Source organism: Lontra canadensis, unplaced genomic scaffold, assembly GCF_010015895.1.
Source record: "Lontra canadensis isolate GAN:19392208 unplaced genomic scaffold, GSC_riverotter_1.0 scaffold171, whole genome shotgun sequence".
Classification (NCBI taxonomy): Eukaryota; Metazoa; Chordata; class Mammalia; order Carnivora; family Mustelidae; genus Lontra; species Lontra canadensis.
The window spans coordinates 1,896,958-2,033,729 of record NW_022631165.1 but is presented as its reverse complement, the minus strand read 5'-3'; the positions used below and the strand labels follow the sequence as shown (position 1 = coordinate 2,033,729).

General features: G+C 57.6%; 7 protein-coding genes and 1 long non-coding RNA gene across 13 annotated transcripts in view; all 8 read right to left on the bottom strand.

Moving 5' to 3' along the window:
• Positions 1 to 44,486, bottom strand: part of PDPK1 (3-phosphoinositide dependent protein kinase 1) — a 69,510-nt gene extending 25,024 nt beyond the window's left edge. The window contains exons 1-6 of one of the 2 annotated variants that reach the window (XM_032845883.1): positions 44,334 to 44,486; positions 13,175 to 13,441; positions 9,524 to 9,566; positions 9,127 to 9,264; positions 4,834 to 4,978; positions 3,822 to 3,919 (exon numbers count right to left, since the gene is read on the bottom strand). In XM_032845883.1, the coding sequence (XP_032701774.1) occupies positions 3,822 to 3,919; positions 4,834 to 4,978; positions 9,127 to 9,264; positions 9,524 to 9,566; positions 13,175 to 13,441; positions 44,334 to 44,357 (715 nt within the window). In that variant the 5' untranslated portion in view covers positions 44,358 to 44,486. The remainder of the gene's footprint in view (positions 1 to 3,821; positions 3,920 to 4,833; positions 4,979 to 9,126; positions 9,265 to 9,523; positions 9,567 to 13,174; positions 13,442 to 44,333) is intronic. The other variant, XM_032845882.1, reaches the window with a different exon arrangement.
• Positions 44,487 to 55,167: 10,681 nt separating this feature from the next.
• Positions 55,168 to 64,691, bottom strand: AMDHD2 (amidohydrolase domain containing 2). Its single transcript, XM_032846024.1, has 11 exons — positions 64,514 to 64,691; positions 64,097 to 64,233; positions 63,875 to 64,014; positions 58,134 to 58,188; positions 57,745 to 57,957; positions 57,573 to 57,661; positions 57,348 to 57,492; positions 57,167 to 57,274; positions 56,945 to 57,013; positions 55,861 to 55,962; positions 55,168 to 55,411 (listed from the first exon to the last, which is right to left on the bottom strand). The coding sequence occupies exons 1-11, from the start codon at positions 64,594 to 64,596 to the stop codon at positions 55,323 to 55,325; spliced, it is 1,230 nt and encodes a 409-aa protein (XP_032701915.1). The 5' UTR covers positions 64,597 to 64,691; the 3' UTR covers positions 55,168 to 55,322.
• A 147-nt stretch (positions 64,692 to 64,838) lies between these two features.
• On the bottom strand, positions 64,839 to 70,246 carry ATP6V0C (ATPase H+ transporting V0 subunit c). The gene is made up of 3 exons (XM_032846006.1): positions 70,007 to 70,246; positions 65,736 to 65,919; positions 64,839 to 65,593 (listed from the first exon to the last, which is right to left on the bottom strand). Exons 1-3 carry the CDS (start codon positions 70,083 to 70,085, stop codon positions 65,389 to 65,391), a joined length of 468 nt encoding a protein of 155 aa, XP_032701897.1. The 5' UTR covers positions 70,086 to 70,246; the 3' UTR covers positions 64,839 to 65,388.
• Positions 70,247 to 79,715: 9,469 nt separating this feature from the next.
• Positions 79,716 to 85,953, bottom strand: TBC1D24 (TBC1 domain family member 24). 3 transcript variants are annotated; one of them, XM_032846002.1, is made up of 8 exons: positions 84,943 to 85,953; positions 84,283 to 84,300; positions 83,666 to 83,824; positions 82,523 to 82,586; positions 81,516 to 81,611; positions 81,066 to 81,288; positions 80,533 to 80,703; positions 79,716 to 79,839 (listed from the first exon to the last, which is right to left on the bottom strand). In XM_032846002.1, exons 1-7 carry the CDS (start codon positions 85,905 to 85,907, stop codon positions 80,549 to 80,551), a joined length of 1,680 nt encoding a protein of 559 aa, XP_032701893.1. In that variant the 5' UTR covers positions 85,908 to 85,953; the 3' UTR covers positions 79,716 to 79,839; positions 80,533 to 80,548. The 3 variants fall into 3 exon arrangements, with proteins under 3 accessions (XP_032701893.1, XP_032701892.1, XP_032701894.1); XM_032846001.1 differs by lacking the exon at positions 79,716 to 79,839 and having other exon boundaries at positions 80,311 to 80,703; XM_032846003.1 differs by lacking the exons at positions 79,716 to 79,839; positions 84,283 to 84,300 and having other exon boundaries at positions 80,311 to 80,703.
• Positions 85,954 to 85,962: 9 nt separating this feature from the next.
• Positions 85,963 to 102,378, bottom strand: LOC116860121. Of its 2 annotated transcripts, none has more exons than XR_004381273.1 (3): positions 102,361 to 102,378; positions 87,230 to 87,348; positions 85,963 to 86,019 (listed from the first exon to the last, which is right to left on the bottom strand). It is a non-coding gene; the product is annotated as an uncharacterized LOC116860121 (long non-coding RNA). The 2 variants fall into 2 exon arrangements; XR_004381274.1 differs by lacking the exon at positions 102,361 to 102,378 and adding an exon at positions 101,801 to 102,246.
• Positions 102,379 to 102,647: 269 nt separating this feature from the next.
• On the bottom strand, positions 102,648 to 106,010 carry NTN3 (netrin 3). Its single transcript, XM_032846023.1, has 6 exons — positions 105,083 to 106,010; positions 104,823 to 105,011; positions 104,583 to 104,732; positions 104,390 to 104,440; positions 104,181 to 104,255; positions 102,648 to 103,951 (listed from the first exon to the last, which is right to left on the bottom strand). Exons 1-6 carry the CDS (start codon positions 106,008 to 106,010, stop codon positions 103,611 to 103,613), a joined length of 1,734 nt encoding a protein of 577 aa, XP_032701914.1. The 3' UTR covers positions 102,648 to 103,610.
• A 5,983-nt stretch (positions 106,011 to 111,993) lies between these two features.
• On the bottom strand, positions 111,994 to 116,076 carry TEDC2 (tubulin epsilon and delta complex 2). The gene is made up of 10 exons (XM_032846077.1): positions 115,982 to 116,076; positions 115,793 to 115,891; positions 115,496 to 115,566; positions 114,996 to 115,398; positions 114,523 to 114,576; positions 113,829 to 113,922; positions 113,545 to 113,656; positions 113,355 to 113,456; positions 112,802 to 112,992; positions 111,994 to 112,552 (listed from the first exon to the last, which is right to left on the bottom strand). Exons 1-10 carry the CDS (start codon positions 116,005 to 116,007, stop codon positions 112,406 to 112,408), a joined length of 1,299 nt encoding a protein of 432 aa, XP_032701968.1. The 5' UTR covers positions 116,008 to 116,076; the 3' UTR covers positions 111,994 to 112,405.
• Positions 116,077 to 118,349: 2,273 nt separating this feature from the next.
• Positions 118,350 to 135,475, bottom strand: CCNF (cyclin F). 2 transcript variants are annotated; one of them, XM_032846047.1, is made up of 17 exons: positions 135,431 to 135,475; positions 134,605 to 134,759; positions 133,527 to 133,633; positions 132,460 to 132,527; positions 131,029 to 131,282; positions 130,633 to 130,686; positions 129,690 to 129,794; positions 129,289 to 129,366; positions 127,600 to 127,751; positions 125,178 to 125,342; positions 123,303 to 123,426; positions 122,864 to 123,044; positions 122,439 to 122,526; positions 120,700 to 120,799; positions 120,488 to 120,615; positions 119,707 to 119,876; positions 118,350 to 119,078 (listed from the first exon to the last, which is right to left on the bottom strand). In XM_032846047.1, the coding sequence occupies exons 1-17, from the start codon at positions 135,444 to 135,446 to the stop codon at positions 118,657 to 118,659; spliced, it is 2,367 nt and encodes a 788-aa protein (XP_032701938.1). In that variant the 5' UTR covers positions 135,447 to 135,475; the 3' UTR covers positions 118,350 to 118,656. The 2 variants fall into 2 exon arrangements, with proteins under 2 accessions (XP_032701938.1, XP_032701939.1); XM_032846048.1 differs by lacking the exon at positions 129,289 to 129,366.
• Between the last annotated feature and the right edge of the window lie 1,297 nt (positions 135,476 to 136,772).

Sequence of the window (136,772 nt, the reverse complement as noted above, 5' to 3'; positions counted from 1 at the left end):
GAGATGCAATCAGGAAACTCTGTTAAGACAAACAACCTGGTTTCTTCAACAGACTACAAGGGAAAAAATGAAGAATGAAAAAGAAATTTAAGAAACAAATTAGCTAGGCCCACTGTGGAGCTTTATTTAAATCCTGATTCAAGCAGACAACCACCAAAAAATCCTGATGTAGAATTATGACACCTGGAAATTTAACACAGTATTCTGGGATATAAAACAAATACTGTAGTTTCTCATTATGAAAATGGTTTGCTGTTGCAGTTATATATATATATATATATATATATATATATATTCTCTGACTGCTGCTTTGCCTACTTGTTGACAGAGAGAGACACAGTGAGAGAGGGAACACAAGCGGGGGAGAGGGAGAAGCAGGCTTCCCGCCTAGCAAGAAGCCCGATGCGGGACTCGATCCCAGAACCCCAGGATCATGTTTAAGTGGGTTAAATGATCATGATCAGTGGGTTAAGGGAGAGGTTTAACCCACTGAGCAGCCCAGCCACCCCTACAGTTATACTTTTTAAAAGAAACTTTATAGGGGCACCTGGGCAGCTCAGTGGGTTAAACCTCTGCCTTCAGCTCAGGTCATGGTCTCAGGGTCCTGGGATCGAGCCCTGCATCGGGCTCTCTGCTCATCAGGGAGCCTGCTTCCCCTTCTCTCTCTGACTGCTGCTTTGCCTACTTGTGATCTCTGCCAAATAAATAAATAAAATCTTAAAAAAAAAAAAAAAAGAAACTTTATACTTTAGTGATAAATACTAAAATATTTACTGGGAAAACTAATTGATGGTGGAAATCAGGTCAAAAGCATGGTCTGAATTTTACAAAAAGCAATTACTCTCATGTATCACAGCTATGACTAAATAAACACCAACCAATACTGAGAAGACCAGAGTAAATCATTTCTCGATATAGAGCTGTACCTGGGGGTCTAAGTATAAGAACTTGACTCTGTGCTCCAACATGTGAACTTGGCTTTGGGGGGGGTGGAGATATCCTGCTCATGCCACACTGGGGGCAAGGCAGAGGCACTTGGCCAGGGTCCAAAGTCCACAGCACAAGACAGGGGTGGTCAATACTGGTCTGAGGGTCTGGAAGATGGCCATCCATGGAAGGTATAGCTGGAGTGAGTGACAGAAATGACTTCGGCTCCACAGTCTCCCCGCCCCGCCCCTCACGGCCCCTCTCCAGTCACCTGCCAGCCCTCCCCCCTTGTTTAGCGAATGGAACCTCCACATCTGGCTGGATACCAGAAAGGTCCCCATGGCTCAAGACACATTTTTCTAGACACAAACCCTAAGTCTGAACCTCTGTGGCATCCTAAGCTCCCCAAACCTCTTACAAAGAGGGCAAAGACCAGGGCCACAGCCACAGACAAGGAGCTTACTGGCTTACTCTGCGTGATTAAGCTGTCCCCACTCGGGGACAGGTCTGGGACCCTTGTTAGGGTAGGTTAGAAGTCAAAGTCCTCTGTGCCAGGAAGTCCTCCTCAGTCTCACATACCCTCTTCCACAGCTGGCTGCTGTTTCCTATCTCTGCCTCTCACAACCACAGGGCCACGCGACTCCAGAGGAAGCAGTGAGATACACAGGCACAACCTGTGTCTGTCTGGGAAGACAGACAACCTGCCTCTTGCAGGAGGATGCAACAAGCTCAGATGCACAGCACAGCTAAGGAGCCTGGGCCATGTTCCCGCCGACACCTGCTTTCTGCAAGCTTAAGATGTCTTCAGGAATCCATCTCTGCACGAAAGGTAAAAGCTAATGCAAGAATAAATTCTAAGGGGCGCCTGGGTGGCTCAGTGGGTTAAGCCGCTGCCTTCAGCTCAGGTCTTGATCTCGGAGTCCTGGGATCGAGCCCCGCATCGGGCTCTCTGCTCAGCGGGGAGCCTGCTTCCTCCTCTCTCTCTGCCTGCCTCTCTGCCTGCTTGTGATCTCTGTCAAATAAATAAATAAATAAAATCTTAAAAAAAAAAAAAAAGAATAAATTCTAAGATTCTGAACTACTTCAAACAGAAAGTGACAGCAAGTCATTATAATGAATCCCTCACGTAATTATACATGTTTTTCCCTCTTTCTCTAAGAAGGAAAAAAAAAGCCAACTCCTCTGTATATATGGGCTCTCCCTGGTTTACAGTGTAAGCACTTTCTCAGACTTCTCCTTCTAGAAAGAAAGAAATGCAGGTGTATTTCACTATTTCACCAAGGCATTTACATTCTTCTATTTTCTAAACGACTACAAGGCAACAGGACTAGCCTGTGCCAAGTATCAGATTCTAAAGAGCATGTGAGGGGCGGGGGGAGCGGCCAGAGCAGACTGTGAGGGGGCTGGCTTCTGAGGCTGACTGGGGGTGCCCACAGGAAGTCACACACAACATGACAAGAACAGGACCACGGCATTGCCCATTCAGTTCTCCTGGGTCACGGGCAACACTTACGGCTACGGGTTACACCATATCCTCAGAAACTCGGCTGCCGGCCATTTCGACGTGACTGCAGTAGGAACGAGTCCAACCGATCAAGGTTTCGGGGCATCTCACGAGTGCCCACAGGACACTTGTGTGGAAAGGGAGCCGCAAAAGGCGGGCGAGTGGCACCAGGACTGAAATTTGTTGAGAAATAAGCGTGTCTTCCTTGACTGCAAGTTTTGTTTTGGCCCCCAAGGGGTGGTGCCCTAGGAGTCCCAGAGAAGTGCCCAAATCCCAGACGTCGTCTTGGCGACTCAGTGGGTGTCTGCACAACAGGAAGGCACCAACGGAGTCCTCACACCAGTACCACGAGTGAAAACACGGGGCTGCGAGAGCACCCGGAAAGCAAAGATAAGGCGCGCTGCTGAGAACGCAGAGGCCCAGCCAGGTGCGGCCGGAAGAGGGGACCCCGAGCACCAGCCTGCCAGCCGCCCTGGGAGCGCACGCTCCCTAAGGAGGCCTCCGTTCAACCTGAGGCAGAGCAGGCCTGCCAGGCTGAGCTAGAGGGCTCTCCCGCTGGTGCGTGGGGCTCACGGCTCCCCTCTTCCGCAGGAAGGCAGCTCGAGCGAGCTGGGTGCTTCCACCAGAAAGCCCAGTCCTTCTCATGGGTCCCCACAGGCCCTGGCAGAGGCGAGCACGTTGCCCAACCCCTCGGGACAGGCTCAGAGTAGCTCTGTCAGGGACAATTGTCCTGACTCAAGGTTCATTTTCAAGGTCCCTTATTAATTTCAAGGTCCCAGCTGGCTAGCCAGGACACCCCAAGTCACTCTTGTGGCCCACTTTACTGTTAGTCACTCCTCAGGCGATGGAGCGGTCATGATGCATAAACCAACACCAGGAATTACCCTAAGGGAACAGTGATAAGGAGGGTTTGTAATTATAAACGTGCGCCTGAGGAGGTTAGACATCAGCCCCCACGTGTTCTGTGACTTCACAGAACCTCGCTCTGACCAGCGCGCCGGATCAACTACACCGCGGAGATGGGGAGACAGAGGGGGCTGACGGCGGGCACCGGGATACAGGGCAGAGCTCTCCCCGTTACAACCGACAGTCCCGACGCAGAGGGCTGGGAGCGGACTCCACTGACCCCACACACCCGCACAGAACACCAGGAACGCATGTGGCACCTGGCATCCCTCCGCCCGGCAGACCAGGCGCCCACTGCCCAGGCCTTCAGGCAGAGCCTCCCCGAAGCCAGGGCCTGCCCCGTGAAGGCTTAAGTGTGTACAACAGCAGGGGTGTGGCGAACACGTCACTGGCAGTGAATACGATGCCATTCGACGCATTTCTGAGAAGCTGTTTTCCATCTGGAACACTGAGCTGGACGTCTGGGAAGAGGGCGCTCACGCACCTTGTTTACTCTCTGGGGACAGCACTTTCGCTGTTCCAAAATCCGTGATCTGGATGTGCATGTCCTCATTCAACAAAATGTTTTCTGGCTTCAGGTCCCTGTGAAGGCAGATTTGGTGCATCTGAGATGACATATCTCAACAGCGATGTTATCACAAACACTAAATTTGCTGAAAACAAATGAACTGATTAAATACTTCTAATCTTCACGGACTAACAACCAAGAATGAGAGTCTACAAAGTTCACGCTGAGCAAATACCAGCTGCGTCTAATCGGTACGCTCCCACCACGTCACTTCAGAAACGCATCTGTCATTTTCAATACGCTTTTTGGTAAAACTGTATGCCAGCATTTTTAACCCGTAAAAGGCAGATCTTGGGAACCTACTGTGGTCAGGTCATCATTTTACAATATATATAAATCCGCCACCACGTTGTACACCTTTGACTTACACAGGAATAAGTGTTCACTGTTTCTTGATAAAACCAGAAAACAGGATTAAAATATTAAATTTTGTGGGGCGCCTGGGTGGCTCAGTGGGTTAAAGCCTCCGTCTTCAGCTCAGGTCGTGATCCCAGGGTTCTGGGATGGAGCCCCGCATCGGGCTCCCTGTTCAGCGGGGAGCCTGCTTCCCCCACTCCTCTGCCTACTTGTTTATCTGTCAAATAAATAAATACTTTAAAAAGTCTTAAAATGTTAAATTTTGTTATGTGTATTTTGCCACAAAAACCATCTGTAACAGGAACAAGAGAGCTCGTACGAACACTTTCGATTTGACAAAATCGGAGAGTCACAGAGATAGAGATCAGAAATGAGCACGCATGCGAGCTCCAAGGTGGGACGGACAGCACCAGTTGGCACGGCCGAGGGCGCCACCGGCCACCAGCGTCACCCGGCACTGGGAGGCCCCGTGAGTCTCAGCACCGGGTGACGTCAGCTTCTCCTCAGTTCTTACCAGGAGGCCTCCCATCCCTCCAGGCAACCCCGCAGAGCTGAGCCAGAGGCCTGGTACCTGTGAATGATGCCCTTGCCATGCAAGTACTCCAGAGCTGACACCATCTCGGCCGTGTAAAACCGGGTGCATGTCTCATCGAATGAGCCAATTTTTCGAATGTATTTAAGTAGTTCTCCATTTTTGGCATAACTAAGACCAAAGTCTAAATGTTGCATCGTTAAGGAAGAGTACAAAAGTCATTTTTTAAAACTAATCTTACAGCCCCATAGGAATATTTTTAATTAATGAAAACTGAAGGTACCCATGTCCTGAGACAGCAGTCCCGCTTCAAGCCAGACCCTGTCGCGATCACACCCACAGCTGCTGGGGCTGATAGGACGCCCTGGCCCCAGCCCCAGGACCAGGCCCCAGCATGGTTTCTCCCAAGAACACTATGACACACACTCCACGGCCCAATTGCTCCTTCTGGACCCCACCCTCTCCAGAAGGTGACGGGCTCGGGGAAGCGAAGGCACTGGGGCAGAGTGGCTAGAGCCTGTGGCACACGTGCCTCTCGGCAGGCTTCAGCAAGGAAAAGGGGGGCCCCACCCTAATTCAACCTCCAAACCTGCACCATGGCGGGCTCAGAGCATTTACTGAGCACCAACCTCATTCACAGTGTGCTAAGAGTTCATTCACGTAAAGGTTTCTCAAATGCAAGCTCCTGTCCAAGTACAAAGTAACAAGTCTCGTAAGAGAACTGCCATTTTATTATCTTCTCGATTTCATCGACAGGAGAAACAGAGACGTTTTTCCCTTTCACACTGTGGTGTGATCTGCTTCCATTCTCCCTTCCCAGAAGGATTACCGGCGGGACAGTAACAGCCCATACGCCAGCTTCCGCTCAGCAGCTCCGAACATGTGCCCCTATACATGGAACCGTGCAGGCTGACTTCACAGCTCCCTAGCAGCCAGGGCCACAGCGACAGGAGTCCTCACTGCCCTAGCTAGTGGCTCTGAGGGCAGGAAGGGGTGGCCCACGCTCAAGGTTTCCACCAGGGCACTGTGGGCTCCCACCGAGGACAGTCTGATGCTGTAGGGCCATGAGGACAAGCCCAGAATGGAAGGGACCAGCGAGCAAAGCTGCCCAAACCTGTCCCTGATTCAGCCCCAAACATGGCCACCCACGCCCTTCCAACCAGGACAACAGGAACCTGAAGCAAGGAATGCAAAGGGTCCCGGCCAGACCCCTTCACAGCTCACCCTGCTGGCTCCTCTCCAGGGAAGGCTGGTGTCCACGGCCCCCTCGGCAGCGGCCCCACCTGGACTGGCCACGAGCCTGAGCACTCGGGAGTGCCGAGGAGCCTGCAGCGGACCCGAGAGGCTCGCCTCGGTGCAGGGACAGCGCCTGAGCTTCACGCGGTTTCGCCCCTTATCTGACCGCTTCTGGAGCTCCTGTTTCCCGGGTGAAGGACACTTCTAGTTCTTCACTCAGCTTGAGGCTAAAGCAACCAAAGGTTCCGAACATAACAACTGTTGAGGGTCCTGGCTCCAAGCCCACGTTGTCTCCAAGCACGCACCTTCCTCATCCCCACAAGTATTCGCTCGCACCTCCTGGGTCCGCCTCATAGCCCAGAAAATTTCTCCCTCCCTTGGCACAGCCAGTGGCCCAGGACAGCAAGGAGGAAGCTGTTCTGTCCCAGGAAGTGGGTGAATTCCCAGAAGGATGAGCACAGACCAGGGCTGTGACAGAGCCCGGTAAGCTCAACGCCTGTGCTTGGCAAAGGGACCTGGCCCAGAGAAGTTAAGCAACTGACTCAGGGTCACGAAGCCAAGGGGGGACAGAACGGGAGCCCAGCCTCCTAAGGTTTAGAGCACTCCTCCTGTCCCCGAGCCGCAAGAAGGGACACGCAATGATAAGCAGTCAGTCCAGGCGGCCTCACAGGTGAGAGAGACACTGAGCAGCCTCGAAGACGACTCTTCAGTGTCCTCCGGGGGCCACAAGCAGCGACGGCAGAGTAGTGGGGACAGGGCTGATGCTGGAGCCAGGCAGAAGCACACGTTCTCTAACCCTGAACAAACCAGGCAGGACCCTCTGCCCTACATGCCCGTGGCTATGACACCCCTTGACTGCTGCCCCACGAGGGTAGAACCACTGGGCAAAACCCACCACGGGTGCTGCCAGGACCTCCTCAGCTCTCTCTCCTGAAACTCTCTCCCCACCCCAAAACAACCTATACCGGGGCCATTCCACAGGGCAGACCCAGGGCCCAGGTGCTTGGCCACTCCACAGCCCCCGGCCTGGCCGCCAAGCACCCCACACTGGAAACCAACCAGCCCTGCGCCCCGAAGTCTGTCCTCTCCGCTCATGGGCAACACCCTGCCTTCTACATGCTAGTCTCTGTGTCGGGATGACTCGGGCTCAGGCCTCAGAACTATTCCCTGTTGAGGGCCCGCCCTCCGGTGGCCGGCCAGCCTGCTGATGCCCTCAGTTCGCACGCTGCCCTGACTCCTCACCCAGCAGCAGTCAGCACCCACAGATGCATCAAACGCCAACCCCCCACACACCTCCAGCCTGGTCTCACCCTCGGTCTCTTCTGGCTCGCTCCCAGCACCACCGGGAACCCCGGCCCGAGGCCCCACACCCAGGAGCCAGGCTGACTGCACTGCCCCTAGCCCAGCTTCCTCACCGGAGCCTTCAGGGTGGCACCAGCCACGATCACAGCAAATGGCTGCTCTGCTCCAGCGCTCGGGGCTCCCAGCGCACTTAGAAGAAAATCCGTAACTCTTGTCAGGCCTCTACGGGAGGAAAAGCTGGCCCCTGACCAGCTCTGTCACTCCACCAGCAAGCCAGCTTCTAGCCCTCGCTCTACCCAGGTCTCTGGCCGAAGTCCACGTCCCTGCAGACCAGCAAGCTACGCGAGCAGCACTCTCCGTCACCCTCTTACCTGCCCTCACTGCCCTCGCTCCCCAAGTCTACTGAGCGGGCACTGGCGATCTGGGTGTGTCTAACTGCTCCTGGGTATGCAGACTCCATGAAGGCCCAGCCTTCACCTTTTCACCAGCATACCCCCATGGCCCGGCACTCAGCAAGTGAAAGGACAAATTGAGCCGACAGCTGAAGGAGCCAGAAAATGGTGCTGGGGCCGGGGCGGGAGGGGGAACGGGATGGAGCAAAGTTCTAAACGAGAAGAATATGTGTAGAAAGAGGCAGGGGAAAGCCTAGGGGAGAGGGGGTGGATGGGCAAGCCAAGCCCTTACGGGGACCAGCTCTGTAGGAGTAGGGCACAAGCTGAGGACACGTGAGGGCAGGAGGGAAAGAATTAAGGGGTTGAGGCCTGAACAAGCCCTGAGGCAATTCCACGTGACAGCTGACCTCTCAGTGCAGCAGAAACCAGAAGAGCATCTATTGGAACTGGGGACAGAGTCATGGGGGCACAGAGGGGCTGGGCAAGTCCTGGTTAGGAAAAATGACAGGAAAGGTCTGTGAAACGAGGAGAAACTGGCTAGCTAGGCCATGCGATGGGCAGGCCCTGGAATGAGCAAGATAACACAGTGTGGTCTACCCTGGAGACCAGGGTACCCTGTCTGCCCTGCTCCCTAAGCCAAGGTAAAAGAGGGGGAAAAAACACTGCTCCAGGGGTTAGTGGAGAAATCAGGGAGCAGAAGAAGCAATCAGTGGTGTGTGACAGCCTTGCTGGAGAGCCAGAGGCACTGGGTGACCAGAGCCATGCACAGGCAGAGAGCAAACTGGGGTGGGAGCCACGGGGAGGACAGAGGGCAGGAAAGAGGGAGGGAGGCTGGATGGCCTGGGGAGGACAGCGTTCTGGGTACTGTGGGAAAGACTCTGGACTCCTGTGGGTGGCTCCCTGGACTTCTCACTTGGGGGCTACGCCTGATAAAGCAGTCCCTTCCAAACAGACCCCATACCCATGGGCCAAAGAGAGCAGAGAGGCGCCCTGGGCACCCAAGATCCTTTTTCCTCCCACACTGCCCTGCTTTGAGCGGAGGACCTGACATCTGACGGATATCCCAAGAACACCAGTTAGAGGAAGAGGGAATGCCTCTGAATAAATGTCTAGCAGCCACAGGGTTAAAAATCCTAACAATCCTTTAGATTGTTTATGAACAAAAAAACCTCAAAAAGGTTTGTGATGACTTCTTTTGAAGGAACATTCTACTTCAGTGAACACCAGCAATCCCAGGGGGCTCCCAAAGCAAAGTGACGTGAATTCATCCGCATTGAGAATATGCCACCCTGTCCTTTCCAGGAAAGAAACGACTTGTGAACATACACAGCGGGGCCATGACTCCAAAACCGTACGGGGTCACTGGTGTGACTTCAGAAGCCTCTGACTGTTCAAAGGATACATAGCTTTTCGTCATCCTGAAATGTGAAGTAAAGTTTAACAAAGAACGGGTGATCCAGGCGTGACATCACGTCTCTCTCTCTGGTTACATACGGGACCTTGTTCTCTTTGATAATGTGACGTTTCTCTAGAATTTTAACTTAAAGTAAGAGAGAAGCAAGTTACTACGATTGATAATGGTTTAAGAAAATATACTAAAAACAAAACTCATCAAAGTAACTGATACAAATCAAAGTTTTTCACAAAACCTACCCATCGGGTTTATGGTCTCTAAGACCACCAGCATCCCACCCCTGAAATCAGCACAGAGCCTCTAGGTGCTGGGAGGCCGGGCCGCCGCGCGCTGGCACACGCCCTCGCCTGCACCCCAGACGCGCAGCCCCAGGGTCTGTACTTACTAGCATATTCCCTTGAGGTTGCCAGTTCTCGGGCCAGGACAACCTGGTGTGGGAAGAAAAGAGGAAAAGAGAAGAGAAAAAACACTCAGTATAACCCGGGCGTCAACTCTCACGAGTTACCTTGAGGCTGACCACACAGGATAACCTGCCCCCACCATTAAATTACATTTAAATATCTGAAATTACGTTAAAACATATTGGTCCTGTGCTAAAAATCTGGCTGGATATTAACGATGAAGTTGCTGTGTTCTAATGAACAGCAAACGCACAGATCAATCAAGGGTCCTCAGAAGGCTTTCCGTCAGCTGCTGAGTTCCCAGGGTGCAGTGACCTATGCATTCAGGAATATCCTGGACTAACGTCACCCCCACAAACAGGAGACAGAAACAGCAAATAATAGCCCAGATGGGTCCTGGGAACACCTTCAAAAAATAACTTTTAGAATATGCTCTCAGTTATGTTCACTGTGATAAGCTGCCCTGAATTTGGGCTTTTACAAAGAACTGTGACCACACATTTCAGTGGGTGCTGCACTCGGGGACGGTAAACACTGTCCCTGCTGTCAAAGGCCCAGGAAACCAAGGCCCATGAGGCCCACGGAGGTGCACGCTGCACAGCGCGCCTCCCACCCAGGGTGCAATCCCACTCCTGGCAGGCTTTCTCGGCCGCACACCTAAGGCCTGTAGTCACACTCCACTTTGGGGACAGAGAGCCAACAGGGCTCAGCACAACGTGGAAGAGATTTCTATGCAAGCAACCTCTGGGCACAAGTGGGCACCAATTTCCACAGGCCTGATGAGGCCCATTGGCCGGGAAGCTGGGGCACCCGACCCACCACAGCCAGCTGAGGCGGATGGCGCCGGTCCCCGCCACCAGACACCTGTAGGAAGGATGGTCCGAAGATCAGAGTGCAGATGGAAACCTGTCCGGATCCTGGGGGAATCCCTGGGCCTCCCCTCAGGGAACACCTTCAGAGGCCAGACTCATCACATTACAGAATTCTCCAACAGACTCACCAGAAGCAATCTGGGGAAAACACTGTGTGAAACGACCTGCAGTGATTAAGAAGAATGGGTTTGGATTGTATGTGCTCAAATGGAAAGATCTCAGAGATCTTGCCGAAGGAATGCACCTGTGTGGGCTGCTCTCAAGCACTGGGGCATGCGTTTATGAAATGTTAAGTTTCTTCACAGGAGCATGTGCTAGCTACAAGGAAGGCGGAAAGAGGAAGAAAGACATTATCAGAAAGCAGTAGTAATTAACGGGATCTTTTCTGAAGAAAGCACTTAGGAGGGCGCCTGGGTGGCTCAGTGGGTTAAGCCTCTGCCTTCGGCTCGGGTCATGATCTCAGGGTCCTGGGATCGAGGCCCGCATCGGGCTCTCTGCTCAGCGGGGAGCCTGCTTTCTCCTCTCTCTCTCTATGCCTGCCTCTCTGCATACTTGTGATCTCTCTCTGTTTCATATAAATAAAATCTTAAAAAAAAAAAAAAAAAGAAGGCACTTAGGAAATCTCCTGCTGTGTGAATTCAATATTTCACGTGCAGGTTTCCCTATGGGCACAGGGCAGGGAGCATCCCTCTTCCAGGGAACAAGGCATGACACATCCCTCTGTCACCGTGGGGCCAACAGCAGAGCTCATCTGGACGTCAGCATCATCCCCAGGGGGCCAGGCAGCAGCAGGCTGGGCCTCCACACTCTCCAGGGCCAGGCTTGGCCAAGTGCAGATCCTGATCGGGCTGGGAACAGCCGCTTGTCCTCCCCCCTTCCTCTAGAAATCTAATTTTAAGTGGTCTCTATTTCCGGAGCGATGAGGAAGACCTGAGGGCAGCACATATCATCTGAGGCCCAGAGCAGCGGGACTACACGCAGCGCCAGGGAGGAGCCTGCAGCTCCCAGGGCTCCTCCCGGGCAACCGGCTTCGAAAGGCGCAGGGAGACAAGCATCACAGCTGGGCCCTTCCGACATCAGGACTGCATCATCCAGAATGGACGGGGCCTACTTTTACCTGCTGTGCAGACCCACAGACAAGGGGGAGTTTCATAAATAAGTCCTCATTCATGAGTCGAGATAAATGTCCATGAAGCAGAACTGAGAGAGGGAGAACGCTGCTTCTTTCGCCGGACTCTTCAGTATCTGTGCACAACAGCCAAGGTTCTTTTCAAAACAGTTTCTTCTTTCTGAGAAGATCTGTGAGTTACCAGAACTACTGGGGACTATCCTCATAGTGAAGACTGTTATCACGTGGGCACAACTGTTTCGTAATTTAAACAGAAACGGCCAATAAAAAAAAATCTAAATTTAAAATGTAAGGGGAGGCGCCTGGGTGGCTCAGTCAGTTAGGCGTCTGCCTTCTGCTTGGGTCATGATCCTAGGGTCCTGGGATCAAGCCCTGCGTTGGGCTCCCTGCTCCGTTGCCTTCCCCATTTGAGTGCACATGCTCAGGCTCGCTCACTCTCAAATAAACAAACAGAATTGGGGCGCCTGGGTGGCTCAGTGGGTTAAGCCTCTGCCTTCGGCTCAGGTCATGATCTCAGGGTCCTGGGATCGAGCCCCACATCGGGCTCTCTGCTCAGCAGGGGGCCTGCTTCCTCCCCCACCCCTCTGCCTGCTTCTCTGCCTGCTTGTGATCTCTCTCTGTGAAATAAATAAATAAATAATTTAAATAAATAAACAAACAGAACCTTAAATATGTACATATATATGTACGTACTATATGTATATATAAATACATACAAATATATATATTTGCTCCCCGTGTGTATATATACACACACATGGGGAACAAAAAGTTAACATTGATTAAAACCAAGTTGGGAACGTGGGTGAGCTATAAAACTTCACATTCTTCGTTATATTTTGTGACATTTCATGAATGTAAAAAGAGAAAAGCGAAACAGGTTTCGCATGAGGTTTCTCCCCGGAGGCCGGCCAAGAAGGCCCCGGCCATCTGCAGGGCGTGCTGATGCCCAGGCCGCCCCCGAGCCTGCGCAAGCCCCCGGCCCCATCACAGCCACGTGGGGCTCCCACCTCCGCAAATGGGCTGCTCTGAACCTTCACTTCTTTGCTCGAAAAGGAAAAAAACACCACAAGACAGGCACAACTGGCTCAGGTAGCAAACAGAGGTGCTGACTGAAGCGGAGACCGAGAACCTGGAGGCTAGCCGGTCTGGGGCTGTGCCTCCAGCAGGGTCAAGGCTGTGCCGTTTTATGCATTGTTTTAAATAACAGAGAAAGAGTAAAGGTCATTAAGCGTTTCCTGAAAGGTCTGAAGAGACACTGATACTGACACTTTCAAACGAAGGGAGGGCTGACAGGACACAGGACGCAGGCGACATCTGTCGATGACGAGTTAGGGTAAAAACAACTGCATCAAACCCCACACCAGACCAGCAACGGAAAGACCAACAGACGCCTTTTACAGCTTTTGTCTTCAAAAATCATGGCTTAGGGATCTCACCCACGTGATTCACCGGGTGGTGGGCGGCCCCAAATCACCCTCACAACCGGAGTAGAACCCCAGAGAGGCTGGAGACCCTCGCCTGGGGAAGACCACCACCCAGGTCACGGGGTCCCCTAGCTCCAAGCCCTGAGGAAAGGCAGCCTTCCCAAGGAAAATATACTCATTGAGGAAACAGCAGCAGCAGGTACTCACTGTGGAAAAAGAGCCTTCACCAAGAATTTTCCCAAATTTGAAGTCTTCAGGCCGTTTCTTCCGAGGCTGTGGCGGCGGCTGGGCGGTGTGCTGCAGGGAGCTTGCGCTCGGGCGGGACGCAGCTGCGGTGCTGTCCATGGTAGGGCCCTGTCTGCTGCCGCCGCTCGGGATGCCAGGGGCCGTGCCGGATTCAGTCTGGGTCCTCACCATTGATGGGGACGGGCAAGCACATAACACCACGCTGGACTGAATGGGAACGGTGTCGTACTGGCGGACACAGGAAAAAGGGGTAAGATTCACAGTGGCTCACTTTTCCTACACATATGAACCGAAGTGGTAACACCGTTGAAATACGAACACCAAGTGCAGGGCAAGGCATCTGACGTTCTGCCACAGGGTTCAGGCCACTGCTCTCCTGCAATCCCTTCCCTGCTCAAATCCCAGCCCCCACACCCCGTCCCGTGTGCCCAGCAACCCCACTATCCAGATCCTATCCGCCCTCACTCTCCTCCATCAGCACCGAGTGACTCTCCAACCAGCCCCTGCCAGGGCCAGTTGCGCCTTCCCATCACGGCCCAACCTCAGTGCCCCCAGCAGCCAGCCCCAGCCCCCAGAGGAAGCCAGCCCGAACTCTGACCACGGCATCCCCACCCGGAGCTCCTCGCCGACTCACCCACCCACACCTCATACAGGCTGGACACACAGAAGGAACTCAATTAGGGCCTGAACACACAGACTGGCTTAAAACTGCACAACGAAACAGAATTTCAACCGAGCAGCGCTACAGCACAGAAGCAGAACTTCGTGGGAAGAGGACTCCAGGACCGTCAGCTGTACATGAAAGCTACAGCTGAGGGTGCCTGGGTGGCTCTGCCAGTTCAGTGCCCGACTCTTGGGCTCAGCTCAGGTCAGGATCTCGAGGTCGTGAGTTCAAGCCTCATGTTGAGTCTTTACTGGGTGTGGGACCTACTTCAAAAAAAAGTTAGATTTGGTTATATAAGCTTCTCAAAAAAAGACAGCAGTGGAGTAACTGGTTAACACCTGGGAAACCGCCTGTTCTAGAACCCAGAGGCTCACTCCAACCAAAGGTACCTTCAGGCCAGGTAGAGTTTCGGGTTTTTAAATTATTTAAACAAATTCAAAATTTAGCAAATTTTATTTTTTTAAAAGATTTTATTTATTTATTTTACAGAGAGAAAGTACAAGTATGCAGAGAGGAAGGCAGAGAGAGAGGGAGAGGCAGGCTCCCCGCCGAGCAGAGAGCCCGATACAGGGCTCGATCCCAGGACCCTGAGATCATGACCTGAGCCAAAGGCAGATGCTTTAACCCACTGAGCCACCAAGGCGCCCCCAAAATTTAACAAATTTTAAAACTTCTTCCATGGAATCTCTACTAACTCCCCGGTTGGCTTCTTTGCAGAAATTGTAAGCCGGTCCTAAAATTCACATGGGACACAGAACAAACAATCTCAGAAATGAACAAAGCTGAACCAGCTTACCCACACGACCTTAGAAACAAAGCTACAGTAACCAGAACAGGGTGGTCACGCAGGGAGGAGCGTAGGAGAGTTTAGGAGAGGAGGCCTAGATGTCTACAATCTACTCATATTTGAGAAGGGCACCATGACCCTTAGTGAGTAGGGACATTCTTTTCAACAAACGCATAGCCACACACAAAAAGAATGAAGTCGAATGCCTTTCCTGTATCATATACAAAACCTAGCTCAAATTTACCAAAGATCTACACGTAAAAACGAAAACTATAAAACTCTTAGAAGAAAATATATGAGTAAATCCTCCTGACCTTGGCAATACCTTCTTAGATATGAGACCAAAAGCACAAACAACAAAAAGAAAAAATAAAATAAAACCAAACCACAGATCAAAGGGACTTCACCAAAATTACAAACTTCTGTGCTTCAAAATCACCATTAAGAAAGTGAAAAGATGGGGGGCGCCTGGGTGGCTCAGTGGGTTAAGCCTCTGCCTTCCGCTCAGGTCATGATCTCAGGGTCCTGGGATCGAGCCCCGCATTAGGCTCTCTGCTCGGCGGTGAGCCTGCTTCCTCCTCTCTCTCTGCCTGCCTCTCTGCCTCCTTGTGATCTCTGTCAAATAAATAAATAAATAAATATCTTAAAAAGAAAAAAAGAGAGAGAGAGAGAAAGTGAAAAGATGGGACACCTGGATGGCTCACTGGGTTAAGCCACTGCCTTTGGCTTAGGTCATGATCTCAGGGTCCTGAGATCCAGCCCCAGATCAGGCTCCCTGCTTAGAGGAGAGCCTGCTTCTTCCTCTCCCTCAGTTTGCTGCTCTGCCTACTTGTGCTCTCTTTCTCTGTCAAATAAATAAATAAAATATTTTAAAAAATAATAAAGTGAAAAGACAATCTATGGAAGAGAAGAAAGTACGTGCAAATCACGCATCTGCTAAGGGACTTGTATGCAGACGACATAGAGCTCTTACAACCCAATTAAAACACACACACACACACACACACACACTCACTCACTCACACACACTTAAAAACCAGGCAAGGGATCTGAATAAACATTTCTCTGAAAAGATAGACAAATGGCCAATAAGCACACGAAGAGATGCCCAACAGCACCGTCACTATGGAAACGCACATCAGAGCCGTGAGGAGATTCCTCCTGACACCCACGAGGGTGCCAGCATCACACAACAGACAGTGACAAGTGCTGGTGAGGCTGTGGGGAAGTCGGGACCTCCAGGCACTGCTGCTAGGCGTGTGACCCGGCGCCGTGGTTTCGGCAGACAGTCTGGCAGTTCCTCAGGAGCCAACAGGCACCACGAAAGCGAGGAATTCCCAGCCTAGGTGTGTACCCGGAGACAGGCAAACCTATGTCCACAGGAAACCTGTACGAGAATGCTGACAGCAGCAGGACACCTAAACGGCCAAAAGGTGAACACAGCCCAGAGGTCCACCAACGGATAAGTGGATGAACAAACGCAGTCCAGCCGTGAAAACTGAGTACTGTTCAGCTATGAAGAGGAAACACTGGTACATGCTACGACATAAATGAACGTGGGAGACACCACGCTCCGTCAGAAGGGCCAGACACAACAGGCCACGCACTGTGGGATCCCATGCCCATGAGCTGTCCAGAAGAGGCGGACCCACAGACAGAAAACAGATGGGTGGTCTGGTCATCAGGGGCTGCGGGCAGGACGCAGGGCGGGGGGCGGCCTGCTAATGGGTCTTGAGTTTCTTTGTAAGGTCTTGAAAATGCTCTGGAACTAGATCGTGATGATGGCTCTATGACCCTGTGCACACACTAAAACCCACTGAATTATTTAAATAGGTGAACTGTACAGTCCACAAACTACATCTCAATAAGCTGCTAAAACAGCTGTATCACATATGACTGCATTCAGTTACATACAAGAGCTCATTCAAATTTATAAACCATCAAGACTTTAGATGAAGAAATGGACAACAAAAAGGCACCAAAAACCTCAAGGCACCAAGAGATGAAAACATGCAAGGTATCCAAAGACACCTTAAAGAGACCAGAGATGGCACTGGATGTTTGCGATTACGGGAGAGGATGGAGGACAGACAGATACATAATAACGACAATTAAATATGTTCACCACACAGAGGAACACCAAAAGCTGGCAAAGCCATGATAAAAAAAAGCACCACTCTACCTGCGGCTGGCACCACGAACCCATGATGCTGGTACCAGGTCTTCTGGAAAGCAACGTGGTAATGTGTGAAGAATGCAATGACAGAACAGTTGCCAGTGAGACACAAAGAAATACTACACGGACGGGAGAAGAAAAGAGTAGAAGTTTAGGTGGGCATTAAGAAAGGGTTAGACACAGGGGCACTGAGGTGGCTCAATGGGTTAAGCCTCTACCTTCGGCTGAGGTCATGATCTCAGGGTCCTGGGATGGAGCCCCGCATTAGGCTCTCTGCTCAGCAGGGAGCCTGCTTCTCCCACCCCTCTCTCCCTGCATCTCTGCCTACTTGTGATCTCTCTCTGTGTCAAATAAAATCTTAAAAAATAATAAAAAAAATAAAAAGAAAGGATTAGACGGGGCACCTAGATGGCTCAGTCACTTAAGCGGCTGCCTTCAGTTCAGGTCGTGATCTCGGGGTCCTGGGATCAAGCCCTGGATCGGGCTCTCTGCTCAGCACAGAGCCTGCTTCTCCCTCTCCCTCTGCCCATCCACCGTGCTTGTACTTGGTCTCTCTCTCAAATAAATAAATAAATAAATAAAATCTTGGAGGAAAACAAAAAAAGGATGAGATAGTCTTAAAGTTAAATCAGAAATACATACAAGCTCACCCACAAGCATGAAGACTGCCCTTCCCAGCTCTGACTCTGGAGTGTTCCAGCAGTGACATCACGAGCCTACCCACAGCGAGACTGTTGGAGAACACCACAAAATGAACCCAGAGCATCCAGATTGCTTCTAACAGTGCTCCCCACTAAAAGAGCTCAGGAAAACACACACACACAAACAACACAGGGCAGCGGTTAACTCCGTCTTAAAACAGAGAAAAGAGAATGTGGTACCAGAATCCCTTGCTATGTCTGAAAGGGAGAAGGCCTTCGTAGGAGGAAAGAGTGGGGAAATGGCCTACAGGGGCTGTCCCTAGCCAAGCTGTGATCGTGCAAATCCTGAAAAGAGATCAACAAGTACAGCTAATGAGAGTAAGCCCAAACGGGTCCCGAGTCTGTAAGGGTGCACACAGGTGATAAGAAGTCTATCACTACTGTAACTATAAAAGCAGGCTAATTACAACGGAACATTTCATTTTATAAATCTGAGTAACTAAGGGACTGGTCATACAGAGCTCTGTTTCTTATATTGTTTGTTCATGAAGGATAGACATTTCCTCTCCATTTAAACAGGGAAAGGAGACACACAGGAAACTGAAGAAACCAGAGTCCTGCAGAAAGCATGCCACCAACAGGAAGGACAGGTGGGCCTGGTAGCCAGGAGTGTGCCCTGGGTGACAGCTCAGCCACCACGAGAGGAGAGCCAAAGGACAAACTCATCCTGAGATGAGTTTTGACATCAAGTCAAAAACCAATCTGAAGAGAACATCCTGCGCCCCGACATGATGAGGGCAGAGGCAGAGGCGGCAGCAGCGGGTGGCAAGAAGAGGCAGGAGACCGGTGAGCACCCACAGTGCTGCCTGAGCCCCTCTCCCTGCAGTAGGCCGGCCCGGGAAGCCTGACTCAGGCAGGGTCAGCCCTGAAGACACACTGTGCTCAGCCAAGGAATCCCCACCAACGCCGGGGGTGCACCACGTATAGGTCTGCGGAGAGCATCCGAGCTGCAGGCAAGGAGCAGGCCTACCTCGGACATACTGGGGGTTCGATTTCAGACCACGGCAAGAGAGTGACTGTCACAAGAAAGTGAGTCAAACGAACTTCCTGGTTTCCCAGTACATATAAAATTATGTGTACGCTCTACCAGGGTCTATTAAGCATCCAGTAGTATTATGTGAAAAAAAACAATGTCCATGCCTTAAATAAAAAATACTTTATTGCTAAAAAATGCTAACCATCAGGAAACCTAGCTAGCTCGACTGGTGGACCATGAGTTCAAGCCCCACACTGGGTGCATAGAGCTTACTTAAAAAAAAGAGAGCGAGCGAGAGCGAGAGCGAGAGCGATCATCCGAGCTTTCAGGAAGTTGTAATCACTGATCATGTATCATCACAACAAAAATGGTAATAATGAGAAAGTTTGAAATGCTGTGAGAATTACCAAAATGTGACGGAGAGACACAAAGTGAGCAAATGCCATTGGAAAAAAGGCACTGACAGACTTGCTCAGGGTTGTCACAAACTTTCAATTCGTTACAAACACAGCACAGCGCCCGTGAGAGGGAATAACGAGGAGCTGCGCCCATGACCAGGGCGAAGACAGGACGCAACACCCAGTCCCAGTGAACACGTGGAGAATGACTGACCGGGGAAAAACACCTAAGAGAATCTGAGCTTTTACACGGAGCACACAGCACAAACGCGACCAGCGGGACAGGTCCTCCAGCGGGACTGCAAGCCCAAGTGCACCCTTTATTTACGGAAAGAGGCCGGGTTCTGGAACGCTCTACGGCTCACACATTTCACAACAGTCCACCGCACACACCGAGGGTACCAAGGGTTGGACCGAGCTGAGGTTCAGTCCGTGCCCTAACGGTTTGTTCCTTTATAAGAGAGCGTGCAACGCAGCAGAAGCATAATCAGGTTCAGTAACTTCCCACCAGAGATGAGCAGCAACGTCTCTGTTCTCAGGGACAGTTCAGTGGGGAAGAGTCAGTGTGCAGGCAAAGGCCCAGCAGGAACCATGACAGGCCTGGACCGTCCTCGCAAGTCAGGCGAGCTACACGGCCAGGGAGGGCTATGCACACAGAGCCATGGGCGCTCATGGGACTCCTGGACACAACTAAGGGTACCTGTTTGCTGGGCCTCCAGGGTCATCCCGGCTGTAGACCCTGAGGCCCAGGGCTGAGGGGGACACACACAAGGGAAGGGAAGTGGGAAGGAGCCAGCACTTCCAACAGCAGTCCTGGGCATGACAGTGGTGCTGTGAACTAATCTGGCCACAGGCCACCATGGGGTAGAGGAGGGGAGAGTGAGGCCTGTCTCTGTTGTCCCTACCCCCACCCCTGCACCTGTCCCAGCAGTGTGTAAATCAGATCAACACGGCCTCACCTAAGTCCACGTGTATGCCCAGCCTCCTGTCAAGCATGCCTCAAGGAGACAGCAGAGACGCATGAGACCGTGACACACACCGCTTTTAATTCAAAACCAACAAGAGAAATGCTGACCAAAAAAACCCTCAAACATGAAGTTAATAAAGACCAACATTATGACCGGCTGATTCCTGAAAATGTTAATTATGCGTGGACAAGATTCCGGACTCAATGACAGTTCCAGCAAAGGCACTGACATATCTTCATGTGGATGGGTTGGCACAGGTGGGGGACAGCCCATGGCTTCTTCGAGGTGGGCAAAACCTCAGGCCTGGGATGTGTGGCAGGCGACATCCAAGAGCAGTGAAGAGTTTGCCAAAGGTCAGCCAAGGCCTGAGGCGGCCGCACGCTGCAGGAAGCAGCTGTCCAGGGCCACAGACAGCAAGGGGGCACTGAGGACCGGTGGGACAACCCCCACCCGGTAAACTGGCTATGGTGAGGACAAAGGAGCCTGACATCAAACACTCCGCAAGGGACGCTAAGGAGGAGGCCAGCTTCAGGAGCACTTTCCGAGAAAAGCTGCCTTCAGCACCGACATCCTGACTGCAAACTGCCCAATGCCAACAGCAGACCCCCAGAATGACGACCAGGCACGGCTGGTGAGACTCTGGTTTACAAGCACGTGCTCCCGAGGGCTTTCTCGCATCAAAGTGGTGGCTATGGCTGTTAAAAGGTCTCCAGGAGAGATCTCCAAGTAGAGCACTGCCCCCTGAGAGGCCCCCCCCCCGCCAGGCAGGGCAGCCCATGGTACACACCCCTGCCTGTTCCCAGGCTCTGGGGCACACTGGAAACTAATGGGCTGGGTTTTTGTCTTTTCTAAGATTATTTTTTAATTTATTTTTGTGGGACGCCCAGGTGGCTCAGTCAGTTGGGCATCGGCCTTTGGCTCGGGATGTGGGCCCTGAGTCCTGGGATCAAGTCCCACATCAGGCTCTCTGCTTAGTGGGGAGCCCACTTCTCCCTCTCACTCTGCCTAGTTGTGCTCTGTCAAATAAATAAATAAATTTTTAGAAGGATTTTATTTATTTATTTGACACAGAGAGAGAGATTACAAGTAGGCAGAGAGAGAGAGGGAGAAGCAGGTTCCCCACTGAGCAAAGAGCCTAATGCGGGGCTCAATCCCAGGACCCTGAGATCATGACCTGAGCCGAAGGAAGAGGCTTTAACCCGCTGAGCCACTCAGGCGCCCCAATAAATAAATTTTTTAAAAAAGATTTTATTTATTTATTTGACAGACAGAGATCACAGGTAGGCAGAGAAGCTGGCAGAGAGAGAGGAGGAAGCAGGCTCCCTGCTAAGCAGAGAGCCCGATGTGGGACTCGATCCCAGGACCCTGGGATCATGACCTGAGCCGAAGGAAGAGGCTTTAACCCGCTGAGCCACCCAGGCGCCCCTAAATAAATATTTTTTAAAAATAAATAAAATTTATTTTTGTAAGAGAGGGCAAGCACAGGCTCGAGTGAATGTGCACAAGCAGGGGGAGAAGCTGACTTCCTGCGGTGCAGGGATCCCTAAGTGGGACTTGATCCCAGGGTCCCAGGATCATGACCTGAGCGGAAGGCAGATGCTTAACTGATTGAGCCGCCGGGCGCCCTAATGGGCTGTCATGGTGGATGCAGACCTGACCCAGCGGACCCCGTGTCACCGCTGCTGTGCCGCTGCTGTGGAAGAAGTGGAGCATCATGCTGGAGAACGCCCGCTCCCATCCTCTCCGCCACTGGTCCCCACGTGAGTGCAGTACGCACCACAGACCCCACCCAGGCCACCGGAGCAGGTGGGAGGGGAGAACTGCGGTTTGAAGGTCAGGCGGTGAGCCTGTTCGCTGGAAGTGGCAGAGGGAGACGGGCCTTGCCCGGCAAACAGCTGCCCGTGGCGGTGTGCAGCAGCCACTCTCCTTGCACACCCGCAGTGCATCCACACACGGGATGAGGAGCCCCCAAACCTGAGGCTGCAGCAGCCCAGGGCCAAGCACATCTGATCGGCCCACACGTGCTACCAAAGCCCCTTCCCCAAATGAGTGCCTGCTCCCTGGCCAGGAGCACTGAGCGTGAGAACAGCTCCATCTCTTGGCTGCCCCAAAGTGGGGCTCATCCTGGGAGTCACCAGGGCCACAATGAAGCACAGCCCGCTACGGAGGAGCCGACCACCGTGAGCCCCCGGTCTTAGGAAATCTGCGGCCACTGACCCATCTTCTATTCCAGTGGTTCTCGAGTGGGGTGGTTCTGCCCCCAGGGGACCCTCACAGTGTCCAGAGACTTTCCGGGGGAGAGAGAAAGTGGTGCTGCGTCTGGCAGGTAGGCGCAGAGATGCTGTAAACACCCCACAATGAACAGGACGGCCCCGCAACAGAGAACGATCAGGTCTCAGCGGCCACAGTTCCTGGGGGAGTCCCTGCTCTTTTCTGGTAGACTCCATGCTCCCTTCCCCAGGAAAAACCTCACCAAGTGTTCAGTGACCACCCCCCCCCCCGAAAGCGTGCAGCCCTCAGGGGAGGCCCCCGTGGGCCCTTGGAGCAGAAGGGAGAAGTACAACCACCAGGAGCTGGAAACCGTGGAGAGCGACAGGTGTACCCAGCCTGAAAAAGGCAAAAACCCTAATGCCACGTTTGGGGAACAAGAAACTCCCATGACCTAAACCGCGTACACGGCAGTGCTGATGAGGCTTCGTAGTAAGCCTCGCAGCCAGGGGTGTGGCTTCACACTCAGCAACACCAGACTGGGGCAGAAGAAAGCACACCGCCAGCGTGCTCCCAGCCCTCCGGGCCCAGTGGCAGTGCAGGGACTCGGGGCAAGTGGCTGGCTCCAGGAACTGGAAGAGAGGAACCGGGGGGGAGCGGAACACCCTTCATGGGCGGGTGGGGAGCAACATTCCACTCTCAGCAGCCAGACCCACATTCAACCTGCAAGAGGGTAAGAACAGCGATCCAGCAAAGACGCCCGAAGCTGAGATATCTCCACACAACCCCCGGCTCTCGGGAAAGCAGTCAGCCACTCCCACAGCAGCTGCAAGGCCTGGGCTGGGGAACCGCAGGGGCACGAGCCCTGGCTTTCTCATTCAGTTTCTCCAGGACTCTGGGCTCCACTGGCCAACACACAGGTTTTGGCTGGAACTCTGTTGACAGCGCTGTTTCCAAATGCCAGCCTTTGACATTTCACTTGCTGTAACATTATACTCAATCATTTCTGTGATTTAAGATCTTTTTTAAACTAATGAAATAAACTCTCAACTTGAAGCTAGAAAAGTAAAAAACAGCTTGGAGCCCACTATGATGGCCGGAGAGAACACCAATTACTCCCCGGTAAAGCAGGCACATGCAGAATAACACAGCCAGCCAGAACTGGCACACGAGGAGAAAAGCGGCTGAGCACGCCTGACCTGCAGCCTCTCAGCCTGTCCCAGAATACAGCTCCCGCGGGGGAAGCACCTCTCTTGGAAGGAGCCCCTCCGCCCAGACAGCAGGCAAAGGGAGGGGCATAAGCAGAGGACAATCCCGGACGCCTGGGTGGCTCAGTTGATAAAGCACCAGCCTTCCGCTCAGGCCCTGATCCCAGGGTCCTGGGACCGAGCCCCACACTGGGCTCCCTGCTTCAGAGAGTCTGCTTCTCCATCTCCCTCTGCCCTTCCCCACCCCCTGCTCGAGCTCACTCTCTCTCTCTCACAAATGAATAAACCAACACTTTAAAAAAAAGACTTAAGACAATCCCACACACATTATTCTTAGCACTGTACCCTGCAGGTGGTCTAGGACTGACATCTTGGGCAGAAAAACACTGTGTTCTGTATATGTCACGGAGATTGTCACGAGATAAAAGCTGAGCGCCGGTCTTCCCCGCCTGTAAACACAAATGCACCTGGTACTCTTACCTTTCCCGGCAAGTCCTCCGTGCCCCAAAGCGCAATTCCAGTAGGAGGCTGGAAGGCGTAAGGAAGCCTTTCTTTTAAGAGACACAAAGTACCTGGGGCGCCTGGGTGGCTTAACCACTGGGGTTAAGCCTTTGCCTTCAGTTCAGGTCATGATCCCAGAATCCTGGGATCAAGTCCTGCATCAGGCTCCCTGCTCAGCGGGGAGTCTGCTTCTCCCTCTCCCTCTTCCCTTGCTCTAATAAATAAATAAATAAATAAAATCTTAAAAGAAAGAGAGAGGGCGCCTGGGTGGCTCAGTGGGTTAAAGTCTCTGTCTTCAGCTCAGGTCATGATCCCAGGGTCCTAGGATGGAGCCCCGCATCGGGCTCTCTGCTCCGCAGGGAGCCTACTTCCCCTTCTCTCTCTGCCTACTTGTGATCTCTGTCTGTGTCAACTAAATAAATAGAATCTTTAGATTTTTAAGTTAATAAGTTTATAAGTAAATAAGTTTTATAAGTTACTATCAAGCAGTCAGTCACCTTACTGCAGTGCTGGCAGCTGGCTAAAACCGTTAGCTGGAGCCGAGCCGAGCCGTGCCCACCGTGCCTGCTTTGGTTTGGTGGCTACTGAAGTAGACGGCTTGGCCACAGAAAGAGAGAAACAGGGCACTTGCTCCAAAGATGGAGACACAGGAGGGTGGTGAGTGGCCCTGAGGCCAGGCTGAGCAGGGGAGGGGAGAGGACAGAAAGTGCCTCCACACAAACCAGCAGGCAGCACACAGTCACCCCCTCCAAACTCTCATTCCCAGGCCCCACTGCCTACCCCTGACCCCCCGGCTCAGCAGATTCTGTTGTTTGCCGCGAATCAGAGCACATCCAACAACCCTGTCCGCAGTCCTGGGAGGGTAAGGGGAGCTCCAAGACCTTGAACCCACCCAGTGCAGACAACTCGGGCTGTTGGGGAGACTCCGGTAAGGCCCGGAAGTACACCTTCCTCTCCAAAGCCACGGGTTCTCTGTTACTTCATAGGAGCACACACACTCATTTTGCCCATCCCTTTTTTTTTCTTAAGATTTTATTTATTGACAGAGCGAGTGTGTGTACATGGTGCGGTGCATGGGGGGGAGGGGGGGAGGGAGAGGGACAGGCAGACTCCATGCTGCGCAGGGATCCTGACACGAGGCTCCATCTCACAACCCCAAGACCGTGCTCTGAGCGGAAACCAAGAGCCAGACGCCCAACTGAATGTGCCACCCGGGCGCCCTGTGCATCAGAGTTTCTTAAAGGAGGTAAATTAATTACATCATGAATCCGATTACTCAGAAAACATTACCACTGTCTTACAAGGGTCCAGGGACATGGCAGGCAGATGTGGTCCCTGACCCTAGGAAGCTACATCCTAACAGGGTTGTGGGCCTGATGTCACTGACAAAACTGGCTGCCCAAAGCTGGGAGGGTGGCCACGACAGAGATGCGCCAGTGCTGGAAGCCAAAGCAGACCTCTGGTTGCCATGGGGCTGAAGCGTGAGCTGGCAGGAGGCGCGGTGGCAGGTGTCTCTCAGGTGCTGGTAGTGGTCTCGAGTGGAAGGCCGGGCTACTGGTGGCTTAGACGCAGCTGCGTGGCAGGGAAGAGAGCATTCATGTACTGAAAGTAAAATGCAGTGACAGCTAATCATGCATCATACTTTTTCAAAGACTTATTTATTTTAGAGAAAGAGAGAGAAAAAGTGTGTGTGTGCTTAGATGGGGGGGGGGGGGTTGGAGAGAAGAGCAGAGTCTGATCCAGGCCAATTCCTTAACCCTGAGATCATGACCTGAGCCGAAACCAAGATCCAGCTGCCTCACAGCCTTCCCCCAACCCCGGGTGCCCTGCATGCATCATACGTTTTAAAGTTTCACTTTCCTCTAATGTTTCAGATTCAAAATACAGCAGCTGTCACGAGTCAGAAAGAAAAGCGAGTCATTCTGAAATCAACATCCACGTGAGGTGTAGAAAGAACTCTGGATTTCTGAGATGGCAATAACAGATGCTGTGAGACAGAAACACAGACATGGACACACCTGCTCTGCCATTACGTGATTTACGTGAAATGCCAGAGCCCCACCACAGCTTCCGCGATCTGAGGCAAACTCAGTCCCCTCAAGACCACCCTGCTTTACCCACCTGACATCAACAAATGTTCACTGAGGGCCTACTATGCGCCATGCACTGCTCTAAGTACTGGAGATACAACAAAGAAACAAGCCAAGCCCACTCCCTACACTCTGGGGCACCTGGGGGGCTCCGTGTCTGCCTTCTGCTCCAGTCACGATCTCAGGGTCCTGGGATTGAGCCCCAGGTCAGGCTCCCTGCTCGGTGGGGAGTCTGCTTCTCCCTCTCCCTCTGCCCCTCCCACCTGCTCATGCTCTGTCAAATAAATAAATAAAATCTTTTTTTTTTTTTTTTTTAAAGAGCGGCTACATTCCAGTATGGCACACGGATACTCCAAAAAACAAACAACAGGTAGTGTTACAGTGTTGGACAGTGATAACTACCATGAGAAAAGAACACCCAGAAATGAAGACAGTAGTATTTGAGGTAAGCAGTTGTGGGATGTGCAAATTTAAACATAGAAGCCCTTACTGGGTAAGTGACATTGGAGCAAAAACCCAAGGAGATGGGGGAAAGCCCTAAAGAAATCTGGGGAGAGCCATCTCAGCAGAGGACTGGCCAGTGCAAAGGCCCTGAGGCAAGAGCACCTCTAGACTCAGCAGCCCAGTTGACCCACAGTACAGGCCACCTCCAGACAGAACCCCTGGATGCCAGGCAGAGACCTCAGTGTCCCTGAAACGCTCCTTCTGGGGTCACTTCTGCTAAGTTCTGGGTACGTCAAAGTGCAGGGGTGGGAGCCTGAGAAATGAGGCTGCCCAGAAGGGCCTAAGCATCTCCTGACCCAGACTGTGACGCCTAGCACCAGCCGTACTGTCCTGAATCAGTTCAGGGTTCTGAGATGATGGCCACCAGACCACTGCTGCTCTGGTGTCCCCTCTGCTCCAGCAATTACGGGCATAACCACACAGGAACCTGTCATGGGCCGCCTTCCTCCTTCATGGAATTCTGCAGTTTCCTTCCTGCCTCAGCCACCGCATGCCAGCCAAGCACCTCCATGTAAAACCAGCTCTTGGGGGCGCCTGGGTGGCTCAGTGGGTTAAAGCCTCTGCCTTCGGCTCAGGTCATGGTCTCAGTGTCCTGGGATCCAGCCTCACATCGGGCTCTCTGCTCAGCAGGAGGCCTGCTTCCTCCTCTCTCTCTGCCTGCCTCGCTGCCCACTTGTGATCTCTGTCAAATAAATAGATAAAATCTTTAAAAAAACAGCTCTTGGGGCCCCTCCCTGATGAAGATGTTTTTAGGGTCAGATGGACGCTCGTACTTTCTCTTCCCAGAGAACTCTAACTCACTGGCATGGGTACGTTCTAGTGATTAATTTTCCTTCTGTAGTTAAGAAAGATAGCCACAGTGTGACTCTTTGAGGCATTTAAGCATCAACTGTGAAACAAAAAGCCTAAGAGAAAAGGCCCTCTTCCGGGTGAAAAGTCCAATGTTTGCTATTATAGTTGTTACTCTTAACAGCTAATTTCTTTTCAACATCTCGAGGTGGTGTTCAAGCAGCATCAATAGCACTGAGGCAGTCTGCCACAATCTGGGGGACACGGGCTGACTGGCAGCCCCACACGGTGGGTTCTGGTCCTGAGACGCCCCCTCCAGCTTGCCAGCACTCCGCCCTACAGAGGCACAGCCCAGGGATCCCAGGTGACCCAGGACCTGCTGGTGAGTCATTCCCTCCCGGCACAACCCAGTCAGCTTGCCACCCACCTGATGGCCCAAACCTGCGGTAAGTAAATACTTCTGGTTACTCCACAGCTTCTGAAATTTAAATTTAGTCTAGAGAAATTTCAAGTAACAAAACCCTAGTCATGCCTATCCCAACCCCATCCTCCCTAATCAAATGAAGCGGACCACAAGAGAAGTTCTGCAGAACGCAGCCCACAGGGAATTATGATCGCTCGCCTTTCCCATACATACGCGCACACCCCAAACCCACGCCCCTTACGCCCCAGGAAAGGCGGGGTGCGGCCACCTGCTCCACCAGCTTCACACTGCGGGCCAGCCTACATCAGTGCTGCTCCTGCCCTGCCAGCACCACCCCCACCGGCATGCCCAGCCCCTACCATTCCTCCCCCACTTCCCAGGACCAGCACCCCCACCCCGGAGCCCCCCCCCCAGAAGGAGATCCCCTTCTGCGTTTCTCCCTCCGACCCCCTGCCTGGCTGGTCAGGACAAGCTTCAGCAACGGCCTCACCACCGAGAAACGTGGCAGCTACCTCTGTGGCTGAGTGAGCTCGAGAACGAGGAAGGACAGCTGTTCTCAACTGAACCTGCCTCCAAGCATGTCACTGACCTCTGGCACCATGAAGCCTCTGGAAAAGGGGTCACCATGTCCCCCCCAAGTCCTCTCAACATGACTCTCATTCTGTACAGATGAGTGTGTAGACAATGAGTAAGTAGGAGTGCCACCTGCTGTGCTCACCTTACCTTTTCCGAGTGGGGACCACAAGCTGCCCTTCATAAGAGCGACTCTGACAGGAAGCAAACATGAGTCTTAGCTGATTCCCAGGGGCCCCCGGGCGGCTCTGATGGTTGGGCGGCAGCCTCTTGATTTGAACCCCCATGCGGGACTCCATGTTGAGTGTGAAGTCAGCTTGAGGTTTCTTTCTCCCTCCGCCCCCCAACCATGCGCATGCACAAGCACATGCTCTTAAATAAATCTTTTTTTTAAAAGGTACAACATCTATGTATTTTTTAAAAGATTTATTTATTTATTTATTTGACAGACAGAGATCAAGAGTAAGCAGAGAGGCAGGCAGAGTGAGGAAGGGAAGCAGTCTCCCCACCGAGCAGAGAGCCCGATGCGGGCCTCGATCCCAGGACCCCAGGATCATGACCTGAGCCGAAGGCAGAGACTTTAACCCACTGAGCCACCCAGGTGTCCGGTTATTTTTGTTTTTTAAAGGTTTTATTTTTAATTAATCTTTACACCCAACAAGAGACCCAAACCTACAACCCTGAGACCAAGAGCTACACGTCCCACCAGGTGAACCAGCCAGGCAGCCCTGGAAGCTTTTTTTGAAAATACAGAGCCCCAAGTTTGTAAAGCACATCTCACAGTCAGTAATCAGTGGTGCCTGATGGTCCTCACTGGGCGGGGCGGGGTGGGTGGGGGCCGTGCAGGTCACAGGAGGCTACTGCCAGTGTCTGGAGAGAAGCCACAGCAACTCCCAGGACTCCCGTTCTGCACAAGGGACAGGGGATGGGACTCAAGCTGTGGAGGTGCTCTTGAGCCTTAAGTGGTTTGAAGGTGGTATTTGGATGGGAAACCCATGGTTTTTCCTCTTTTGTTTGAAAGATGGTAACTTAAAACACTTCACAAGGAAAAGTGATTTATCCACTCATCCGCTACCACACAGTTCACTGAACACCTCCAACTAGGAGCCCAATCCTACCTGAGCCCCCGGGACAAGGGAAAAAAGGCAAGAGCTCCTGGGTGGACACCAGACAGCAGAGGAAGGAGATTTCCAGGAAGAGGACTGACTGGCAATTCTCAGATCTCTCCAGCTGCTTCCTTATCTGTGTCTTATCTTTATCTCTTCAGGAAGGATAAAAGGCAGGCAGGGGTGGGGGCCTCTTTGGCTCAGTGGGTTAAAGCCTCTGCCTTTGGCTCAGGTCATGATCTCAGGGTCCTGGGATGCAGCCTCCCGACCAGCTTCTGCTCAGCGAAGAGCCTGCTTCCCCTTCTCTGCCTGCTGCTCTGCCTACTTGTGCTCTCGGGCTCGCTCTCTGTCACATAAATAAATAAAATCTTTTTTTAAAAAAAGGAAGGATAAAATGCAAATTAAGCAAGGATTTCAAACAAAGAAGGGGCTTGGGGAGTCTGAGGGCAGACTCAAGGCCGGGGTGAAGAGAAAGTCTTTCACCTTGAGGGGAAGGCGGTGTCCCTGCCGGAGCCAGGACTCAGCACTCTGGGCCTACACCCTCCGTATCTGAGCAATTCAAGTAGCTTCTTTAAATACGTCTCGGCTCCTGAGGGTTTTTACACTTCTACAAACACGCTGAGGAAGAACCGAATTCCATGACAACACAAAACTAAATATCCAAACCCTTAATCGTCAGTTACTAAGCTGTCTAAAGCTTCCGCACCCGAACTAAGAGTCGGGGCCTCAGACAGACAGACAAGTTACACGTGCGAGTGGAAGCCCCAGCATGAACTGAACGTGCACCGCACAGGTTCGGATCTCAGCTCTGCTCCTCGCGGGCCGTGTGACCTTGAACGAGTCCGCCAGGCCCCTCTCAGTGGCTCACACTGTCCACATCATAGCCAGGGATGAGGAGAACCACAGCTCCCAGCTTGCTGCACGGAATTTTTTTTCTTTTTTTAAGATTTATTTGAGAGAGAGAGCAGGAGCAGGAGGGGCAGAGGGAAAGGAAGAGAATCTTAGGAGTGCAGAGCCACACGGGGCTCGATCCCACCACCCCAAGATCATGACATGGGCAGAAACCAAGAGTGGGCGAAGCTCGGCTGCGCGTTCAGGCGCCCCCTGCCGCGAGGGGTTAATCCGCAGAGCGCACCAGCCGGCCTGCTCAGAGGACGCGCACCAGAGGCACTTCCACGACTAAACAACACAGAAGACACAAAAAGGTTTCCCGTCCAAAGGTCATTAGATCATAAAATAAGCCTTCCGAGGCAAAAAATAAAGCCCATCCCCTTCCCAAATACGGTTGCCGAGTCTGAACAAACAGCATCAACTACACGCTGCATTAGGAGGCCCGATGCTAACTCCGAGGCAGATAAAACGTATCGATACGGAAGGCTGAGCCCCCCAGCCATCGGGAGAGAAACCACCATCGAAATCAGGCCCTTCTATGCTCAAGATGCAGCCTCACAGCTTCAGGCTCCAGCCAGCAACCTCTCCCCGGGACAGGATCTCAAATTCAAAACGCCAGGTGGTCTTCGAACGCTGCCTGGGCCGAGCGCGCCCTGGGGCTCTGAAACCCCCCACATGGGCACAGTCGACATGCCACAGCGTGGGAACACTCCCCTCGAGGGGGACAAGCTGCCCCCAATCCGGCCAGCTCTTCCCCAAAGGAGCACTGCTTTCATTCAACGGGGCTCCCTGGCAGAGAACACTTCCGTAAGAACCCCTACACCTCGAGAGCCTCCACAAAGCTAGGCCCAGCAACCACTGCTGCCTCCCCCCAACTCCCGACTCCCAGCACGAGGACTTCGGTGGAGTACCAAAATCCAAGACCCAAGTTCTAGATGTGTGACTTAGCTGAAACCAGAGGTAACCAGTGGTCAGCCACACTCTTTGAACCGTAATTTACTCTTCTATAAAATGAGGCTGATAACATCGACCCAGACCTTGAGGCTGCGGAGTGCCTTTAAAAGACAAGGGCAGGAAGCACCCTGGGAGGTGTGGGGGGTGTGGGGGCTCCCGGGACAGACTGTGGGACAGACCGCGTGTGGCTCCAGCCTCAGGTGGCAGCAGGGCACTCTCAGCCCGGTGCCTGTCTGCCTGAGCTCCTAATACACACTGGGCCACACGCTCTGTGGGCCGCACAGGTCTTCAACCGCAGCAGTCAGGGAGCCACCAGTGACAAGCCGCCACCAGGGCTCCGAGGCAGCACCACACAAAGCAAAATGCAGCTGCCCCTAACCAGCGCGCACCCATGCGGGGCAGCCGAACTCCAGGGGTCAGCTGGCTGGATTCAGAGGAAGACCAGAGGAAGACTGCTCCCCCTGTTCCCCGGAAGGGGTTGCAGAAAGGGCAAGAAGGAGGGGAGAAGCATTCAGTGGGTGATCCCGGAGGATGCCACTTCACCTGTGTTCCCACTCTGTCCCCCAGCAAGAAGCAGGTGAGGCAGGCAGCAGAACACAAGGTCGGGGCGGCCTGAGGTCTAGTCCACAGGCCTGACAGACGGCAGCCCTCAGCAGACACTGTCTGCGAACGTTACTGACCTGCATCCTCAACGTTACTGTGGCTGTACGTCACCACACACGCACACACACGCACCCGCACACACACTATGAGACACTGAAGTACAGTCTTTGTGTGGACACAGAAGCTCTGCTTCCCGAATTTTGGAAATCCCTAAAAGTAACCTTCACACACTATTAAGTTAATTAACATGAACATCAGGGTGCCAGTTACCCCTGAACCACAGGGGATAAGATTACAATCAAGAGGGTCACTCCGAGGCCTCCTAAGAACTTAGCAAAACCCTATGTTTAATGCAGGGTGGTGGGCACATGTGAATCTGTTTATGTGTTCATTCTTTAAATTCTCCATGAAATTATATACACCCCTTACAGATACAACTTTACCACTGCTGAAAATAAAATTAATGAAATGCCATTTTGTTCTCTACTTCTAAAAATAATGAACATTTATTACACGCTTCCTCTCAGCATTTTACACATACTATCATGGTCAGTCCTCAAAACAACTCTCAACATCCACCCCCCACCTTTTTTTTTTTTTTCAAGATGCAGACACTGACGCACAAGGCAGGTCCCTGCCCATAGTCCCCCACCCAGCAGTGAAGCCACATTCAAACTCCACCCCAGTTGGCAGAGGGTGTCTCAGATGCTCCTGTTCCGTATCAGGGAGATAAGGAAGTAGTGGGGGCACTACCCGGCAGGCCTCTGTGGGGTGCATTTAGTAATCACTACCGTATCACACCCTCTGGTCTGACAAATTCATCTGCATAGAATCTAGTTCAAAGAGTCAGAATTCAGACTAAAATTTACATCACAAAAACATTCATTAAGGGGCGCCTGGCTGGCTCAGTCAGTGGAGCATATAACTCTTGATCTCGGGGTTGTGAGTTCGAGCCCCACGGTGGATGTAGAGATCACTTACAAACCAACCAACCAACCAACCAACAGAAAACCAAAAACCATTCATTAAGAAATTACTAACAACTGGAAACAGCCTACGTAAAGGTCCACCAACAGGACAAGGCCTCGTGGTTCACCCAGAGAGGACTATGATGCCGCCTCAGAAGCAAGGGTTACAGAAAAGCTCAAGCAAAAATGTTAAGTGAAAACAGCAGGAGACAAAATCCAAAATCATGTCAGGGCCAACAGGAGTCCCGATTTAGTTTAAAAAAAAAAAAAAAAGAAAAAAGAAAGGAAAACAATGAGGATTGCTTGGGCCGCTGGGTGGAAAGCAGATCTTCCAGGGGGCTCTCGGTAACTGTTAGCCTTGTTAGCTGCCAAGGACAAAGTGCAACCTTGGCAAGGTCAACAGGGCCTGCGTAGGAGCTCCCAGAGAGCAGGGGCTGGGAGAAGCCGCCTGAGAGGCCCACCCACCGCAGGGCCACTAAGTCCTCCATGGACACTGGTGATATCACACAGGGCCAACAGACCTTTTGAACTTCCAGGTTCACCAGCTCACTCACTCAACAAGGACTCCGACATGTGATGAGAGTACTTCCTAACTAGATGAGTAAGCTAGTTATCTTTCAGACACAGATCCTCTGAGTGGGCCACCTACCAGTGGGGGCCCAGCGTGGAATTCCCATTTCTGCTTTTCAAGCCTGTCATCCCGGAGCTATACCAGAAAAACTGCAACATTTCAAAGACAATTAATCCATATATTTCAGATTTCATTTCACAGCCAAATAACCTTGGACAAAATCTAGAATGAATATGCATTAAGAGCTTTACTAAGTAAGATCTATTATTAGTTAGAAAACAAAAACAACACACTCTTCTGTTTTGCTAAAATTAGTAATTTAACATATTAAAGTTGACAACTAAGAAAGACTGGGTTTCTAATCTAAAACCACATTAATTATACACCACTTAAATACGAACCTCTCACTGGGAATTAAATTCATTCAGCAAACGTTTTTCCCCGCAATTTAGCCTGGAAATCTCAGTGATACCTAACTCGAATCAAAAGGTTACCTCGTGAAGCACAGAGGCCACAGATGCTGAGCGGTTTCCTGTCAGACCCAGGGGAGCCAAAGCCTGGAGGCCTCCTCTTTCCCATTCTCCAGTTTCCGACCCCAGCTCCTTAGGGGAAACCTCCCACAGCCTCCACAAGTCAAAACTTAAAATCTAAAGCACATGGGCACTTCCAATGAAATGAGGACCTTTCTCTGGGGTTCCAGCCCTACTATCCCCTCCTCTCCCCTCCACAACTCCATCCCTCTCCTCCGGTGCTCTCTGCTGGGCTGGGGCCCCTCAGTGCTTCCCACACACGTGACTGCTGCAGCTGCCCCCATTACGTCCCCCTCCCAGACACTGACTCACTAACTGTGCCCTCTCCTCCTCCTGTGTCCTTCAACCTCATTGTGGACAGCGCTGCACCGCATCCTTGCCACCTCACGGCTCCCATACCCACAAGGGAACAACATCTCCCCGGGCAAGGCGCAAGGTTCTTGAGAGCGGTAAAGGGACCTATGGGAACTTCCCATGGTTCCTTAAAATGTCCTGGTCTTGTTTATCTTCCATCAGAGTTCCCCACACATAAACACAATCACAGTGATATCGGTAACTGTTCTCTGTAACTCTAACAGATTAGCCTGTAAGGAAAAGGCCAGATTAATGTGGTCAGAGGTTTGATTTTTAATCCTCTCAAAGTTCTTGCTACTTGAAATAGGAAAAAACAAAAACATCAGCCCCCAGAATGTAACTGGCCACAGGAATAAATGTCACGTGGCAGGAACACCTCTTCAGCAGCAGACACGTGCGTGGTTTGCAATAGCGAAGAGAATCAGCGATTTCTTACCGTGGATGCCACCTCTCCTGACACATGAAAAGGCACCATTGGCAGCTGCTCTCCCTTCCTGGGCTCCCTAGCTACAAATCCCTAATAAAGAGTTTCTTACTGGGAACAGTAATAGCCAACTGAGACACACAGAAAGACTGTCCCAGTGTTAGCGGCTAACTCCCACAGCAGAACTTCACGACACCATCAGCGTGCAGAGAAAGACCCATTTTGTCTAGCATGACTTTCATCCACACCTCCTCCCAAAAACCAGTTAAAAGACAGAAAAGGAGAATGAACACAGGAAGGGCGGACAGGCAGACCTGTCTGTTTTTGGCCTTCTCTTAGCCTTCAGGCAGGTCAGAGCCCAGAGGCCCACCTGTCCCCTGCCAGGAGCCGCCACGATCACTTTATCCAGACTGCTCTCCCCTTACACCTGTGACCCGTTCTTTCTTCCTATCAATTCCTACCTTCGTGACAGTCCCATAGGTGCTGTCATTATATGGAAAGGAGGTGGGAGAGGCAAATGTGTACACGGGAGGGAAAAGAAACCAAATTCACAATTTTCCGGAGATGCTTATCTTCTGAGTTCCAGCCTAGACAAAACTCCAAACTCTGCTCAGAGTTCAATCTCAAAGCCCCAAGTAACAGCCCACAGGTTCATCTGTGACTCAAGAAGAAGGCCTTCAAACAATGAACAACTGTAGCTTCACAAGAAAGGAAAGAAGCTAAAAGAGAACGAATCAAAGCCAGCCGCATACTTTCACAAAGGCCAGGTGACATAACTCCAGCCTCCTGCCTGCAAAAAAAGGAGGAAGGGACTGGGCACAGAGGACCTGAGCAGACTGTGGCAAATGTCCACCGGATCAGCAGCAGCAAATACTCCAGAGGGACACGGGCCTGGCCCTGAGTAGAAACCAGTTCTAGAAGGAGTTCGGGTTCACTCTGCACCTGCGCACATCTCGGTCCTGTGGTATCCCAAGAGTGTCTTTCTGCTGGCAGAAAGCAGTCAGAAAGAGTGTCCGTGCTGGCAGAAAGCCAGGCAGGCACCTGGATCTCATGCCAGTTCTGACTCAGTCCCTAAGTTAGAAGCCCCCCAAGTCCCAAATATCTTTATCTGGAACTCAGGAGGACCCAACAAGGTGAGCATGAAGATCCCTTCCAAAACGGAAATATCGAGGTCGTCCTAGAACAAAACAACCAGTTTCAGAGAGCAGAGCAAGGCCATGGACCTAATTTCAATCAATAAGAACTAATCCTGTTTCACCTCACCAGCGCTAAATCACATGGACCCCTGACAGGATGCCCTCAAGTCACCCCACCTCTGTGGGATGCTTCCTGAGCCCCAAACCCCAGTGTCATCACCAAAAAACATCCAAAAAACCCAAAATAAGGGACAGTCTACAAAACACCTGACCAGTACTTTTCATGAAAAGCAAGGAAAGACTGAGAGTGTGTCCTCCACCAAAGGAGACCAAGGAGACGTGAGGAAAACTGAGTGAGGCTGCCAGACAGGGCCCCGGGGGAAGCTGAGGGAGCCCAAACCAGCGCTGCATTCAGTTTAGAGCCTGGTGCCCAGGCCCACTCCTTAATTCTGACAGATGTGGTATGGCTGCGTGGATGTTAGTATCAGGGGAAGTGGGATGAAGGGTCTCTCTCAAATAAATAAATAAAGAAAGAAAGAAAGAAAGAAAGAAAGTCTTAAAAAAAAAGAAAGAAAGAAAGAAAAAGATTTTATTTATCTGTCAGAGAGTGCGCAAGGAAAGCAGCAGGCAGGAGAAGCAGGCTCCCTGCCAGGCAGGGAGCCCGATGCTCAACTCGATCCCAGGCCCCTGGGATCATAACCTGAGCCAAAGGCAGACGCTTAACTGACGAGCCCAGGCGTCCCACCCCAAGTTTATTTTAAAAATAAGTTTGTCTGGGGGCGCCTGGGTGGCTCAGTGGGTTAAAGCCTCTGCCTTCGGCTCAGGTCATGGTCCCGGGGTCCTGGGATTGAGCCCCGCATCGGGCTTTCTGCTCAGCGGGAAGCCTGCTTCCTCCTCTCTCTCTGCCTGCCTCTCTGCCTACTTGTGATCTCTGCCTGTCAAATAAATAAATAAAATCTTAAAAAAAAAAAATAAGTTTGTCTGGGGCGCCTGGGTGGCTCAGTGGGTTAAGCCTCTGCCTTCAGCTCAGGTCACGATCTCAGGGTCCTGGGATCCAGCCCGGCATCAGGCTCTCTGCTCAGCGGGGAGCCTGCTTCCCTCTCTCTCTGCCTGCCTCTCTGCCTACTTGTGATCTCTCTCTCTGTCAAATAAATAAATAAAATATTAAAAAAAAAAAAAAAAGCTTGTCTGGAGGCTACTTTCATAGCTTCAAGAAAACTTAAAGGATCTGAAAACATCCCGTCATTTAAAAACTTGATCAGAGTCACTGCCTCAACACTAATTTAAAAAATGTAGGTAGGGTTACTGAAGGAAAGTAATACACTTGAAAGATTAAAAAAACAAAACAAAACAAAATAAAAACTAACAGGGAAAGTTTAGAGAATACATTTCCTAATACCACCACCTTCTTCAGCCTGCACTGCCCAAAAGTCTAGTGCAGGTTTCCCAGCACTAGAAATGGTGCTCCCTCCTCAAACTTCCCCCACACTTGGCTGCGCCCCTGCTCCCCTGCCCTCTGGGCTGCCCTGCCAGGAAAGCCCTCCCTGCTCAGTGCACCTGGGCCCAGGTTCTTCTGTGCTCCTCTCTGGAGCAGCCCCATAAAGGATGGCAGGGCAATGCTCTCCCCTTGGGGCACTGTCTCCCTTCAGCCCCTGGGGCAGGGCTGTGGCTAGTGGGGCTCACAGGGGTGGGAGCACATGCAGGCTGTCCCCCACCCACTAAGCTGCCACCATTTTCACGCAAGGATTCCTTCAGGCCCCGAGCATGCAGCCCTGGTTCCGTCCATGTCTCTTCTCCATCATTAACCCATCCTCACCCCCCTTCACCCCAGAGACATACAACACAGGGCCAGCAGCTTCTGCGCGGGAGAGTTTTCCAAGATTTAAAAAAAAAAAGTCATTTAGGTTATGAGTTTTTTCTTTTTTTAGGAATGAGAATAAAATGCATTCGCAAATAAAATCTATATTTAGATACACATTTCTAAGCTGTATATCTGATAATAACCAGCTATGTACATACAATCAGTAGAAGACTATAATTTTGACCAATGAAAAAACCCCATGAAAGCAAGATGCCAAACTGCAGGAAGAAAAAAATGAGTTAACGAAGGAAAAAGAGGGCAGTAAATGCTGAACTTCAGAGGTCACGCACTGAGGGTACAGATGATTCTCCCAGCCTCCTGGCGGGCCTAAGTCACGGGCCCCTCTCGGAGAGGAAAGAATGCAGAACAGCTCGTTGCTTACCCTCAAGGAAGGAAGCCAGTCAGTAATGACAAGAGCCCGGAAACGAGCAGTTATCAAGCTGCTTAGCTTTCTAACTAAGTTAGCCGGCGACCTCACCTGCTCCCAGGGTCTGGCTGCCGTGACTCTCCAATCAGACCCTCCTAAGAACACAGCTGAGCAGAGTCAGAGTCCGGGCACTTTTCCCGAAGAATGGGCTGGTCCCATCATCTCCCAAAGGAGGCCTCCGCGCAGCACTGCTTAGTGGCCAGCGCTGGCACACGCCCAGTCTAGCATCCCGTCGCTCCCGCCCTCCTCCTAGGATGGTGGCTCTCTCACTCACTGAGCACGGTGACTGAGAGCTGCAGAGGTCCCCTGAAGGAACCTCTAAGACAAGGCGGGCTGCTTGGACAGCCCCAGGGCCAGCCACACAGTCATCCACGGAGGGTGGCGCGGACGGACATGGCTGCACCCAACACAGAGCACACGCCCCTTTCAGGACTGGACACTTAGAAATCCGCGCAAAGTCGAGGCCTGGGGAGAGCCCTCACGGGCCCTGCCCGCACAGCAGAGAGCTCTGCCATTTCCCCTGAGGGCCCTACATCGTACGGGGATCGCAGCTTGGCTTCTGGTCAGAGGACCGGCAGGCTGATTCGCAGGGATCTTTTAAGGAAACGGTCCTCCTGAGAGGTAAGCAGCCGCCTCTTGTGCGGAGTCCATGGCACCGACGCCGGCTCTTCCACAGGTCAGGCACTCAGATCTGGCGACGCGAGGACAGCGGTCGCAGCAGGGCTCGCCCCCACGGCGGCAGCGCCCACGGGAAAAGCCCCCGCGTGAGCGTGCCCGCACGGAGTCGGCGCCCCCGGCTTCCCCCGACAACAGGGGGCGAGCGCTGCCAGAAGAGCCGCGGTACGAAGACGGGCCGACCTCTGAAACACAGCCTTCCGGGCCCAAGCCGGTGATGCGGCAAAACACGTACAGGAAAACCAGACCCCCTTCCTCAGCTGCATTTCCTTAGAGGATGCAGGAGTGGGACGCGGATCCATGTTTTAACCCTCCGACTGCTTCCCAGTTTGGAACGCTTTCCTACCGGGCATTAAACAGGCAAGAGAGTTCAGGACCAAGCCCTGCCCCGCTCAAGGACACACAGCTCTAAACGGAAGGGCACCGGAATGCACAGACTCAGACACGTTTTTGTTAACCAGTAACAAAAGTGGGAAGACAGGTAAGTGACAGATACACCACAGGAAGCCCGATAGGAGAACCATGAGGAGAGAGCGTGAGAGTCAGAGAAGCCGTCTGGGGGGGGTTTCCACTGAGGGCAATTTCTTCAGGCAAAGAGGAAGAGCCCGAAGAGGAGAACCCGGCAGCCCAGACCGTCCGGCCACTACCCTGCACAGGCTGGGAGAGAGGGCGCTCTGCAGGGGCGTCGGCGGAGGGACCCTCGTTGAGGAGGAGCAAAGTGACAGGCCGAGAGGCAGGGGAAGCCTCAGGAACGATGCTACTGGGCACCCCTCCGCAAGTACTCACTTCTCGATGCCCGGGAAGAGGGGGCCGGGGAGGAAGCAGGTCATGCTTCGAACCCCACCAGGGCAGAGACTGCGCGACGAGAGCACAGGGTAGCCGCCCTCCAGCCGGAATCACTTCCTTCACCGCGCAGCAGCGCCCACAGCCCGGCCACAACGAGTCCACGCACCGGCTTCACACTGAGCTCAAGAGCAAGGGTCCGCGCACCATCGGGGGCAGCGGGAGGCCCTGTGCTCCCCGTCTCTCAGAAACAGGCAGGGTGAGCAGAAAAGTTAACTCGAGGCCCCGCACCTCACAGGTCACCACTGCAGGGCAAAGGACGTCACAAGAATTTCTGTAAGAGTCAAGCTTCCCTGCAAATCTTATCGGCCTCCCCTGACAGCACCGGTATGTAGCTGTCGCTCTGAGATACGACTCCCACTGCAGCACAATTAATTCCAAAAGAGAAAAACAGGTTGAAGAATGAGACTTTAACAATGAATTCATTGTAACAGCTAAGCTCTCCGCCGGAGGAGTTCCCACTGAAATACCGCCGAGAAGCACACACGCAGCCGTCTGCGCGCAGCCTCGCGTCAGCCCTCTCCGACGTGGGCAGACCTGCCACCGGCTCCACAAACGTGCAGAAGACACAGACCTCCACGACGAACCTCCTGGCATCCAGACATACCACCCCACGACACCTTTACAGGCTCCACTTCCCCGAAGGCCGCAAGCTGATTCAAAGCACAGTGGCTGGTCCGCAGGGCACCGGATCCTGTCTGTGGGGCAGGGGAGGTCACTAGGCCACGAGGAACCGTGTGCCCACCTTCCTCAGGCCCCCAGACAACATTCCAAAGGAAAACCATGCTTGTCTGTTCTCCCGTGGGCTGTGCACCAAAGCAGGGGCTGGGACAGGGCACATCCCATCGCTTCCACGCACAGCCCTCCTCCTGTGGGCCTGCAAGCCCTCCAGCCATGGAAGCAGAAACCTCCATCAGTTGCTCTGAGCAAGGATATGAAAGCCACAAACATAGATCCTTTAGAACAAACGACCTCTCTTAAGACATTCAAGATGACTTGGAATTTCTTGGGGAGTAAAAATCCCAGTTAAAAATCAGGAAAATGTCCTACACTAAGAGGATGGAAACAGATTTTGTGCAGCTACAGAAACGCAACCAGCCAAGCACTGAAAACAGACCAAGGACCACCATGAACCCAAAAAGGCCTTTCACCTCTAAGGCACTATCATCAGACCGTACTCCCCATCAATCTTGAAAAAATGCACTCTGCCTCTTGTTCGGTAGAGACTGGACACACCACTGGCTCTAGGTATTCAAACGATTTTTTTAAAGGGTCTGGTAACAAACGTGAGCCAGTTAACAAGACGGCACTGTGCAACAGGCCTGAACGACACACGTCCGAAACTTGGTTTCCACACCAACACTTCCTCCCCGGTGACCTGCCCTTTGAACCTGCCTTCAAAACAGCTGCACTGCCCCACCGCGGCCGGCTGCCACCCACGGGGCCGGCGCGGAGCTCACACACATGGCCCGCGCCTCGCACCTGCTGAGGGCGCCACGTCTGCACCAAGGGCTCCTCAGCAGCGTGTGGAGCTCCAGCAAAGTCCATTTCCCGAGAAGCTATCCTCAGGAACGGACAAAGTCTAGTGCCAGGGAAGGGTCTCCACACTCCAGCAACTCGGGGGGGCTGAGCTGCTCCCCCATTTGTGCGGCTACTCCCCATTCACCGCACCTCTGCCTGCACGCGCCCGAACCGCACGTCAGGCGGCCCAGAGTGAAGAGGATGACACGGCCAGGACCTACCTTTTCCTCGTTCCACGCTCTGCTAAAGGAGCCAGAGGCCAGGACCTGCTCTGAGGAGCTGCCCAGGACCGCTCTGCGGGCCCCACGGCTCCGCAAGCCGCTGCTGCTGCGGCGATCCTTCCCACGGAGACGCTCAGAGAACAGCACCACCCTCCACCCCCGTCTCCGAGCACACGGACCTTGCCCTGCCGGCTGCCAAGGGCAGCAGGAGCGTCACAGGGACAGAAAAGCATCACACCACGCAAGACTCAGGAGGAGCGGCCCAAGAAAGGAGTGCGGAAATGAGAACCCACTTCTTCCCATGTCCGCGTTTCCCCAGCCACCTTCCCGCACGGAGGCGGCCGCCCCTGCAGAAGCCAGAGCCGCCCCACCTAGCGGGCGCGGAGCCGCTCTGCCTCATCCGCCGTTTTACCTTCCACCGAATCTCTGCCCAGTTCTTGTTCCCCGAAGGCAGGATTCCAAGCCTGCCCCGTCACTGTATCGGCCTCAAACCCAGAGGGAGCCCAGCCTCTTTCCAGACAGCTGCTTTCTGACGGCGTGAGGCCCAAAGAGGCTCCAGGGGTCACAGAGTTCAGCCATCCGCGCAGAGAACTAAACACGCGCGCCGTCCGCCGTCCTCCGTCCTCCGTGTGAAGACGGCCCTCCTGCCTCCAGGGCGGCACAGTCCGCACATTCAGGCGCAGCTCCCAGGGAACACGTTCTGGGCGGTGGCACCAAGCACTTCCTCAAGCCAAGTGCTGTACTGCGCTGCCCAGGAGACCCTCCCTCGGGACGCTCCTCCCATGGGGGGTTCGAGTGCTGCCCAGGCCAGCCGCCACTCAGTGGCGGGTTCACACTAAGCACATACGATGCCTCCCCACATCCCAGCGTGCACACCTGTAAAATGGGAAGGACACCGACCTCACACAGCACCGCTAACAAAATCAAGCAACACGGGGTGAGCTATCTGGAAGTGTCTGCTTCTACAGTAAGTGCTCAAGAAATGGTTCCTCCAGTCTCCGGCCCACCTGAACATCTGAGTAGACTAGACGGTTTTCACACTTCATTTGTAGTGCTCCCCCTGTTGCCTGTACACGCTCAGAGAGATGGGAATTTTCAGTAATTGGGATGGGGGCTTCTCCACACAATGCCACCTTAAAATTCTAGATGCAGGGAGGTCTGGGTGGCTCAGTCGACTGGGCCTCTGCCTTCAGCTCGGATCATGATCTCAGGGTCCTGGGATCGAGTCCCACATCAGGCTCCCTATTCAGCGGGGAGCCTGCTTCTCCCTCCGCCTGCTTCTCCCTCTGCTTGTGCGCCTGCCTGCACACGCACGCTCTAACAAGTAAATAAATACATATATGCAGGTACACACACACACATACACACACATAAAATCTAGATGCAAACCCACTTGAACCATGCAAATCTGTCTGCAGGTAAAAACCCAATACTGGGGGCACCTCTGCCATTCCTGAGGGCAAATATGGCAAATTCTTCAGCAGGGAGGGAGGGGATCTAGTTGAAGACACAAAAGCCTGTCCCTCTCACTTTCAGACAGGGAGATCCATCCTTCATACTACAATTCACTTTCCCTCACTGGATTCCAGCATTTTTGCACCAAAAGGCTGACTTATGCAAAGAAACTCCAGATGTCCCAGGCCCATCGTGTGGAAAAAGCAAGACCATGAGGAAATGGATTCTTTGCCTCTTGCTATGACCATCTCCACCAAAGTACACACCTTACACTCCAACAGCATCGGTGTCTGAAAGTTCATTTTACACACTTCCATGGCTGTCGTCACCCCCGGCCTCCACTGAGGCTCGCCAAGAAGCCCAATTCGTGTTTTTGCCTGTTATCCCAGACACCCCAGGGTACAGCCACATGTCGCAACAGTCCAAGACGGCCCCTTCGCCTTTCACCATTTTCTCAACCGAACAGGTCCTCCTCTTACACTCAGAGGCGTCGCCCATCTCTACAGTGTTCTTAGCATGAAGTCTGAGGCTGAACTGCAGAAGGTTCAAGAACGGCTAAATTAATTACAAAATGCGGGGTAACTCAGTGTTTTTTCTCAGGAGAGGAATTACACCACCAGATTCTCACAGGGGTTCGGACTCCCCAAAAAGGATTAAGAACCGCGACCACAAAGCTGTATGCTGGAAAACAAGGCGTCAGGTAAGCTTCCTTCACTCAATTAAGCAATTCTGATTTGCCTTTTGAACCAAATTTTGCAAGCGGTGCCGACGTTCTTCCATCACCCACTTCCACAGTCGCGCCCGAGGTATAAATTCTGAAACCACCTTCGCGACTCCCAAACTCAAACACAGGGAAAACATCAGAACACCGAGGATACTTTTAGCAACAGAGAAAAAAACATGGAAACACTAACGATACTTTTAAGCAAAACATTTCACCCAACAAGTGCTTTTCCTTTTTCTTTCTCCCCTGCAATCCCTCCTCGCTGTCACGACCACTCGCCCCTCGGCAGCAGGTTCAAGTCCGACCTCCCCGGGGCTTCCCATACTTGATGCCACTGCTGGAGAAGAGCCCCAAGGCAGGAAAAGCAGCCAGTGCCGCTCCGCCGGGCCGGGAAAGGAGGCTACCAGATCCCACCCTAACCGTGAATTTGCGGGAAGCCTGGAGCATCAGGTGCTCTGAGCAAGAACTCGTCCCTCCCGCTTCGCTGCGGTAGAGGCAGCGGGACCCCGTTCCAGGTGAAGGCCCAGGAAGGTTCCTCCGCAGACGGAACGAAAGCGAACCCCGGAGGCTCAGCTCCAGGCCGCGGCGCGCCGAAAACAAACTTTCCGAGCACTTCCACCGCGACAGGCCAGTGACACCTCCCCGGCCTCCCCCGCCCTCCGCGCGTCTGTCAGCGCCCCCGCCGGGCAGGCGCCGGCCGCGCCGGGGCCCGGGCTCCCCGTGGCGGCCGAGAAGCGCCCTCACGAAGCCCGCGGTCCCCGGCCCGGCCGCAGGTGAGGCGCCGCCCGGCCCTGGGGACGCGGGGCCGCCCCGCCTCGCCGGGCCCCGGCGGCCGCTGCGCTTGGCTTGGTGACGGGCCGGCGCGTCCGGGCGGCCGGCGCGCACTCACCAGCTGGCTGGTGGTCCTGGCCATGGGCCCCGCGACGGCGCGGGCGCCTCCCCCGCAGCGCTGCGCGGCTCGGCGCCTCCTCAGCGTCCTCCTCCCCGCGGCGGAGCCCCAGCAATGGCCGCCCTCATCCTGCGCCCGCCCCGCCGCCCGCCGCCCCCGGCGCCGCCCCGCCCCCGCGCGACGTCGGGCGGGACTTCCGCCAGCCTGCCGCCGCTGCCCGCGCCCATTGGCCGCGCCCGCCATCGCTCCGCCGCGACTCGGCCGGCCTCGCCGGCGCCCCCGAGCCGCATTTCCGGGTTGGGGACCAGCGGGCGGGAGCGGCCCGGCCCCGCCTCGAAGGGGGGGCGGCCCGCACGAACCAATCCCGGGGCCGCGGGGCGGGGCCGGGCGGGAGCCGGGAGGGTGCGGGGGGAGCTGTCATCCCCGGAGCCCACAGGGGAAACTGAGGCTCGCTGGGGCCCGCGCTGGCCAAGGTCACGCCCCAGGCAGCGGCAGGGTCCCGCGCGTGGCTGGGCCGGGAGCCGGGCTCTGCGCAAACACCGACAGGTGCAAATCGGCTGCCTACGACACGGACAGGCGCTCCCGGACGGAAACCGGGGCTGTCAAATCCCATTTGTAAGGCAGAAATCACGGCTGACAGTCGCACGGACACCTTCGGAGCTCTCTTCTTTGGTTATGGCCTCGTGGATTTTTCTGGTCGTCGTCACCGTTGATGATGATGTCGAATTCTTTTTGTAGTTGTTAATGACGATGGTGGTGGTGCTGGTGTTCCTAGTTGTGGTGAAATATACGTAACATTTACTTCCGTAACCATTCTAACATCTGCCATGTGTACAGCTGAGTGGCATGAAATGCATTCGCACTGCTGTGCTAGGACCACTCTGCTTTAAACAAAATCCCCATCATCTCTGCTAACTCAAGCTTGCATGCTTTTAAATAACCTTCTTTCCTACTTCCAAAAGAAATACGTTTATTTTTTTTTAAATGACAATTCACACAGTACAGAGATTAGATAAACGAATCCATAAGCCCAGTAACTGGAATTAATTCTTGAACAGCCGTGATCTCCGCTAACATTGACCAAGCAATTACTTTTTTTTTTTTTTTTTTAGCACTTACTCTTACTAAAGAATTTTCCTGCCTATGGGGCGCCTAGGCGGCTCAAGTCCATTAAGTGTCTGCCTTCAGCTCCAGTCATGATCCCGAGGTTCCCACTCCCTGCCCAGTGGGGAGTGTGCTTCTGCTTCTCCCTCCTCTGCTCCCCCTGCTTGTGCTGTCTCTCTAATAAATAATAAAATCTTAAAGCAAAACAAAAGAGAGAGAGAGAGAAGCATCCGTACTAGTGTGGCCCGTTTTCAGGTGAGGAAGCTGAGGCAGAGTGGGGTTCTGTAACTTGCCCTGGGTCTCACAGTGCCAGAACCAGGATCTTGATACCCATATGCCAGAGGCTATGCTTTGAGCATTAGGCTCTACAGCCTCTGCCTGTCCAAGCTTCCAGTCTTCTGTACACAGATGCACCTTGAACAACAGTAAAAAAGGTCAATATAACTCCTACTCCCCAAAAGGGCTTCTGCGGTTTTGACGCTTTTTTTCACTTAGCCACGAATGGTCCTGCACCCCGTACGGCTCTCCTGACATCTGGCCACTATCTTCCCCAGTGGCGAGGGTTGCAGAGGACTCCGCTGGAAGCACCCTCTAACTTCTAGATCCATGCACTTGATCGAGCTCCCTCCAGACACTGAACTGGTCCCGGACTTCCTCCTCGTAAACAAGGCCCCGCACTCAAATTCAGGCACACCTTTATTTATTTCCTTGGGATAAATTCTCAGCAGATGGAACTGCTGGGTCAAAGTACAAGGATCCCTCTCGGCACTTCTGCTACAGGCTGTGAAATGCCAATTGCTTACCTCACTCCGGACACTAATCCTCAGTGAATGTAAAGACAAGGTCAAGATAGAGACCAGCTCCTACCACCATGCCAAGCCACATGGAACACTCGGGAACCCTGGGAACATTACCCTACATCATAATCCTTAGCACAGATTAAAAGTAGCACATCTGATTTTGCCCACAACAGCCCTGTGAGCGGCAGGCAACTGTGACCATTTCCCTCTTTCACACGAGGGAACCAAGGCTTTCCTGCCCTGCTTCCTCTCAGTCATAGAGTTAACAGGTCACAGAGCACAGAACTCAAAACCAAGCCCCAACCAGCAGCCCAGGCCTGCTTTGGGCTACTGCACTCAAGTGCCTCCCAACAAACCCTTCTTTTGTGTTTACTGTAGTCCTCACAAAGCAATAACAACTTGTCCTCAGGGAACGCTAACCATTTTTAAAGATTTATCTTAATTCTCATCACAACCCTACCAGATACTTAGTATTTATTACCATCTTACATGGGAAATTTGCCACACCTTACACCAAATGCACTTGTAAATACACAGCTTTAGATTCTAAAAATAATGTATCTATATTTATGTATACACACACACACACACACACACACACACACGAAGAGCAACCTTTCTCAGAAAGTTACTAATGGATGTACGCCACGAAATGACAGCATAAACCAACAAAGACGACGACATGAGATCCGGGAAACAAGAAGGAACAAAACACACAGGAAGGTGATGAAGGGGAAGTCCTAGGATGTGTCCACTCAGCAAGGATGGGTTCGGTCTCCCCTCTGTGTCAAGCACTGTGCTAGACCTTCACAATTCCCTGGCATGCGAAACACAGAAATCTCTGCTTTGTGAAACTCCGAAGCCACAGGCCGGAGGCAGGGTTGGGGAGACAAATAAGCAAATGTTGGGGGAGGTCAGAAGTCAGTGAGTGCTGTGGGGAAGAAAGAAATCAGCGTGGACTCAGGAGTGCCTGGGGGAAAGGTGCAATTCTAAACGGATAATGAGGAGAAATACTGGGATAAAAACAGGGAGCACACAGACCCAAGGGACCCAGGCTTTGGAGGGCTCCAGGAAGATGCTGAAAATGATAGATCCTCTCATGGCTTTCGCCACATAAAAAACTAAATTAAGAAGCCAACAGAGAGGGGCGCCTGGGTGGCTCAGTGGGTTGAAGCCTCTGCCTTCGGCTCAGGTCATGATCTCAGGGTCCTGGGATTGAGCCCTGCAGCCGGGCTCTCTGCTCAGCGGGGGGTCTGCTTCCTCCTCTCTCTCTGCCTGCCTCTCTGCCTACTTGTGATCTCTGTCTGTCAAGTAAATAAATAAAATCTTAAAAAAAAAAAAAAAAAGCCAACAGAGAAACAGGAAAACTCCAGAGGAAGAGTCCTATCAGGGAGGAAGCAAAGTCACCATTCGTTCTCAGCTGTGAGGGATACTCACAGTCATAAAACAGGAGCACAGATTAATCATCGTCTGCCTCAGAAGGACCCAGAGAGGAGAAGGGGCATGAGACAGCTGAATCCTCACCTCTACTAATAGACAGGCAAGAGAAAACGGCTGGAAGTGATGGTCCACACATAAAGGGGCAAAATATTCCCTAGCCAGATAGAGGTACACAGCAGGAAGAAAACTTAAATCAGGAATAAGTGCGATGTGAGTAAGGGGAGGTGAGGGGCTGCTATTCTGCATTACAAGCCTTTTTATTTTTATTTTACCTTTTAAAACATTTTTATTCTTATTTATTCAAGAGAGAGAAAGAGAGATGGAGGGAGGGCACACAAGCAGGGGGAGCAGCAGAGGCAGAGGGAGAAGCTGATTCCCCACTGAGCAGGAAGCCTGATGTGGGGCTCAAATCCCAGGACCCCGAGATCATGACCTGAGCTGAAGGCAGACACTTAACCGACAGAGCCACCAGGGCGCCCCTGCAAGCCTTTTTATTTTTATTTTTATTTAAAGATTTTATTTATTTATTTGACAGACAGAGATCGATCCCAGGACCCTGGGATCATGACCTGAGCTGAAGGCAGAGGCTTTAACCCACTGAGCCACCCAGGCATCCCTATTTTTTAGTTTTTTAAAAGATTTTATTTATTTATTTGACAGACAGAGATTACAAGTAGGCAGAGAGGCAGGCAGAGAAAGAGGAGGAAGCAGGTTCCCTGCTGAGCAGAGAGCCCGATGTGGGGCTTGATCCCAGGACTCTGAGATCATGACCTGAGCTGAAGGTAGAGGCTTTAACCCACTGAGCCACCCCGGCGCCCCAGCCCTACAAGCCTTTTTAGATCTGGCTTCTTAAACATTGACGCAAATAAAAATAAAGTGGGTGTATCTTCTTCCAGGAGATTTTAAGAAGCTCACTCATGAAGGTAAAACTGAGCAAGAATGTTGGTGACGGCGACGGTTAAACACGAAGCAAATAACAAAAAAGAAAAAGAAAAAAAAAGAACCACACTATCAACAAAAGAAATGGTAAAATAAATCATGATACGTTCATCCTGGAGAATTCAATGCAGCTACTGGAAAGAAGGGGGTAAAGGCCTAATGGAGAGAGAGTGAAGGTAAAGAAGCAAGTCACAGAATATGGGCTGCCTGGGTGGCTCAGTGAGTTAAGCCTCTGCCTTGGGCTCAGATCATGATCTCAGGGTCCTGGGATCTGGCTCTCTGCTCAGCAGGAAGCCTGCTTCCTGCCGCCCGCCCCCGCCTGCTGGTCTGCCTACTTGGGATCTGTCAAATAAATAAATAAAATCTTAAAGAAAAAAAAAATAATAATACGAACCGAGGCCTTTAGCTTTTCTTTTTCTTTCTTTTCCTTTTTTTTTTTTTTTTTTTTTTTTTAAGGGTCAGTTACACCAAAGCATGACCATGTAGTTCTCTTTGGGAATTCAAAGAGCAATGGGGGCGGGGAGCATGAGGGACAAGTTTGTGGCGAATGCTAGAGCCCCTGGAGCAGCAGGTGGGGCAAGCATCCTCTGTGGCCTCGGGAAGGTGTGAGGCAAGAGGGGCATGGGGCCCTCCGGAGAGGACCTGAGCAGCTAGCCAGGGGCAGGGGAGGGAGCCCAAGTCCAAAGAGGAACAAAGACAATACTCATTTTTCATGGGGCCTCGATGGCAGATGGTGTGCCAGTCGCAGGCCAGGCCAGGCCACCCCTCTCACCTAGCGAGAAGCAGGGCACCCCTGCCATGGCTCAGGTCTGGCTGCAGATCCCAGGACAGCAGGCAGGAGGGGACATAGACTCACCTGGCCCCACACAGTTAGATCCCAGGCACTCTGGCTGGCAGGAGAGGAATGGCCAGCCCCTGACTCTTAGCTCTCCCTTCCCTCCCCAGGGCATCTGTCCCCATGGAAGGGTGACCCCAGGCCAAGAATGCGATGCTCGGTTGGGCATTGTGAGGTCATGTTACACCCCAGGAGGTACGGGGGATGCCCAGAACCACCCCGGGAGGGGCCAGGAGGCTGCCATTCATACACAGCCTGTGGGGGCAGGAGAGCATGGCGGGAGGGGAGCGCTGGGTTCTATCCCCATGGCCTGGCGCCTCACTTACTTCTATAACCCGTGGCAGGAGGGAGAAAAGCCTGGTTCAGAAGTGATAGAAGCCGCCCAGCATCACACAGCTAGTGTGTTAGCAAGCTAGTCCTGTGCAACAATTATCCCCCAACTCAGAGACGTTAAGCAACAGACATTTACGATCTCCTGGTTTCTGTGGGTCAGGAGCAGGAGCAGCTCAGCCGGGAGCTTCCGGCCTAGGATCTCTCAGGAATCGAAGGTAGCGAAGGCTGAGTCATCTAAGGGCTTGACTACAGAGGGGGGGGGGGGGCACCTGGGGGTCTCAGTCCACGAAGCATCCAACTCTTAGCTCAGGTGGTGATCTCAGTGTCCTGGGATTGAGCCCTGCACCGGGCGCTCAGCATGGAACCTGTTTGGGCTTCTCCCTCTCCCTCTGCCCCTCCCCTCGAGCCCATGCTTGGTGCCCTGCCTGCTCTCTCGCTCCCAAATCAATCAATCAGATCTTAAAAAATTAATAAAAGACTTGGCTAGGTTAGGAAGAATTCCTTCCAAGGTGGCCCATTCACTTAGACGTTGATGGAGGTCCCAGCTTCTTACCAAGGGGGTCTCTCCACAGCTTTCTGAGTACCCCCATGCCACAGCATCCAGCTTTCCCTGGAGTGAACGATTCCAGAGTAAAACAGCACACCCGACAAAGGACCTGCAATGACTTTTATTGTAAGTTTTCAGTTTTAGTTTTTCTTTTTCTTACTATTTTTTTAAAAGAGGCTTTACGCCCCACATGGCACTTGAACTCATGACCCTGAGAACAAGAGGCACATACTCTACAAACTGAGCCAGCCAGGGGCCCCCTGCAATGACTTTTATACCCTAGTTTCTGAACGGCCCCAGCACTGCTTCTAGCCCATTCTCCCGATCGCACAAGAGCACCCGGCACCACGGGGCGGGGAGGAACGGCCCGGGTGTGGACACCCAGAGGTGGGATCACTGGGGGCTGTCTTCCAGACAGCTGTCTTCAGAAACTGGCGTCAAATCTCAGGCGAGTAAACCTCCTTCCCTAAATCTTAACCTCCCCAGCCCAACTCCAAAAACTGATCAAAATCCCAAAGACTGAAAACATCCAGTGTGGACAAGCATGTAGAGAAACGAGCCCCTTCATACACTGATGATAGGAATGTAATATCTCCTTTCCACCCAGGCAGTAGGGAGCCGTGGCCCAGGCCCCTCTGTCTGGAAGAGGTGGTAGGGAGACCACCAGCCCCGCCAGAAATGACCGCACCCTGTTCACCCAACCTGGGAATATGCTATATCCCATAGAAAGGGAGGATGACGGCTGCCCGTAAGCTGACCTGAACAGAGGCCGATTATCCAGGATCATCCAGCTCGGCCCACTGTAAGCACAAGGGTCCTTAAAAGATAGAAGAGAAAGAAAGAGTCAGAGCCTGAACGAGGCAACACAAACTGCACGACTGGCCAGCATGAGCTTCGAAAACAGGAGACCTTGAGACAACCAGTGTGGGCAGCATCTGGGAGCTGGGAACGGAAGATTCTCCACCGCCCCCCGCCCCAAGAACCTCCAGGGGAACAAGGTTCTGCCACCCCTTTGATTTCAGGACCCTAAAACCTATTTCTAACTCCCACCTCCAAAGCTATAAATGTGTTCTTTTGAACCCCTAATTTGTGGTAATTTGTTACAGGAACACCAGAAAACGAATGCAGGAGGCCCTCTTGTGATCCCTGGAAACCCAGAACCCGAAGAGCCTAAAGGAGTGCCCACAGCGGGTCCCCTCCTGCCTTCTAGACCCGCTGGAGCATCTGGCGCCCTAGGGCTCCCTGCCCGTCACTCCATGGTCCCTCCTCCTGGGGGCAGCGTGGGTGGTTGGTGGGGGGAGGGGTGGGTAGGAACCCAACTGGTCCACTATGGGATCTGGTTAACGTTATGAAACATCCATCCTACGGAACACTGGGGACCTTGTTCAAGTAGAGACATTTCCCCGTGTCCCCGCCCAGGCAGCTTTCCGTTTCAGGCTGCTTAACTAAAAAGTAGTTACCAGCAGAGCAGTATCGCAAAGTACAATTCCAGGTGATGAAACAAATCAAGACATAAACGTAGGACAAGGTGTGTCGGATCACGGTGAAGGACCACAGCAAGCTCCTCACGGTGGGGGAGTGGGAGGCAGGCAAGACCCGGAGATGGCCATCGCCCTGGGCACGAGGCTGCCGCCCACCCTGGCGCTGCCTGGAGGCGAAGGGAGGAAGCCGCCCTCTGCCTACCTTCCCGGTGCCACACCCCCTGCTGCACCTCCCGCACCCCGACACGGGATACGCTCCGAGCTGGGGCGAGGCCAGGAGAGGCAGTGTAAGGGGGCTGGCAGGCAGCCCCACACCCAACTCCCCAACGCCAACGAGGGCGGGGCGGGGAAAGGAGGCTTGGGGCGCAAGGGATGCAGAGGCCCGCGATGGGAAGAAGGGAGGGGAGCGGAGGGCCGGGAAGAGCGCACAGAGGCAGCCGGGCGGACCGGGGTGCAGTGGCGTCTGCAGCAAGCGGGGACGCCAGGCCCCCGGCTCCCCCTGCGCCCGCCCGGCCCCGCGGCCCAGGTTCCCGGCTCCCAGCCCGTCCCCCAATCCCGAACTGGGTCAGGGGCGGACGCGCGCTCCAGCTGCTCCGCCGAGGCGCGTCCGCGCTCACGGCCGTCCTGATTGGCCCCGGCAGGGGCCCGCCCCCAGCAGCAAACCGCATCCCCGCGCCGCAGCTCTTACCCGACCTGTGGGTCCGCTTGGACCCGGCGCCTGGGCCGCAGGCCCGCCCCGCAATGGGGAGACTCGGGCCGGATTTACCGCGCCCAGCGCACCGCGGTAGATACTGTCTCCCCCTCCACCCGCCTCCCCAAGCCGGCTTCTCCGGTCTGGACCACCAAGATCCTCTGCACGAATCAGCGCCCGAACGCTGCGCCCAGAGCCCACGGGCCGCGTCAACCCGATAAGGAGCCCGAGGCTTCGAAAGGGACGCCTCAGCGCCTGGCCTCGAACCCTGGCACTTGGCGCATTCGGGGCGGGAGGGAGGGGGGAGGGGTGGCCTGCAGGGGACGCCTCCGCGGCTACCAGGCACGGCCACCAGGGGACCCTCGCCCCACTCCGGGGAGCCGCGACGCGCCGGCCCCTGCACAGGGTCCCCCGGCTCACGGACAGCACAGAGCAGGCCCCGAAGGTGCGGGCTGCACGCCAGGTCACCTCCCCGAGGATCCCACCTCAGTGGAGGTCACCCCCGCCCACCAGTAACTCAGGCACAGCCCTGGCAGCCCAGTGTCCACCCACTCCAGAGCACGCCTGGCCCTCCGCTTCACCTGTCTCCAGACCCCGCTCCCAGCCTGCCCCGCTGCAGCCCTACCCCCGAGTCTCCTTGCCCGGGTTCTAACTTAGAACGGCAGCACACCTTCTGTTTGAAACCCCGCAGCCTCAGACTCAGAAGTGGAATGGGGGCTGGCAGGCTGGGGGAGCTGGGACAGGGGTGGAACTTAGTGGGAACAGAGCTGCTCCTAGGAGCAGCGAGGTCAGGTAAGTGGTGGAGAAGGCTGCACCCCTTCCCCAGGAGGGTGACCGGAGGTCCCCACCACAACACCAAGCCTGTGCCATTGGAACTGAGTGCGGTAGTTTCTCCCTGCCTGGAGCGCTCTTCCCAACCAGCATGGTGCCTCACCCCTGCGACCCCGCATTCAACCAGTCCTTCCCACCTCTTCCACCCAGGGAGGCAGCCCGTAAGGGAGGGCCCCAGGGTAGAGCGGCCAGGACAAACCCGAGCTCTGGAGCTCACTAGCTCTGCAATCGGGTGCCCCCTTGCCCATCTGAGAATGGGGATGACACACCGGAAACTCCTTTAGATTTCTGGCACAAAAGAATGGGGTCAAGCTGCTAGTGCATGTAGAGTCAGGCCTAGCCCCAAACAAGGCAAGTGCCGCCGCTCAGCTTTGGATGTGTTTTTGGAGACCTTCATCTGCTCCCTCCAACCAGGGCAGCCCCAGTAGTCCGGTGCGGCGCTGCCCCTGGGTCCTGGGAGCAGGCAGTTGCCTTACAGGAGCTGTCCGTCACCTGCTAGGGCTAGGATGTCCCTGCACCCCACAGGCATCTCCTGACCCTTGCCTCATGGCGATGGTTCTTCCCAAGCTGCTCAGCCTCAAACACAACTGGGATCTGTGGCCATTTTTGGTCACTTTGGACCCGGACACACTTCCTGTAGAGGGCTCTGGGGCAGAGGAAGGGAATGGTGGCCAAGCCACATATCACAGTGTCCTGGGACAGTCGCCTTCAACTTCCTATTCCAAGGACTGCAGCCATGAGAAAGAGGGAAGGGGCTGCCCACCCCAGCAGACAATGGGGGAGAAAGTCAACCCTGATCTGGGGCTACACCAACCCCTGCCCTCTGAGTGCCATGTCACGGCTGTCCTCAGGACCTGCATGGCTCCCCAAAGCTATCCTACCCAGGGAATGCGACAGCCCACGCTCCCAACGTGGGGCCACCACTGCCAGGATCGAAGGGACATGGAAAGTTGTGGGATGACACTAACGGGCAAACAGGTGCAGGGCTCGGGACACTGGTGACGCCCAACCTGCCCACCAGCACGAGGCAGGGTCCCCCCAAGCTGTGCAACCACCACGGTGCAAACAGGTCTTTCATGTCAACCCAGAAGCTGAGTCAGAATGGGCTGTTCAGAAAAAATGCCAAAAGAAGTGAAGCCCTGATTACTGCAAGGGCTCAAAGAGGTGGGGCTGCGGGCTGGGCAAGGAGCAGCAGCCAGCTCGGGCTCAAGGGCCCTGGGCCACTGCTTCCTGCACTTACCGCCAGGCAAAGTGGGGTCCTGAAGCTGGCATGGATTCCTCCTGAAGGCTGGGAGGAGCCCCTGGCACTGTGCCCACACCCGGCACTATGGGCCCGGGCCCCGACTTTGCCGCCCAACTCATGGGTGCAGAGTGAGTCCTTGGGACTTTGTCACGCAGCAGCCTTCTGAGCCCTCCACGCCGCCCACTCAAAGCCCCCCTAAACCCAGCCCCTCCCAGCCCAGACTACTAACTCAGCTCCACAACCAGTTCTCTCCTTGTTTGGAATCCTAGGAATTAGCCCTTCCCTCGGTCCCCTGACACGTGAACTTCTGAAGCTATGTGCGCTCGCTGTCCCCAGGCCCCTTCCTGTCCTGCTTTTCAACTACAGCCAAGGGCTTCCCCTCTCACCCTCCACTCACGTCCAGGCAGCACCTCTGCCTGTGGGTGTGCAGGCCCCGGACACATCTGCGCCAGAGAGGGGCCCCCACAGAGCTGGGATGAGCCAGAATCCAGCCACTCCCACTCCCAACCCTGAGCCACAAACACCCCCACCCAGAGAGCCACCAAGGCAACGGCGCCCTGCTTTGAAGCAACACTCGGAGACCAGACAAGTCCCTGCCGGGCGCGTGTTTATCCAGCTGCCTCCTGAGCGGAGGCCTCCACCTGGGGCAGGGCGCCCACTCGCTCCCTGGAGACCAGCTCCTCCACGGCTCGGCCCTGACAGCGGCCGGCTAAGGCTGGGCGTCCTTTCCGGCGGTGGTCCTCGGTCACTCCCTGGCCTCCTCCGCCTGCCACACCAACTCGCCCGAGATGTAGGTGGCCCGCACGTGGAGAGAGTCATCGAGCACCACGAAGTCTGGGTCAGAGGCGTGTGGTGAGGAGGCGGCAGGGGTGGGGAGGGGAACGCGCAGGCACCCCCATCCCCACCCAGCTCCCAGGAGTTTCATTACCCCTGAGAGAAGCTCCGTTCCCATTTCCACAGCCACCCAGGAGCTGGTGGGGAAACCGAAGCTGGCAACACAATTTGGGTAGGGCACCCCAACCCCTCGCAGGCTGCCCAAGGTCCGGGAGCCAGCATTCCTGGCGGTGGGGTACATGGGACAAAGGCCCAGGCAGCCCCCACCAGGCCTCGTCTCATTCGCCAGGAAGCCTGGCCTAATGGGAAAAGGGGCCCAGGCTGGAGGTGGTGGTGGGCAAGGCCACCTGGACACAGGGAAGCCTCCACCTGCCCTGTACTCCACCATCCCGAGTACTGCGGAAGCTCCCAAGTCCTCAGAGGCCCAGGCGCCCACACCAGGCCCTGACCTGCATCAGCCCCGAAGTCCAGGGTCCCCTTGCGCTTCTCCAGCCCCAGCAGCTGAGCGGGGTGCAGGGACGCAGCCTCCAGGGCCAACTCCACATTGCAGCCTGCTCAGGGGACACAACTGGGTGACCACGCCTGCCCCAGCTCTGCCGGCAGCCCCTGCCCCAGCCCACAGCCCCAAAGCTGCAAGGCCTAGGAACTGGGTTCTGCCAGGGTTCTGCAGCAGGGTGACGAGGCTCCACCGCACCCCGGTCTAAGGGCGCTGCTGGGAACTCTTCTCCTGCTCACTTGCTCACCCATCCCGGGCCATCCGGCCTCCCCTCCCCCTGAACAGATGCTCTGGATCCAAAGGCCCGCAGGCCCCTCCCTCCTTTGGGGTCCCAGAAGGGCACCCCCATAAAGAAGGAGCAGCCTGTGCATCGATGAAGTCACGTGGTCTTGCCTTTCTATCCCTGCTACCCCTCAAGAGGCCATGTGACTAAACCCCACTCTTCCTGCCACCCCCATCACCCCCCCAGCTGCCGGCCTGTCTCCCTGCTCGAAACAGCATGTCAAGCTCTGACACCCCAGATGCCACCCCAGCCCCAGGGCACTACCAAGCATCCCTCAGGGCCTGGCCAACCACAGCCTCTACCAGACACCCCTGCCCACCTTCCCCGCAACAGGCCCACCCCCTTAAGAAGCCCAGAGCACAGCTCTGACCCCCTCACACTTCATCTCCCTAGCTGTGGACCCATGAAGTCCCACGAACCCAGAGGGTCCAAGACCAAGGCCCAAACTGTGGGTAAACTGAGCTCCATTCTCCCGTCGGGTGCCACAGCTTCAGTGCCGTCACCCTGGGTCCCAGCCATCTGCCTGCCACCATCTTATCCCGCCCAGGAGCTCCCTGCAGGGGGACCTCGGCCACGTTCCCAGTGCTCGTCCCCTAGGAAACTCTGCCAGATGACGGCTGTGGGTGTGAGGCTCCGGTGGTCTCTGTGCTTCCCTCCCACCTCCCCCAAATGTAGCTTCCACCCTCCACGCACGCACACGTCCACCCACACACATACATACACACACCCCCTACCCCACACCAGCCTCACTGACCTGTGGCCTGTAGGAAATGCCGGACACACACGTCCATCGGAGCTATACTGCCACTCAGTGTCTTGGTGCCTTGAACACAGAAAGTGCAGGCTCTGTGGGACCAGAGACCACCAGGCCACAGTGGGGGGTGGGCAGCGTGCTGGCAGGGCACGCCCATATCCCACGAGAGGCTGAGGGCCTGTTCTTATGAGGGCAGCCGGCAGGGACAAGCAAGTCGCTCACCTGCCACGTAGGCTGTCAGTCCATCTACTTCCACCTCCTGCTGCCCCAGCGTGTGCCGGCCATCACCCAAGCCCAGGGCAGGAACGGCGTCGGTGACCAGCACCAGCCCTGTGGGAGGAAGGGGCTTCAGACCTGCCCCACAGCACACTCCCCGCCGCCCCCAGCCCGCCCTGCCACGCACCCTGGGGATGGGCCCGGTGGGCGATGCGCAGGGCCGCGGGGTTGGTATGCGTGCCATCCGCGATCATCCCATAGAAGATGTGGCGGCCTGGTGGCAGCCGGTCACTGGTCAGGAGCCCCACGATTCCTGGGTCACGGTGGTGGAACTGGGCAGGGATTGGAGGCATGAGCTGAGCGAGGGCAGGAGCCCCTGTCCCCGCCCCCCCCAACCTGGGGGACGACTCACAGGCAGCATGGCATTGAAGAGGTGGGTGATGAAGGTGGCCCCACACTGCACAGCTTCCTCCGCGGCCTGCAGGTCGGCCACCGAGTGTCCTGCATGGGGGACCAGGACTCAAACAACATACCCAGCCTAGGACCCCCCATGTGCACACACACCTGGAGGCGGCCCGCCTCACCTAGGGACACACAGATGCCCCGGGCCACCAGGGCCCGTATCACCTCTCGGCTACGGCCCAGCTCGGGGGCCAGCGTCACGATGCGGACGTTGTCCAGGGCCCCATAGGTGGTCAGCACGTCGTGGAATGCATTGGCCTCGAAGGAGCGCAGGTGGGCTTCGGGGTGTGCACCTCGCTTCTCCCGGCTGATGAACGGGCCCTCCAGGTGCACCCCTGGGAGGAGGGGGGGCGGATGGCTCCAGCATGCCTCCTGCCACACAGCCCCCACCCCAGCCCCTGTCACCTGCCCAACCTCCCTCCCCAGTTGGGCCTCTGGAGGGGGAGGGGCTGCCAACAGGTCCCTGAGGAGCCTCCCCGGGTGGGGGCAGGGAGAGGGGTCAGCCACTCACCGAGGACCCCTGCCCCATGGGGACCACCACTCTTCACGGGGATCTGAGGAAGGACCTGGGGGGAACCAGCTGTTAAAGCCCTGCCCCCTATGGCCCAGCGCCCAGAGGTCACATCCCAGCCAAGGTCAGAGATCAGCCCCCAGTGGCCTTCCCTCAGGTATTAGAAGATAGTCAAAGGTCCCCAACCGTGGTCAGGGAAAGCACAGCACTCAGAACCGTCTAGACGGGGAGGAGTCATGGAGGACACAAGAGCAGCTGCCTGCAATGACCGGGAGAGGAGGAAGGAGCTCCTGCGCAGAGGGCAAGCACATGGACAGAGGGCCACCCCACGGTCCTGGCCCCTCCAGGCGGCCCCCGACCAGGCAGCAGCTGGGACACAGTGGGTGGCATGCTCAAAGGGTCCGGACCCGGACAGGGTGACAGGCCTGGCCTCCTGAGCTGCAGAACCAGAAGCATGGCTGGAAGCAGGAAGAGGGCGTGTGCTCCACGCAGAAGCAGGGGCCGGGGAGCTCTGTGCGGATGGGGCTGGAGGCTGGGACAAGCCGCGTCCCAGCTGAATGCCGTCAGGAAGGTCCCTCGTGTGTAACAGGTGCTCACATGACCCATCTCAGGACCAGACAGGCAGCCGGGCCTCGCAACCCACACCTCTCTCACGAAGGAACGTGGAGAAGGAAGCGGACAGAGAGCCCTGCAGGACAGCAGAGTCCCCAGGCTGAGCTGCCGGATAAACACGCCCACCTCCGGAGTTCCCCTATCCCGGGCAGGATAAAGGGATTGACTCGGAGGAGGCTGAAACCTCCTCGCGTGACCTGCAAGATAGGAGATGAGCAGAGCCGTCCAGGGAGGCCGAGGAACGGATGCCAGGCAGAGGCGGGCAGGTGCACGCAGGGGACACGCCCTGCACACAGAAGCCGCGCTGCGGCCCCACTGCCTTAGTCTTGGCCACGCCTGGCACCTTGAGAAGTGGGGGGACCACAATAGACACGCCATCAAAGAGCAGCTATGTCCCGAAGGTGCCCGGCAAGCAGCTGGAACAAACCGGAAGGTGTCCAGATGGGAGGTGGATCGAGGTGCGCACACCCTGCAGTTAAGTGCAAGTTCATGTTCTTAACATGGTCAGCATGGAGCCAGCGAGGCCTGTCCTCGCTGACCAGGGACCTCGACGAAGGGGGCCTCCGTGGAGCCTCTGCAGGCCTGAGACTCCCAGCAGCCCGCTGGAGCCTGACCTCAAACAGCCGGTAACTGAACCCAAGAGAAGGACGGCAGGAGAACAAGGGAACAAACAGCCCGAAAGCAGAGTCAGAGGAAGAACGAGAGAACCCATCCAGGAGGCCCAGCAGGGGAATAATGGCGCCCAGGAGGAGACGACAGAGAAACGGGGCAGAAAGTCACACAGAAGTTATTCAAGACAAGCAAACAAAACCGAAAACCAGATTGAGACAGCCAGGCTGTGCTGCAGGCCAGCACCACGGATGACCTCCCTCCGGGCCCCGCCCGTGTCCCCCTCAGGCTTCAGAACCCAGGGCCAAAGGGAAGGTTCCACAAGCCTCCAGATGAAGAACTCGGTCACACACCAAGTATCAGAGGTCGGGCGGCTTCTGACTTCTCAAGAGCCACCTTGGCAGTTAGAAAACAATATAGCAATGCTTTTAAAATTCTAAGGCAAAGTCACTTCTAACACAGAATCGTTCCCCAATCAAGACAGTAAAAACAGGGGGACCTGGGGGGCCCCGTCGGTTGAGCGTCTGATTCTTGATTTCGGCTCAAGTCCTGGTGTTGAGGGCGTGAGATCGAGCCCCGTGTCGGGCTCCACGCTCACCAGAGAGTCTGCCTGGAATTGTTTCCCTCTCCCTCCGTCGTGGGCTCTCTCTCTAAAATAAATCAAACTCGGGACACCCTGGGTGGCTCAGTGGGTTAAAACCTCTGCCTTCAGCTCAGGTCATGATCCCAGGATCCTGGGATCGAGCCCCACATCGGGCTCTCTGCTCAGCAGGGAGCCTGCTTCCTCCCCCCTCTCTCTGCCTGCCTCTGCCTACTTGTAATCTCTCTCTCTGTCATTTAAATAAATAAAATCTTTAAAAAATAAAATAAAATAAAATAAATCAAACTTAAAAAGAAAGAGTAAAAACATTCTCAGGCCTTCAAGATCTCGAAAACTTGACCTCCCATGACCCCTTCCTTCAGAGGAAGCAGGGAGATGTGCTCCAGAGCGAAGGCAAAAACCAGCAAAGAAGAAGACCCAGGATGGGGGATGGACGCCCAGCGGAAAGACGCTAGGAGAGCCCCTCCGGTGACAGTATGGGAGCTGCCGGCACAGCTCGGCCCAGGGAGGCCAGCAGCCAGTGCTGGGAAACAGGTCCCAGAGGCTGCCGCAGGAAGGCAACGCTGATGGGACACGTGGCGTGTCCAGATGTCCCAAAAGAAGAGTGAGCTCCTGGCAGGAAGCCCGGAGTTGAGTCACGAGTTAAGGGAACAAAGAGCAGAACTTCCAAGGAAAGGAGAGCAGCCAGGTAAGAAAATGGGACGCACGGAGTAGGCCCCACCTAGTCCTGCATACGGACCTCCCCAAGGCAGCGGGCGGCTGTGTGGGGAGGATGGGGGCTTCTGCTCCTCAGCTGGGCAGCAGACACATGGCCCTAAACAGAGAAGTGAAGCAGGAGTCCCAGCACAGACTTAGAGACAGGAGAGCAAATTCCAAGCATCTGGAGCTGAAAGGGACGGTCTCTAGATGGGAGTCCATGGGGGCAAAGGGCTGCTAGCTCTCCTAACCAGCCACGGATAGGTCTAAGTTCACTGAAGATTAGAAAAAAGAAGGTAGGGGCGCCTGGGTGGTTCAGTGGGTTAAAGCCTCTGCCTTCGGCTCAGGTCATGATCTCAGGGTCTTGGGATCGAGCCCCACATCCAGCTCTCTGCTCAGCAGGGAGCCTGCATCCCCCCTCTCTCTCTACCTGCCTCTCTGCCTACTTGTGAACTCTGTCAAATAAATAAATAAAATAAAATAAAATAAAATAAAATAAAATAAAATAAAATAAAATAAAGAAGGTAACGGTTGAGTTTTTCCAGAACAGATCTCTTTCCCCCTGGAACAGGTGGGCATGCACGTCAGAGGCTGGGCAGTTCTGGGACACGTCCTCTAGACCCCCTGCTTTCAACCTGCCTGTCTCTATATGGGACAGCACGAAGCCTGTCATCCACATTCCACCAGGAGACCGTTGTGATGAGTGTCAGGTTCTGTCCTCTTCTCCTAAGTCCTCCAAGGGAGCTCAGCACCAGACACAAGGTTCTTGTGAGAGGAGGGGTGAAGGGAGTACTTCAACCCAAGGGGAGGATGGGATTGTGGGTGAAGCCTGTCTTTGTAGGGGGGACACTGTGTGGGACATTCTAGGGGGTTTTGCAGAGAGTCTCCCCCGGGAATGACACACAGGAAAGAGGGGACCTGCGCAATGCTGTGCCCGTTGCTGGCTGCTCTCCCCACCTGGATTCACGGGCGCCACCCCCACCCCCCTAACCCCCAAGTCTCAGATTCAGAACTTGAAGTCCTAACAAGACACTCAGGATTTACTTCACCTTTCAAAACAAAACAAAGTCTCACAAGGAAAACTAGGGTACGTTAAGTGGGGAGAACAGCATAAACGACAGGGTAGAGGTAGAGAAAATAAAGCATGTTCCAGACAGGAAAGCAGAGGGAAAGGTCAAAGGATAGAGGGCGTGTGAGGCCAAAGGCAAAGGTCTGCCTGCCAACAAGAAGGTACTAGATCTCGGTGAAGCGTATGATGGACTTGAAGCCGAGAAGGACACAAACAGATCTTCCTCCTGGAAGAGTATCAAAGCATAAAGCTAGAGGAGACCCCAGAAAAGGACCACATGGTCTCAAGGGCCCAGAACATGATGACAAAAGATCTGGGTAACTTCTGACAAAGGAGCAATCCAGTTCTGCCCAGTGTGAGCTAGTGGGGGGTGGGAGGTTATCCCAGGGAACAGTCCTGTAGTTTCTAAGACGATATTGGAATCAAATTTTTACATTCATGCCCATCAAAACTCTAGTTTCTGCTAAGGCCTTCAACCTGCAATCGTTTATGGTAGGTAACACGTTCTAGCAAGACAACATAAGCTAGAAGTCCCCATGTCCAGAAGCCCCTTGTCCTGTAGAAGACCACCTCATCATCTGTGTGGCAAGGGTTAGATGTGCTGTGGAAAGCGTGGCTGGTGTGTGACCAGAAAGTAGAGCCAAAGAAGAAGCAACACACAGAACACGACAAAGCCCTTCCAGGTAGAGGGCTTGGAGACAGGAGAAAGAACTGCCTAGAATGTCTGGAATGTGCCTAGGGAAAAGACAGAGGCCCGGGCAGGTAGGGAGGGAATGCTCAGAAGGCTGGTGTTCACACTGAGCACAAAAGGGGAGGGGACGGGGGAGTGAGCTGAGTCCTGCACCTCCTGAAGGCCTTTGTGGCAGGACCTGGAGCAGGGACAGCAGCTGGGAGAGTAGGGAACTGTCACTGAGCCTCACTGGTGAGGCCCAGGAAGGGGGAGGACAAAGAACACAGAGGCAATAAGGTGGGCACCTTCCTCAGCTCCAAGCCGAGGAAAGCGCAGACTGATGACCAGGAGAGAAAATGAGGAACCACACGGAGCTTAGCCTGTAACCTCTGACTCTGGGATGGGAGGCCTAGGGAAACTTCCAGAAAGATATCCACAGCTGCCAGTGTACCAACGGCTTACTACAGACCACACCCAGTGTTGAGTGCCCTAACCCCAACACACAGACACGGCCGTCATTCTCAACTTAGACTCGAAGAAACAGAATCAGAAAAAAGTAAAGGCTGTCTCGTGTCCCCAGCTGACAGATGAATTTAAGAGGCCCAAAGCCCACACCCGACCTCCCCCAACACCCAGCTAGGACTCTGGGCCCACACACCCAGGAGGGACCCCACGATGGGCAATGTGACCCATCATCACAGCAAGGAGCCCGTTCTGGAGAAAACCACCACACCGGAATGAACAGGAGGGATCACAGCAGAACTGCCCCCTCCCTAAACTCAACTCCAGTAACGGAACAGCCACGCTTTTCAAAACTCGTTAAGCTTCAAGCAGTCCAGAGACACAAGGAACACACTCTGTTCTCCAAGAGCTCGGGAAGAAGGAACATTCGTGCCCGCAGAGAGAACACCGACAATAAAATAAGGTAAAGAATAAAACCAGAGAACCCGCGCGGAAATAAACACCATTTCATGGGAACGGGCAAAGAGAAAGGAGTGAGGGGTGTCGGGGTAGATGAGAGCAGCAGAGAGGACGGACTAGGGTAGCTGGGCAGACAGTGAAGCTTCTTTCTGGAAAGCACATCCAGTTGGAGTCACAGAGCAGACAGGTTGCGGGGGGAGGGGATAAACCTGACCAGCAGCTACAGGTGCTGCAATCAGAAGTCCCCGCAATGAACCCATTGGAGCCCAGAGGCAGCCAGAGGGCAGAGTGGAAAGGACATGTGGCTGGGGAGGACACCGGGGCAGCACAAGTGAAGGCCTAGGGGACAGCTGCAGAGACAGGGACACTCTGCCGGTGGGGGAACGACCGAATGAGAAAGCCTAGGGGCAGGACCCTAGCCCCCCTCCCCCACCCCGTGGAAGGAGGCCAGCAGGTGAGGCCAAATGCTAGGCTAAGAGGGGTCTGTGGGATCACGCATTTGAAACACATGGCGGGGCTGCTTCCGGAGGCCCCGTTCCTCCAGACTGGGAGCCGGACCTCACCTTGTGATAAACCTCAGGTGGTGAGGTGACCAAGGTGGGGCAGAAGGAGGTGACTCCGTGCGACAAGATCCTCCGGGCCACCAGGGCGACCCCCGAGCCCACGTCCTCCGAGGCCTGAGAGAAGTCAACGCCAAATCCACCTAGGGCCACACAGAGGAAGGTCGCACAGCGCCCAGACCACTTCTTCTGGGTCGCCACCCACCCCCGAGCCCCAGGCCGCACCGTTGATCTGCACGTCGATGAAGCCGGGCGCCAGGATGCAGCCCCCGCAGTCCCGCTGCTCATCCGCCACTCGCCGCTCTTCAAAGAACAGTTTCTCGGGGTCCAGAATGCGGCCTTCGCGCACCCACAAATCCTCCCTGTGGCCAGAGCCAGGCGAGGCGAGGACTAAGATCGCCTACCCGGCACGCACCCTGCGGCCCACGCGAACACCGAACGGCCCTGAGCCCCGCACCCTAGCAGCGCCCGGCCGCGCGCCCAAGAGCTCCCGGTCCCGCACCCCACCTCTAAGCAGCTCCCGGTCCCGCACCCCACCTCTGAGCGGCTCCCGGTCCCGCACCCCACCTCTGAGCGGCTCCCGATCCCGAGCCCCACCGGCCCTGGGCCTCACCCAAGCAGCTCCCGGGCCCTGGGCCCCACCTGAGCAGCGACCGGCCTCGCAGGATGCGGCAGTTGGTGAACTGGAGCACCGGGGCCCGCGCCTCGTCCTGCCCGCCGCGCATCGTGAGCCACCCGAGCCCAACCGAGCGGGCGGCGCCCGGAGCCCCGCAGCGGAACCCGCTCCCCGCGCACCCGGCCGACTGCAGGCCGCGGAGCCCGGCCTCCACCCACGTGACCCTCAGCTGACTGAGACTGGTCACGTGACCAACACGCCCACGTGACCGGCGCCCCTCGTCTCCGGTCCCGCCTCCATCCCGCCCTCCCCCCACCAGCCCGGGGCCCACACAAGCGGTCCACACAGGCGTCCAGTCACAACCGAGAACTTTATTGGACATGGCTCGGCTCCGGGCCTGGCAGGCCCAGCGCTCTGGCCCCGCGGCCCCGGCAGCCGGGGCTGGGGAAGGCTGGTTCCATCCAACGAGTCTCAGAGCAAACGGTAACCCCACAACGCAACACTACCTAAGGTTACTATATAGCTGGGAGACGGAGGGCTGCTCCACAGACGTATGAACAGGTCAAATCTTTATAAATAATGAACATCCAGTGAAGAGAAAATGACAACTCTAATTCATCCTTATACACAGAGCACTCTAGGGTAGATGAGTGGGGGCGGCAGAGGCCTGCGTCCTCACTGGTCGGGGGCCTGGATGGGTAATGAGTGGGCCCAGACGTCCACGGCACGGGGCAGGCGGGGCAAGGCCGGGGGGACAGACGATGGGCACTAGGACACTGCGCATTTACAAGACCAACTACTGGGGGGGCAGCTGCCCCGTGCGTGCGTGTCAGGCTGTTCATCTTGGAATGCGGGGATGGTCTTTACATCCTATTCTGTGGCTGGTGTGCTCGGAGAGGGGCTACTTTGTGGAGAGGATCAGGGCAACGATGAGACCGTAGAGGCCGAGCACCTCGGCGAAGATGAGGATCAGGATCATACCCACAAAGAGCCGGGGCTGCTGGGCCGTGCCGCGCACGCCGGCGTCCCCCACGATGCCGATGGCAAAGCCGGCTGCCAGCCCGCTCAGCCCCACGCTCAGGCCAGCACCCAGCTGGAGGAAACTCCTGGGGGAGAGGACACGGGAGAAATGTTAGCAGCCTGCGGGGGAAACCACCGCCCCACGCCCCCTTCCTTGGCCCTCCTGACCCCATGCGATGGCCTGACCCCAGGCAGGGCAGCACAGGCGGGGAGGGAGCCAGCACTCACTTGTAGAGGCTGATGCCATCATTCAGGGAATTAGCGATGAGGACTGCCACCACCAGCCCGTAGATGGCGATGATACCGGCCATGACCACTGGGATGATGGACTTCATGATCAGTTCTGGCCGCATGACGGACATGGCTGCGATGCCGGTGCCACTCTTGGCTGTGCCATAGGCGGCACCCAGGGCTGTGCGGAGAGCGGGGAAGCCAGGTCAGCTCAGAGTACTTGGGGTCAGGTCCCTGGGAGTAGCTCTGGCATGGCTGAGGGACACCCTAAGTTAGCACAACGGGGACATGAATTTGGCACCCAGCCAGGTGTGGGAGGTGGCCCTCAGGGGCAAGAGCCCCCACCGGGCACACAAGGAATCCAGATAGCTCCTTCCTTCACCAGAGGCCCCTGTGGCTGTCCCCTATCTGCGCAGCTGCTCTGCTGTGAAACGTAGGCCCCACCTGCCAGGGAGCCTCCATGCAGCTGCCCACAGCCTCCAAGGTGGAGCTGCGACAGGTCCAGCAGCCCCGTCACACGGAGAAATGGGCAACTGTGCCACTTAAGACTTGCTGAAGATTCCGGACACCTTTTTACTGCCTGGAGTCATGGACATTCAGGTCCGAAATGGCCTGACAAAGCACGAGGTGGTTACATCTCAGCAGCCCAGCAGGCCAGACTCAGCCTGCCTGCCTTGGGGCTCCAGCCAGGGACAACACGCTGGAAGACCCTCTCACTACACACAGGGCCTGACCACAGGGTCAGGGAAAGCTGGCCTGGCAAGTCCTGGCTCAGGCCACAGCGTCCCGCACTCCCCACCGCTCCCAGCTCTCCAGGAGGGCTAGCATCTGTTGTCAACAGGCCGAGTGCCTTCTCAGCCACACAGCAGGCCCGAACCCTGGAGTTTGGGAAGAATCTCTTTAAAGAACCAGAGTAAAAAGGGCGAGCCAAGGAGAGGACAGGGCACAGGGAGCCACCACCCAGGCAGACCATGAGCCCTTGGCAGACCTCCCAGAAGCAGCCCTGCATGCAGAGGCCTTGCGCGCCTCCAGTAATGGGAGTGGGGGGAAACTCTGGGGTGGCCTGTCTCCTCTGATGCTGTTCCTCCTGCCTCTTGCTTGGTAGGGGGTGCTACCGTCTTCAAAGTTCCCTTCTCCTGGCCTCAAAGTCTAGAGTAACTTTTGCACAGAACAGAGCTACAGGGGGGCCCGCAGGGTCTCCCAGGGTCTCACCGCACTGCCTGAGCAGAGCTTAACATGGCTCAGAGGTGGAAAAGACCAGGACAATCCCAACCATTTTTCTGCATGTTTTATTCATCTGTTTGGGCCACAAAAAAAGGTCTACTCTCTATGCTCATCACTGAGCAGTGAGGAGGTCCAAGGAGCTCTAGCTTCCCAGGGCTCCAAGCCAGGTGAGGACACACATGGCACCTCCACGCATGTTCTAGGAGAGTGGGGAGGCCGGTGGGGGGGGAGGTGTCTGGGGAAGGGCTCCATAGAGAAAATGACGTTGGGTAGAGGTAGGAGTGAGCAAAAAGGACTGCAGACGACATGAACGGAGACATCCACCAACATGGCACCAGGCTGGGAGCTACCAGAAAGAGGAAAGAGGCAGGGGTGGGAGCAGAGGGACCTATACTGCCTCTGCCACTCGGTCCCAAAGGCACCCAACACCACCAGGCCTGGGCATTCGGCACTATCAACCCCCGGCTCAGGGCTGGTCTTCATGAAGCTTTTCCGGAACTCTCCTGGTCGCAGTGCATTTTGGGGGCTCCTACTGCAGGCCCAGCACCCCATCAGGCTGCATCACATGCGTGCACATGGCCAGCGCCATGGCCCGTTCCTCAAGTGGAGAGCACAGGAGATGTGTGGCACTGAGTGGGAAGCCGATTACTGGGAAGTCAGCATCCCAGGAGCAGGACTCTGCCAGACGTGGAAAGTGAGCGGGGCTCTTCTCCAGGAGGTGGCAGAAGAGCGTGTGGCTGGAGGTGGGGAGGCAACAAGATGAACAAAGGGAAGAAAACAGGGCTGACCACGAGGGAAAAAGCAGCCTGGCCTGGGCAGCAGCAGGTGTCCACAAAGGCCAGGCCCTGAGTGCAAGCTCTGGAGACAAGCCCTACAAGGTCCCAGACCGAGCAGAGGACAGAAAAGCGTGCGATCAGGAGGCCGTTCCAGGAACAAAGCACCAGAGGCAGGGTGCCTGCCGGGAGGGAGGAAGTCAGAGAGATTACGGAAAAGGAGCAACCAACGGCCTGTGGAAGACCCGATGAAGAAAGAATCGACAGGACTTTTGTCACAAGAAAAAAAGGGGAAGCAGGGAGGGAGACTGGGCACACCGGAGCAGGCAGCACCCATCCTCAGGGGCCCGGGGCAACCAAAAAAACCTTAGACCACGGATACCTGGTTCTCAGTAACTTCCAGAGACCTGCTTTTGGGTCAGGCTCCATCTGAGAGTATCAGGTTCTAGGAGAGGAAGAGATGTACCTGGTGACTGGAGGCAGGCCAGGAGCTGGGTACAGATAAAGGGCTGGGGGCAAACTCAGAGCTTCAGGAACAGGCAACGACAGCCCGAACTCAAGGAATTCTGGGGCGGGAACATCCTGTCCTTCACTGATGTTCCTCCGTGCCGGGCACACAGAAGGAGCCCAATTAAGATCTGCTGGATGAATGAATGACAGCCACAAGTAACCCACAGGTGGCCAGGCAAAGCAGAACCTCGGAAGGCATTCTGGAGGCAAAGAGCAGAAAAGGCTGGGGGAGGGGGTCACAGCAGCCCGCTCAGAAGTGCTGGAAAGTAGGCAGCCCCTGCAGATGTGGAAAGAGCAGGCGGTGCCTGAGAGGGAAGGGGAAGTCCAGACCACTTCTCCCACCACAAATGACCCCTTACTTGCACGTGATGGGAAGGGCAGGGCAGGGCATACTCAGCAACTCATGACTGGCCGACAGGCCCAGGCAGAGGGAGGCCGAGGAGGGAGCAGAGTCCCCAGGCCCCTACCCCCCAAGTGTTTACAGTCAGCAGAGACTGTTTGGAGTTCAAACCCTCCCCCTTCTTGCACAGGGAGCCTCCCCAGTCCACCAGGTAAGGTGGGGCAAGGCGGAGTCATCAAAACCAAAAACCAGACCTGCCCAAGAAGGCCCAGAGGAGACCAGGTCAGACCAGTCCACAGGGTTGCAGCGGAAGGACTAACCTTCCTGGGTCCCACATTCCTGGGCCTGGCCCACGTGCCTTTCTCCCAGATAGGCCAGTTTTCACTGAATTCAACAGTCCATGGCCGTCAAGACCCAAGTTCAAAAGAAGGGGTGCTACCAAGAACCTGGAAAGCCCTTCTCTTTACCTAGAGGAGCCCTCCCCAATTTGGGGCCTCGGAAAGGGAAGTCACGCATCCTTTCATTCATTCACTGGGGCCTAATCTACAACACTCTTCCTTCCGAAGACAAAGGCCCAATCGCCTCAACGCTGCCGCTTCAGCCACCCTCGCTCAATCGCCCAGAGGGACACTCTTGGAAAGTGGGCGCACACACACCGGGTGTTGCTGGCCTGCCTCCCAGACACCCACCCTTGGCCGGAGCCTGTTCAGACCCCCACCCCATTCCACACAATCCCACCTCTGGGTTCGGGCCAGCTCTCAGGACCAACCCCTCAGCCCAGTTTTCCCGAGCAGTCCACACGCCCCGCAGGACTACTGGGAAACAGTGACAGGCCCTAACTAGAAGCGTCTGCCTCTGGGTGCAGACCCACTTGACGCCCGCCGGGGGGTGGGAGGGTGCGGGTCGCCAAAAGGGCCATAAGGGCCAGGGCTGTGTACCTTGGAGGGGGGAGCCAGGACCTCGTCCATCCCCTGCCCCCACCTCCGCCGAACAAGGCCGGCCCCGCGTCGAGGGAGCTCTCCTAGGTGTGATGTCACACCTGCCCGCAGGATTGGGGGGGGTGTGGAGCAGGCGCGGGACCGCGCGCCCCCACCCCAGCCTCCCTCCCGCCTCTCCTAGGGCTAAGATGGCAGCGGCGCCGCCGCCCCACCCCCGCACCTACACCGACAGGGGCAGGGCTGCCGGCTACCGATCCCCGGGAGATCCCTGGGACCCGCACCCCAGCCCAGCCCGCAGGCCCTGCGCTCTGCAGTCCCCGGGGCCCCGACCCCCGCCCGCTGTCACGTGAGTCCCGGGACCCCCCAACAGATCGGAATTACGTCAGCGTGACGTCACACCCCGAACCCTGGGGAGATGCGAGCACGAGCCCCGAGCGCCCCGGACCCCCCAGCCTCCCGGGTCCCTCCTGCCGCGGCGCTCACCGCTGAAGACCATGGCGGCCGAGGCGCCCATGACCGCGAAAAAGGAGGCGTACTCGGGGCCGCTCTTGGCCTCGGACATGTCTGCGGGTGGGGAGAGGGCGAGCTCAGCAGGCCGAGGCGGGGGCGAGGACGGGCCGGGCACGGCGAGCGAGCACGAGTGGAGCAGTCAGGCGGCTGCGAAGGCGACCCGGCCCGTCAGCCGCTGCGCTCTAAATACCAGCACCGCAGAACAAAATGGCGGCCGCGGCCTCGTCACATGACCCGGGCCCCGCCCCTGCGGGCCATACCACTTCGCGCCTGCGGGGGGCGCCACGGCTTGAGGACGCCCTAGTGGTCCTCTGGCCGCTCCTGCACTGTACCGCCGCCCGAACGACCCAGACCAGGGATTCCGCTCCATCTCGGCCTCCGCGGATGCGGGGCCGGGCGCTGGTAGCCTCTCACACCCCGTGGCGTTGGGCCCGTCCGACTCGCGAGCGGGGGCGGGGCGGTGGGCCTCTGTATTAGCATACGAGGCGGGGCCTGGGTGCCCCGCCTCCTCTGCGGCTGCGCGGCGCAGGCTGGTGTTGGCTGCCGAGTGCGGCTTTCCTTACCTTATGTTCGCCGCGTGGAGTTGGCTGCGGGCTTCTCACGGCCTTCCCTCAGGGACCCGGGACCGAGGTGTCCCTTGGACGTCTTCATATATTCTGGAGCGCTCCGAGGGTTCGAGCAGACGGAGCCGAAATCCCAAGTCCAGGACGCCGGCCAGTTCTGCTCCAGCCCCTAGGAAAGCCCTCACCCACCTGTGAGGTCCAGGCCTCTACTTGCTGCCCTCCTGGGCCCCCGGGGTCGCACCACCCCTACTCTGTCCTCAGTCCCCTCCAGACACAGACCCCCTAGCTCTAGCTGTCTTCTGGCTTCTGAGAAAAGGAGCCCCCTACCCTGCATCTGTCCCTTCCCTTGCATCGGGGAGCCACACTTCAGCTGGGGAGCTGTTTCTGCCCCTCAAGGTGTAAAGCGTGACTGGTTTGAAGCCCTGTCCATGCGGCGACCTGTGGATGCTTCCCCAGATTTCTGCATGTTCTGGGACCCATTTCCTCCAGCCTTTGCTCATACAAAGCCGGCACCTGCAAGGCGGATTTCAAGAACGGCCAGTGGTTCCCTCCCAGCCCAGCACGCAGCTTGGCCTGGGGCTGAAACCATCCTGCTGATCCCCTGAGGGGTTACCGGCACCCAGACTGGCTGCCTTATCTCTATCCACCAGCTCTGGTTCCCTTTGCCCTTTTGTCCCCTGCCTTTGAGGACTGGTCCTTGGCTCCCTTGAGCTCCTAGCCCTCTCCCTAAATGTCCTGCGTGGCAGCCTTCTCCACGTGGGCAGTAGGGAAACGACCCCTGGCCTAGCCCTCCTGCTGGTCTCAGCCCAACCTTGCACAGGAACCTCCTTCTGTCCTCCTCCCCTTGGCCAGGCCAGGTCTTGCATCTTCGGAACTGGCAGCCCACGGGTGTCTGGTCTGTCCTGTTTTAAAAGGGAGGAGGCTGCCATACCACTAGAGGCCTCCTCACCTTCCTCCACCGCCCTCTTCCTTGTCCCAGACTCTGACTTCTGAGAAGAGAAACCTTCACTCAGAGTCTCCACCTCACCTGCCCTCCCTCCCAGGCCCTGCCTTTGCCAAGGTCACCTGTGATTGCCATTTCTCTAAGCTGAGGGACGTTTACCAGGCTGAGTGGGCCTCTTTGCTGCATGGCCCACTGCCCACTCCACCACACCCTCCCCTTTCTCTCCAGCTTACCTCCTACAGCCCTGACACCTCATTCCTTCTTCCTGGGGGCACAAGGAGGAGCAAGGACAGGTGCAGGCCAGGCGGCTTCAGCCTCCCTGCCCGACCTGATGTTCCCAGGGTTTCCCCTGTCCCGCCCCACCCCCGGGGCAATCATGTCCTCCAGCTCAGCCATTCTGTCCCTCACCTGCTCCTCTCCAACCCTGATGGCCCCCTGAGCTAGCAAACATCAGAGCTGGCCTCGGGCCTGGCCCCTCACCACTGCAGGCATGGAGGACCCAGGGTCAAGGGAGCCGAGGCCAGGGAGCCAGTGCTGGCTGGGGGACTGTGGGCAGAGGAAGAATTCAGACCAAAGTAAGGGACGGCAGGGTACCCCCACCATCAGGAAGCCATGCAGTCAAAAACACAGAGGCGGGCAGAGCACGGAAGCCCAGTGTGGCTAAAATCCTAAGACTCAGGGAGACATTTCCCTCCTCGGGCTCGGGGAGCGGGTCAGGCTCACCCACCATCCTCTCATTTTCTGCGCGGTGTGAGAAGTCACACTGGGTCTCCAGTGGGGCTGCTGGCACCTGAAACCAGCATGTCTCAAATGGAGCTCACCCCACCCCCACCTTCCATTCTATTCCACTCTGTTATTTCCATTTTGGGCAAAAGACACAGCCATCCACCCAACTGCTCGCAGCAGCAGCCTTGAGTCACGCCACAGCTCATTCCTCGTTACTCACCGAGCCCTGAGATCCTGTGGCTTCCTGGCTCCTAGCTCTGCCCACCCTGCCGCTGGGCTGCCCTCTGGCTGGGGTCCCCTCACAGCCTCTAACCCGGTTAGCCTGCTCAGTCTTAACCTCTCCCCGCCCCCATTCTTCACCCTAGTGCCACAGGAGCTTCAAACTGGCACATCTGACTGGCACCTCCGTTCCTGGAATCCTTCAATGTCCTTCTGTCACAGGCTGGAGCCTTTGGTGGTCCCCTCCTGTGTCCCCATCTCATCCCATCATGCTGTCCCTCCTCACCTGGATTCCTAAGTCTATGGCTCTCTCTGCATCAACTACTCTCCTTCCCTTCTTGTATAGGGAGTGCTACTCAATCTTTAGAGCACCACGCCCTCCAGGAAGCCCTCCTGATTTCTCTTCCTCCCTTCTCAGACCCCTTCTTCACCCCTCACACTCCATTATTACCCTTTTTCACTCAATACCTCCTCTCCTGAGGGTCCCTGTGCCTCTTTTTCTGCCCACCCCCCATCCCTGCTAGGATGCTTGGCACATAGAGCTAATGTTTACTGATCACCAGGTGTGTGCAAGGCCTGTCCTAAGCACTTTTAGGGTATGATGTAATCCTCATAAAGACCCTTTGAGAAAGATATCACCATGACTCTTCATTTGGTGGACAAGGAAGTGGGCCTTGGAGGGTCACACATCTGGCCCCGGTCAGCCTGCTAAGGAGAAGCGGAACTCAAAACTCCGACTCCCAGCAGGGCTGAGCCCGTGTGGCTTACCACACTGCCTTGTTTCCTACACGAGTGGGTTGGGTGAGCATCCAGGGACCAGTGATAGGGCCAGGAGGACCCCAGGGCGCCTTCCCCTTGGCATCCCACACCAGGCAGGGCTGGGGAGGGGGTGTGCTGTGTGACACGAGGGACACACACACCTCTGCCTTCCCCCTCACAGCTAGGTCCCCAGCTGGAAATCACATCATCGTGAGACCCTGGCCTGTCACTGCGTAAGTGGGGATTTCTAGGAACAAAGTGCAGGCTTTGGGAAACCCAAGCCAGAGACTCTGATAGGGAGATATAGAGAGACATGGGGCCAAGGGGCAGGGAAGTTCCCTGAGTCCCCAAGAATTCTAAAGAAGACAAAAGGACCAAAAGATGGTGGGAGAGGGAAGCCCAGTGGCACTTGGCAAAGCCCTGAGGGAAGGGAGGGCGACAGCTGGGGAGATAAAGACCAGGAATAACTTTCCAAATGACTGGAAAGATGAACTTACCCCAAGGAAGCCGTTTCAACAGCGGAGTCTGGCAGCTGATGGACACTGCAGGGCGCCTTCTCCCTGTGGACAGTCCCGTTCTTTTTTTTTTTTTTTTTTAAGATTTTATTTATTTATTTGGCAGACAGAGATCACAAGCAGGCAGAGAGGCAGGCAGAGAGAGAGGAGGAAGCAGGCTCCCCGCTGAGCAGAGAGCCCGATGCGGGGCTCGATCCCAGGACCCTGGGATCATGACCTGAGCCGAAGGCAGAGGCTTTAACCCACTGAGCCACCCAGGCGCCCCAACAGTCCTGTTCTTCCAAGTCACAGGGAAGATATGCCACGGGGACAGAACGCTAAGAGCAGCACCTGCCCTCCTGCGTGGCGAGTAAAGGCTCCATGGGGCCCAGGCAAGGTTGGGATGAGAAGGAGCAAGACCGTAGTAGTGCCATGGAAGGGGAATGTGCAAAGGCAATTTTTCTGGTGTGATTTTTTAAAATTGGGGCTTACATTGAGGCACCTCAGTCAGAACACCACATGACGCCTGATCTCTGGGTCATGAGTTCAAGCCCCATGTTGTGTACAGAGCTTACTTTAAAAAAAAATGGGTTTTTAAATGATAGGATTTTTTAAAAAGATTTTATTTATTTATTTGATAGAGATTACAAGTAGGCAGAGAGGCAGGCAGAGAGAGAGAGGGGAAAGCAGACTCCCCGCTGAGCAGAGAGCCCGATGCAGGGCTCAATCCCAGGACCCCAAGATCATGACCTGAGCCAAAGGCAGAGGCCTAACCCACTGAGCCACCCAGATGCCCCTTAAATGATAGGATTTTTTTTTTAATTTTAAAGATTTTATTTATTTGACAGAGAGAGATCACAAGCAGGCCAAGAGTCAGGCAGGGGGGTGGAATCAGACTCCCTGCTGAGCAGAGAGCCTGGTGTGGGGCTCGATCCCAGGACCCTGAGATCATGACCCGCACCAAAGGCAGAGGTTTAACCCACTGAACCACCAGGTGCCCCTAAAGTGATAGGATTTTTTTTAAAGATTTTATTTATTTATTTGACAGACAGAGATCACATGTAGGCAGAGAGGCAGGCAGAGAGAAAGGGGGAAACAGCCTCCCTGCTGAGCAGAGAGCCCCATGTGGGGCTTGATCCCAAGACTCTGGGATCATGACCTGAGCCAAAGGCAGAGGCTTTAACCCACTGAGCCACCCAGGCGCCCCAAATGATAGGATTTTTTAAAAAGACTTTATTTGAGAGACAGAGAGAGAGAGAGAGAGAGAGCGCACAATCCAGGGGAGGGGCAGACGGAGAAGCAGGCTCCCCACTGAGCAGGGAGCCCAATGCATGGCTCAATCCCAGGACCTTGGGATCATGACCTGAGCTGCAGGCAGAGGCTTAACCCACTGAGCAACCTGAGTGCCCCAAAATGATAGGATTTTTTAAAAAGATTTTATTTATTTATCTGACAGAGAGAGAGAGGGAGAGATCACAAGTAGGCAGAGAGGCAGGCAGAGAGAGACGGAGAAGCAGGCTACTTGCTTGAGGAGCAGAGAGCCCGATGTGGGGCTCGATCCCAGGACCCTGGGATCATGACCTGAGCTGCAGGCAGAGGCTTAACCCACTGAGCCACCCAAGCACCCTGATAGGATTTTTTAAAATAAAAAAGTTTTCTAGGTAAATACAGCGTGGTACAAACCAGGGCCTGACAACCACCTCCATCACTGCTAGAGGGAGTCCCGGGGCCTTCCCTGAGGCCTGGGCAGTGGTGTGTGGCCCGCTCTCTGGGCTACTGGGAACGAAGGGGGCCTGACCCCCTGCCGGGTGTGGAGAGCAGGTTCTCAGGGTGCCCATGAGGGCATTGTGTGGCCTGGACCCTCCGTCTGGTCTGGCCTTAACTCACAGCCCATCCCAGGCACAGAACTGGCTGCTGGAAGGAAGCAGCTGCTTATGTGTCGTGAGGACAGTGCCTGACCTGGGGTTAAGGGACAGCGGGAGGCTGAGGAAGGGTACACAGGTGCATTCCCTGAACACGGCTGCAGATGCTAACAGCGGGTGGCCCCTGGGGCCGAGGAGGACAATCTCCCACGAGGACACTCCGGCCGCACTGATGCTCTAGAAGGAGCACAATTCCCCCTGTCAGAACCTGTTAGATGGGAAGGCTTGGGCTTCCTCTCGGGAAGTGAGGCATGTGGAACTAGAGGGGGAGGTGGCACACCATGATCCCCCGATAGCCCTGAGGGTTGGTTAGGCTGGATGCTGGGCCATCCCCACAGAGGGGCCATGTGAGAGCAGGTGCTGGTGGGGGTGCGGGAGGGGGGACCCCAGGGTGGGCTGAGCTCCGCACAGACACTGGCCACTGCTCACGGAAGCCGCCGCAGCTGAGGGAGTCAGCCGTCTGCAGTGTCCCCGGCTACGGCCCTGTACCCAGGGCCACCCCTCCCCCTGGGAACAGCCGATGCCACCATCTCCATGTCAATCACAAAATGACCAAATGATACTAAGCACACTTACAGTGAGAAGTAGTTGCTGCAGGGAGTTTAGGGGTACCCCCAACTGTGGGCCCCAGAAATACTCACCCATCTCCCCTCCAGAATTGCCTAGCTGGGGACAGCAGCACTGGGGATCCTGCTCAGGGGCCAACAGGCTCCGGGGGTGGGGGTGGCGGGGAGGAAGCCGGCTCCTGGGACCTCAGGAAAGCGTCCTGGGGCAGGGGCGCCGCAGCTCCTGAGGACTGGGAAACTCCGGCCTGGCCACAGGCTTGTGTAAAGGCCTTGAGGCAGCAGAGGAACTGAAAAACAGCCTACCCCGAGAGCCGGCCCCAGGGACCAACGCAAACCAGGCCGGCCACTTTAGGGCGGGGCAGCAGGAAGGGGCCTGGGGAACCCGAGTGCTGTGGGGGACACCTGGGAGAAACAGAGAGCATTAGGAACAGGGGTGCTGCCTGCGGTGTGAGGAAGATAAGGAAAGAGAGAAGCAGTTTCCCAGAAGAGGCAGAGGCAGAGGCCTTAGCCGCTCCAGGAGGGGCGGAGGGGTGGAGGGGCTCCAGTACCGGGAGGAGCCCCACCAGACGGGCATCTGCGCAGCTGCAGAGAAAACGGTTCCTGCGGTTCTCTGTGTGGGATATCGGTTCACCCAATCGGAAGGTCTTTCCCAATGTTCGGAAAGACATTACCGTGGATCGCTGCGAACCCCCAGGTAGAATCCCCTCCCGTTGCGCGAGGAGGACTTGTTGATACCGGGCTCCCGTGGGTCAGGGCTTGGAGTGATTCTGGACTGAGACTTTGGACCAAAGCCCCGGAGGCTGTTCCCCTCGCTGTTTGCAGGACGGCACCGTGACCAGGAGTAAACAAAATCCGGACGGACTTGGCCTGCACTGACTGCAGCAGCGAGAGCAGCAGAGCGTGTCTCCTTCTGGAGGAGAGAGATCCAGCCTCAGGCAGGGGCCTGCTGGTCTCCCGCACACCTCTGGGTCACCATTCCCTGCACACTGCCCCCCCCCACCCCGCATTCCCCAGACGTTCTCACAGGAAGTACTTCAGTGAGGTTCCGCTGGCTGGCAGTAATTTTATTTAGGACCCAAGTGAACCTGGATGAAACTAAGATTTGGCGGCCAAGCCACACGCCAGTCTAGTCTCACTTGGTCCCTCACGGTTCTTCATTCATTCGGATGCTCCAAAGTGTCAGTCGGGTGAAGTCCATTTCTCAGCCAATAACCAACGTTCACCTCTGCTGGGGTCCCGTGCCCACGCAAGAGAAGCTGGGCAGGGTCCATGGACACTCTGTGGGATCTTTGCCTCTCTCTGGTAAATCTAAAATTATTTCCTAGTTAAAAGTTACAAACACTGAATCTATTAAATATGAAATACTTAAGGGTACTATAAAGGCCTTATGGGTTCAGGAAACAAATAAGAAAAATCTGAAAGCCTGAAATCCTCAGAGTTTTCTAAACCAAGGTGCCCTGAAAAACTCAAAAAGTTAATCCCGCAGCTTATAAAAGCAGGGAAATTTGAAATACGAATTTTTATTCATCAATTAGAACTATGAAAATTTCCTAATACAAATGACTTACTCTTGTATAAATTTTTTTTTTTTCGCAAAACTCATGTTCTGAAGCCCAAAAGGCATAGAGTCCACGTTAAGAAATTGTTTAATTTAATGAGCTGGTTTAAATTACATGATTTACTTGTTTATTTATTAATTGATAAGTAAACTCCATGCCCAATGTGGGACTCAAACTTACGACTCTAAGACCGAGAGTCCCAGGCTCTTCCAAATGAGCCAGAGAGGAGCCCCCAAAATAAATTTTTTAAATGCTTCTAGAAAAATGAATGGTAATTTCTCATGCAGTTCCATAAAATACTAGTGATTTTTAACATCAAAAGCAACTTTTATGGGGCGCCTGGGTGGCTCAGTTGTCAAGCGTCTGCCTTCGGCTCAGGTCATGATCTTGGGGTCCTGGGATCAAGCCCCACGTTGGGCTCTCTGATCGGCAGAACCTGCTTCTCCCTCTCTGTGCTCTCTCGCTCTCTTTCCTCTCCCTTTCTCAAATAAAATAAAAAACTTAAAAAAAAAAAAAGCAAGTTTTAGGTAGTAAGAAATCATAAAGAATATTAACAAAACACATTGTATTTGGGAACACCTGATACGTAACAAGGATGATAAATAGGAATTTAAAAAGAAAGTAATAACCACACATACCTCTCCATTCAACAGGCCAGCCAGGAAGAAGACCGCCCGCCCGGGGGACGACGGCTGCGCGTGCATACAGAGACCTCACGCTGGACACCGACACGGTGGCTAAGCCTCACAGGCCCTCCTCGGCTGCACCTCTGGGAAGGCCAGACAGGGCCCTGGGGCAGCCGCAGAGACTCCCCAGGGCTCACTCAGGGGACAAGCAATCCCCCAGTCCCCCTGCAGAGGGAGCCCGGAAACAGCGCTGGGACACCGTTGCCGGGACACCGTTTTCAAAGGGCTGCAATGTTCCATGTGATGCCCCGACCAGTACGGCGAGGGTGCATTTTCCGGCGCCCACCCCACTCGGGGGCGCGCCCCGGGGAGCCCCTGGAGGCCCCCGTGGTTGAAGAGACCAGACTTGGACCCTCAGAGTTCATGTAACAAGACCATGTTTAATCAACACCGAAGTTGGCGCTACGACTCAGGGCTGTGGGGGCTCAGAGGAGGGGGGACAAGGGTGGCAGTGGGGGGGGTGAGCAGTGACACTGCCTCCCAGCACCTCTCTTCTCACTAGGGACTCACACTGTCCCTGCGGAGCCTCTCGAGAGTCCCGTGGGGACAGCAGAGCAGGATGACCGGCCCCCTTTTACAGCTGGAGCAACAGTGTTCCAGGCAGGTTCGTGGCTTGCCCAATGCCTCCCAGGGCTCCTGGTCCTTCCTCTTGCACCATGGTGGCAGGGCTCTGGGGAGACTGGAGTCGGGGGGCAGGGGAGGGCCAATGCCCCACAGGAGGAGCAAGCGAGACGGAGATAGCAGAGGTGTGGCACGTGGGGACACTGAGGGGCTGGCTGCAGCCACATGGGGACCAGGCTGGGGGGCGGGACCCCCAGCACCTGTGACCCAGGCTGCCACAGTCCCAAGAAGCTGCTTGGGTGTCCTCCCCCAGGTGCCCAGGCCCTCAGGACCTGCTGAGGGCTGTCACGAGGCAGGAGACCACTCCCCGACCAGTCTTCACGTGGCACCTACAGTCTGCAGGGCCCCTGTGGGGCCAGGCTGGGCAGGGAGAGGGGCAGGGGAGGCAGCACAAGAAAACCAACCACACGGCTGTGAGAGGGGCGTGGAGGGGCGTGTGATGGCACCGCAGGGGAGGGATCTGGGGAGCAGGCAGCCCTAACAAGCTGGGGTGCCTGGGGATGGACGAAGACCAGCATGCCACGTTGGGGAGTCTGGACAGGACCCTGGGGCCACTGTAGACTGTGGGGGAGTGGAGGTGGCCCCGGGCAGAGAGCAGGAGAGCTGCAGAAGCCCCCCTGGGTCCGGGCTTCTCCTGGACATGGAACTGGCTGGTTTGGGGTCAGCCACGGAGGGCCCCTCCCTGGGCCATCCTGGGCAGCCTCTTCAGGGATGGGCCCACAGCGAGGCCCAGCAGAAGCCTCAGGCTCTGAAATGCAAGAACCCGTGATGTCCCCTCCAGCCCTTTATCATACTGGTGCTCGGCGCTCCCTCAGGAGGGGCCCAGAGCTCAGCACAAATTCTGCCCTCCCCTCCTTCCCCCTGCCTTTGCCATCCAACAGTCAGCCACAGGAGGCAGCACGGGGAGGAGGGTATGGGTGAGAGGAGGTGGGAGGGGGAGGGGGACATGGCCAAGGAGCCGTCCCCAGAGTGCCTATTTCTTCTGGGGAGCCGCCAGAGCCAGCCACTGGCCAGGTGGCCACCCACCCACAGGACCAGTGGTGGCCACCGGCCTCTGCTCAGGCGCTATGCTACGAGGCACCAGCAGGGGGTGCCATGACCCCAGACTTGATAGAAGGTTTCTTCTGCCTTTCCTGTCCTGGCACCGCACCAAGGGACTGAGACTGCGTACGTGGCCCCGCTAGCCTCGGGCACAGGATGCCTCCACGGAGCACTGGGGCCTGAGCCCACGCTCGAGACAGCAGCAGGTCTGAGCAGGGACAGGCCCAGCCGGCTGAAGTCCCGGCATCCCCTGGCCGGCCCAGCCCCAGAGCCCCAGTTGCACCTTGACATTGGCCACTGGCACGGCACAGGGGAGAGGAGGGGACCTCACTTACTGCCTCCCCCTGAAGAGGGGGCCTGGCCTCTGCCCCACCCCACCCCGTGGTGACGGCTCAGTCACCGTCCGTGCAGGTCCGTCACTGGGTGTCAGGGTCTTGGAAACCCCAGGCCTCCACAGCCGCGATGAGGAAGTTCTCAGAGCACAGGGGCTGGTTGTTGAAAGTGTCACAGTGGCCAGTGCGGCCCCGGTTTAGGTCCCCATCGATGTAGAGCGCCTGGCCGCCCCCTCCACCTGCGGGATGCTCTGGTCAGTGGCCGCTCCTCTGTCCAGCACTGCCCCCCCGAGACCCTCTCCCCACTCCTCAGCATCTCCCCTGGGACGGGGTAAGCCTCCTAGCTGTCCCTGCCCTGGCCCTCCCAGATACTTCTCCGAGACCACAGGGCGACCCAGGGTCCCCCACCACGCACCCTCCTGTCCCCACTCCCACTCCTGTACCTGCTCCAGCCCCCACAATTCTCTTCCTCTGCCCATCCCTTGGGGGAGGCACCTGCCATGCAGGACCTCCGTGCCCCACGGCCCTGAGCCCATCTCCCAGGCTAAGTGACCAAGGGTGGGCGGGTGGGACCAAGCACGGGGAGCAGAGGGGTGCCCACCTACGATGAGGCAGTCATTGCCCCCAGCCATGAACATGGACTCCGTCTTGGAGGGCAGGTTGAAGTGACGGGCAGCCAGGAAGGGTGAGAGGCGGTCAGCAGGGTCGGAGGACACGGGGCGGCACGGCGGCGACAGGGCGCCGGGGGCCTCCGAGGACACAGGCTTGGTCAGCTCTGGGTGTTTGATGACCACCCACTCGTAGCGCTGGACCTCGGGCTGCAGCTGAGGGCAAAGGGGCAGCCGGAGTCACCGCGCACAGTCCCCCCGCCAGGCCCTCCTGCCCACGCCCCCCACCAGTCTCAGTACCAGACCCCGCGCCCGGGCTAGGGAGATGGTACACGTGGCCAAGGCCCGCTGCGCTCACGCACTGTCATCTGACCCTGACCTTCCCCCCGTGAAGCCAACGTGGGGGGGGCCCTGTGGGGTGAGCAGCCGGCAGCCTCACTCACCCGAAACACGAAGCACTCTCCAGTCCCAAAGAAGCCCACTTTGCCTCCAAACTTGTTCCTCTCACTCCAGTCTGTTGACAGGTAAGCCCCACACACCTGGGGAGAAAGGCCCAGGGCATGAGGCCGCACCCCACCTGCCTGCAGAAGCACCCCTCGCTCACAGCCGGGCGGCACTGTGGGCACAGCTGCACCCCCGGCCCAACCCGAGGCCAAGGGCCGGAGGTGGCCTGCGGTGTGGGGACGTCAGAGTCTGGAGGGCAAGGGGCAGGTGGCCACCTCGGCTTGTCAGGGGTACTTCTGTTTCCATCCTTGGCCCTCAAGCATGGTGAGGAGCCCACAGCCGCACTTGGACTTCGGCCATCAACCCCAGGGGTGCCCCTCACGCAGAAGCTTCCGAGATGACCGCACTCTACGGTGTTCCCCAATCCTGCCAGCCAGCAAAGTGCTACATTTCACCAACAGACTCAGTCCTTCGAGTGGCTGCAGTCTTTGTCCCCCGTGTCTGACACTGAGTCCCTTGCTAGAAGGCAGACACAGGATTGGGGCGGGGTGAGGAACCTAACACTCCCAGGGGTGTGGGTTTGGAAGCCAAGGAACAAGGAGCCTCTGCGGGGAGCACAAGGCCCTAGAATGGAGGCCTGGGAGTTCCGACTTTCCTAGATGCTCCAGGACACTTTCCAGGTGACAGCTACTGCAGAGGACTGCCCGATGACAACTATCTGTCTGTCGGCAGGGGAGGGGGGTGAAGACAGCGGGTGGCCGGCAGGTAGGGCCTTGCTCACTAGGCCATCTCTGCAAAGCTCCTCAAAGCCAGGCCCTGGGGGGTCAGGCTGCTCCCACAGGGGAGCCCCAGGGGAGACAGGCGGTCCCTCAGGGGGCTGGGGTCCCCCTCCGTGGAGGGCCCACCCCACCCTGTGCACCTAAGAGCAGGGAGCCTGGGTGGAAGCTTCAGGGCGGCTTTCCCGCCCCCCCCCCGGAGCTCAGCAGACGCAAAGACCCCTCCTCACCTCCTTCTGCGTGGTCTTGATGAGCAGGAGGGTGGGCTCATGTCCTTCACACTGGAGATAGAACCTGGAAGCAAAGACCATACACAGCAGCCTGGCATCGTGCTCGGTGCCCCCTTGGGCCACAGCCTCTGGTGCTCATCACATCTGAGAAGCCTGGGCTGTCTGCGGTAGACGGGCCTGGGAACTGTGTTGCCCTGTGTCCCGGGGACCAAGCATGATGGCCAAGGACCTGGGACCTGGCAAGGCCTTGGCCTGGACACTTCTCAGCTAAGACAGAGCCCAGGCCAGGCAGCCTGCAGCCACAGTCACCTACCCCAGACCATCGGCCCTGGTATGATGTAGGGGAAGTCGCACGCAGGCCACCCTCAGCAGGCGCAGCCACGTGCCAGATGCTCCAGGGAGACTAGACCAGAGGAACAGGTCCCTGCTCTAGGAGAGCTTGGAACATGCCTTGGGGCCTGCGCCGGGAGACAGCCAACACTGGGAAGTGCCCGAGGAGGCCTGACAGTGCCCTGTGGTGGCACCAAGCGCCTGGGGCTCGGCGTACATCCCCGGGGGCCCTGCCCATCTATCCTGCTCTCCGGCCGGGGCTCCCGCAGGGCGCAGAGTTGGGGAGCAGCTGAATGTATCTCTAACTATGCCACATGCATGGGGTCACCTGGGACTGAAGCCAGAAACTTCTGAGGCCACCTGCTGTCTCGGGCTCAACGGGGGCTGTGCCCGGTGGAGCTGCCATGGGAGGTGGCACAATCTGAGGGTGCCCAGCCAAAGTTCCCTGGACCCACCTGTGGACCAGCCAAGTGGGGTCGGGAAGTAGTGACCCGAGGCCTACCAGCACGGTCATCTGTGCTAGAATCCTGTACGCTCCTGGGTGGGGATTCTGCTTCCCTGGTCGTCCCAGCACCCACACAGAAGCCTGAAGCCAGGCTGTGTATTCACGGCACGGAGCCCTCGCGTGTGGGAGGCTTGGGAGTAAGAGGAGTCCGGGAAGAGGGGCTCCCACTCCAGGGCCCCCGGGAATATCCAGGGGCCCATCTCCAGCCACCACCACAACGTTCTGGAGTGGCCCACAGCTCACTCTGTCCCCCCACATCCGCAGGCCCCGGAGCCCAGGCCAGTGTGTGCTGCTCTCCTGGGGGTTACCTGGTCAGGCTGTACCCGTGCTGCAGGGACGAGAAGAGGAGGAGGGGCTGGCACAGGGCGAAGCGTTCAGGGACCCATGACCAGATGTCTCTCATCTCCTTCACACTGACGATCTCTGAGTGGAAGTTCTCCGCGTGCACGGCCAGGTGCACAAACTGCCTGGGGAGAGTGGGGAGGGCTCAGAGTACGGCCTGGACCCCAGCCCCGATTGCCTCCCCCACACCCTGGAGGGATGCAGAGCCTCTCGTGTAAGCTAAGCCTGCAGGGGGCTCCTCACCTACGGAGGGAGAAACGGGATGGTGCTGACCCCTGGAGCCCCGCTCCCAGAGGTTACAGAGGGGAGAGCACCGGCCTGGGCCAGGACAAAAGCACCTTTTCCCTAATAAACGGGGACAGACACGGAGCCAGCTCTGGCAAGACAAGGTTTCAGAGCCAGCCAAGCACTGACAGACAGCAGAGGTGAGGCAGCAGCGCAGACAGAGCAGAAACAACAGCCAGGCTTCCAGGCAGCGTTGCCGAAGCCGGTCCTGAGAGCCGGAGCAAGCAGCCAGGCCCTGGGACAGCCAGGCCGGGAGACGGAGAGAGGCCAGGCACGGACGTGTGGTTAACAGACCTACCTTTTAGAGAGTGAAACACTGAAAAACAGGAGGAAGCAACGGACACAGAGAAGAGGAAGAAAAACAAAACAGACAAGGACAGGTTAGTGGCAGATACTGACGGCCGGGACGCACCTGCCTGTGGCCCAGGAGAAAGGCCTCTGTACCGATGGCCTGGTCAGGCCGAGACAGTGCAGGGATGGTGTGGGGACGCTGTGGGCCCTTCCCAGCCCGGCTCCCCCAGGTGCTGTGCTCAGGGCAGGGGGCATACCCAGCAGCCACGAGGACAGCAAGCAAGGGAGCCCAGAGCAGGAGGGGCAGAGCAGGGGCGGCTCTGAAATGATATTCGACGGTCAGCCAGGCCCACTGCCGACATATGACTCCATGGTCAGCGTCCGGTTTCCGTCTCAGCCATGGGCCTACCGCAGGGCAGGACACTACACCTTCCGCGCCCACAGCTGCCTGAGCCGTCCGCAGCTGTGGTCACAATTCCCCTTCTCCCTCCCATGGTTTTCTATCCGTGCAGGGTGGCCTGGCGGGCAGGCGGACAGGGGACCAAGAGGCTGGCGGGACAAGGTCCGACCCCCACCCTGGGATGCGTCCCAAATGAAGCCCTCCCCCACGCGGGCGCCTCAGAGCCGCGGGGCAGGCCACAGCTGAGGCCCCCAGGGGCCCGCCTACCTCTTCTGCTTGACGGTGATGCCCTTCTGCTTCAGAGCTTTCTCGTTGGCCATCTGCAGGAGCTGGATCTCCTTGCGGGAGAAGAGGCGGATGGCGAACGCCTTCTCCAGCAGCTTCTCCGGAGACACGGTCTTGGCGATGTCCCTGACGAAGGTGCGGATGTCCTGCTTCACGCTGTCCGACTCCGGCGGCTGCCCGGCTCTCACCTTGTGGAAGAACTTGAGGATGGCCAGTGCCACGCGGTACAGCACCTTGTAGCCCTCCACCAGGAAGACGTCGAAGACGCGGGCAAAGTGGCTGAGCGGCAGCTCCCCAAACAGCCAGCGCTGCCAGTCTGCATAGACCTGCAGCACGTCCTCGGACACGGCCACCATCAGCTTGTGGGCCGCCTGGCAGTACTTGTTCACCAGGTCCCCAAAGGTCATGCAGGAGGACTCAAAGGCCAGGAAGCTCTGGTCCACCAGCTTCCTGCTGGGGTCGTTGCAGGCCAGGATGCGGCAGGCGTTCTCGAAGCACTGGGCCTCGTCCGCGCTGTAGTGCAGCAGCAGGGCCACGACAGCGGGCAGCGCAGGGCAGAAGGACACGTCCGGGAACTGGTTGGCGATGCACAGCAGGATCTTGCGCACGGCGCCTTCGCCGCGCGGGTTCAGGCAGTAGCTGGGCACCTGCGTGTTGTCCACGAACTCGGGCAAGGGCAGGCTGCTGCCGCTGTGCTTGCCCACGATCTTGCCCACGATGTCGCTGTACACGCTGGCGTCTGGCGTGACGGTGCGGCAGGGGATGTCCCGGATCAGCCGCTGGTACACCTTGCCGCGCAGGGCGTAGCTGCGGGCCCAGTAGCCCTGGCGGGCCAGCGGCTTCAGCTCCTGCGGCTCCGTGCAGCTCAGCTCCTTGGGGCCCAGGTCCTGCACGGCCGCGTCCATCTTGTCTCTGTCCACAAAGCAGTTGTACCCCGGGGGGTCCATGGTGCAGGGCGCCCGGGAGGAGGGTCCCAGGCCGCCAGGCGGGGCAGGGAGCTTTGAAATCCCCAGCCCCCTCTCCGAGGCCTCGCGGCTAACCAGTTTGCCACCCCATACCCTGTTGGATTAAAAGTCAGGCTTAATATATCCGTACGAAGGTTCGTGTTTTTTGGTTTTTCTTTTTTAAGGTTAATTTATGTATTTATTTATTTGAGAGAGGGAGAGAGAGTGCACGCACACAAATGGGAGAGAGGAGGAAGCCGGCTCCCCACTGAGCAGGGAGCCCGATGCGGGGCTCAATCCCAGGACCCCGAAATCATGACCCCAGCTGAAGGCAGAGGCTCAACCCACTGAGCCAGCCAGGCGCCCTGAAGGTTCATGTTTTAAAGAACGTGTTCTTGTTTTAATCTTTCTATAAAGTATTTGATGGGTTTCCATTTAAGGTAAGTGGATATTGGGTGCCTGGGTGGCTCAGTCAATTAAGCATCTGCCTTCAGCGCAGGTCATGATCCTGTAGTTCTGGGATCAAGTCCCGCCTCGGGCTCTCTGCTCAGCAGGGAGCCCGCTTCTCCCTCTGCCTCTGCTGCTCCCCTGGCTAGTGTTTTCTCCCTCCCTCTCTCCCTCGCAAATAAATAAATAAGATCTTTTAAAAATATATATAAGATAAGTAGATACTTTGAGAATTCACTATGAACTCTGCAGTAGAATTTCTTTCCATGGGTCTTATGCTATTACCAGAGTAGGTCACACAGACTAAGGAGAGGCTAGGGCTGAGTTCCCCGAAGGGCCAGGCCAGATGGACCCACTCAAAACAGCTCTCCACAGGGTGGGGGAGGCCCACCAGTACCCCCTCCTGCCCCCCATATTACCCTGTGGTCATTGGACCACTGCACCCCAGCGAGTCAAGAGATGCTTGGTCTCCGCCCCATCAGGTGTTGGCCCTCTGGCCCTGTGCTCCACTGGGTACTGGCCCTGCCCCTCCCCACCCCACATCAGCATGCAGAGGCCAGACCTGAACTCTCTAGAAATGCTAGCTAGCTTTCGGGTGGAGAGACATCGCAGCTGGGGAGCAGACATGAGGGCTGCGAAACCCAGTGAAGCAGTCATAGCTTCTCCATGAAGACATTTCTGGGTCTGAATGGGCCCGAGGCCCTGGGGGATTCGGTACGGCCCCTCCTCTGTGGGGAACCACAGAGATCCAGGCAGACGGTACCCAATGGGTACGCGGTGCGATCTCTCTCTAGCTAGCAGGTCACCAGTGCAGGGGACCCCAACTTAACATCTGTCTTTGCCAAAGGCTACTGCCCTCGGCTACGTCTGCCTCATACCTCAGACCAGCCTTTCCGCCTGGGACGGTACAAGGGGACAGAGGGCTCAGGGCTCTGCTTTAGCGGGTTTCAGTAAATGGCCAGATCATTCCGGTTTCTCCTGTACCTAGAACACTCATCTGAAAATATAAAAAGGAAGTCACGCCTTAAGAACGAGGAGTGGAAATTAAAGATACACAGTAGAAAACCTGTAGGGGTGAGAAGGCAGCTGGAGAAAGCCCCCTGATACATTGTTTTTCATTGTGGCAAAATATACAGAAGATTTACATTTTAGCCATTTTCAAGTGCCCAGTCCGGAGACATCAGAACATTCACACAGTCCTGCAGCTCTCACCACTGTCAGTCCCCAGGTCGTGCTCCTCTTCCCCAGTTGAAACTCTGCCCCCATTAAACACGGACGCCCCCTCCCTAGCCCCTGGCTCCCACCCTTCTATCTCTGTCTCTACGAACGGGACAGGTTTAGAGCCTCACAGAAGTCGCATCGTACACGTTCGTCATTTTGTGTCTGCTCCATTTCACTCAGCACTACGCCCTCAGGGCTCATCCACGTTTATAGCGTGCATCATAATTTTTCTTAATTTAAGCTATTTTTTAATTCTTTATTTTTATTTATTTATTTTTTAAGATTTTATTCTGTAAGTCCTAGCTATACCCGTCAGTCGGGAACTCCTGACCCAAGGGCGAGAGCTGAACGCTCTACCACCTGAGCCAGCCGGGGGCCCCAAGACTATTTTCCTAGAGCAGTTTCAAGTTCACAGAGAAGTGGAGAGGAAGGCACAGAGATCTGTCACCCCCTGCCTGCACTCCCCCCAGACTCGTGCATCACCAGCGCAGCTCAGCACTTAGCAGTCTGCGTGAACATGCCATCGCTACGTGAAACCTGCAGGGTGACAAGGCTTCACTCCTCGTGTACCTTCTAGGAGGCGGGACGAATGTATGAGGACATGTGTCTTCACGATACAGAGTATTTTCACTGCCCTAGAGTACCTCTGTGCTCCACCTGTCCATCCTGCCCTCCCCCAATCATAATGTCCTTCCTCTTTACGCCTAAAGAATATTCCACATGTGGCCGGAACATGCTGTGTTTACCCCCCATCTGTCAGCTGGCACGGGTCGCTCCCGGCTCCCGGGAGCAATGCTGCTACGAACACGGGCGTGCCGGGGTCTGCCAGAGCCCAGACTCCAGCTCTCCTGGAGATGTATCTATCAATGCTGCTCTTCTCCGAGCTTCCCCCCACAGAAAAGATGAGCTAACCTAAGGTTTTGTGGCAACACCCGTTTCACGGGTCCCACCAAGAAGTGCCTCACCCACAGCGGGACTGGCCTGCTGCTGGGCTGGAGCCTGCCTCTCCAGAGGAAAAGACGCCTTCATGGAGCCGGTAAGTTTGCTCTGCCCTGTGTGCGAAAGGAGCCGGGCCCGTCCCCAGGCCCTAAAGAGCCACGTCCAGAGCCACACCCAGGTGGCACTCCACAGCCCCCATGGGCAAATTACCTATAGGTTTGTGGGGCTTGGGTTTTTTTGTTTTGTTTTTAGTTTTTATTTCTTTATTTGAAGTCCTCTCTACCCCCCGACACAGGACTCGAACTCATGACCCTGAGATCAAGAGTGGCACGCTTTTTGGCTGAACCAGGCAGGGGCCCCACCTATAGGGTTTACATCCTTCATTCTAGGCTCTGGGCCCGCTAACCTGTGAAGGGGACCCCAGACCCATCCTGTGTGTATGAAAAGTAACAGCTGCTTCTCGGGGCAGTAAACATGTTTATAAGCAGAACAAGAGCCGGGCTAGACAGCACTGAGCCTCACTCAGCCACTCACTCAGTGGTCTCGTCTGCTGCAGCAAAGAGCTTAGGGACGGGCACACCGGATCTGGAGGAAGTCCGAGGCAGGGGTGTGCTCCCTGGGCCTCCACAGGCCTTCTCCTCCAGCCCCACCCGAGACAGAGCAGGGGACTCCGCGGTGGGCAGGCCAGGCCTGCAGCAACTGCTCTAGGCACCTGTAACACCAGATTCACGGTGGTTTTCTTATTTGTTGTTTTTAAACAGGAATGCAGCGGTACCTGGGTGGCTCAGTGGGTTAAGCCACTGCCTTCGGCTCAGGGCATGATCTCAGGGTCCTGGGATCGAGCCCCACATCGGGTTCTCTGCTCAGCGGGGAGCCTGCTTCCCCCTCTCTCTCTCTGCCTACTTGTGATCTCTCTGTCAAGTAAATAAATAAAATCTTTAAAAAAATAAACAGGAGTGCATCGTCACAGAAGGGGCCAATAATACAAAAGGACAGAACAGAAATGTGAAGCCCTGTTCCAGTCCCTCACCTCAATCCTACCCCGTCTTCTACCTAAGGCCAATCACTACGCACGTTTTAGCGCATATCCCACAAAACCTTTCCTTCGATTGACACGCACACTCATTCACAACCATGTTAGACGGTGTAAGCTACCGGCAAAGAGATGTCCAGGGATAGGAAACACACTGAACATGTAAGAACATAAAAACTCTTCTGGGTTGAATACTGGTGCCCTGGAGGTAAGCTCTGGAGCTGACCTGTCTGTCCCCCCAGATTCTCCTCCTGCAGCTTGCGGCTACCACACAACACTGTCGGGATGTGGGAAACAGGGCCTCTGCTCCCCTTGCCCCCCCCCCCCCACCCGGGGCTGCCCCAGGGGCCAGGAAGGAGGAAGGAGGAAGGAGGCCAGGCTTCCACGTCCACACATAGGGGTCAGTGTGGAGAAGGGAGGCAGGAGCTAGTGCGGGAGATGGTCCAGTGTTGAGTCCGATAGGCCTGGCTTCCAAGTCCAGCTCTGACAGCCTGAACCTCACACGACCCATGCCTCTTCCCCAAAGGACACGTGCCTACCCAGGAGACAGAGCTGATAAGTATACCCCACCTCATGGGCATGGGTCCTCCTGCAACACCAGGGGTTAGGAGGGGTGAGCTCACGCTCCGGGTTCACCGGCTGGGGTGTGAGCAACACCCAGCAGACAAGTACACCCCACTCTCTCTCATGTCCCCTCATCCATGCTCCCCGCCATGGCTCTGCTACACAACCCCTGCCACTGTGCTCTGGTTGTTCTGGACGCCCGGCCCATGGGGCCCTGCCACCACATAAACCCCCTTCCTTGGGCCTCCAATGCAGAAGCGGGGGAATGACTTTTGATCACAAACGCTGCACTCACCTAAACGCCACCCCCCCCCCACCCGTCTCAGGCTTGCTGCAGAGCAACAGGGCGGGGGTTGGGCTGGTTCTCAGGGGACACCTCTGACCAGCCCCGTGGGAGGAGGCTGGCTCCCGCTGCCTGTGGCTCCCTGCATTTGGCATGTAGGGAAGTACTTGGTACGTTCTGTCCTCGGCTCTGGGCCTAGCCTGCCAATTCCGGGAAAACTGAAAAAACTCCTTTTGATATCCTTTCAGATTCACCAGAAACCGACTGATGGCTTCAGACACCTGGGGACACGGCGTCCCCAGCAGGCGACGACCACTAGAGTAATCAGGGTGGACTTCTCTCAATTTGAGCTCAAGTGACGAGAAGGAAGCAGCCAAGAGAGCTGAGGAAAGGTCACTGTGGACAATGAGAAGAGCAAGTGCAAAGGCCCAGAGGCAGGAGCACGCTGGTGAGCTCCAGGAAGGGGAAGGCGTCCAGAATGGCCAGAGCACAGCAAGCAAGGCAAAGAGCAGCAGAGACTTCCGGGGCCAGATCGCCCACAGGGAGGAGTCTGGATCTCCTTCTAGGTACAGCCGGAAGCAGGAAAGGATGTGATCCAACCACTGTACTTAAAAGCCAATTGTTATGAGGATTAACGAAGACTGTTTATAGAAAGCACTCAGCCTAGTCTGGCTCACAGGCAGCTCACATGTCCCTGGGGCGTCTCCTTATTGCTCCACAGAGTTCCCTGGCCTGGTACAGGCTCAGGGACATCTGGGGAGGGCTAGGGACCCGGTGGGTCATCCCTTGATCAGTCCTGCAGAGGGGCCTGAGTATGGCTCCTTCTGGTGGGGGAGGTTCTCCCACAGGCCTACCCAAGACCCTGGCTCGCTCTTTAGGGACAGTCGCTGCAAAGGGCCTCTTCGACAGACCTGCTTCCCCCACCCCTGCAAGCCCCCTCCAGTGATCCTCACAAACACCGTGCCTGTTTTGAGGGTCCAGACTACCTATATAAAGGAAGCAAATTATTCTTTTTTTTTTAATTTTTGTTTAAAGATTTTATTTATTTATTGGACAGACAGAGATCACAAGTAGGCAGAAAGGCAGTCAGAGAGAGAGGCGGAAGCAGGCTCCCTGCTGAGCAGAGAGCCCGATGCGGGGCTCGATCCCAGGACCCTGAGATCATGACCTGAGCCAAAGGCAGAGGCTTTAACCCACTGAGCCACCCAAGCGCCCCAGGAAGCAAATTATTCTTAATAAAAAATAAAAGAGGTGCCTAAATAAAATCTTTAAAAAAATAAAAAAGTAAAAAATAAAAGAGAACTCTGGGGGCCCCTGGGTGGGGCAGTCGGTTAGGCATCTGACTCTCGGTTTCAGCTCAGGTTGTGATCTCAGGGTCTTGAGATCAAGCCCCACATCAGGCTCTAAGCTCACCACGGAGTCTGCTGGAGTTTCTCTCTCCCTCTGTCCCTCCCCGCACTTGCTCACTCTAAGTAAACTCTAAAACAAAATCCAGAACTCTAAGTGGAAATGAGTGACCCCCATTTCCCCCAAATGTGATGTTGCTATGCTGGTGACAGCTTGGTCCGCCTCCCCTTCCTGTCATGATGACCACTGTGCCCTCTGGCCATGTACTCTGTCCCGGGTAAGCCAAAGGCAGGTTGACATTAGGCTGTGGTGAGATTTGATGCACGGGGGGGTCCTCCCCACAGGCCCCACCAGGACGGCTGTTTCTGGGGAGGGAGTTCCTAGGAGGAGACACTTCTGCTGGGTGCACCCCATGGGAGTTCAGATCAACCCCAACCCTGTCCTCCAGGGCAACAGGAAGAGAAGGTACTGGCTGGGCTAAGAAGCAAGGCAAGAAGACAGAGCAGAGATGGTGGGAGGGACAAGACCTCCTTGCGTGACAGTGGGGCAGGAGAGGCTGAGGAACAACGAGCCAGCAGCCCCGTCCAAGCCGGACCCCTCCCATCTCAGTCCGCAGGGGCTGCAGAGCACAGGGCCCTTGGCTGCTGGCCGCCAACTGACTCTGCCTTGCAGTCCGAGCTCCCCTAGTCCTGAGGACAAGTCAAGGGCCTGGGGACTGGCTCCAGTTTACAGAGGAGGAAACCAAGTACAGAGATGTAACCACGAGTGCCACAGCACAGGGACAACCGCCCCAGGTCTGTCTGCCTCTGGGGTGCTCATGGCGACCCCTGCCGTGCCCACAACCCCCGGTCACTTTGGGATCACAGGCCACCTGGACAGTCAGCCCCCCGCCCCCAATGCGCTCTCCTCAGTGTGTGCAGGGCTGGCTTCCCAGGGCCCCTCTGTTGTCCCCAAACACTGCCCAGCGTCTGAGGAGTCACGACCTCTGCATTTCTCACCTCTTAAGTGGAGAAAATGATTTCCCCAAACTCTTGGCTATGAACCTCGCTTTCTTTTTTTTTTAAGACTATATTTATTTGAGAGAAAGCGAAAGAGCACAAGCAGGGCGAGGAGGCAGAGGAAGGAGAAGCAGACGCCCCGCTGAGCAGTTTGCTCAACGCGGGACTTGATCCCAGGACTTGATCTCAGGACCCCGGGATCATGACCTGAGCCGAAGGCAGACATTTAACCGACTGAGCCATCCAGGTGCCCCTGAATCTCACCTTCCTATGACAAGGAAGGAGTCACACACACATGAAGCCTGGGTGACTCCATCTTAACCACCTACCACGGGCTCCGTGCCCCCCTTCCAGGCCAGGCCTCCTCCTGCCCCTTTTATTCGTCTGGCAGGCTTCTGCTGAGGTACAGTCTCTGTGCCCTGAGGGGCCACCAAGGCACTGCACCGGCTCCACCTGAGCCCAGCAGAAGGGGCGACGGGAGGGGCGCTGAGTGTGCGGAGACAGGGAGCAGGCCAGGTGCCAGAGTGGGCAGGGCAGAGCGAGGAGGGCACGCCAAGGCGGGGAGGCTGAGGTGGGCGGGGAGTGGCCAGAGCTGGGACAGAAGGGAACCGACAGCCATGTGTGCCAGCTGTCCTGGGAGGCTGGATCAGCCCCACACAAGCGGGATCCGTAGGAGAGCCTAAGCAGAAGGTGGCATGTGAGGAACGTTCCACTGGCGGCCGAGGAAGGAGGGCTGAGTGCAGAGAAGAGGCGCGGGGAGGGTGGGGTAGGGCCAGCCGGGGAGGATGGAGGAGACGGGGTGCAAACAGACTGCCCAGGGGTAGGTTCTACCAGCCGAGGTGACCCAGTGGTAGGGGCAGACACCCGAGCATGGAACGGAGAATCTGACCCAAGGCAGGGGCAGGGCCGGCAGAGCAGCCGGGGTGCTCCGGCTGGAGTGCGGAGGCCTGGTATGGCAGACACGCCTCCCGGGCTAATGCCGGAGCTGCTCATGTTGGAGGCAAGGGCCCGCCCAGGCGCCAACGCCGGCTCCCAGACTCATCAGTCACCGGGTCGGCCTCACGGAGCCGCATACACACAGCCCTGGTCGCCACCAAAGGGCAAGGGGCAGCCGCGTGCAGAGGGATTCTCACCATCCCCGACCTCGGCTGCGAACAGCACTGGGTCCAGAGCTGGGCCTGCTGGGCCTGAGTCACCGAGCACAGGACCGGGCGCTGTACCGCTGGGGTCGGCGGCTATGGCTCAGCATTTCCTCTGCTCTGAGCAATCCTCCGTCTGTTCAGGGAGCAAGACTAGCAAACAGAGAACCGACAGGAGGGAGCCGGCGGCCCCAGCCGTGTGCGTGTGTGTGGGTGCACGTGTAGGTGTGTGTGCACGTGTGTGTGGGGAGGGGCACGGGTGTGCGTGTGCAGCAGGACAGCAGGACAGGGACACGCCTGGCTCTGGGGCTACAGACTTCCGTGGGACAGAGCTGCTCCCCTCTCAGGTGGTGGAATCCATGGCTTTCTCAGTCTCTAGGGAGCCCCGCAGCTGTAGAGGCCGTGGGTCTCTCTCAAGGTAGAGCCTACAGACAAGCCAGGGGACAACAGCACGAGGAAGCCCGTGACTCCCGCCTGGAACTAGAGACGGGCATGCGGCGGTGACACAGCCCCATTCCAGCCCTCCCTCAGGTGTGTGCATGAGAAAGACGTGTTTGCTGCCTGACCCAGAGATGCTCAGGGCTGAGGCCACTGGGCAGCGTGCCAAGCGGGGAAGACAGCCGGAGTGGGAAGGGAGAGCTCAGCTCATGGGGCATTTGGGTACGAGACAGGGTCTGTGGGGCGGGGGGCAGCCTGAAGGGCGCTAGCAAGTCAGGAATGGCAGACATGGCCAGTGGAGCTTCAGGTGAGGACAGTGGAAAGAGGTGGAGGGTTGGGACAGGTCCCTGAGGCCATCTGGCCTACAAGACGGAAGGGGCAGGGATGGGCCTGGCCATAGGCCTGGAGCAGGGCACATTCCAAGGAAGGAGATGACCAGCCTCTCCCAGTACTGTGGAACCTTCTTCTCAAGTCTGAGTCAAATCGGACTTCCTCACGAGGCCCAGTCTTCCCACCCATCTGTGGGGAGAATAGGAAAACACCCCATTCCACTGGCAGGAATATGCTGGAGGCCACGGGGCAAAGCTGCAGGTCATAGTGTGGAACCTGGGAGGGGAAGAGGGGGCAGGTACGCATCTCCCCATCTCAGCCCCGGGCTGTAAGAGGACTCCATTTGTGCAGACAGTGGTGGTGACGGTGTCACTGACTGGGGTGCCCACAGTCACTGATCCCCCACATTCTCCTACTGTGCTGGCCCGCTTTCACCCACCTCCCCCACTCCCATCACTCCTCTGGCTCTGGAACCTTCGATCCATAGCACCACCTCCTCATCCTCTCTCTGAATGTGCCCTCACCCTTCTGGCCAGACCGCAGGGGCTCCCCTGGTCCCAGCCCCCTCTATCTGGGCTCTCCCCCGCCCCTGCTCCCCCTCTACGTGGGCTCTCCCCAGACCCTGTCCCCCCTATCTCGGCTCTCCCCAGACCTCGCCCCCCTCTATCTGAACTCTCCCTGGACCTTGACCCCTCTACCCTGGCTCTCCCCAGACCCCATCCCCCTCTATCTGTGCTCTCCCCAGACCCTGCCCCCTCTAGCTGAGCTCTCCCTGGACCCGCCCCTATCTAAGCTGTCTCCAGACCCTGTCCCCCTTTATCTGACCTCTCCCCGGACTCTGCGACCCCATTTATGCTCTCCCCAGACCCAGTCCCCCTCTATCTTGGCTCTCCCCAGACCTTGCCCCCCTCTGTCTGGGCTCTCCTCAGACCCTGCCCCCCAGGGTCCTGGTTTCCTGGCCCCCCAACTCAGCTCAAAACCATCACTGCAGAGCATGAGGGGGCAGAGCAGGCAGCCTTGGCTTGATACTCCCCAGCTTTAGAAGCTTTACGTCACTTTACATCACTTCATCCACATCCTGATCAGCTCTGAAAGTGCCAGAGATGGGTGTCATGTGCACCCCACTCTCTCATGACCCCATCCAAGGGCTCTTCATGATGCCCTTCCCTCTTCCCACCCCTCCCCCTACCCAGCAGCCCCACTTGGCTTCACCTCCTCGCCCTAGACCTGCCTGTCAAGCCCCTCCGATCTTCCCCCCTGGACCACCAGGCACACCCACAGGTGAAGCCGGCCCCACAGCACACTTCTCTGCACCTGCACACCAGCTGGAGGGGAAAAATGAGGCTGCCCTGGTCCAAGCCCTCAGAGGCCCCTGGCCAGCAGGCTCTCTGAAGCCGCACCCCAGCTGATAGCTCCACACCCACCTGCGGCCCTCCCGCTCTGCCCCTCAGTCTGCATGTCTCCTGGGCCCTGACTCTCCCCTCTCGGGCACCCCATCTGCCGTAGTATCCCCTAAGAACCCACGGGCTGCTCTGCCCCTGTGGCTCCTTCTTCCTTCCCTCCCAGTGAAGCTTGTGGACAGAGTGGGTGTGCCCACCTCGCAGGGACACCCTTGGGTCCTTATCACCCTGAAGCATGCATGGGTGACCCCGCTGCTCTCAGCTCTCCTCTGCGGAGGCCTCCCGCTTCCCACCCTCCTGACCCCTCAGCTGCTGGGCCTCTCCTGCTCCCATCCGCCCGCGAGTCTTAAATGTGGCTTTCACAGGGTCCACGCTCTGCTCAGCCTAAGATCCTCTTGTGAACTCAGGTCCTATACCTCCAACTGCTTTCTTGAACGACGCTTACCACCCTACACTCCCCATGACCAACGCAGCTCTGGGCTGCACTGGAAATCCTTCCCTGGCCCCGCCCTCCCTTCAGGATCTGGCCCTGGTGTGTGGGGACTGGACAACCCCTGTGGAGGCGGCAGCAAAGCAGGAGACACCAATCTCCTTCACCTGCCTTTCCTGGCCTCCCAGGCAGGGCTGAGGGTGCCCTTGCTGCATGTGATCCCTCCTTGGGCAAAAACGGCTTTAACTGTGGGACCGCTGGTGTGAGGATGGGCTTAGGGGTCCAGCTCTTCCACTACATGATGACTTTTGAGTCCAGGGGCCTCCCGCCATAGCCGTGTACCCGGGAAGGAGGAACCGAGAGAAAGCAACATGGAGACACAGAAAAATCCCAAACCACTTTAGCCCAAGAGGAAAATTTAATTCTAAAGAGTAACAACAGAAACGTTTGCCAACCTGTGCTATACATGTGACCTTCACAGCAGGTGTCTGCATATAACACCGGAGCACAGGCTGTGCTCTGCCTCGACCCTGAAGCAGAACACAGGGATTTTCCAAATATTAATGGCAACTGGCAACTCCACAGTGACTACCAGGCAGCCAGTTCTGGGAAGCTGGATAGTGGCCTTTGCTGGTGGCACACGATGGAGGGCGCGTGCCAGGGACAAGGGGTGTAACCATTAACAAGGCATTAATCACAGCACAGCTGGCTGGCCTGTCTGCCTGTCTCCAGGCAGAAGTTCAAATGCAGGTCTTACCAAGGACACCTAAGCCAAGGGCACAGGACCTGGAACAGGTCCCTGTTAGGCACTCCAAAGAGTCCCCTATGGCCCTCTGTTGGGTCAAACACCTTTACCCCAGCCTGGCCTGGCCTGGTCTGCCCACAGGCAGGGGCTAAGGCTGGAATGGGGGTCTGCTAATGCAGGATCTGGATCTTCCCAGCAAAACAGGGTCTTCCCAAGAGCAGGTGTGAGCAATCACCCCCAGGGCACGGGAAACATCAGCCAGCTACACAGAATGAGAAGCAGAAGAGGTCTCGCCCATTGGCAGCATCAGAATTCCAACCAGTCTGAATTCCAAGCAAGGTGCCTGTCACAGGTGTGCCTCAGAAGGCTGGGCACAGAGCAGGTTCTGAGCAAGTATTTTTAGACCTGACAACAAAGCTGGGGCGAGAGGGAGTCTTGCAGTCATAATCATGTTAATAGGCATTCAAAACACTTCCTGGGCACCTGGTACCAAGTGCTGGATACAAAGACACAAGCTCTCCATGAGCCGCTGCCCCTGGGGACGTGGAGGGTTGGACCACACCAACCCAGACGCAGGTGCGCAGAGAGGAAAGCACAGGGTGTCAGGTGCCTCAGCTGGGTCCTGCGGGACAAGGAGACCCGGGCCCAGGAAGAAGTGACAGCCTGGGCCCAGGACAGGGTATCAGGGGGCACAGCCACTCGGGGCAGTGAGCCCTACAGTCTTTTTAAGAGGACAGGCCACTGACCACCATCCACAGCGCAGATGACTAAACGTCCTACAGTCCAGCTGCACCGCATCCCAGAAGCCAAAGGACCTGAGACCAAGGCCTGGCATGCACTGGGCAGTGGGGAGGGACAGCCCCAAAGGGCGGGGAAGGCTGTCTGAGGCAGGAGGAATTAATGCGTACACTTGGGTCTTTCTAAGTCCGGCAGCTTTACCAAGATTGAAAAGCTAGAATGATCCTGGCTGGACAAGGAATTCCTGGAGAGAGAGAACCCCTGCAAAATGATACAAGGAAATGCTAAAGGGACAGAATGGGGAGGGAAGTGTTCAGTGGGAGCAGGTAAGAACTACATTTAAAATACTACACAGTAAGGCTTTTATTGGTAACAGAATCGCCCATGAGCAAGCAACACCCCTGTGTGTGGTACCCAATTAAAATTGTGTAACCATTAGGCAGACACAGTTTCAGATTATGGGAAACAGGCCAAGCCATATCTAGTATGTTCTTGATCACCTGTAAAAAGGGAGAGCAGCAAGGGAGGCTGGAGGGAGAAACCATGACCACTCCCATGTGACCCCTGCCAGCAGGTCCTTGTGCAACACCCAGGGGAGACTGATAAGGTCCCACAGCCAGCTGGGGGGACATAACCGCCATGGGACAGAATGAGATCTTGTCTCGGGTGCTCTAAGTGAGGAGCATGTTCCTTCACAGACAAAGATAACTTCTAACAGCCCACTGTGCACTTATCTGAAGGCCAGACCAGCCCTGTGGGGCTTATGCCACCTGACAGCAGAGAGAGGCTCCTTTTGCAACATGGGCCTTTCCCCACCCTCTCCCCCTTAGCCCCCAGGTGTGGGAGAAGACAGAAGGGGCACCACACACTTGCTCAAGAGAGCATCGAGAGTCTTTCCCAAGTCCTGCTTGCTGCTAATGCTGGTGTACCACACAGAAACTGGGGTCCCAGAGGTACAGCAAGGGAGCCTCGAGAATTCTGTAACTTTGAATCAGTCTCTGGGTGTGAAAAATACTTTTTTCAGAGATCTAACTAAGAATGCTCTGAGGGGACCAACCCCTGGTCTAGAGGAAAACGGGATGCTTTGAGATAAGTGACAATCTGGGTTTCCCAAAAGGCACATAAAGCCATGAGACAGGAAGCCCCCTGGCATCAATCATCTGATTTTGCACCTTGAGGATCTTAGACTTGCGGTTTACTCTAACCAACAAACTGAACTCCACGATCCTGCCCCCAGGCCCCAAGGCAAGGGCTTATGAATCAGACTTCCATTACCTTGCTCACCCTCTTCCCGTACGGACATAAAACTTCAGACCCCTCCAGGTTTCTCTTGCTTACTCCACACACAGCCCTGGGGAGGCCCAGCCCAGTCCCTGCGGCTTCAGCACCACTGGAAGGAGTCCCGCGAACGCTCCGGAGCCCAGGATGCTCTCCCTGGCTCTAGACTAATGCACACCCACCTCCCACCGGGAAGCCTTACTGACCTTCAGCTCGACATCGCCAGACCGGAAGTTGTCACCTTCCCCCAAACCAGCTTCCTTCCAGCACCCTGTGTGTGTGGCACGGGGCCGCCAACTGCTGTCACCCACTCTTGGAGTGTTCCTTACGCCTCCCTTCTCCCTGGCCCTTCCCCTCCCTGCAGCTGCCTGTCCCACGGTCCCTCTCTCCTTTCTGTCCCCCGGCACCCTTCCTCTGCGCTGGGCCTACATCCGGCTAGGGAGGCTTCTGTGGCCCCTTAACGGCTTCTGACTCAGTGCAGGCCTTCACCACCCAACACGGCTACCGCTGCCCGGTCCCCCACGGAGAGGACGATCACGTCAGCCACTCACAAACCCGAGACCCCTTGGGGGCTTGCTTCCCACCGCTCTCAGGGTAAAGTTCAAACCTGAGCCTGGAACTCAAACTCTCTTTCCCAGTCTGCCACCAGCCTCACCTTCCCCGACCTCCGGAGTCTCCCGAGGCCCTTCCTTCAACTACAGGGTAGTGAGATCATCAGGCCTTTCTCTCCGCACACGCACGGTCCCTTTGCCTAGAAGCCTCTTTCCCTCACACGGCCTCGCCACATCTATTCTTTTGTGAAAATTTAGCTCAAGTCCTTCCTAGGAATCCCTACGGAAGGGCAGCCAGAGGCTGCTGCTCTCTCCCCTCTGCACAGCCAGAGGCTACTGCTCTCCCCCAACGGCCCCACACAGCGGCCCCGTCCTCCCCGTGTGGCCAGCTCCGGCACACGGTCTCTCGCATAGGGCCTCCTTGTACCAAGGACAGTAGGATCTCGATAAATTTGTGTTAAAAGCATAACGAAAAGCACCGAATAAAGAATTCAAGTGGATTCTTAATAAAATGCCTGAGGTGGTTTTTTTTTCCCCCTTTGATATTATCTCCATTTGGAAAGTGACACTTGCAACAGCCACTGAAACTGCGTCTTTGAGTTGAAAAGGGATTCTTTCTCCCACGGACAGAGTTGTCATAACAGGAAAGGTATGCTTCAACGGGTAAAACATTGAACAGGGTAAATGTTAAGTGCTTTTTTATAACCTGCTTTGTTGTTCTTACGTACTTCAAACCAGAAACCATCTAAAAGCAAACAGTTAAATATGTCTTCTGAGGTTGGCTCAGACCACAACTGGAATTAGGAGCAACACGGTGTACCCAAGGTCACTTGGCCTGCTGGACGGTCCTGGCAGGTGTGCTGGGGCCCACCTGCAGGTGAACCTGCAGACTCGGGGGTGAATTTTATTACTGTTATGAGAAGCCTGTCCAGGTGACGCCTCCGTTCCCCGAAGGTCACCCTTAAGCCAGAAGGGAATTACTACGCTAGCTTCAGGACCTCGGTTCACTTCAAAGCTGTTCAGAGATACCCGCCTGCCCACTCCATGCCGGACAATAATAAGGGAGCAAAGATGAACGTGACGCGGCTCTCACCCTATTCACAGGGAGAGACAAGCTTCCGAACAGACCACTTGCACCCGATAAGCGCTTCACGTAAAGACTTAATCTGAGGGCTGAGAAGATTAGTCAAGGACCAACCTTCAGAGCAAAAGAAGCGCGTGAGGGGCTGCACCCCCGGCTAGGGCTACGTGCAAAACCTTGGCGAGATTCCCTGAAGTTTTCTTACTTGGGTTTGCTTCTCAAAACCTGTACCCCTTCAAATGAATAGGACCTGCATGCTTGGCTCCAGGACAATTAAGCAAACAGTTACAGGGGTCTGGTGCGAGTCCTCATCCTCAACTGGAGGAAACAGCTACATCTGTTGAATAATGGGGTTTTGGAGGGGGCAGAGGGGGTGTTTTTTGTTTTTTGTAATTCGCCCTCTGACACCTGACCAAATATACATCGAAATAATGAAAACCAGCTTCGAGTGCTTCTACTGACCCCGGAAAGGCAGACAGTCTCCTGACTAGGAATAAGAAAATGGGCAAACACCAGAACGCCAGCATCACCACCACAGCCACAGAGCTACTGGCCACCAGGCCTGCGGCTCCCGTGCACGCTGCTATCGTAACAGTCTACCTGGGCCTCCCCATAGCCCAGGTGGCTCTTAGGCAACCTTTGGCCTTTAATGTCAGCCCAGCCAGTGGCACTCCAGGAACCCCACGGCGTCTGTCCCTGTATGGAGTGAGGTCATCAATGAAAACCTGTAGCCAGGCCACCGGCACCCCTACCCAAAGAAAACCCACACCGGGTGCAGCCTGTGCCCGACCTCCAGCTGTGCCTACTCAAGGCTCGGAAAGCACAGTGCCAGGGGCCCTGCCGAAACGCTCCCTTCCGCCGGCAAGGCCTGGAGGATGGCTGCCGCCTGGCACAGCAGCCAGGCCAAGGGCTCCGAGGCTGGGCAGACAGGTACCTGGGCGGCAGGTGGGCGGCGGGTCATGGGGGGCAGGCAGAGGGCCCAGAGGAGAGCAGTTGCAGGTCTTCAAGGGCAGAACGTTATCAGAGAATCTGTTGCAATTTCGAGTCCAGGAGAGGATTTCCTACCCCGCAGAACCGGAAAGTGCCCCGAGAAAAGAGTGACACAGGAACAGCTCTTTCCGACGCTTCGCCCTGGGCCGACCACGGACCTCGGCTGGTGGGGGGAAGGGGGGGCGTAGGCCCTGCCCCCGCGGTGGGCGTCGGGCGGGGCTGAGATGGGCCCTGCCCTGGGCCCCTCGCGCCCGGCGCTCGGTCTGCTGGGCCCAGCCCGGGGAGGGCGGGCAGGGCCAGGCGGACGGCCGCGGGCCCCGGGCGCACGGGGTCCGGACCCCTACCCGCGCCACTGCCGGCCCCAGCGCCCCGCCTCGGACGGAGGCCCTGCAGCCCTGCCCCACGTCTCCTCCCTCAGCACGCCCCCGCCGCGGTGACAGCCGGCGACCCGGCACAGCGCCGGGCCGTCACGCCCCCCGCCCGCTGGGCCGACCGCGCACCCACCTCCGCCCGCCGCGCCGCTTCTCCTCAGCTGGCCGAGCGACTGAGCGCGGGCCCTTCTGCGCACGCGCGCACGCGGCCCCGCCCCCGCCGAGCACGCGCCGCCGGCTGCCCACCCCGGGCGTCCGCGGGTCTCTGCCGCGGCGGGCTCTGGGCATGCGCGCTGGCGCCCTGCCTCCGGGCCGCGGGAGCCGGCGTTGGCCAGAATCGGGTCCCTGCGCTGAGGGGCGCAAGCCGAGTGGGCGGGGGATGCGGGGTCCCAACAAAGGCAAGGCTGGGGGCGTCCGAACCCGAGAGGGCTGCCAGCCAGAGTCGCCGCCCCGCCGGGTCACGCGTAGACCGGGGAACGCTCGTCTGCGTGGACACGACGTCCGGTCCCGAGCAGGCGGAGAGGGTGCGCAGGGGGTCCTACGGGCGGGACCTGACCTGAGGAGCCCTGAGGCCGAGGCCGAGAGAGACAGCCGGACGGAGACAGGATAGGGACACAGCAGGCCAAGAAAGGGGCCGAACTCGGGCAGAGACGCAGCGGGGACAGGGACCCGGACGCCCAAGCGGCAGAGGCAGGGCAGGCGGAGGTGACAGGCGGGCAGACGGGGACCGGAGGCGGTCGTCCTCGCTGGGGGAGGAGTCACAGCGCCCTCTGCGGGTCCCGGCAGGGGGCGGGGGAGCCAGTGCCCCCGAGCCCCACGGGGGTCCACGGGCGTCTGTGGAGATCAGAGTCCGTGAAGGTTGAAGCCCCCGCAGCCCTTGGGGAGTTTTCAGACCTTAAGTGGGTCCTGGCATCACAAGGGGGTTCGTATCTGTTGGGAGAGGGTCACGGTGCCTTTTTAGAAAGCTGAAAATGCGCTCTGAGGGGTCACTGCATCGCAGGTGGGAGAGTCTCAGCGGCCCTTAGGGTGTTCGCAGAGCCTCGAAGTGTAGTTCGGCCCCCCAGGGCGCTCCCAGCCTTCTGGGATGATCGCAGTGTCCCTTGGAGGGGGAAGATAATGCGAGGATGGGATGGCAGCTGCCCAAGGGAGCCTCGAAGCAGCTCTTTGGGGCCATCACATCCCTCTCTGTCGGGGCGGGGTGTCGCTGCGTCCGTCACAGCCCTCGCAGGCATGGGCGCGTGGCATCGAGGGAGTCGCTGGGCACGGTCGGGGGAGGGCCTAGATGGCGACGCGCGCGACGCCAGCAAAGACTCCTCTGCGGGCGGATGCACTGGATGAACGTGCGCCTCGAAGTGGAGGCAACGCCCCGCCCGCGCTTTGGGCTCAGGCCGTCCCGCAGCGACCCCGCTTCTCACGCCGCTGAAGCCTCCGCAGGCGCCGCGTCCACGCATCGCGCCAAGGCAGCACGAGGCTCCCGCGGGTCGCGCTGAGCCCGGGCCCTCGGCCCCCGACCGCGGTCCCTGGCCCGCCGCCGAGCAGCAGGTAGCGGCGCCCCGGCAGGAGGCGCGGGCAGCCGCAGGCCGCGTCCCGCGCGGGCACCCACAGCGCGCTGCTCCCCCGCCTCGCGCGCTCCTCGCCGCTCCGGAACACTGCAAGCACAGCCACCGGGAAGCGCGTCCACGAGCCGTGCGCCTCGCCCTGCGCGCCCACCGCCACCTGCACCGCTGCGGGGAGGGAGAGAGGGGGCGGGGTCAAGTGGGGCGGAGCCGTGAGGGGGCGGGCGGTGCGGAGGAGCACAGAGCGCCAGCGGTGTGGGGAGCGGGGGGCGCGAAAGGGACCGAACCCGGTGGGGGGCACTCAGCGCTGGGGTGGGGGTGGGCATCGAGAGGCAGCGATAGTGGGAGGCTCAGGGAGGGAAAAGAGCAAGGCGAGAGGGTGAGGGCAGGAGCCTACCGTAGTCCTTCCTGCAGAACTTCTTCAAGCTGATGCGGTAACTGCCCCGGGCTGGTTTGCAGTGCAAGTCGCAGTCTGGAGGGGGTGTGGAGGCTGGCACAGAATCCCCACCTCCCTACCCCACCCTTTCCTCCTCCCCTCCTTGAACCCATAGCCCTCCCCCCCCCCACGCTCATGCCAATCTGGGACCTTGTTCTGGGTCCACTCACCCTGGGGCTCCACAGGGCTGCTCTCCTCAGTGGGTCCAGGGGCAGGAGTCTCTGCGAACAGGATGAAAGAACGGCCTGCACTGAAGAGGGACCATGTGCGGGGAGGGCTCAGGGGACAAGCCGGTACCAGCAGGGAGCTGGCGTGGGTGGCCTTGGCTGAGGTGGCTGAAGGAAGGAGGGCAAGGTCACTCACTAACACAGGGGGCCACTGGAGAGCGGCTCTGCTGGAAGCCAGGGGCGCAGCGATTACAGGTGAGGCCGGTGACGCCGTCCTTGCAGGGACACTGGCCTGTGGTCTGGTTGCAGGTTTTGCCAGCGGCACCAACAGGGTGACAGTCACATGCTGAGGACAGAGACAGGATGGTTAGAAGCCCATGTGGGAATGCGGGAAACGAGAAGGCGAAGATGTGCAGGTAGCTGGTGGCAGGCTCACCCCTGCAAGCGCGGCGGTCACTCAGGGCACGCCCAGGGTCGCGATAGAAGCCCTCCCGGCAGTAGTGGCAGTGACGGCCTGCGGTATTGTGCCGGCAGTTGAGACAGACGCCGCCGCTGCGACGGCCGGACAGTCGGTACAGCTCCATGTTGAAGCGGCAGCGGCGGGCATGGCCGTTGCAGGAGCAAGCTGCAGGAAGGGATGGGTCAGGGGCAGGCTGGCCTGGTCCAGGATCCCCAGGCCACCCTCCAAGGCCTCACCAAGGCAGGCGTGGGCTTCCCGGGCCGTGGCCCGCTGCCATGGCCTGTCGCAGTAGAAGGGCTTGCAGCGGCCGCAGTCGGGGCCCTCGGTGCCATGCTGACAGTCGCAGATCAGGTGGCCCTGGGTGTCCAGCAGGCACCTTGAGGCGTGCCCATTGCACTTGCAGCGCCCGCCCACCTGGAGCTCAGTAGCTGAGTACGAGTAAGGGACCATGGCCACGGAGTCCCTGGTGTCCCCCAGCACGGCAGGCCTTGTGAGCACTAGTTGAATGTCTGTGGCAGTCACCCAGTCTTGGAGAACTGGGCTGCTGTCCAGATCCAGGCCTGGTGGGCTTCCGTCCTGCACGCTGAAAGCCAGAAGGCCACCTCCATCAGGCTGGACCTGGGGCTCAGGGAAGCACAGAGCTTCAGGCCCTGGGCCAGGTGGGCTGTCCGCAGAGGCAGGTAGGCGGCCGTAGTCCAGGCCACAGTGGGAGGAGAAGAAGCCCAGTGGGGCCCAGCTACGGCCATGGTCCTGTGACTTGAGCAGGGCCACCGAGGCCGGGGGCGCAGAGCAGAAGCGCAAGCTCACGAACACCAGCTCAAAAGCCTTGCCCAGAGGCACTGTGAGAGTCACATTGTGGGGCACCTGGGTGAGTGAATCCGAACGCCAGCACACAGGGCTTGTGGTGCTCCCCGCCGAGGTCAGGAGGGCGGCAGGGTGTGCCCGCCTCGGGTCCGAGGCATCACAGGCCCGCGTGGCCGGCCGCCCGCACGTGCTGGACGCCAGAACCTCGCGGCCCAAGGCGGCGTTCACCAGGCCGGGCACGCAGCCGCGGGGCGCACCGCCGTCGTCATGGCAGGGGTCGGCAGGCGCTGGCGGCCCCAGGCTCAGCGCGGTGGAAAGCGTGCCCGCGGTCAGCAGCAGCCCCCAGGGCCAGCCGGGCATGGCCGGAGACGCGGTGAATCAGCCAGCCCGCCGGGCCCCACGCCGCTGCCCTCGGGGGGAAAGAGCCCGGATCCGAGGCTCTGCCCGCTGGCCCGCAATGCCGCGCAATCCCGGGCGGCCCCAGCCGAGGCCAAGAGGTGGGAGCAGCCGCGGGCACGCCCCGGGCCAAGCGCAACAGCGGGGATGCTGGCGCGTCCTCCCGCTGGGCCTGGAGCGTTGACAGGAGTCGCCCCAGCTCCCGGCGCCTCCGCCCGCGGAGGCCCCACCCGTCGCCCGCCGCTGCACTCACCCACCGAGGGCCGGGTCGAGCAGGTCTCCCGGCCTCCCGGGAAGGGCCGAGGGCGGGCGGGGCCTCGGGCGCCCGGGCCGCCGCCTCCTCCCGGCTGTAGCGAGGGCGGGCAAGCTGTGCCAGGAGGGGGTGGGGGGCGCAGTAGGCGCAAGCCTGGGCCCAGCCGGGGGCGGGGCTGCTCGGGCCGGGGAAGGAGGGAGGGGAGGGGAGGGGGCCTCGTCGGCAGAGCCGGAATCAGAAGCAGATTCAGACACTGGCTGGGCCAGCGGGGGAGGGGGCTGGGAGGCCCGGGAACCGGGGGAGGGGCCGGGGAGCCAGGAATGCGCCGGCGGGAGGGGTCTGGAGGGGGCGGCTCAGCCACGCAGCCCGTGGGGGACCACCCAGCAGGGTCCCCGGCCTGCATCCAGGCCCTGACTGCTCCTGGGGCTGTGCCACGTGCTGGGCGGGGGTCTGGCCGCCTCCTCCCTCAGGCCCATCTGGCAGGCTGGGCCCTCCATCTGAAGGCTGGTGCCCTGATGCTCCCTTGGGTCTCTACAGGGAACACTCAGGGCTGTAGCAGCCAAGTAGGGCTGGTGGTTATGGGATGTCCCCAAGCAGTGGTCGGCTCCAGTAGAAAAAAACCCACAATTGGGACCAGGTCTGATTTTGAAACCAAGCTGCTCCAATTTCTGGCTCTGTGGTTCAGGCTCCTTAACCTGAGATTTAGTTTTTTTCATCGGACTGTTACTCAACTTTGCTGAGCCTTTGGTGGTGGGGGTGGGAGGGGGGGTTGACGAGCTGCAAAGGTATTGGATGCAGCCAGGGAGGGACTCCACAGCCTTGAGTCCTTCTTGCTTTATGTTCAGGAAGGATGTGTCCTCCCCATCTGACTGGAGCTTGCCTAAGTAATGAAATTGGCATATGCCACCCAGATCAGGCCGAACTCGTGTCCCGCAGCATCTCTGGGTCTCCATCTAGTTGCATCACTGAGATGGGGCCAGCCCCTAGAGCTGGCAGGGAGGAAGCAGAAGCTGGGGGAGGGGAGCCCACTAATTAACTGGATCCCGTGGGGTTCGGGTTCTTGGTCAGCAGTCGAGGACCCCTGTAGTGGTTTGGGAGTGGAGTTTGGCCCATGGGGAGGGCCTGGTCACATGTCAGAACCTCTGAGCCTGGACCACATGCTGGCAGGTTTGAGTAGGGAAACTGAGGCAGGAACCCAGCCGGGCAGTCTGGGCCCCAGCTGGGGATGGGGCAGATGTAGCCGAGATTGACCCAGTCAAGAGAGACCAGAACTGCTCCGGATAGAGACCACTTCCCCAGAACCAGTAAGCCCCTGATGAAGGGGGGCAAGCAGGAAGAGTTGGCTGCATGCAGAGGGGCCAGGGAACACGGGAACGTGTGTGACCTGGGAGAAAGTATGAGAAGTTTCAGTTCAGGCCAGGCCCAGCAGATGATGGAGGTTGCCATGTGGATCCGTCCGGGCTGGCAGAGCTGCCTCTTCTACAAGAAGAAGGTAGAGAGAAGCAGTATCTTCTTGCTGTATAGGAGAGTAGGGACAGGGGGACCCTGGAGCCTCCCAAGGGAAACCAAAAGAGAAGAGGATGGAGCAGCCAGGAAGATAGGGTGATGGGACACCTGAAGTGACTAGCACCTTCTGGTCAAGCCCTCACAAATGCAGGGGTGGGGGGGTGCAGGGGCTGATGAGATCATGGGAGGCTTGGGAAGAATCCAGTCAGAGGGGCTGCTGGCTTCTCTCCCTTCGCCTTTGGCAGCAGCAGGGCTGCTGGGTCGGTGGGTCCCCTCTGCCCCAGGTGCCATGGCACCTAATCTCAACTTCGAGATAAAAAAAAGGTTCCCCTTACAACAGATAGCCGTGGACAAATGAGGGCGCTGACCCGGAGCCCAGTCTGCTCCAGCATGAGTCAAGTTCAAAAACGGCATTTTCCCAGCCACCCTCTTCGAAGTCTTTCTGATCAACAGCCTCAACCCCAGCCTGGGGAGAGTGAGCCCCTGGCAAGAGAGTACCGGCTGCGACAGATCCTTCTGGGACCGTTAGGAGCTAAGGGGTGACTAGCTGGCCGCAGTGGGGAGAGATGCCCAGGCCCAACACGAGGGTTCCACAGAGCCCGAGATGAGCCTCCAGGGAGTCCCTGGCTGTCTGGAGTTCAAGACGCAGGAGGGAAGAAAGGAAATCGGGGGGCAGCCTCCCCTCCAACCCTGCGTCAGACTTGCAGGCTTTGTCTGCAGCCCAGCCTCCCCGGGAGTTGGGGCTAAGGTCTGCAGAACATCTGGTGGTTTCTGGTGTGGGTGGAAGGAGGCCCTCAGGGCTCAGCCTGCTGCGTGCACGAGTGTTCAGAGCGTTGGTCGGTGTTAGCAAGCAGAAAGCTCTGGGCCCAGAGGGCTATAGTACCACCACCTCCCCAGGGAGGAGGCTGCAGGCAGCCCCACCTCTTCCCCCAGAATGGCCCCCTGAACGCATTCTCTTCTGGCCCCTAAGGATGGCCCTGGCAGATGGCCTGATGAGAGTGAGGGAGGGCCTTCTCTGCAGCCCCCAGTCTGGGCTCATTGCTGGACTCAGTCCTGTGGACTGTGCCACCTGTCCCCAGCCTCTGGGGCCTCTCACCCTTCTCCGCTGGTCCTGGTCCATCCTGGCACCTTAGAGGAGACCCCGCCCTCTCACCGCCCCCCATGCACCTTGTCAGTCCACTCCCATCCCCAGTCAGAGTGACAGCTGCTGGCTTTGGGGGCACACAGAGAACCTGTCCAGGGAGAAAAGGACTCAGGGGACCAGACAGTCCCAGGCCTCAGGCGCCTGGGGTCTTTCCTTGTCAGGTGAACTGACCCAACACTCCTGGCCCAGCCCAGGACATACTGTTCTGTCCAGACCTTTGCAAGCCACCACTTGTACACATTTCACACAAATTTATTGAGCGTCTATTATGCCAAGAGGGGCTTCCGGCCGAGCAGGGAAGACAGACGGCATGGGGAGGGGAGCACAATCTGCTTCACCCCAGGAGGGTGGACTTGCCGAGTCCGCGGCCATCCCCCACCTTGCTCCCCGGGCAAGGCCCCCGTGCCACGCAGGCCCTCTCCGCGGTGGCGATCGACTCTGCGCGCCAAGCAGAACGCTGAAAAGCAACGCTGGGAGGAGTGGGGAGAGGCGAGTCCGAAGAGCAGAGGGAAATGGCTCGTAGCTCCCACCCCCTTGGCCTCCTAAGGGCTTAGGAAGGAACGGTCTGGGGAGTGGGCTTTCGCGTCCCGCTCGCTGTGCTCTGCGCGCCCCGGCGGGGCGAGGTCCGGAGAGAGGAGGCGTCCGGCTCCCGGTGACTTCGCTGGGGAGGGGCCGCGCGCGCGGGCTCAGGACGTCCCCGGCTCCCGCCGCCCCGCGCGCCCGGCCCGCCGCTGCCGCCGGGCGCGCCAGCACAGGAAGGCGGCGGCCAGGAGCCCGAGGCCCGCGCCCAGCGTGGTCAGCGCCACGCCCTGCTCCAGGTCCAGGTGGGGTCCGCGCAGCGAGAAGGTGATGGCCGTGGCGGCGGCGCCGGCCAGCAGGGTCACGACGCCGAACGGCAGGACGCAGCGCGGCCAGGAACCCCCCACTCCGCCGGTGGCCAAAAGCAGCGCGCGCAGAGCCCCGGGGGGCTCGGGGGGCGCAGAGGGGGCGGGGGGCTCGGCAGGCGCCGCGGGCGGGGGCTCGGGCGCGCTCATGCCGCCGATGGGGGCCCGCGCTCAGGGTGGGTGTGGGCGCCCGCGCAGCCCCCACTCCGGTCCTCGACCGCCACGTCAGAGCGGATTGGCCCGGGATGCGGTGACGCCACCGGGACGCCGGGGAGAGGAGGTCGCCGCCGCCTCCCGGCTTGGCGCTGAATCAGGGTGGGCGGGCGCGAATGTCGAAGGGGCGCTAACCCAGACCTCTGCCCTCCTTCTCCCTCATGCTCCGGGCGCCACCTGCCTGCCCAGGTGCGGACAGCGCTCCACAAGGCAACACGGAGGACGGGTCCTGACGGGAGGGTCATTGAATCAGCAACCTCTGGGTGCCCATCTGGGCCTGGCTAGGAACCAAGGTGGACAGCATCCCTGCCCTCAGGGGGCAAAGGTCCAGTAAACCAAGTGGACTGGTGGACTAAAATAATTATGGTGGAGACCACTGGCTATGGAAATGGGTTTTGGCCAGTAGCAGGGTGGGGGATTCACCCCGGAAATGAAAGGTTCCTCAAGACCAGATCAATGGGCATGGTCTCTGGAAGTAGCAACAAAGTGGCCTGGAGGGGGTTAGCTGTCCCCCAGCTCCCCACCTCTGGGTTCCCCCTTCCCTGTTCCTGCCCTGGTCAGTGGACAGAGCTGTTCCACTCCCTACAGGCCCCTTACTGCAATGAGGACTGTTTTTAGGTTTCCTGCTTTGGTCTGTCATCTAGTCCCCAGCAGCCGCCAAGACCTGGGATTCCATTACTCAAGGTTTCTGGCCTGTGGGGGCAGCCCCAAGGCTGCTTCAGCATCACTCAGCTCATGCCCCACACCTGTGACACCCTGCCTGGCGCTCAGAAGACCCAGCCTGCCCCAGGAGCTGCCTGGCTCGGGGCCTGGGTCCCCCGAGAGCAGAGGCTGGTGTGAATTCCCTGCTGCTCATTGCTAGCTACACAAAGGACCAGTGTCCCAGCTCTGAGGATTGTGCTTGGTTGGCTCAGGTGCCTAGGCAAGACTTGTTTAAAGAACACTATGGCCTCCCGGGCCACCCCAGGGCCTACCACTGTGTAATTTGTCCTCGCCCCAGCCACAGGGGTAAGGGCCATTACTGCTGCGGGCCCCTCGGGAGCCTCCTGGGGTCATCTGAGACCGGCTGCACAGGCAGAGAGCAGGCGTGGGCTGAAGGAAGAGCCGGGCCACCCCAGGTGGGGAGGTGGCAGGGTTCCTAAGCAAAGGGAGCTTACATCCCCGTACCTGCCCACCAGAGCCTAAAAGGTGGTGTCGGGGGAGGCCTGCCCTGGGCTCTGTCACCGTGCCGGCGCTCTCAGCCCCACGGCGCTACCTCGGGGCTGGGTCCTCACAGCAGGCTCTGGGAGTGAAAAGGCTGTGGAACCCATATTCCAAGGACGGGGAGGGAGTGAGGAGCCTCCCATTGCCCAGATCCAGCTCCAGGGGCCGCAGGTGGTCACGTCTCTTTGATAACCTCTCTTGACAACTACCCCCAGTATGACACTAGGGACGACACTGGGAACTGAGGCTCAGTTCCCTTAAGAATCTTGCTGAAAGTCCCCCAGCAGAAATCAAGTCAAAGTGGAAACCCAAACCTATGACTGGTATAAACCCAGAAACCATGACCTTGAGCTCTGCGTTTTCTTGCCTTCCTTCAGCGGGAGAGGCAGGAGCCTCGGAGGAGGTGACAGTGCAGTCAGTGAAGGGGGCCCACGCAGGCCACAGCAACAGCCCAGGAGGAAGTGGTGAGCACGGGTGCTAGAAGGACCACTGTGGTCATGAGAGCCCATTCACTGAGTTGGGCCAGTGGCTTTTGCGTCTTTTAGTGAGCCCAGTCTAGGCAAGGGGGGAAGGGGCTCCCGGTGTGCTCGGGCTGAAGCTGGAGGGGAGTCCCCAGTGCTGCTCACCTTCAGTGTCCTCCTGCCCCCTCCCTGCAGCACAGAGGCCTACGTGTGTTCTCAATAAATACGCTGGATATGTTCGTGGTAAGCAAAAACACAAAGAAAAAAAAACAAACAGGCCAAGTCCCGCCTTAAATCTAGATCCTTTTAAAAGGAGTTTTAATGTCATACAAGCGGCTGATATGTTTGAAAACAGGAAAGAACAGAGGTAGCTAAGAAAAAAGCCCGACAGGCCTCTGGTCTCCGAGCCTGCTAAAGGCTACGCCAAGCAGAGGCCTGTCCGCTAGCTTTGGGGCCCCGGGCTGTTCGGTAGAAGCCGGGGGCTGTCCCCCCACAGCGGGGACCCTGCTTTCCCAGGTGGGTACAGCCATCTCTGAGCCCCCCAGGCCACCACATCGAAAGTTCTCTCAATCTGCCTTGACCTAATAGGGGGGCGCTCTCCCAGTCGCGTGGGTCAGAGCAACCTCACCCTCCTGGCAGGGTCCAGCGGTCTGGGAAGTGGCGGGGTCGGGGGTGCGGCTGGCCACAGGAAGGGCTCAGTCGGCAGGTTCATCTCGAAGGACGGTGAGGAAGCGCTCCCCTCCCTCACAGAGCAGGCTATGCACAGCTCGGCAAAGTGCCAGCCAGGGCGGCCCCGGAGGCTCCCGCGCGCCCACCAGCGGGAGGAGGTCAGCCATCAGGACCTTGGGGGGTAACACATGGCCACGATCTCAGCAGGGGACCGGTCCCAGGCGGCCAGTGGCGGGCTTACAGAAGGCACCCACAGTGGGGCAATTCCAGGGAGGGCTTCGGGCACCATGTGCCAGGCCCTTCATCCCAGAGCTCTGCGCCTAGGCCTGTGCACAGCCCAGAGGCTCCATCTTCTGGCTGGGCCCAAAGCCCCCCCACTCCCCTGGCACCCAGTCACCTAGTCCCCCCCGTTCCGGAAGTACCTTCTGCAGGTGAATCTGCTGGTCCAGCATGGCCACCCGTAGCCCGAGGACCGCCAGACTCTGCAGCTCCTCGGGGCTGGAGTAGAGAAGAAGCTGGGGGCTCCAGGTAGGGTCTGTTCTTCCCTCACAGGGCACTGAGGCTCTGCAGCATCTCCCCTCAGGCCACGGCCCCAGCTGTTGTCCTGCCATGGCTGTGAGGACAAGGGGATGTGGCCTCATGGGGGGGCAGCCAGGGACCTCCTTCCCACTTGCCTTTAAGGGGGTGTGAAGCCTCCCTCTGCCCTGGCTGGAGCACTTCCGTCCAGCAACAACCATCTCTTGCAACACCAGGCAAGTCCCCTGACTGTACGCCTGTGACTCTCACTTTCTCGGGAACTAGATAAACACGCAGACCGTGTACAATGACACAGCTGCGTCGGGAGAGGCAGCAGGGTGGGGGCGCAGTGCCGCCTAGTCCTGCGGGACAAGGCGGTGGGGTGACCCTATCTTTGCCCGGAGGCCCTTGACCACTGACCAGACCTTAGCACGAGGGGAGGGGGGTGGCGGGTCTCACCTGCACGCAGCTCCTGCAGTCTGTGGAGACACTGCCCCGCGATGGCCTGCAGCCCCTCCAGGGTAAGCAGGGAGTGGTACTCCTGCATCCGGTCGGCAGGGTCTACACAAAAATCAGGAAGGGCAGGCCGGGTCCATGCCAGTCCCGAAGCCCTCCCAGCCCTGAGACACACACGGCAGGGCCCGCTCACCCGCGGAGAGAACTTCCTCCATTCGCTGTCTCATCAGCGAGCAGGCCTTCCGCAGGAGCCCGGCCTCCACCTCTACCTCCGCGGCAGCGAGCCCAGAGCCGGGCCAGCCCGACTGGACATGGGTCAGGGAATCTCCTCTGCAGCCAGGTTCTCCCCCTTCCCCTCCCGCCAAGGACAGGACCCCAGAGCGGTTCTGGCCCTTGCTGGAGTTCCTCTTTAAACTCACCAGGCCGGAACCACCCGCAGCCCCCACCCTGGGGGTCCCACAAGCCCAGAAAGAATACAGTCGTCTTCATTTTCTGGAGGAACTGGGTTTTGGCCATGGAAGCAGCGTCCTTGGAGTCACTGGTCTGGGGAGAGCTGAGCTGGGCCCACAGGCTGGAACGCACAGAGGCACCGGTCGTCCATCTAGCTGGGCCTCAGGAGGCAGGGAAAGGCCAGGGCAGGGGCCCCATGAGGGGTGTTTGGCTCTGCCGAATGCCAGGAGGGGCCTCCCCAGGCTTTGGGGGATGGAGAGGACGCTGTCCGTGAGAGGGAGACAGAGCCCACACACTCTGGAAAGTACTAAGAATTCAAGGGAGGAGAGGAAAAGAACTGGCAACCCCCCTGGAAACTGGGACTAACTGGGACTACCTGAGACCACGGTAGAGAACTCTGGGTGCAGGCTCTGGAGCAGACACTGCTCGAACACGTGAAAGGCCCCGCCTTGTTGAACCCTTATTGCACCTTTATGGAGCTGACACTATCACACCCACCTCCACAGGGAAGACAGCTGGGGACACAAAGTCTCTAAACCCCAAAGCCCACTGAGTCTGAGTCCTAGCCAGAAAGACTCTCTTAACATGGAAAGTGTCCCCACCCAGCCAAAAAAGCAGAGTGCCTGCCGGAAACGTCTTACCGATGTGGCCCTGGGCTGGTGGGATGCCTGGGCCTCCCTGGTCTCCCCTCCACCCCCACCCAGCTGAGACTCAACCTTACCGGGAGTTCTGGGAAGCCGCTTTCCTGTAGGCCATGGGTAGCTTCAGCAGGCTCCTGCCAGGGAAGCCAGTGCTCAGAGCAGCCTCACTCTGGGGGCTTCCCCCGCCCCCAACAAGCAACAGGGCTTTCAGATTGGTTGTGGGAGCCAGCACAGTCCAGCTCTGCCCCAGTGAAGGACACCAGGAGCAGAGCCCAGGCCCTCCACAGCCCATGTGGAGTCCTGGGGCTGGGTGGAACGGGTGGTTAAGAGGATGGGGCACTGGACAGCCAGGGAGAAGGGGACAGGCTCTAGCAATGGTCCATTCTGCAAGCTTCGGGGCACGGATCCCATGGGATGGCAACCTAGGGGCTCCCCTGGTCCACATCCAGTTCGACACCCTGTTCTGTCACCCCCCATCCCAGATTCCTGCTGCTGGCCAGAGTCTGGGCAGGTACACACAACAGTTCCTCTGGGAAGGGTTTGGGCAACATACCCCTTCTCCTTCAGTGTGAAAGCTTCTGGGGCCCGAGGAGCAGCCAATGGAGGTATCTGTTGGTCCCTGAGGCCTGGTCTGGGCTTGGTGGTTGAGGCTCCTCTCCCCATATGGGTGCGATCACCCACTGATGGAAGCCTGCACTCAGGGAGGCCCCTGGCAGGCACTGTGGTCTGGTGGACGCCCCTGGGTGGTTTTGTCTCTGAGGCTTGACGGCCAGCTTGGCCTGAGGTCCGGGGTGGGGCAGAGGCTGTGGTGGCACGAGAAGTGGCAGCGGACTTCAGGCTAAGGGCCCCGTGTCTTTCTCCAGCCTTAGAGACGCCTTTTCTCACCCGCACAGCCTTCTCCAGTGCCTGGGTCAGAAGCTCCAGCTCCCTGAGGTCTTGAGGGCTGGGCGTGCCTGCTGCAAAAGCCGAGAACTCTTGCAGTGGTCACTCACCACGGCTTGTCGGAAAACAGAGCAGGGCAGCACCAAGGAAAGGCGGGCGGTGCAAGTTTACCTGGAGGCGGGGCCTCTTCATCAGTTTCTGGCTCTGGGGTTGGCTCCGCAGCCGGCGTTTCGGCTGGTTCCCTGCCAAGACCAGTACAGTGGCGGCACGGCCAAGAGGCAGGGCCCAGACCCGACCGACCCCAAGGAGCCGCCTGGCCTCGCGGCAGCCCCCCAACCTCAGAGCCTGCAGGCAAAGGGGACCACAGCTGGCAACAAGCAAGTGGGCGCTGGGCCTGGCCTCCCCGCCCGGGGGCTCTGAGCGGGGTTCCGAGGGCGGCCCGGCCGGGTGGTCTCGGGGTCCGCGTACCAGGTCCGCAGCAGCCGGCGGGAGACGCGCAGGCTCCGCTCCAGCTGCCGCTGCCGCTCGGCGCAGGCGTCCAGGGCATCCCGCAGCTCGGCCACCAGCCTGGGAGGGGCGCACCGGCGGCTCAGCACCCCGGCTGGCCGCGCGCTGCGCCCCCTCCCGCCCCGCTCCCTCCCAGCGCGCGGGTCTCACCGGCGCGAGCACCCCGCGGGCAGCATGGAGGCGGCCGCGGATCCTCCGGATTTGCCGCCTCCGGGAAGTCAGGTCCTTTCCGGGCTAGGACACCGCCCCCTTCCGGCCTCGCGACCCAATCCCGAGCCCAGGGCTCAGGGCCCGCCCCGCCCTCGACCCCGCCCCCGCCCCCGGTGCTCGGGGTTCTGCGTCCCAGCCCCCGAGGCGCCCGCGCGGACTCCGGCTCGGACCCGGGCTGGGAGGCAGCAGAGGGTGCTCCGGTGGCACACGGACATCTAGTTCGGATGACTGGGCAAATGGTGGCCCTGAGATTGCTTACGGTTGACTTTGTCCTTACTGAAGGCCCACTAAAGCAGGGCCCAGCTGCCCTGCGGACCCCAGGCCACTCGGCCTGGGGCCGGGTACTTGGCGGGGCCCAGTGGGTACTGACAGAGGTGAAGAGGACACATGTGTTGGGGCCACAGCCAGGGAGGAGGGAGCGTTCGCTTGTGGACATCCTGAGGAAGCGACGACATTCGCAGGTGGCATCAGTCCAGAAGACTAGGGATGGTGGCCTCTGAGCAATGAGCCTGGGGCCAGATGGGCCAAGGTGAGACAGGTGACTATAGGTGGGCACTGGTGAAAGATGGGTGATGGAAGGGGAGCTGGAGCCCAGAGAGGTGGAGGGACAGAAGCAACTGGAAACTGTTCCAGGAGGGTCTCCACAGGATGTAGGAGGGGGGCCTTCAGGGGCTCGGACAACTGGGGGATGGGTGCTGGCTGGGAGGAGTGATGAGGCCCGCAGGGCCCCACATGATTGGAGTTAATAAGTAGGACTGTGACCCCTGCTGGGGCTGAGAAATCTTGGGGGGAGGGATGACACGCTGGGGGTCATGATGGAGAGGTGCCCCTTTCACAGCTGCTGGGGAGGGGAGCTGGGGGCCCTGTGCTGCTTGGGACTGGTTCATGGTGGGAGCTTAGGGTGCCGCTCTCCACGGGCAGTGGCCCATTCTCATCTGGAGAGGCTCCTATCAGCATCGGCAGGTGGCATTAGGTCCCCACTGGAGTAGTCTCCTAAAGGTGCAGGCTGGGAGGAGGCTTTTGTCAGTGGGTCACAGACAAGGAGGTGGGCAATTCAGACTTGCACATCACTCAGCTGCCACTACCCTCATCACATTTAATCCCCACAACACCCCTGTGAGGTAGGTACAATGGCCCCATCTTACAGACAATACGGAGGCTCACACATGCCCAGGGGCACAGTTGACTGGGAAGGTCGCAATCCCAACCGTGCCCCACCCAGGGTAGTCAAAATTCTCTTACAGTAGCAGGAAGATCGCTCCCACGGGAACACCCACACATGCACCAAGCACCCAGAAAAGCCACTAGGGAGTAGCTCTTTGTTCCACAGAGCCCAGGTTCAAGAGCATTTGGGGGACACTCCTGGCCCAGTGGTTCTTTCCAATGTTCTAAGAAACAAGCTATCCCTGAGTGGTCCACCTGACCTGGGGGTGGGGGGCAGTCTGGAGCAGATCCCGCCGGTTTTGGCTGCAGTACGCAGGAGGTGGCAGGTGTCGGCAGGTGTCCGGGAGCCTCAAGAACACAAGCAGATCCATCCTCAGCCAGCAGGTGGGGACAGGTCCTATGAGTCTCACTCTTCTGCCCTGGGGTCACCTCAGATGTTACGAAACATTTAACTTTTTTTCTGATCTCTCTGGGAAGAGGGTCAGGAGACCACTCACAGGTCTGAATCAGATGCTCCTTTTTCCTTTAGTGGACCCTAAATGAAGTTAAGAATCTCTCTTTAAAAATTTAACGCCTTCTATCTTTAATTTTTCTTTTGTTTCCATCTTAGAAGAACGAAGGATGGAAATAAAGACACGAAAGGAAATGGCCTAGAAATTCAGTGCAAAGAGAGGTGTTCACACGGACACCACCTGCTGGGGACAAAGACAAATCACTCTGGAGGAAGGGACAGACTTCTGCAGGAGCCGAGAGTGTGGTGGGCAGGGAGCTTAGGGCCAAGACATCCAGGCCCTGGCCTGAAAGCAGTCAGGGCCCCCCACCTGGTGGTCCATTGTAGTACACAGCAGTGTGCAGGGGCAAGTCTCCCTTAGCAGGGGACCTGCCACCAAGTGAGGATGGGAGCTGGGGGGGGGGGCAGTATGAGGACAGTGGTGTGCTCAGAGCTGTCAGCTCCCCATTGGAACCCCAAACCTGATAGATGCCAGGAGGGGGGCTGTGCCTGGCCACCTGGTCACATGTGTTCTCAACTGTGAAAGCTCTTGGCTCCTGGGATGGGATTCAGTGGGGGCCGGGGAGATCAGGGCATGGGCTCTAGCTCCCTAGGGAGAGCAGGACAGACACAAGAGGGAACAGAGACACAGGCTTCCCAGGATGGGCATGATTGCTTTGAGGCTAAGTTTCCAAAACAAAGAATCTGAGGTTTTGTTCTGATTCAGACATTCTGACGGCTCGCATGGGACTACCCTGGAGAGACTTAGCGTCCCGTGTTCTCTCCGTTCCCTGTGCGAGAGCCACTAAGGGCCCACAGGGCGTCCACCTCCAGTGCCCCCTCGGCTCCCTAGTGCGGCAGCAGCCCTCCCTCAGCAGACGTTCCCTGCGACGAGTGGGGGCACGTGTGCAGCCTCAGCAAGCCCGGCTCAGTCCCTCTCCTCCTCCTCCTTGCTGGGGGTCTATAGGTTTTTCCTCTTCACCTGGGGAATGCTGCTCTCCGGAAGGCTTGGAGAGCGACACTGTAAACACGACTTCTTGGCATGGTGGTGGCAAGGGTGTGTGTTTGAGTCGCTGCCTGGGGATAGCACTGAGGTAGATTGGGGAGGGCCCCCCGAGATGCCGTCCACGGAGTTTGTGGGGCTTGCGCTGCTGATGGAGGAGTACCCTGAGGTCACGCTGTCCCCGCCTGGCTCCCTCGTGCCGCAGAGCCGAGGCTCAGGCCCTGGTGTCGGAGGTGTCTGGGGGCCCGGTACCCAGGTGTGCAGGTCCTGGCGGTCCCTGTCCTCCGGGCAGGCCTCCTCATCACTTGATTCCTGGCAGCAGTGCTGTTCGGGGCTCAGGTAGACCACGGTGACATCGAGGATGCCACTGGGGGCCGTCACTGTGGGAGACACGGGGAGAGAGATGTGGCCACCGCCCAAGCAATGGGGTGCCCCCCCTTGCCCAGTCAGGACCCCAGTAGCCCAGGGTCCATCTCTTGACCAGAACAGGTATGGCTCTCGCTGGACAGTCCCCTGTACTGCTCTCCTTTGGGTAAGAAATTGAAGGTGGCACTCATCGTGACTTGGGGGACAGGAGGAAGCGACTACGGACTAGTCATCGATAATCTACTTAATCCCCAAGTGGACACCACGGCAAGCGATGGGAAAGTTGACAGAATCTGCTTGAGCTGGGCTTCCTTCATGTTTAGCTGCTCGAGAACACAAGGGCCGAGGCTCCACAGGCAGCTCTGGAGGGGTGCACAAGGCACAGAACCCACAAAGGGCAGCAGGTGGCACATTTCACATGACGTTCTAGAAACATCTGCTCATGAATTCCAGACAAGGTCTCTTCCGCCTCTCTGCTCTGGTGAGGCCCTTTCACGGGTCTGGACACAGGTCTTCTCTCCCGGCCCCCCGGCCCCCCGCCTTGCTCTGGTGTTCTAGGGGCTCTGCTCTCTCATGCCTCCCGGGCGTGGACCCCCTCCTTCCGAGGGGGCATCTGGGTGGTCTCTAGGTCCCAGTGCTCACCGTCACCGTCCTTCTCTCCTTCGCTTTCCTGGTCACCCTCGTAGCCAGAGCAGTAGTCCAGGCTCCAGTCCAGAAAGCTGCCCAGCAGCATGTCCTCTTGGCTGGACAGCTCCGCAGTGGGCGTGGTGACAAAGCTGCCCCTGTCCTCCTGGAGGCTGTTCTCCCGCTTCCTGCAGGAGGGAAGAGCCAGCAGCCTGGTCACAGGCAGCAGTGTGGGAGGCCCAGCCTGGCCCTCTAGCTGCCCACCCTTGGAAAGCTCACGGCAAGGCTCCTAGAGGCAGGGCCGGCGGCACAGTGAGGGGCTGTGCTCGGGGCTTGGCGGGATTGACAGGAGTTCCTGGGGTGGGTAAGGTAGGGGAAGCGAGTGATTCCAGGGGATCACACCAGAACGCTGCGACAGGGATACGTGTGGCATAGACTCGGGAGACGAGAGTGGGGACAGGGCCAGCCCGGGAAGTGTGGAGGGGCCAGGCTGAGAGTGAGAGCAACACCGTGGAACAGGGTGGCACGCGGGTGCCCGTGTGGGGCTCAAGACCGTCTTCGCTCGAAGCAGCCCGCTGCACCAGAGAGAGGACAGGGCTGCTGAACGGAGATGGGGCCCAGGAACCAAGGCCTGGATTCAACCCCAGCTACATTTTTTGTGGGACCTGTTGCTTCTCCCTGCTACATCTTAGGGGCCCCCTGTGTAAAAGGGGGTCCACGGAGCCTCTCAAGACAGCCGCAGGGGCCACGAGGGAATCCAGGCCCAGCACACGCAGCTCCGGACCCGGGGCTCACGCACCGCTTGGTCCTCCTTCCTGACGGAGAGGTGAGGAAGGCGTGGATGTCCCCCGTGCTGAGGAAAGCCGCGGGCTCCGGGCTGCCCTGCTTCACTCCCAGAGCTGCGCACAGCTGCCCGTAGCTCAGCACCTGCAAGGAGACCGGGTCAGAGGGCGGGACGAGGGCCGGAGGGGCAGGTGTCTGGGGGGGCCTTGGGGGCCAGGGTGTGGGCACCTCTTCCTGGCTGATCTCTTCATAGCGCTTGTCCTCAAACCGCTGCTTCACGGCGGTCAGAGACACTTGCCTGTAGTCCTTGGGGGCGTCATCGTGGAAGCTGCAAACGGGGGGACACGTGAGGGACAGCAGGGCCTCTGGGGCAGCCCCAGGCTGGGCTCTGGGGCAGCGACAGCAGCAGCCCCAGCCCCAGGGACTCCGTTTTAGCCTCCACTCGCTGAAGCGAGAGAGTACAACAGGTGTTTAGAAACAGCCTAGCGACGGCAGGGGAGATGGGGCACCCCGCACGGATGTCCGCAGTTGCCTCATTCCCAACAGCCCCCACGTCCACCGGGGCGCAAATGAGCAAGACGTGGTCCGCCCGGGCAGCAGACTGCAAAGCCAGTGGAAGTGTTACGTAGGTGACAGGCTGGTCCCAAAGGGCCACGTGAACAGGACTGCGTTTCTCTGAAGTGTCCAGAACTGGAAAATCCAGAGAGAGGGAAAGCCAGGGCTGGGGAGCACAGGCCTGACCCACGAGGAGTGCGGGCTTTGAGGGTACCGCCGTGGTCTACAACTGACCGTCGGGACAGTCGCGTGACCAAATATGCATGGTACGCTTAAGAAAGAAGTTTCGCTGGTAAAAAGTGTTTCCAATTTATCTGACGTGAAAATAAAAAACAACTCTGGGAGGCAGGGGAACAGCCTAGCAGCAACTACTGGGAGCTGGTGTCAGGTAAGGACTGTTCACACCCGTCATGGGAGCGATGACACACACATGTGGACCCATCGGCTCACCCACACTTCCCATCCATTGGCTGTGAGTAGGCACAATGGAAAACAGAGTCGGCCAGCGCACATGCTGGCCCCAGGACACGGTGACTGGTTCCCCACGGTGGAGCAAGGCAGGGAGCTGGCCAGAGAGGGGGATTCCCCTGGGGCTTGGGGCCTGGCCAGAGAGCTCCGATCTCATTCTGGATGGCATACGGAGCAGGGACCCCCCACCAACAGAGGCAGTCACTGAGATAATTCAGGGGGCAGCTGGGGAATGCGTACGCACAGGCAGCACAGGCCTCCAGAGCCAGGGAGACTCGGGAATGGAGTGAAATGGCAGGTCCCAGGTCCTCGCTAGGATGACCGAGGCACACCTGACAAGCAGCCAATTCGATCTATGACAAGGAGGCACGGCTGGAGAGGGGAGCAGGGGTCTGGCCTGGACAAGGCAGCGGCAGGGACTAGGTCCTGGGACTCAGATGTACTCTGAATCCCAGAGGTGCCCGAGGACAGACAGAAGGCCGGAACTGTCCAGCCCCTCACGCGGGGAACAATGTGCGGAGTGTGGACGGGCAGAGGAGCTGGCGGCTGGGGTCTGGCACAGGCACATGTCAGCAGCAGGAACCAGAGTGAGCGGGCGAGGGACAGGGCTGTGGCAGGAAGCCATTGCAGCCGGCCGGCCCCTAAGCCAGGGGACAAGTTGTCCCCCGCCACACTGAACACGGCTCAGGAAGCCAGCCTCAATGTTTCCAGTACCGTCAGCTGCCTGCGGGACGAGCTGCGGTTGGGAGGGGCTGCTGCACGCTCCTCCAGTGTCAAACCTGAACGGGGACGAACGTGGCCTGGCGTTTTTACATGTCGACCATGAGAACACAGCACACTGCGGGGAAGGTGTGTGTGAGGGCTGCCAGCCACGTCCCCACGGGACGTGAGGACGAAGCCTCCGTGGCGGCTGGGTGGGGGCTCATGTCCGTCCGCAGACTCACCACTTCTGATGGAGGCTCAGGACACAGGGTATGAGGTCTTCGCAGGAGAACCCGGTCAGGTCCCACAACCGCGGGGTCCAGGGCTGTGCTGGGGAGGAAAGCCGGGTGCTGGGGCCGTGCTGATGCCATCCCCGCCATGCCCCATGGCCCCCACAGTTCTGCCGTGCAGTTTCCTGGAGCTCAGGGTTACATATGCCCCAGGCTCACAGTTGGCGGTGCGGGAATACTGTGCAGGAGTCCCCTGTTCAGCTCACCCCCACAGGACAGCTTCCGTCCACGCCTGTGTCTCCTGGTCCGGGGCGGGCATGCCGCTTGTCTCTCTCCCTCCCCTTTGTATGAGAGTCGCATCCCGTGTCCCAACTCAGGGGACCCCCAGGCCCTGGCTCAGCCCCCGCTGAGCAGCCGGCGGAGGGCGGGCTCCTTACTCTGCCCGTGCGTCAGCCTGGCAAGCAGCAGGGCGGCGGCGGCCAGATGGGCCGGGGCGTACACAGCCAGGCTGGTGTGCAGCAGTGAAAGCTCACACAGGAAGCTGCACAGGTGCTGGGTTCTTGGTGCTGCGGGGACCAGCGTCAGCAGGACGTCCTTGTAATCCACCACAGTGGGGACCTAGATGGGACGGGAAGGTGACGTGTGGTCCTGGCATGCAGAGAGCTCACTGACCCGCTCAACAGGGCGGTGGCCCCACCCACGTTCACATGGGCACCAGGGTCGTGGTGACCAGAGGTAGCTCCAGCCTCGAGCCCTCTGGGTCCAGGCAGATCTTTTGGAGCAGGAAAGCTCACACCGGGCAGGAGCCCCTGGTTCCTCCTGTCCCTCCCATGACTTCAACTCTGATGCGAAAGGAAACCGCCAATGGCCGCTTACCCGAATCTTCCCTTCCAGGGCAGAGATGATCTCTCCCATCATCCGCACCAGGTCCTCGTACTTGTATGTGTTGTCCGTGAGCCACACAGCCTCGCGGATCGTCAGGATCTCCTTGCTGATAAACCTGGAACGTCAAGAAGGGGTCTGAGCGCTAAGTCTGCTCTCCCTGGAGGCAGCCATCACTTGAGCCCCCAGTGACAGGGGGTGGGGGTCAAAGAGTGGACTGGACTGCCCACAGCTCCCGAGAGGAAGAGATGAGCTCGTGTGACCCTGTCCCAAGGCTCTGCAAAGGAGGTGGGACTGGTGCCAGCTGTGTGAGGGGCCAGGCTCCAGGCAAGCCGGTGTCTGCACGAGGCACCCATGAATGACAGGTCTGGTCAATCCTCTGGTGACCTGAGGATTAGGCCACCCTCTGCAGAGCACACGTAAACAAGAGCTTGAACCTGGAAGCCTGGGAGCCAGCGGGACAGGAGCTGGGGCTTGCTGGAAGGTGTGTGCTCAGCACAGGCGTGGCCACAGGAATCTCCATTGTCCCTTAAGCAGGCAGCCACCCTGTTCTCTACTCTCCAGCGGCCCCAACTAGCAGGGAACACGCTGGTCTGGCAGACTGCCAGCAGGGGAGCAGGGCCCAGCTGGTGGTTGCTCTGTCCTGGGGCCTCGGAAGCTGCCCCGTTTGCTATAGGCTTGGCCAAGAGAGGAGATGGGAGATTGGAGAGCACAGGTGTGGGGAGCGTGAGGCCGGAGCAGGCCCAGCGGGGCGGGTGTTGGAGCTCCCGGGCAAAGGGCCGCGGCACGTGCCGCTCCAAGCAGAGGTGGACATCTCTGCCTCTAGATCTGTATAAAGCATCTCACTGCTTGCCAGTTGGTGGCCCAGTAACTCCGTTTCTGATTACGAGGATGTAATTATGCTGCTTGGGCACGAGGCGGTGAGGCCTGTGTGTTCTGCCACCTCTAGTGAGACGGTCTGGACGCAGGGTCCCACAAACACACCCTGCCTGCGGTCCCAAGCCCACACTGGTCCCCTACAGACCGCACGTCCTATTCCTCTCATGGCCTTGTGACCTAGCGCACTGCGAAGTTGGACACAGTGGGCTCAGGGGTCACCAGGGGTGGCAGAGACTAAGACAGGAGCTGGAGCTTTCCGTGACCTCGTGACATACAAAAACCACCCCAACAACGTAAGCCTGGACCCCCTGCCCCTGGGCTACATGCAAAGGAAGTACGCGTGTCTGAGCGTACCCCACTATGCGTGGCGAGGCTGTCTCTCACCCCACGGTCACAGGCAAGGACAGCCAGTCTGCAGAACACTGCCAGGGGCACGGCAGACCACACGGGGTGTAAAAAAAACAAGACACGCAGATGCTTCCAGGGCAAAACTGGGACAGATTTAGGTAAGACATAAGCTGGTCCCACGTGAAGAGTCAGAGTTGCCAGGGGTGCAGGCAGCTGTCCGAGGAGGCAGCCCGTACTCGCGGTGGGACTGGGGTGTTCTGGGAGCCGGCTGGGGGCGTGAGACCCTCTGACTGCTGGTCTCTGGTGACGCAGGCTAGGGAGCGCGACCGCTGAGAAGGGTCTTTCTGTGAGCTCAGCGGGGAGACCCTAGAGGGCAGGTCTCCACATCACTCTCAGGGGCCAGGGGAAGAAGGACCCGGCCTGCACCCACCGAGCAAGGCCATTCTTCGGGGTCCACGCAGGCCAGGGTGAGGGGCCGCCCACACGCCGAGGTTCGGTCACCGCCTGGGGAGAACTACTCTGCTTGCGCTCTCCCCGCAGCTCAGACCCCCATCTGGTGAGGTGCGGCACTGAGGGCTCATTTCAGCACTAAGCCCGCCAGGGAAGCCCGTCCCGCAGCCCCCGCCCCGGGGGGCTCCCTACCGGGTGCAGATGACCATGCAGGCGATGCCCAGCAGCTGGAGCCTGTACCGGGGCACCAGCCTCCGCCGCAGGTACCGGTCCACGCACTCCACGGTCAGGTGAAGGCACAGGCTCGTGAAGTCCTTCATGGTGGCCACTTCCACCAGCCAGTCAATCAAGATGTACCTGCAGGACAAGCGCCAGCCCTGAAAACGAGGGCGAGCACCCCATTCCCGCTTGGCCCACCCGTACTCAGAGAGTGAGCAGGTCATCTGCAGCGCTGTCTACGTACCCGGGAACCCGTCCCGGCCGGGGGTGCTGGCTCCAAGGGGGCTGGGAGGGCCCCAAGGTTGCTAGGTTCCTAGGAGGAAGCTGGGCTCACACACCTGTGTCCCCTGCCTTCTCCTCAGGGACTGCCAGGTACCGGAGGAGCCCAGACACAGGTAGGGGATGAGGGGGGCCACCCTGTAGGGCTGAGGATAGATCACAGGGCCGGGGAACAGTCACGCAAAGCTGGCAAGACCTCCAGCCCTCCTGCAAACCCAAATCCGCCCCGAGGAGCGGCCTGTTCACAGGGGGACATTTATCTCGACCCTCTGCAGTGGGGCAGAGAGCAGGAATGGAGCTCAAGGAGGACGCCCCGAGCCTGGCACTGGACTTCTTAGGCACCCTGCAGCCCAGGCGGAGCTCACAGACGAGGGGTCCCTCCTCAAGGGGGCTCAACCTGGGGCCAGCACCGCAGACCACACGGGGGAGTGCTGGGTGCCATGGCAAGGACGCCCGAGGGTGGTCCACGCCTCTCTGAACAAAGGAGAAGAGACCAGGAGCGAGAGGGAAAAGACACATAAAGCCACCGAGTTCCAGGCAAGAGTTCCAGGTGCTGGGTGGAATCGTCTGTCACAGGCCAGGAACGGGATGTAGGAAAGAAAGACAGCCCGAGACAGACAGCCTGTGTTTCCTCCCAAAGCTGGAAGAGCGTGTGAGTGCCGCCAGGTGTATGAGGTTTAAACCAGCCAACACTGGGAACAGAAGAGGACGCCCCCCTACCCAGACTTAGTGACCTTAACAATGGGACTTCTAAAAACCAACCACCCAGAGCGCCCGGCTGGCTCAGTTGTTAAGTGTCTGCCTTTGGCTCAGGTCATGATCTCAGGGTTCTGGGATCGAAACCCTGTGTTGGGGGGGGTGGGGGGGGTTTCCTGCTCAGCGGGGAGTCTGCTTCTCCCTCTCCCTCTGCCCTTCCCCCTGCTCGCTGGTGCACGCTCTCTCTCAAATAAATAAAATCTTAAAAAAAAAAAAAAACAACCGAATTGTACACTTAAAAATGGCTAAATCCTAAACCAACACAATGTCGTATGTCAGACACACCTCAGTGTAAAAAACAAAAAAGGTAGCTGTGGCTCGGTATAGAGAAAAACGAAAAGAAGTTCAACTCAAAGGCTGAGGTGATGTTAGTATTTCAACAAAATTCTGTTGTTCTGGAAAAGAAGAAAGTGTCCCCCAAAACAGGACAGCCACAGTCTCCCAAAGAAGGGCTGATGGAGAGGGGTACAAGGTGCTCTCAGGATACAGCTTCCCACAGGAGGAATAAGTGGGAGAGAAGGGGGCCGCAGCCGCCGGCACTGGCCCAGGGTTCCAGAGCACAAGGGCTTGCTGGATATGCGTCCCCGCACCATGTGCGTGACACCAAGTCCCTTCAGGGAAGGTACAATCCCATTAACACAAACTTCTACTGAGCACGTCCTAGGAGCTGCTGGAGTACAGCCAGAGCCTGGCCCTTCGAAACCCAAAGCATGCGTTTAATTAATTGAGTGATTTTTTTTAGAGATAAAATGGAGACAGGGAGAGGAAGAGAGAGAATCTTAAGCAATCTCCATGCCCCACACAGAGCCTGATGCAGGGCTCGAGCTCAGCGCCCTGAGATCATGACCTGAGCCCAAATCAAGAGTCGGACGCCCAACGGGCTGACCCCCGGGGCATTCCTTCAAAGATTATCTAGAATCTGGTGGAAGCTTAAAGAATTATTTATGTTCCCATTATTTTTGATCGTCTCCCGTGATGGAGTGAAAAGCCTCGGCGGTGGGTGGGCCGTAGGAAGCAGCAGGGCATGGGGGGCTGGAGGCCACCCCCAGGGCCACGGACCCTCGTTGGCCACACCGACGCCCACACAAGGAGGCGTAAAGAAGATGTGTTTTGGCCGCTGAAACCGGCGATACAAACGTTGTCATTTTAGAAAGACGCTTAAAATGGTTTAACACGTTCTGAGGATTAAAAAGGAAACAAGCACAGACACCCACGGGGGATGTTTTCTCTTTGAAGCCCGGGATAACACCCGGCAGAGGGTGGGGTGGAACGGGACAGGCAGCCCCTCTGCCCCTGGAGCCCTGCCACCGCTCAGCCTCGCCCACCGACCCGAGCAGACACTGGCCCTCGAGGTCCTCACCTCATGGTGTCGCTGAGGCCCTTCTGCACGGAGAAGACCTGCTGCTTGCCCACGGCGCGGGAGGTCTGGAAGAGCTGGCGCACCACGCCGTCCGAGGCCTTGGCGTCGAGGCCCAGCTGGCTTCCGTGCGCACAGGCTTTGGCTAAAGACAGCTGCCGAGACAGACACGGCCGTGAGCGCGAAGCCGCGGGCTGCTGAGGGAGAAGATGGTGTGGACACAGGGGGTGTGTACACCTTCTCCGCCTTCCGGAAGCAGCACGGCTCAGGTTTTAACTACTCCTTGTGAAATAAACACATCACGTGGCAACAGACTTCGAGAGGGACAAAACGCGCATAACGGAGTCAGCGTAGCAAAGTGGCCAAAACCGGCTGCAGGTTCAGAGGACTTGGCTTTAAAACCTGGGTCTGTGTGAACGCCAAAGGCAAACGAACTGCTGTGTGCCTGTTTCCCTTCTCACAAGGGCCTAACGGCACCTGCCTTGGTAGCTGGGTGTGTGGGTTGACTGAACTGCGTCCTCCACTTGGCACGGGCCCCGGCACCTCTGGCCCTCCAGTGGCAACTAGCAACCACTCCTAGGTATTTCCTTCTAGATGTTTCCACGCATCTTGATCATAACGCACAGGCGTTTATCTTCTCTCAGCTCACTTCGCGTTAACATGGTTCCTTAGCACATGAAACTCCTGTAAGCACGTTTCACCTGTTCCTCCTTCCAGGGTTTGATCTGTTTTCTTACTTTGAGGAACATCCCGGTGCAGCCGTTTTGGGGCTGGTCCCCGTCCGTTTACATGGTCACCCACAGGGGCAGCCGTGCCCAAGTATTTTCTGAAAGGGCCACGTGGATTTTCATACCAGCTAAGAGAATGCTATTTGATCACATCTTTGCCAGCAAAAAGTGCTATCGTGAAAAAAGGGTGTTTTCAGAATATTAAGGATCCTCTCAACACGCACAGAGAAAAGACCTACATACACACACTCTTGCTGAGCTGTGTGCCCCAATGACTAGCACTGAGGGGGCACGCTGCCCCGGACTCGGACCAGCTGTTTCTATTTCCTCCTGTGCAGGAGCACGATGTCAGAATGTTGCTATTCTTACGATTAGAGTTGCTGAGGGAACCATACTGTTCAGTGCTCTCGCTGCCGCAGATCTGCTGACTGCCTGAGACACAAACGTCGCTGCATCTGTGACCCGTCAGGCTGGGCCACCTACTGCTCTGTAATTTCTTCCCTCACTTTTAGGGCAGAGGACTCTCAAACACCGCCCTTGGCGGGGCAACAAGAGTGTTTCTACCTGCTTGGCAAAGGGGGACTGTCTTTGATTTGTCCTAAACGAGGATTCCTTACAGCTGTAACAGGAGAGCACCAGGAGAACACCCCCGGCAAATCCCTCGTGTCCTGGTCCTAACCCTGGCTGACCCGGATAGCGGGACATCACAAGCGCTCACGGCAGACCGAGCGCAGCGGCACCCGACAACAGAGAGGCGGGCTTGGAGGCTCCTGGGTAAGGCGCAGGGAGGAAGCACTCGCAGCCCACCCGCTCCCCCCGCCACCGCGTACCCCGTAGCTACACTCCTGGAAGGCCTGGCGCTGCCCTGGGCCGGTCCTACTGCCTCTGAGCTGGAGCCCGGGCAGTCTCCGCACCACGGGCCCTACGAGAGGAGCTGGACGGAGAAGGCCAGCTCCTGCCTCACCTGTGCTTCCCAGCAGCCTTTGGCCGCGTAGTCCCTGAGTTTCCGGAAGCTGTGGAGGCATCGCCCGGGATCTGACATCTGTCAACGGGAGAGAGGCACCGTGCTCTTACACAGTTGTGTCTCTGGAAAACTCAGAATCAACCCTTCGAATCTTAAATGTTCTTCCCAATACTCCCAGAGGGTCTACGGCTTGGCCTCCTTCCCAGCCCCTTATCTAAGAAATGGTGGTGGTTGCTGGGGGCAGCTATGGGAGCAGCTGCTGGCTGGAGGCTCCTGGTGCTCGGGGAGCTGCCGAAGGGCCCGCCCACACCCATGCAGACACAACCTTGCCGAGGGCCCATCTGGAGACCACACCTTTGGCCAACACACAGCCTCCTCTCCCCAGACCCCAGCCCACTCACGTCCATCCTCCTGTCACGTTCCCAGAGGAGGTACGAGCTGGCCAGACAGCCCTGATTGGCAGACTCCTCAAACAGGTCCTGGGCTTGCTGCTTCCGCTCCTCATCCTACAACAAACCCCAGCACAGCAGCTTTCTTCACCCTGCTCCCAGACTCCAGCCTCTCCCAGCGGCCCCCGCCCCACTCTCTGCAGACACCAGCCTCTCCCTGCGGCCTCCTCCACCCTGCTCCCCCAGAACACCAGCTTCTACGGTCTCTCCACGGACCTCTCAGTCATCATATTTGGGAGTCTTTCTTTTAACAAAATGAGTTAACTAAACCGGGAGTGGAAACGACTTCTCTCAAGATATGTGCTCTCACAACCGCCGGGAAAGTGAGCTTCAGGGCTCTGCCATCACGGGCCCCCTCCCTCCAGGGTGAGGTTTGTGTTTGGCTTGGCTCTGGGCTGCCGGAGGGTCAGTCCTCCATCCCAGCCTTCCCAGAGGGTGGCACACAGGTTTTCTTGAGGCTTCTCCCAGGCCTCGCTCACGCTCAGTGTCCCTCCCTGCTTCTGCACCTGTCACCAGAAGCCACCACCTTCCCTGAGTTTGCTGCAGAGCTGGCTTCTTAATCGTGAGCTCGGTAAAGCTTTCTTCAGCATAGGGAGGTCTGTGGGAAGAGCGGGAGAGGCTGCCCGGAGCCAGGCCACAAAACCAGCCCATGGCCCAGCAAGCACTCAGACACTCTGCCAGGCTCTAGGCCGCTTCCTACAGGCGGAGCTGCCCTGGGCGTTACACCCTGCATGACCCCTCCTGCTGCTTCCCATGTACTCCCTGCTCCCTGGTGTCTGCAGCTGCTGGAAAGGCGGGCAGCACAGAAACACGGAGTCCCGTGCTCCACACCCACGTGCTCGGGGCCCAGGGCCACCGCGGCCGGCACAGGGTCCAGGCGGGACGGACGACTCACCTCGAAGAGACTGAGCACTCTCCCCAGGCAGTGCAGTATGGACGCCCGGTGAGTCTGAGCAGTGAGAAGAGGAGGAGAAAGTGTGGTCATCGGTGGAAAGAGGACTTCCAGGGCACCACCCTTCCCCGTCCACCTGTCCCTGGGGCCCCCGCCTGGCTCACACCCCGCCCTGAGGTCTACTCCCTGATTTCAGGCTTCGAGGAGCTGGGGTCCTGTGTTCCCAGCTGTCAACGCATTTTCAGCCCAGCCCCCCGTGGGATTCCCCGGGAGCCCCAGTGGTGAGGCTTCCTCTCCTGCTGGCTCATCTCTAGATGCCCCCACGCCCACGCTCCCGGTTTTCCACACCTCCACTGCCGTCAGGTGCCTGGCCTTACGTGGTCCAGTGTCTCTACTCACCCTACGGGGCTCGGACCGTCCGGCATGCCGGCCCCACGTGTGTCCCTCGCCAGGACCCACCCCTTGCAGCTGGCACTCCGCCCTGAGGCTCTCATGAACCACGGCCTTGCAGCAGCTTCCAGACACCGACCACGGAGGGCGGATGAAGAGCCAGATGAAGGGCGCGGCACCCACATTCAGTCGCTCCGCGAGACTAAAGCAGCGAGAAGCCTTTAGGCCGTTCACCTCCGCACGGGCTTCATCAGACACAGACACTGTGGACACGGACAGAATGTTAGCCCAGACGTCGCTGGCGGACAGGTGCACGGAAGTCTCGATGGCTTTTCTCAAAGTCCACAATCTCACGCCTGCCGCAGCACAACACAGCTGGTGTTGAAGGAGAGCAGAGCCCTCCACGATGGGGGCGCCTCCCTTTCTTCCCCTGCCTTGCGCATCACGTGTCACTGCCAGGGTCCTCCCAGCAGCCTAGGATCTGAAGGCCTGGGAAGGTGTCACCCTGCGGAGGTGGCACCAGCAGCCTCCCCCTGCTGGGAGCTACAGCCTGAACCCACACTAGCAGCTGTGGTGTTTCCTGTGGGGCTAATGTTCCAAATCTGGCTGGTGGCGATGGCTGCGCCACGCTGTGGGGGAGGTGCGTACAAGCTGCTGGCTTGGACACTTGGGGCGGGTGAGGCGGATGGCACGTGAGTCCTGTCTGGAGCCGCTGTCTGATGGGGCAGCAGGACTGCTTCTCGCCTCTACTGCTCTCAACAGTCCTACAGCAGGGGCTGTCTCGGCAAGATGCCACATCTTTGAGAAGCAGCAGCGTAGCAGCTCTCCCCAGGCTTTATGTGTCTGGGGGGTACGATCAGACACCCTGCAGGCTGGTTCTGTGTGCTAAGCAACGGGGCAGGCACTGGGACAGGAGGAGGCCACACGGGTTCTTTCAAGGAGCACCTGTTCCCTGAGGGGCGAAGGAGTTCAGGCACCGGGCCGGCTTTGACCTGCTTGGACCTGCCTCCCACTGGAGCCGGGGCTACCATGTTATGAACACCCCACGGAATTAGGCACTCTTTGATCGCTGCCCCGGAGTTCCAGGGAGGAACTATGGCCAAGGAAGGAGAGGGGCCAGCACCCACACGTGGGCTGCGGGGTTCACTGGACGGAGCAGGGCATTGCTGGGGGCGGGGAAGCCTGGCTTACCTGAGTAGCCTCCCCTCCCCACACTCTAAGTCTCAAAGCATTCATCAAAACAAGGTTTGTTAAAATAAAGCGTACGGACTCAAAGTTCACCAGCGCATCCCACTCCTGTGAGCATAGGCTGCTGAGGGGAGAGGCCCGCAGCTAGACCTGGCAGGGATAAGGGGTGAAGGGGCGAGGAAGGGCTCATGCCTGTTCTACAAAGTCAGCACCGAGCTGGGTGAGGCCAGCCCCAGCCCCGGGAGGACTTACGGCCTTCATTGTAGAGGTAGGCTATGCCCAGCTTCACGGCAGCTTCAAAATTTCCCTTTTCGGCAGCCCTAGACCATTAAAAACACACAGCATCACCTGTGTTGTCCCGGGAAGGTCCTGTCCCTCCATGGCACCCAACGCTAGAACACTTGTTTCCTAACTGGGGATTTTTTAGGCAATGCAGTCAAATATCACTCATCCATGACGTGCGACAACATGGACCAACCTTAAAGGCGTGCCAAGCACAAGAACGCAGCCACAGAACGCCACATGTTGTAAGACTCCCCTTACATGAAATGTCCACAGCAGGCAAATCCACGGATAAGTGGGCAGATGTAGGGCTGCCCGGGACTGGGGGGATTGCAGGGAAAATAGGGAGTGGGCACTGAAGTCAACCCCTATTCCCTCTGGCTTTGCCACGGGGGTAGTAAGGATGTTCTCAAGTTAGTGGCGATGCTTGCACAACTCTGTGACTCTATGAAAAACCACTGAGTTGCACACCTTCAATGAAGAAATCACATGGTATGTGGCTTAGGTTTCAGGCGGCCTGTCTGGAGCCACCGACACACAGGGACAGTAGGTCTAGCCACTAGCATGCCAGGGCTCCCAGGCTGAGGGGCTCACACCTGATCTGACCCTCCCTCTGGGTCCCAACCCCAGCAGGAGGACAGGATCAGCCAGGGAGTAAAATCCAATAGGAGTGAAATCACACGCTTTGAACTAAAAAATAAAATAAAAAAATAAAAAGAGGGCTGAGTAAAATTTCCACAGGGAGGTGACCTGCGTTTGAATCATGCAGACTGGTCCCAGCCCAAGGGAGACCCTTCGAAGCATGACAGTGACTAATGAGTCTGGTGGGGCTGGTGGCACGGATGGCCAATGACTGTGCTTCATGTGACTCCACAGGTGACGCTGACAGCCCTCAGTCCCTCCCTGGGGGTGAGGTGTGGGCGAGGGCAACTGCAAAAGGAAAAAAGCCTGCCCAGGTCAGGCGCTGGGACACAGGCTGGCATACCAGGGAGGCCCAGTGACAGGAGAAAACGGAGCTGTGTCAGGGGCACGGATACCTTTCAAAGAGCTTCAGGTTCCTTGGAGAAGGCCACAGTTCCTGGAAGCTGGCACATGCCCACACGCTGGCGTGGTTGTCCACCAGGTATTTCAGGTGGGAGTGCACCTGCAGAACAACAGAAGTGGGGGGGATTACCACGGGCCCTCCCAGAAGCCCCACTCCTGGAGCCCTTGAACATGGGACAAAGACAGATGGAGGGCCCCCTGTGGATCAAAGTCATGGCTGCTTTAAGAGATGGAAGAAACAAGTTTCTCAGAGGCTCTAAAGGTGGGGACAGTGCTGCCAGAAGGGGGAAGAAGCATCCAAACTGAGAAAGGGGGAGACGCCCCTGTAAGGGTGCATCCCCTACTTGATTCTAACGGGAGCAAGTAGAACAGAATTATGGTTTGTGCTCCTCTACCTGGGGCTTTGCCAGTGGGAACACGGCTGGCATCTGGAGGTCAATGGAGGGTCTAGAAAAAGACCAATAAACTCAATACCACCCTGGTCAGAGGCTGGAAGTGCCCCAGCTGGGAGCCCTGAGCCCAGGCGAGCGTTTCAGGCGCTGAAGTTTCCATTACTATTGAATACTCAGCACGCGTGGATATTATGACCACACAGAGGTGGCTTTGGGAGTCAGAGAAACAAGTTCCTGGTGGACTTTTCCCACCAATTTGCGGTACGCCCTTGAGTAAGTCAGTCTGAAGGAGGCTGCTGTTGAGTATGTGCAAACTAACTCCCAGGGTCCCTTTCAGGGCTCGATACTACATGTACTACATGTGGTTTGTCCTCGTGAATGCATTTTTGTTTTCTTTAATGCTCTCTTATTCTTAAGAGGTGAGAACTTCACCACCACGTTAGGGTCGTTTCTCTGTCAGACATTGCAATGAACGGATTCAAAACACACTGCACTATGTTTCAGCTTTTCGATTGCAACAACCTCAAACACCTAGTAACAACATCACGCTTGTTGCCTCTTCCCTCTTTTGTAGCCAAAATGTTGTTCTGACATTGAAGAACGGGAAGCCCTGATGGGACAACCAACAAGTCAGGCCAACAAGCTACAGGGCTGACGCCACTTTAATCTGGCGACTTACAGCTCGGACAGCCAGGATGTCCCCAACAGAAAGCCACTTCAGGATATGAAAGAGCACATCTTCAGGGAGGCTCAAGATGGTTAGGTTTCGGGGTCTCCTCTTTATTCTTCTCTTTGTAGGGTAACAGAAACACTTGGCACACCGGCAGTGGATCACTGAGGAAGAACAGCAGAATGGTGTCCGGGATGTGCCGACGGGCACAGTTGTATCTGAAGACGAATGAACAGAAGCACCGGCCGCATTTCTGGTCCCAAACAAGCGTTAAATAAAAGAGTGGGGGTCCGCGGATTCCCGCAGCCACCGTCATTCATTCAGAGTCAGGAAGTGCTTAAGGCAAACAGCAGGCGAGCCTGGAACTTGGCTACTCGGGCAAGAGAGGCCAGGGCGGATGCTGGTTCTGCCCTCCGACCCCTGCCCATCTCCGGGACGATACAGCAGGAGCCCCTCGCCCCGCTCACCTGGCGTCCTCCCCGCTGCCCGCCCGCGGGACCCCCTCCGCAGGCCTTCCTGCCCTGCCCGGCTCCGCACCGGGGTCGCCTACCAGCAATTACCGGGCCGCGCGGGGCGCCTGGGGCCCACGGGGTAGCTGGATGGGGCCGCCACACCGTCCTCGTCCCCTCGCTCTAGGCGGGTCGCGCTACTCTCCGGCCGGGACAGGTGCCCGGTCCGGCGCGGGGCGTTCACGCCAAGCCCACTCGCACCCGCGGCGCCACCGGGCATTTAAACCGCGCGCCGGACGGGCGCCGCAGTGACGCCCCGCACGCGGGGCCGAAGGCCCCGAGCCGCCCCGCCCGGTGTCCGCCCGCAGCCCGCGCCCGGCACTCACCACCGCCGCTCCCCATCGCCGTCGCCGCCGCCAACTCCGTCGCCCGTGCCCCCGACAGCCGTCAGCCCCGCGCGCCCAGCGCAGGCGCAAACCTGCTTCGCCGCCCGCCCGAGTTTTCAAATGCGCCCGGCCCTCCCATTGGCCGGCCGGGGGGGGCGCGCGTCGCCGGGCCGCCGGGCCCCGGCCCCGGCCCCGCCCCCACGCCCGCGCCGGGCGCTCGCGATTGGCCACGCCAGGACGCGAATTCGAACGCCGGACATTGATTGGTGGATTCCACGCGGACGCCCCGCCTCCCCGGGCGGGGCGGGAGGGGTCCCCCGGGGAGCGCGGCGTAGCCCAGGCTGGCGGGGGCGTCTCTGTGTGTGCTGAGCCCGGGCGGTTCCGGCGGCGGGGGGCCAGGCTAGCGGCGTCCGTGGAGGCCTGTGCGCGCCCGCCGCGCCCCTGGCCCTGGCCCTGAGGCCGCGCGCCCAGCCTCCGGCCCACGCGTCTGGTGGGGAGACTGCTGCTCGGACGGCCGGGCCACGGAGGGCTGGGACCGGAACGCCGCCCCTCCAGCGCCTCGGCCGGCGCCTTCTTCCCGCGAATTGTGGCTCCGGCGTCCCTCGGGCAGGACGTCGCCCCGTCTGTCCCCGCTGTGTCCTCCCTGCCCCCCGGGAGCCGGCTCCACTGGCTGCCGCCGGCCACCCCGAGCACCGTGTCAGTCAGGACTGGGCAGTGCCCTTCGGCCGGGCCCGACTTTCACTGGGGGAGCGCTGGACGGAGGAGGACACTCCTCACCCGTGCGCGCCCCCCGCCAGCCCCCCCGCCTCCCCTCCGGCCGGCCCCTGGGTCGCCTGGGCAGCCGGGCGGGCGCACACGAGAGCCACGCTGCCCATTCTGCCGCAGGGGGCAGGGAAGTACACGGACGGCCGCACCCGGGGTGTGAGCGGCCCCACTGTTAGAGAGGCCCCTGGACCTGGGGTTGAAGCAGAGGGGACGGAGCCCCAGCGAGCGGGCTTCGGGGGCTCCTCAGAGGGCCCCTCAGACGGCCCGTGACACCCAGAAGCATAACAGGAGCCCAGGGCGGACTCCGGCTTTCTCATCCTTCCTCACACCTTTGGTTACTGCTTCCAGCCGTGTTACTGGGCTATCCGCCTCCCCTGCCCTGTGGCTTCGTTGCTGGGCTCCCCCAGGGCAGTGGCGTGCCCTTTCAGCCTGGATGCAGGGAGCACCTTGAAGGGCTAGTAAACCATTGTCACCATGCCCACTCCCCTGGGGAGCCCAAAACATCGTCCTTGCTCCCTTAAGTCCCTCAGGTGTCCTCTCCCTGCTTCCTTATGTCCTCATTGTTTTTTTCTTTATT

Excerpts from the sequence above, each read along its gene's own strand:
- TBC1D24 (XM_032846002.1), bottom strand. The coding sequence starts at position 85,907 with ATGGACCCCCCGGGGTACAACTGCTTTGTGGACAGAGACAAGATGGAC. Across the intron at positions 82,587-83,665 it reads CACGGGTACAGCCTGACCAG|GTTCTATCTCCAGTGTGAAG; the intron begins GTAACCCCCAGG and ends CTTTGCTTCCAG. Across the intron at positions 81,612-82,522 it reads TCAAGACCACGCAGAAGGAG|GTGTGTGGGGCTTACCTGTC; the intron begins GTGAGGAGGGGT and ends CTTTCTCCCCAG.
- AMDHD2 (XM_032846024.1), bottom strand. The coding sequence starts at position 64,596 with ATGCGCGGCGGGCAGGACGAGGCGCGGGCCCCGGTGCTCCAGTTCACC. Across the intron at positions 64,015-64,096 it reads CATCGACGTGCAGATCAACG|GTGGATTTGGCGTTGACTTC; the intron begins GTGCGGCCTGGG and ends GTGTGGCCCTAG. Across the intron at positions 55,963-56,944 it reads GCATTTCCTACAGGCCACAG|GCTGCAATGTGGAGTTGGCC; the intron begins GTCAGTGAGGCT and ends TCCCCTGAGCAG.
- NTN3 (XM_032846023.1), bottom strand. The coding sequence starts at position 106,010 with ATGCCCGGCTGGCCCTGGGGGCTGCTGCTGACCGCGGGCACGCTTTCC. Across the intron at positions 104,441-104,582 it reads TCCAGTGGCCCCCTGTGTTA|AGACTCCTGCCCCTGGACCC; the intron begins GTGAGTGACCTT and ends TCCTGTTCGCAG. Across the intron at positions 104,256-104,389 it reads CAGCCCTGTGGAGCCCCAGG|ACTGCGACTTGCACTGCAAA; the intron begins GTGAGTGGACCC and ends CACCCCCTCCAG.
- CCNF (XM_032846047.1), bottom strand. Across the intron at positions 132,528-133,526 it reads AACCTGAAGCTCTTTGAAAG|GGCTGCCGAAAAGGGAAATT; the intron begins GTATCCGTGCCC and ends TTAATGGTCTAG. Across the intron at positions 120,800-122,438 it reads CTGAGCCTCCATCAGAAGTG|CTTCCACGATGACGCCCCCA; the intron begins GTGAGTCTGCGG and ends CCCCGTTTGCAG.
- TEDC2 (XM_032846077.1), bottom strand. The coding sequence starts at position 116,007 with ATGCTGCCCGCGGGGTGCTCGCGCCG. Across the intron at positions 113,657-113,828 it reads TCCAGAAAATGAAGACGACT|TCGGGCTGGCCCGGCTCTGG; the intron begins GTATTCTTTCTG and ends ACCCATGTCCAG. Across the intron at positions 113,457-113,544 it reads GGAGGAAGTTCTCTCCGCGG|ACCCTGCCGACCGGATGCAG; the intron begins GTGAGCGGGCCC and ends ATTTTTGTGTAG.
- ATP6V0C (XM_032846006.1), bottom strand. The coding sequence starts at position 70,085 with ATGTCCGAGGCCAAGAGCGGCCCCGAGTACGCCTCCTTTTTCGCGGTC. Across the intron at positions 65,920-70,006 it reads GGCCGCCATGGTCTTCAGCG|CCCTGGGTGCCGCCTATGGC; the intron begins GTGAGCGCCGCG and ends CTCTCCGCACAG. Across the intron at positions 65,594-65,735 it reads GATGGCATCAGCCTCTACAA|GAGTTTCCTCCAGCTGGGTG; the intron begins GTGAGTGCTGGC and ends CCTCTCCCCCAG.